Source organism: Dermochelys coriacea, chromosome 2 (genome assembly GCF_009764565.3).
Source record: "Dermochelys coriacea isolate rDerCor1 chromosome 2, rDerCor1.pri.v4, whole genome shotgun sequence".
In the NCBI taxonomy this organism is placed as follows: domain Eukaryota; kingdom Metazoa; phylum Chordata; order Testudines; family Dermochelyidae; genus Dermochelys; species Dermochelys coriacea.
In genome coordinates this window covers 10,551,666-10,664,635 of record NC_050069.1, presented here as the reverse complement: position 1 = coordinate 10,664,635, position 112,970 = coordinate 10,551,666, and the positions used below count along the sequence as shown (strand labels likewise).

The window sequence follows — 112,970 nt, the reverse complement described above, 5'->3', positions numbered from 1 at the left end:
TCATATTTTGTCAAGATTTACAGCATTTTGCGCTTGTTACAAGTCTGATGGAGGTGAAAAACACTATGCTAAGTCTTTAGTATTAGTTTATATATACACAGTAAGAAACCAAAACAGAAAATAACGGTTAGTTTTTCTTGAGTTTATTGCAAAATTAGTGCAAACTATTTTACCTAGCAAGCTACAAACAAACTTGAGAAAGGACCCACCTAAGCTTAAAACATGACAATAAATGCTCAATTTCACAGCGTTAGAAGCTTCCTTCAACAGTTTCTTTTCTCAACCAAGATAATTCCCATATGTGCACGTTTTATATTTTAATTTACTTGGAAAAAGAACTAGAAAAAACTCATTAATCTGAATAATCATACTCAGCCTACAAATTCAAGTCAGGATACATTTTGCTTTGAGTCACATGGGTGCAATTCCCTCTGAGATTTGCATTTGTTTGACAGAGTACAATTTGGCCCAGCCTTATTAATTAGGTAATACTGCTTATTAATTGGCCTGTATTTAAAGACCAAAAGGGCAGGGTTTTTCCCTGACTTAACAAGCTACCCATCTTCTCATTCATGTTTGAGAAAAGAGTCAAGAAAGCAACACTAGCAAAAAAAAACCAAAAAATAAAAACATTAAAAAAAGGATTAAGAACATATATTGTCTGTTTTAGAAACGTAGTATCTTTCCCCCGAAATCTACTATGTAAAGCCTACTTCCCCACACCCTCTATTGTTGAATGCAGGGAAAACCTTACATCAACTACTGCATTAGAAACAAGAAAGGATACTATATCCTACAAAATGAATACAGACCAACTTTCTAAACTCTATTGGGGTCCCAAAAAGCAAAACAGGTAGCTAGTAATAATATACAAAACAAATAATAAAAAGCAAACAATACACTACATGAAAAAAGTTAAAGGAACAAAATGCAGCATATTCAGGCTTTTTTTTTTTTCCTTGAGGTACCTATATAAATCTTACCTTCTGCCCAAAGTACTACTATCTTGTTAAAAAACTGAAGTCTTTATCATGAGCTAATTGCAGGGCATACATTATTACTGAGAAAGTGCAACAATGCTGATAATTTATATGCAGCATATTAAAGGATGATTACGCTTTATAAAATATAGCTTAAAGTGTAGACCTGACGGAGCAATTTTATAAAAAACATTTAATAGAGGCATTTTCCCATTGTTTGAGTCTCTCTGCAGCAAAAAGCCTTAGGAAACAGTTATGAAGTCCTGCCACTAAGGAATGTTGGTACTCTTACAACTTCCACATAGAACTTTTTTTTTTCATTATTAAAACTAAATACAATTTACAGTAAAGATTCCCATTCTGTATTGGTTACTGGTATTAAAGTTTAATTCTTCAAATTTCAAAAATGATAGTATCACAACTTAAAATTTCTCCAAAAAGGATTTTTCTTAAGTAAAAAAGGTTTACGTAGTAGAAAAAACGTGTACATAATTGTAAACTGTTAAGATACAAAACTGTGCGGAAAACTCACTTTGACATTTTATTCCCTTACCTATCATACACACACACACACACCCTTTCATTTTCTATATATATACTCACACACAGAAATACACACACAGAATCTTGTGCACAGTATGTACATACATATATAGATGGAGATGGATGCATAGAGGAGTTTGGGATGTATATATTTTGAAAAAACATCAAGTTATTGGATTTTTATTTCTGTTCACATTACAAGAATTCTGCTGTGACACTGTACATTTTATGATTTGATACACTGAAAAATATATTTTCACTTTTTAAAAACGTTTCCACTTTTTTTTTAAATTTGCTGTTAAAATTATTTAATTTGCTATTTTTAGTTAGGAGCCTGATGTTTGATTGTTATGCAATGGGACTCAACACAAAAAGGCACAAAGAATAAAATTCAAATATTTGTTGTTTCTAAACAATAAAGCACAAAGATTTGGTTTGCAGAGTACTGCCTCTTAAGAGGTTTGTCATCACTTAATGTTTGGTCACTTTTTACCCAATCTCATCTACAATTTGAGTAAATAGCACCCAACTGTTTAAATGAGGTAGATCCAAATTGTAAAGAAAGCTGGGCCCCCAACACTTTTTTTGCCTCTAATTAAAAATGTTGTAAGGATTAAATGTCAGTCATAAGAAGTGAAAAATGCTGGCATGCTCTGAAGAAAGCACAGAACTTGAGAGCAGGTTTATAAACATAAATTTAAATATTGAATAATAATCCCCTTTCCAACATAAATACATTTCAAATTGGGAAAAAAGATTATGGTCATACAAATCTTAGAAACAAAAAACCCAAGATTTTAGGATATTCGCTTTCTGTATACTGCCATAGAAATGCACAATAACCCAGTTTCTGTAGAGCAACAGTGACAGCCAGTGCCTTGAAAGGTCAGTCACGGTATATATCAATCACTACAAGATTCCCTTTATTTCTTAGGTGAGAAACCTTTTTTTCTTCTTTACCATCTCAACTTTACAGAACAACCTATCCTGTTAAATTAATGTTTTTGCATACTCTGACAATCAACAAATTTAACAACTTGTTAAGGCTTAAAGTGGCATCACCACATAGCATCATGCAAGCATTTAATTAAGTATTCAAGATACATACAATGTATTTAAACTAAACAATATCTACATGGAAGCCTCAATTTATATATGAATGTGTAGAATGAAGTTTACATCAGTGTAGTAAATGGAAATTATACAATGCATCTAATGTGTATAAATACGTTTTTACAAGAAGTGCCAATTTTAACAAAACAGCACCAGATGGTTTATATATATTGCAAGCACAAGACTTCTTCACACAGATGCAATACACAGGTATAAACTGGTTAATATACATTTAGTACCGCTTGAAACGAGGCCCTTAACTGCTCAACTTCTTAAAAAAATAGTAAACTTTAAATGGTCATAAAAACATTTTGATTCAAAATGTCATTTTTTTTATAATCAAGAAATAAAAAGGGAGCATGTACAATCAAACTTTTGAGTACTTTTTGGTTCTTTTTCAGTTATTTTACAAAAATAAGAAAAAAACTGTTTAAAATTAAGGGTTAAAACCCTCAGTAGGTGTCAGTTAAATCTGAAGTGTACCAAAGGTAGGAAATATCTGGATTTAAACAATACATTCTCTTTTCCATCCCACCTCCCCCATGATCAGTTAACCACTTTGTTGCACAGAAATTTGCAACTGGTCTCAGTTTGTGAACTTGACTTACTGTAAATTCTAAAGGCCAAATATTCTGCTGGGGTCAACTGATGAAACTCCACTGAAGTCAATAGAGCTGCGTCTATTTGCCCCAGCAGAAAATTTGTCCCTAAATCTTTTATATGGAAGCAGCCTCTTCTTTTAACCAAAAACAAACAAACAAGCCAAAACCCCAAACAAAAAAAAGTATTTTTGCATCAGAATAAGATAGCTATTTGTCCAATATAAATGGTAACATTTTTCAGAACAGAACACAGGAGAAAGTTGCCAGCTACAGTGCTCCATTATAACTAGTTTACATTTTAACAATAAAGGCCCTGATTTAGTAAAGGAAAAATATTTATTACAGATCCTTTTTAAAATGAGTTAAATATTTTCCTGCCTATATAAGTGTACACTATCTTCCCTACAACAACTAGTTTAACACATGGAATCAGTATCTAAAAAAGCAAAAATCAAACATACATAAATTATTTGAAGTTGCCCAAGTTCTATCACACAAAAAGAAATGCAGAAGTTGGGCTAATTTAATTGAATCTGATTTTAATAGAGGCATTCCTGAGGTTAAACATTCCTGACAAGATAATATATGTTAGTTGGATCTATCAAAAGACTTAAGTTCATCAAGTGGTTAGTGACATGTTATTTTACTTTATTGCAAAAATAAAATAAAAACAAAATAATAAAATATACCAGAAGGGGGGAAAAAAAAAAAGCCCAATCTTTCAATGTACATGAGTAGTCCTAAATAGTTTAATGATTGCTTGAATGTAAATATGGGGTCACAAAAATATGGCCAATGTTTGCATAAAAAAACCAAAAACAAAGTATTAAGGACTTGACCCTGTGACAACTGAAGTAAATGTGAATATTGTCATCAACTTCAATGGGAGCTGGACACAATTTTTAAAATTATCTTTATTGCATGGTATGTTCTCGCACTAGGAGCTTCATCCTGCCATTTTTGCACACCCCAAAACTCCCACTAAGTAAATGGGCATTTTGGGTACACAAGAAGTGTAGGAACAGGCCCTCTGTAGTTAGACCTACTCACAAGTTATTAAACCACTATAAGCCAGAATGAATGGAGGAGAAGACATGGCAGCCTTAAAAAAATAATAAAATAAATAAAAAAAGTCCCAAACCAATGATATTCAGACATGACAAGCATTAACGTGCAATTTTACAAACAGCTGCAAGATTTAGGGGCAGCGTGGGTGCCAGGCCAAAGTACTATATAATATTTCAACTTTTAACTTTGATTTTCTTCAATTTTAGGAGTTTGGGAGAGGAAAAGTTGGTAGGCACAGAATGAACCAAGTCCAAGTAAACATTACTTTCTGAGTGGCAGCATAGCCTAATGGAACAGATATGGGCCTGGGAACCAGGATCTCCTAAGTTCCTAATCTTGTTCTGTGCCTCAAATCCTTCCTCTGTGTACCGAGCTGGGCTTTTGGGATGTTTAAGTAGTTAAAGCTTCAAAGCTCTCAGAAAACATAAAATGTGAGGTAAGTATATATTTAAAAAGCAAACAAATGTAATGTCCTGATCGTCATGTTGATCATGTGTGCAACTTACACTGATGACTTGGCCCCAAGTGCTTCAGCAGGGTTTAAGAAAAAGAAACAAGTTGGAGTCTAGTACAACATAGAGTGCATGCAAAGAATGGGGAAAACTGTGGTAAGGAAAATCAAATGTTTTAAACAAACAGACTTTCTTTTAAAACATAAGTGTACAAAGAATGCCACTTTGTTTTAATATGTCTAATTTAATTAGGCAAAACAAAAATTTAATTTTTTTTTTTAAAATAAAATATAGCCATTCACTTTAAGGTCCATCTATAAATACAATAAGCGGTCCAATTAAAGAGTAATCCCTCCTTTGAAGATATTAAGATGTATCCTGGGAACAGATATTAACAAAAGTCTGCATCTTGTGTTATGGATCCATTTTGGGTGGGGTGGGGTAGTAGGATTCTTGTATCCTTACAAATCTTCAAGTCCAGTTCTCCCCAAATCCCTATACTTAAGCCAGTGCCCATGCCAATGACCTTGCAATAGCAGCCATCCCAAGCCAATCAGAATTAGTCTTTGGCAGTCTGGGAGGAAGCCAGATGGATAAAATTCTGACGTTCTTGTAAAAAGAAAAGGAGGACTTGTGGCACCTTAGAGACTAACAAATTTATTTGAGCATAAGCTTTCGTGAGCTACAGCTCACTTCATCGGATGCATTCAGTGGAAAATACAGTGGGGAGATTTATATACACACACAGAGAACATGAAACAATGGGTATTACCATACACACTGTAAGTGATCACTTTCCTTACTGTGTATATGGTAATACCCATTGTTTCATGTTCTCTGTGTGTGTATATAAATCTCCCCACTGTATTTTCCACTGAATGCATCCGATGAAGTGAGCTGTAGCTCACGAAAGCTTATGCTCAAATAAATTTGTTAGTCTCTAAGGTGCCACAAGTACTCCTTTTCTTTTTGCGAATACAGACTAACACGGCTGCTACTTTGAAACCTGACATTCTTGTGGAGTTGCCTGCCAAGCCTCCCCTTCTTGTGAAATTCATAGGGTCGATAACTCAGCAATCTGTGCCAGCAGGAGCAGTTTGAATGTTTGAGTTTTGCTTCCAGACTGATTTATTGCCCACCTACCCCAAGAGCTGTGTTGCTTTTGGGTTGGCACCTTGTAGCTGGTCAATAGAAGCTACAAAGAGAACATAAAGGGAGCAACATTAATTCTCATTTGAATAAATGCAGGATAAGCAGTGCTCTGGAGAACACAGTCTCCACAGCCAGTCCCCATACCTATCGTCCTTGGAGAATGGGGCAGATAATGCAGTAGAGCTTGCATACTCTCTCTCATACAGATCTGTCTATAAAAGGCTCCCTCTTTCCACAGATTCCCAGGAGGATCTGGGCCTGGGTTTGGGAATGACAGCCAATTATCCAAAAGGAAACAAATAATGCTATTGTTGTGTTATGAAGATGGGCTCATGGTGTGTTATGCTTAATAAATCTACACAGTGGAACACTCAGTTGCACTTCTTCTAGAACCAGTATGACATAAAGATGGCACAAGAATCCATAACACCAGATGTCGTGAACTGTCTTCTGAAAAGTAGCTATTGTACATGGGGCCAAATCCTGTGCGCCACACTCTGGGCATTTTGCCTGAGTAAGGGCAGAGTAAAATCTGAGCAGTCTCAAGGATTCTGCCCATGAATAGCTGCTACTTGGTAAGCCTTCTTTTTGGGATGTGAATCTATGAGCAGTCAGTCAATATACTAGACTGTTTTTAATTTGTAGACAAATAGTAGTCTAGCTCTCCCTTTCATACACACAATTTACACTAGTGTCCAGGGGTGCCATGCCCAAGCATTTCAGTGAGGAAAAACAACAAAAAATATGATTACTTCTCACTCGCCAACTTCTGTGGCTTAAAGAACCAAATGATTTTTAAACATTAAATTTAGAAAATTCCTATAATACCAAGCTAATGTACTGTGCATAAGTTGATAAAATTTCTGACAACAAAGTGGTTAAATACAAAATAAGGAAGCTTGTCTGGATTCTTTGTAAACAAAATATGATGTATTAACAGAGTTTTCTACAGTTCAGTTTCAGATCATTCAAAGCACCGTTTGTGTATGTGCACTTATTTTAAGATCTGAGGTGTGGCCAAGGCCTTGCACGTTATTGAGAGAACATTTTCACAATACAAACATATTCAAGACATTTTCTGTGTTTAAAATTTATATCCTTATCACTTGGAATATAGTATCTTCAAGGTTACAATCTCAAAATTACCTAAAAGGTATTTTAAAAAAATATTCTAATACATAATTTTTGCCTCAGCTTCAAAATATGTTTCAAGCACCTTCAATGTCACCTTCAATTAAAACATGATATATTTTTCAGCAAATCATAGAGCTAACACATGAAAACAATTTTTGCTTGGAAACAGCAGCGTGAAAACACAACTACTACAAGAGCAGACTATTTTAAGGTGGTATCCCTATTAACAAAAGTAAACATGAATGAAAATGAACATGCCAGACTTGTGAAATCAGTTGCCTCACTATTTCCAAAATTTTGACAGACAGCATTCTATTAACACCATCCCTATATAAAACCAACCTGCCCTACATAAAAATAATAAGTGGCAAGCAGATATCAAGAATCACAGTATGGCACATAAGTTCTCAAGCCAGAAGCAAACAATTCAGCTCATTTGGGAATATTTTGGCTGTTTACAACAAACGATAGTTGCATTTCAAAAGCAAATATTAATCTGTGGAAGAGTATAGGAGGTAGCTTTTAACTGCACCTGGTTGCAAACCAAAGAACAATAGGAAATCACCTTCTGTAGTGATCTGGCCAAGCCATTACATTTACTTTAACACTTCAAACAAAGAAACAGGGGGGGAAAACAGCTGAAGAACTTTAAATGTTATATCATGGATTACACTTTACACCATTAAACACAAACTTTTGGATTAAAAATGACTCACTGAGACTTTCCAAGGTGCTATACACTACAGCCATTAAGCCTTAGAGCTGAGAGGAGAGATTTACCAACGTACTGTGTATAAAACAGTAGCAGTGCTGTAGTTTTGGTCTCCCCAGCCTCTAAGAATTAAAGAAGCAAAAAATCAGTTAATGCAAATCACTAGACTGGTGGCTTTCTAATGTGGGTGACCAAGAAGGCAACTTGGTAGCCCTGTTTCCTAAGACACAGCTCTAAAAAATACTATAGGGAACAATTCTGCATAAGCAGAGGAATAGCCTAGATGCTACATTAGGCTTTTCCATCTCTAACTTCTATGATTCTATTAACACTGCCTCACAGACTAGTCCTTTAGAATCTGATGCCAGAATCAAGTGCTGGAAGGAGCTAGGAAAAAAAATGCATTACAGAGCTATGGTTATTAGCACAGATATTAGCGCTATTAATTATCTACCAGTGATATTAAAGAGAGACATTTAAATGCTTTACAATCTGAATTTTGGTAACTTCACAATGTTTTTATATTTTGTGCAATGTGGTGTGGAAAACATGGGTAGAAGGGAGACGGTTAGGGAAGAATTGTTATGTAAATAAAGACAAAAAAACCTGACTCCATATTACAGAAAGCAAATGAGAAACTGTACCCTTTATGGATGTATCTACCACATGCAAAATGAGAAAGTGTAATAAAATTAAAAAAAAACATATACAGCTCATATCTTAATACTGTAAAGTGGGCAGTATCTCTAAAAATGCAAGTACAACAATGAATGGTATTCAGAACATTTCAATGTTTTGCTATTCATACTACTATTTACAGTATTTTCAACCAGCTACAGCAGATGCAAAAAGGTCTGTTACAGTAAAAGGGAAGTTTTCAAAAAATCAGTGCAATTATTTTCTGTTTAAATTGAAATTTTCCTTAGAAAAGATTGTAGGTATGCATTTAGAAGCAAGTTACTAAATAGAATATAAAAATCAAAAATATACTGTCCTGTGTTAAAAACTGAGAAAGTCACACCGGGTCTAACAACCACAGTGACGATTAAACCAAAAGGAGATGTTACTTTTGGAGAAATTTTCAAAATAGAAAAAACAATTAAGAAAGCTATTTATAATCTGATTACAACTGGCATTGAGTGTAAAAACCTGGAGAGAGAACTTATTTACATTCCTTTTCTCATGTGTAAGAAATCTCTTACATTATAAAAAATCTTATGGCTTATCTATGCCACCAGAAGTGTTCTCTGGACTACATCAAATGAACCAACCTTTCCATCTATATCCCCCAGTAAAGGTCCCAATTCTGCATTTATAATTTGTGCACAACTGATGGACTTTAGTGTGAGCTTTGCATGAGAAAAGACTAGAATAGGCCAGTCCTGCATCTTAAAATGTCAGCCTTCTTAGTCAGAAAGAAGGTAATCCATTAAACACGCACTGTAACCTACAGCATCTAACTGAAATTTTCAAGACAAAAAGGCAGATTTTAATGAAGGGCCTTTTCCTGCTCTCACTCTCATTGTAGTCAGTGAGATGTTTGCTAATGACTTACTGTGAGAAGAATCGGGTCTCCAATAATGTGTGGTACACATTTAACTCGAGGAATTTACTGCTGCAATCCATAAGCGCAAAAGAAAATCTGAGTTATCCAGCAAAGTGCAATGCACTTGTGATTACAATTTGATCCTGAGTGCACATACAAACCAGACAAAATTTGGATAAAATTTTCAAAAAAGCCAGAATGATGTCAGAGCTTAAATTACATTTTCAAAAATGATGTAGGCACTTTGGAACCTAACTGACTAGAGCCCTGATGTTTAAAAAATTATTTAGATGTTGCTGTGCTCAGCATCACAATGCCTAAATACCTTTAAAAACATGGGTTTCAGTGCCATTTTCAAAAGTGATTTAAACCTTTTTGAAAATTTCACCCTTAATCTTAATAAAAAAAAAGTGATTTACTAATAAATATATCACTTTTTATCAAGCCTTGTTTGGATCGGACTACTCATTTAAATCTACATAAAGGCCACAACATTTACTGAAATAAGTTAATCAAATGTAAAAACTAAACATATGTTAGACAAATTTTGGGTTAAATAATTGTGAAAGATGTGTTTGAGAGTACAAGAAAGAGGGGAATGGGGTCAATAACACCCCCCCACACACATTTACACAATGGAAATTTCTTTCAGCATAATTACCTGTAAAATTTGCAAGTAGACTCTAGCAGATTATCACACAACACCTCCTTGTGACTTGGGCAATTGACAAAAGCCACCTGAAGGTTTTTCTCAAGACAGTTCTAGAAATATGCAAGTCAATATGAAAAGATTTTGGAACATAGATTACCAACTATTCCAATGATCTATGCCATAGTCAAGAAAATATTTAATTACTGGCGTGAAAGTATTTTAGTCTGGATCAAGTCAAACTATGTATAGTAATGCAAACTGACAAATATGCACCTACACGTGGGCTAGGGCAAAGCAGGAGGGGAAGGGAAAGTGCAAGGACTACCTCAAACAGTTAACCCAAAGAGGGCAGAGGGGAGAACACAGAAGCATAACTCCATCCCTCACCAACAACTGCTAGCAGAGCACAACCTCTTAAAGGGTGATTCAACAGTTTTCCCAGGTGCTCCAGAAGGCTTTGTGACTCTGAGCAATCCCACTAAGTCAGTGTAACCCTCCATCAGCCCAAACACCAGAAGTACCTAAAAAGGCATAACAGAGCCCAATAGTAGTTTTGTATCTAGCTTTTTTAAAAAATGGATTCCATTGAATATTTTATTATCTTTGCTGGTTTTGTTTTGCACCTTTGAATAGCAGCATTTTTATTAGCCTCTGTAGTCTCTCTGTGTTTCAGTAGTGTTAATATTTAGTACAAATAAGGCAAGAAATTCAAAGTTATAGCTGACACTGAACTCATAATTGTTTATCCCTTCATCTTCCAACACACACACACCCACTCCCCACAATGTAAAGCCTCATATACCTATTTCTAACATGTCCATCACTTATCAGCCTTTTTCATAAGAATCATTTTTATATAAATATAATGCTAATAAAGGATCTGAGATTGACAGCTATAGAGCTTGGATCCCGTTTTTCCACAAAACGGTACATTGTGAATGCACAATTGTTCCACATTGTTCAATCCTGACCTGGTTTTGCTAACAAGAAGGCCAATTTGCACCAATCATGAGATTGAGATACAAAATACTATTGCTGCAATTGGTGCAAATGTAGCTCAGAGCAGAACCACTGTAACAGAAGAGGGTCTGCTTCATGGTTCTCTAGCAACTGGAGTTAGATATCTTTTTGCACAGGCCAATGAATTGCAGATAGTAAGTACTTTTGGTTACTGCTAACCTGAGTTGAATTTGAATCAATGACTTGATGGTTAAAACTATCAGCCTTACGTATGAATTCAATAGCATTTGTGGGCATGCGTCACAATCCTAAACTTCGTATACGCAATATTTTGTAACCACTTTTCCTTAGTTCTTAGAGAGAATATTTTGTGGGTAAATTTATACACGTTTACCCGAGATATTGCTGTCCTTGCAGGCTGGAGTAAACTGAAAAGGATAAAGGTGTATTGTTTATTTGATTGGAGCTATTTTGGTCTATGCATGTTGTTTATATTAATCTTTATAAAAAGCAGTTATGCACACAGAGTGCCTACTTTTCAAAGTGCATTGCCCATTAAAAAACTTTTCCTAAAAATATTTAAATCAATTAAATTATACGATGGACTAATTCACTGTATATTTCATTAGGAAAAAATCAAAGCCATTTTAAAAATTAGAGTACTCTAGCTAACATATATATCTACAAACTGTAAACTCCCCACTCCCACCATACTGACAATCATTTCTCAGGGGTTTGCATCCTTCATTACATTTGAGGGAACGGAACACAATTCCATTCGTGCTAATAGGACATAGGGGCAACAGACACTTTGGTGGAGTGTCTACAGAGCCCCCACAGCAATCCTCTGCACCTATGCCTTTTGGGTATCTTGGCTGCATGTTAGGGGTCTTTGCACAGAGCCAGTAGACCGGAACTCTCACACTGGAGAAGCACCTGGTATTCTAGCCCATAGGCTAGAACAAAAGCCACAGGAGGAGGCACCATAGCCCTTTGATCTACCTTGAATTCAGGATGTGGGATTGAGGTGGATTCTTGCTGTATCTGGTTGCCCATATAAAGTAATTTACTCCAGGTCTGTGCAGCAGAGAAAGAGGAGAAGAAAATGAATTTCATCCTGAGCACCTAACCATAACAAATAGCAAGAACCACCAATGGAATTTTTAAAATGGCTGACTAATTATTTTAACTTCTTAAAGAATAACTCATACAATTGTCAGATAATGTGCCAAAATTACAGCCAGCAATGAATTTCTACACTGCTCAAAATACTGTAGAGAAAAGTGCAACACACTCATCATAGAAAAGCTACTGCAAATCAGCTAAATTTGTTTTATAGTGGTGGCTTTTATAACCGGCTTAGTATGTACAAAGGGCTGAATTCTATTTTCAGTTACCAGTGTAATCAGGAGTAACTGTATTTACACAACTATAACTGACAACAGATTCTGGCCCACGGATTTCAACAGCAAGACAGGAATAATAAACTAGCATGATGTACATATGACTGACTCATCCATTAACAGAATTTACTTTGTTGCTTCAGCCAAACAACATGAGCAACAGCATGCTGTGCTACAAGGTGCAGATCTGAACTTGTACACAAAATTATGCACCTAAACCTTTTAGGCAGCAAAGATGGGCATTTTCTGGCTTACTCAACAGCAAACAGTTCTAGTCTATGGCACTGACACCAATTCTGGATGAGGCTGTTTGCCCACCTTGATGGCTAGAGGTAAATATGCTTGTTAGGGGAAGGGAAAAAGAGAGAGAGAGAGAGAGAGCGCTGAATGAAACAAAGGAAGAGAATGCAACTTTAAAAAAAATCTACATGCTTAATATGTACTTGATTTAGCATACGAGAACATTAAACAAAATCAAGTCAGCATAAACAACTTTTGTTTCCTCCCCATCCTCTTCTAAAATTGTTTATGATGTCACAATTAGTGCAATGGTTTATACATGTATTATGATGTATATGAACCCAGTGTGCAAACTAACAGAAGCATATATGTCTAATAATTATCAGTTTCAATTAATGCTTCTCCTAAGAGAATGGCAAAAATCTCACTCATACTATTGACCTTATGTATAACAAAGAGTTTCACTTTCTTCCACAAGTAAACTTCAACAGTTTCCTAAGTGTTATTTTTACTGCATAGATTCTATTAAATTTTGCTAGCTAAACTATAAAGAGTGAACCATTCTCCTCAATTTGAACTGCTGCTTCAACAATAATCAACAAATAAATAAAGTAAAATTGTTTTGTGCTTGAATGGATGGAGAATGTTGGTCTCACGGTGTGTCTCTCTGAATGCACAGGTGAAACCTGCCATTTTGTATGCATGTTGAAAAAGTCTTTCCAGAAATTACAAGCTATACAATACACACTGTATGTATCTCTGACCTCTGTCATATCCAACTCAATTGCATATTCCTGCATTTGAATAATAATGTCTCCATGATAAGGTTTTAATGTCTAAAATCCAAAGCTTTCTTGATATGTTAACAGAAATATGATGAGCACTCCTTAGTAAATAAAATAAATAATAGCATCTAGTCTATCACATTAATACTGTGAAACATATAAAATTTACAAAAATTCAAACATAACAGTGAAGGATTGTACTGTATTTATCACCACAGACCCGTATTCTTTTAGAAACTTTGGAAAGTAAGTGTCAGAGTCCTATAGGACAAATTTTATGATTAGCTGTCAGTATGATTTTTAAAAAAAGTTTAAAAAAATTTAAATGGCACATTTTCTTTTTGCCAATCTCGCTGGACTTATTAAAGGTTCAGATACAAGTTAATTTTTTTCTGAAATTATTTCATAAGTCTATGAAAAAATCTTTAAATGCAGCACAATAAAAGACATTCAAGAACAAATTTCAGAAAATACATTTGCTCTTAGACATACAGAATGATCCTGTAAGACAGTGGAGGACCAGAATTACTATCTTTTTGCACTTTGAAAATAAAACTTTTGTAAATGCATCCAGAATGATCAAGGCTTCATAAATACCGAAGTAGTGCTTTTCCTTTTCTTTCTTTGTTTTAAAAGCAAGCTCACAGCATCTGAGCCCATCAAATTTGATGTGAATAAGGTATTTCCAAATTATTAACACACAAATAAATTGAATAGCAAACTACATGAAAAAGTTTTGTTTTGTTTTTAGCCCTGAGATCACAGCTTTTGATTTAACTACAAAATATGGGTTTGTTTTCTGACAAGCAGCTTAGAGATTTTGGCAAACCACATTTCCAACAACTTTTTGTACGGGTCTGCAGTTCATAATCAAGTCTGAAATTCCGGACGGAAGGCTTTCTTGCAAATGGAAAAAACTAATAAAATAAAGATGCATCACTCATTGCTGGCTGTCACTGTAGCTTGGGCAACTGTTGGTCTAAGTGCAGCTGGTCTCACGTGAATCCAACTCTACTAAATCGCTAAACATTAAAACATGTCAAGCAAAGTACATGGTACGTAACGTGTCCTGATGAACTTGAACTGCTTTAGCAAGTGCTTGATGATCTCTGCCATTACTTTGACCAGAAGTGTGGCTTCCTTCAGCACTAAGACAGGGAAAAGAAAAGAGAAGTCCTATTTAATCTCTCTCTCCTAAAATTCATTATTTTATTTTCAAATAAAGCAACTCTTTTGAACATCGCCTCATCCTCTAAGCACCATAAATGGATCATTCAAGGAGCAAAATTGACTGGGATCTTGAAAAGGGGAATACAGTTTTGCTTTCCCTGATGGAGGTAAGGTGCTGCTGTTCAGAGCCACTGAATAAGAGGACCAATGTAAGGACCACTTTTGCAACATTCCGGAGTTTAGGGTCAAAGAGAATCCACCACCAAAGGTGTACAAGATTCCTTCATTCCAGAAGTTAAAAACTCTTAAAAAATATTTTAATTTTTGAAAATACATATAGGTATACTATAAAAAAGAAAAAAAAAAAAGAAAAAAAAAAGAAGCATCTTCCTTCTATCTCACAAAGTTATATTATAAACATTCTTCTTCTTCTTCTTCAGATGCTATTATTCAGTGGAAACCAAATTTACCCATGAACTGCTTAGAGAGAATGCCACAGAACCCGGATTTAAAAAGCCGCATACCTCCTTCCTGTTAAATTTTGTAGCACCTCGTAACACTGTAACTCACCTATCATGTTCTTTATCCACCAGATGATACCTGGCTCTGAAGGCAACCAGGTGTGCATAGTATGCTGGTGCGGGGATTGAGACGGAACGAGTACAGCGTACATATGTATGACACAGCTGGTAGGTAAGAATTTGCAGTTCATCTGACGAGAAACGATTGTCATCCCAGAGGACATGGTAATGAGAAGGTCTGCTTGTTCCCTAAAGGAAGATCACAGAAGTCATTAAAAAGGCTTTTCAGAAGTTCTCAGTTTCCACATCTAGTAGAAAAAGAAAATGAAAAACACTATATTTTAAGTATGTTACCTCTACTAAACCACATGCTATCAATCAAACTTGATTCTCTTACCCAACATCCTCCTGATGGACGGACAGAGGACTATGCCCCACAGTCCACGTTCTGGGGGGGCAGGTTCAAAATATAAATTAAGGACACTTAGGAGACTAAGCTATCCCTCCTGACATGTTTCATTTAGGTGTTATTCCCTTTAATGGAACATAAATCTGATGTATTTGAGTATGCATGCCCACCTGATAATGATAATGGTAATATGAAGTGCGAACTCTGTTCTGTCACACACCAAACACATGCATTTTTTGACAGGTATAGAGAATGTGTGAAAGGTTGGCATGTGGCTGTTTGCGTCTCTAACATTCACTGTGTGTTGCCACTCTACCCTTAAACAAAGGTTCTGGAGCACAGTAGTATCTGTTTAATATCTTGCATTGGAAGAATCGCAAGGATAAAGAATTTGAAGGATCTTTCACATTAAGCCAGATATCCTTCCAGGTTTCTCTTGTGATAGGAAGGCTACATTCTTTTTCCCATTTTCTTTGAGACTGACATTGAGAGGGTAATGCAAAGCATTAAGTCACCTATAAATAATTCCTACCAAGTGACTTTTGTTTCCATATTTCTTAATACGTTGTTCTAGAGGTGAGAGTTGAAAAAGACCAATTGTCGCCTATCCTGCATGAAACCTTGAGCATAGCTGCTGAAAGAAAGAACTGTGAGACAGTGGTAGCTGATATTTGTTACATACGGAATTAAAGGAAGCCAGTCTATTATTCTGTATTATATCATTAATTTTTGTTAATCCTTTTTCTATCCAAATTGTCTTAAGCATGGAGTTAACCTGTGCCTCAGGATTAAGGCCATCTCACTGTAGCATGAGAAGACAATTAGTAAAATTGGATGCTGTAATCATCTTAATGTGTTGGAGGATGCCCCATGCAGATGCAAAGACTGAATTTTTCTTAAGTATGTGGGTAGCCTCTTAAGGTATAGAAAAGAAAAGAGGGAACCAAATGGCATAGCGAAGCTTTTTTCAATTTCAAACCAGGCCAGTGTATATACAGAACTACTGGACGGGAACCATCTTACAATAGGACGCATTTGGAATGCTAGATAATATAGATACAAATCTGGCAACCCCCTACCTCACGCTGCCCATGATTTTTAAAGTATCTTGTGTGACAAGCAAGGCTGTTTTTATCCCACATAAATTGCATGATAAGTCTATTTATTCAAGCAAGGAGCAAAGGAGAGACCTTGAAAGGCAACAGGCTAATGATACAAGTCATTCTTCAGCAGATATTCATTTTGGCTATGTCAGTCACCCACTACCTTGACTTAACCCCACCTCTGTGAGAGCTGTTGTACCCGGGCAACAGGGTTCCAGATGTCAGTGCCCCACAATACCTCACACAGTGAAGTCAGTGGAAGTGCTCCTGGTGAGGATGTGCACTACCGACAGAGTATAGTGTGGACATGAAACACCACTTTAATTACTGTGATGGCTGGACGTCGACTTAAGTAAACTTAATTTTGTAATGTAGACATCCACTAGTTGTGTGTGTGCGTGTGTGTGTATAAGTAAGAGGATCTACAAAATTGTGGCTCTGATAAAAAAAATAAAAATCACTCTGTCTGCTACATCTTGCAAGTGAATGCAAGAAAAATTTTTTCCCTTAAAAAGTTTATTTGTACAGGTGTAAAAGTGAGATGCTTTTCAGACAAATAAGAGAACAAGGTACCTGCCCCCCAAAATTAACAATCTGAACAGATAACAAAACATATGAAGCACAATAAGTGCATGACCTTTGAAATATAATATATGCCTTATTGGCCCCATTGAATTTAGGGGTGGACGTGGTTTGTTTTTGGGGTTTTTTGGAACTAATTTATTAACATTCTTCAGAGGAATGGAAAGGCATAATAGATAGCACAGACAAGACTGAGAGGACATGATTAACACAATAAAAGCATACCTGAATACCAGCATGACTACAAAGGTAAAAGTCAAACTCTGATGGATGGGTGATTTTTGTGTCCACTGTAGTACCTGCTGGAATGTTTCCACTTTTTCCAACCTATGTAAACAAAATAAATCATAAAAACGTTACGACAGTTTACTTAATTTTTTTCCTTCCATTGGACAATAAAAAGTATATTCAAGGAAACAAACACCAAAACTATAATATAAACAAGAATCCCAAAATATAAGTCTTTTTTTAAAAAACAAAAAAGCCCCACAAACACCAGGGACAAGAAAAAGTGACAATTTATTCAACCAGGAATCCTGAAGTGGGGCTGCCACAATTTAGATACACCAGTAAAAAACATGAGTTACTCATTCCTTTCTTCGATCAGTCAAACTTCAATACTAATTGGTAAAATTTAGAGAAAATTTTCTGCCATTGGCTGATCACCTCCCATTCTCATTTTAATATTCCAAGAGGGATTATTCCACTGTTGCCTCTCTTGATGGCGCCTGAAGGAGAGAGAAAAGGAGTACTTGTGGCACCTTAGAGACTAACAAATTTATCTGAACACAAACTTTCATGAGCGAAGTGAGCTGTAGCTCACAAAAGCTTATGCTCAAATAAATTTGTTAGTCTCTAAGGTGCCACAAGTACTCCTTTTCTTTTTGCGGATACAGACTAACATGGCTGCTACTCTGAAACTTGAAGGAGAGAGGAAGACTGGAGGCAGGCCCCTTCCCTAAACTCAAGGTGTAATATTCAGATTCGTATGCAAATAACCCTTAATTTTTTGTCAGTTCCCTAACTGGGATTGTGTCATCTATAAAAAAATACACATATATATTAGTTCTGGGAGTCATTAATCTGAACCCACTACAGACTTCAAAGCAATGTAGTTCCAATAATGAATAAAAAGAGGCTGATATTAAGCCATAGAGAGGACTGATTCAGAGGCCCGAGTATGGGTTTAGGAGCTAGGAAGTCCTAATTTCTAATACTGACTCCCTCTGTGATCTTGGGGAAATTTTGTTCTAATTTCTTCACTCTAAAAAGGACAACACAAGTTCTTACACAGAAATGAACTTCTATACGTATCTAATAGGGGTTTAGACAGGGTTAGTTAAGATTTATAAAATATTTTGAAGATAAGAGATATTATTAACATGAAAGCTGTGACGCTTTGAGTACATGTAAATGAAATTCCATGTCTGTCATGTATAGACTTAAAAGAGGTGTCATTTCTCTGATGACAGTGGACTATGAAAGGAAATTTAGCTTCTTTATTACATGCAGACAACTACTTTGCTCTAGAAGCTCTATTTTGGCCTCCAAGCCATTTAAAAAAAAAAACACTAAGAAGTGATGAAAATAGCCATATTTAGGTTTTAAGCTAACACAAAGCTTGAAGGTAAGCTGCAAAGGTATTTTGAGCATAGGGACTTTGGCTATGCCTATACTACCACTTATGTCGGTATAACTTACGTCACTCATGGGTGTGAAAACACCTCCCCCAGCTACATAAATTACACAGACATAAGCACCAGTGTGGACAGCACTATGTTGGTAGCAAAGATTCTCCCGTTGACGTAGCTACTGATGCTCGTTGGAAGTGGATTAATTATGTCGATAGGAGAGGTATTTCCTGTTGGCACTGAGGGGCTACACTAGATATTTTACAATGGCGCAGCTGCATGGGTACAGCTGCACTGCTTTAAGCTCTCTAGTATAGACATAACCTTTACAAAGATGTGTAGACACATGGTTAATGGACACTTAACGCTGCATTTTAAATTTTTTTTCAAAAGCTTCACACTTTTTTTTTTTTTAAAATAAAAACAGAAATGAAGGTTTCCTTCTGAAGAAAAAGCCTGAGTGAGAGCCACTACCATCTCTCTGTGCCAAAACATGCACATGAACAACAACGAGCTCAGGAGAGGAAAAAGAACCATAGCCAATGCCAGCACAACTAGAAACTAGGGCTGTCGATTAATTGCAGTTAACTCAAAAAAATTAACTGCAATTAAAAAAATGAATTGTGATTAATCACACTGTTAAACAACGGAATACCAACTGAAATTTATTAACTATTTTTGGATATTTTCCTACATTTTCAAATATATTGATTTCTATTACAACACAGAATACAAAGTGTACAGTGCTTACTTTATATTATTTTTGATTACAAATATTTGCACTGTAAAAATGATAAACAAAAGAAATAGTATTTTTCAATTCACTTCATACAAGTACTGTGGTGCAATCTTTTTATTGTCAAAGTGTAACTTACAAATGTAGATTTTTTTTGTTATATAACTGCACTTAAAAACTAAACAATGTAAAACTTTAGCACCTACAAGTCCATTCAGTCCTACTTCTTGTTCCGCCAATTGCTAAGACAAACAAGTTTGCTTACATTTATGGGAGATACTGCTGAATGCTTCTTATTTACAGTGTCACCTGAAAGTGAGAACAGGTGTTCGCATGGCACTTTTGTAGCCGGTGTTGCATGGTATTTACGTGCCAGCTATGCAAAACATTCGTATGCCCCTTCATGCTTCGGCCACCATTCCAGAGGACATGCTTCCATGCTGATGATGCTTGTTAAAAAAAAATGTGTTAATTAAATTTGTGACTGAACCCCTTGGGGAGAATTGTATGGCTCCTGTACTGTTTTACCCACATTCAACCATGTATTTCATGTTCTAGCAGTCTCGGATGACGACCCAGCACATGTTCATTTTAAAAACACTTTCACAGCAGATTTGACAAAACTCAAAGAAGGTACCAATGTGAGATTTCTAAGGATAGATACAGCACTCGATCCAAGGTTTAAGAATCTGAAGTGCCTTCCAAAATCTGAGTCGGACAAGGTGTGGAGAATGCTTTCAGATGTCTTAAAGGAGCAACATTCTGATGCAGAAACTACAGAACCTGAACCACCAAAAAAGAAAATCAGCCTTCTGCTGGTGGGATCTGACTCAGATGATGAAAATGAACATGCATTGGTCCATTCTGCTTTTGATCATTATTGAGCAGAACCCGTCATCAGCATGGACATGTCTTCCAGAATGGTGTTGAAACATGAAGAGAGACATGAATCTGACATGTGCATCTGGCACATAAATATCTTGAGATGCTGGCTACAACAGTGCCATGCAAATGCCTGTTCTCACTTTCAGGTGAGAGTGTAAACAAGAAGCGGGCAGAATTAGCTCCTGCAAATTGTAACCAAACTTGTTTGTCTGAGCAATTGGCTGAAGTAGGACTGAGTGGACTTGTAGGTTCTAAAGTTTTACATTGTTTTATTTTTGAATGCAATTATTTTTTGGTACATATTCTACATTTGTAAGTTCAACTTTTATGATAAAGAGATTGCATTACAGCACTTGTATTAGGTTGTAATAAAAAATATAAAATGAGCACTCTTTGTATTCTGTGTTTTAATTGAAATCAATATATTTGAAAATGTAGAAAACATCCCAAAATATTCAAATAAATGGTATTCTATTATTTTTTAAATGTGCAATTAATTGCTTGACAGCCCTACTAGAAACAGATAGTAAAAGACCAACACAAGCAAAGAAACAAAATATACAACTCAGTACGTTCCTAGCAACTGCAGTGAGATGGACGGGGCACGAATTGTAACGTGGGAAACCTGGGTTCTATTCCCTGATCTGCCACTGACGTGCTGTGAGATTGTGGACAACTTACTTCTCTTGTAACTGCTTCTCCTCCCATCCTTTATCTGTCTTCACTATTTCGACTGTAAGGTTTATGGGGAGGGACTGTCTCTTTCTAGGTTTTTATACTGTAACTTGTACAACAGGGCATCAATCTTGTTGGAGCCTCTAGGTACTACTGTAATATAGGCATTTTTCTTTAGAATCTGCCCGGTTCAACAACTTATAAAATTTTCAATGGGATGCATATCTATCCTGGTGCTGAATTTGTTGATTTAGGGAGAAATGGTATATTCTATTGAGATGTTATGTGGGCCAATCCTGGGGTGACTGGATATTGGCGCTCCACAGCACTTGTTATTACATGAGCCCCACAGGCTTCTGACAATCTGAGGGAAGCTCAACCATGTCGATAGCGGAAAGTGGTAAGGCAAGAGCTGGGAATGACAGTGATTGGGTTAGTTCCATGCTAAGATTTTGTTTACCTGAGCACAACCTCAACATGTCTCTCATCTCCTCTCTTCACAGAATAAATGACGAGACTCACCAAGCTGCTGAGGATAAAACCACTGCTTTTTCCTCTGGCACAACAGAGGTTCAGATTCGCAGCTTTAGGGTATTGGAAGAGGGTGTCTCTATACCCTTTTCCTGAGAGCCCAACAGAGGAGGTTGTGATCAAAAGGTGGCTCTAGCTGGAATGGTTTTCTACTTTTCTACCTTCTTTTATCCTCCAGTACCACTCCAGGAGGCAGGGAAGGAAGTTAAGGAAACTGCACTGGACAGCAGAAGCTCAGATTGCAGTTTAGGTAGGTGTATATATTACATTACTTTACCTTGCAAATGAAGGCTCCCAAGGAACTGAGAGTAAAAGGCATGTCAGCAGTGTAAGTTTCAAGGGCAGTCAAACAATTTTAAAAAAAATATCAGGAGGACAACAACATAGATGTTGCATTTGAAGGCTGTAATGAGAACTGTTTTTCTTTAAGCGACAAAGCCAAATAAAGAAAACACTGACCTCAGTCCAATACAAGGGACAGATAAAACTTTAGCACAACAGCCTACAGACGGATACAGAAAGCTTTTCCCACCTTTACATATTTTTATGCAATTAATTGCTTGACAGCCCTATTAGAAACAGATAGTAAAAGACCAACACAAACAAAGAAACAAAATACACAACTCAGTACGTTCCCAGCAACTGCAGTGTGATGGATAGGGCACGGAATTGGAACGTGGGAAACCTGTGTTCTATTCCCTGATCTGCCATAGGGCCATTACCAATAGTGCTGTGCTACTGCCAAGTCCAGAAACAACAGCTTGGAGCACAAAGTAGCTATTTCGTCTTCCCTCCATGCTGGTAAAACAGCCTCAAGAAAGAGTTGAAAAAGAAAAATTTTACTAAGGGGACTGGCCTTTTCACTGTTAAAAATTCACATTTGAAGAATAAAACCACCATCAGATCCCAATGGAGGAAAATGGAATAAGTAATGAGAAGTTCTTAAACACTAAAACCTATGTTTTAACACTTAAAACCTGTGTTCCATGTTGGTGGTTCAGAACAGATTGTCTTTAAAAGGCTGCTGTTAGTACTTAAGAGCCTTTTCAGTGCTCCTTATGCAGAAACAATTCCCACCAATATCAAATGGGAGTTTTGTCTCAGAAAGGAGGGCTGAATTGAGCCCAGAATAGTAAATTAGGACCAGATCTTGAAACCCTTTCTGATATGAACAATTCTGATTAATACTGGTTCTCTCACTGAAATGAATTAGGACTATTTGTGTAATGGTTGCTCACTTGGGTAGGATTATGACCTTAATGCAGACCTCCCCCGTTACAATGATCCCAAGTTTTACAAGAGGTAAGGTACATGTATAGTCTAGGAATTTTGAGGAGCTGCACAACTAGGAATAGTGAAATTAAAGAAAAAAAAAACTGAGTTGAGTATTAGGGAACCTTGACAATGATCTACTGGGCTGTAGAACAGTCTCCTAAGGAAAGATCTATTGAGTGGGATATTAGAAACTGAGCTGGAGAAAGCACCAGAAAAAAAGCACCAAAGGGAACAATTCTGCACTGATAGGAAAAGGAACTGACAATTAACATACCTCTCTTCCATCTCTAATTGTATAATATTGAAATGTATTTATATATATAGTTGCAATAATGATTTTTCAGTATGCCACAGAAAATGTCTTTGAAATGTATTTGACAGTCCTTTCGACTGTGTTCCAATCTAAGAAAAAACACCTTGCATTCTAAATTTATTTGTGTCAGGAATACATTGAGATGGGAATATCCATTAAAGTTGGGCAAAAATGAGTTTGCTGCTCTCCTCACCCCTAATATGTATCCCAAAGCAGACCAATTGTTAGACAAATGCAAATTTCTTCAAACACAAATATAATTTACTCATTAATCCATAGATATTTTCAAAATTACCAATACTCAAATAGAAGGCAGTTTTAATACAGTTGTGTGGGGTATTCAGGTAATATGCCAACTCGAATGACAAATATTTAGAACATACCCGTTCATTTTTGTCTGTACAGAAGAGTCTGGTGTGATGCCTTTTCTGCACAACAATAAATGTAATTCCAGGCTGGTAGTCCTTTTCTAGTTTAATGCATGCTTCTCTGATAGCCAGCAATTCATGGTGGAGAACCTAAGTCAGAAAAAAACACAACCGACAGAAAAATGTGATAAATAGGGTGCATACAAAGTTAATAACATCCAGCAGATTATATAAATAATTATACTGCTACTTATTAGCTATTTAGGGCTTGTGGAGAAAGACATGGAAGTTCATACAAAGTTGAGTATTAGAAAGAGGATTTGGCATATCCACAGACTGGGGAAAGAATGGGGTAAAGTCTAAGAACGGATTCAAATGAAAACAACAAGCATGGAGCTTACCAAATTTTATGAACTTTTTAATGTAATAAAGTGTGAAATTATTTTAAATATATTCAGTAAATATTTTTTAAAAATTAAAGCAGAAAAACTATGTATATATCTGAAAGAATATACTAAAATACTTCATTAAAACATGAGGCTTCTGAGAAAGAAAAATAAATACAAAAAGATGTTTGCCAATTTTGTGTGGGGCAAGTGGAAAGAGGTAATGTATCAAGGTAGGATTTAGAAAAATGGGAGCAAATCAGAAATCTTACTTACTTTTATTTTTTATTTTTAAAAAATCATTGTTATTAGACTATGCACTCAAATTTCAATGTTAAACCCTTGATTTGGTCCCAGTCATCAAATACACACCCAATTTTCAAAACTGAATGACATTAACACATTTTCTTTTGTTGTGAAATAATGTGAAATCCTTTTGTAAAAGGAGAAGTAGTAAGATCCTGAAAGCTGTGATGTGACTTTCCCTACATTGCTTGGCCACTGCCTGAGACCTTTACAGAGGGGAAACCAGGTTTACTTCTTTTCATAATTCCAGTTTTGCATACTGTATAATCAAAAGTCATGCAACAACTCATAAGTGTGAAGAATCTAACCTGTTGAAATTGCCCCTCAGAAACACCATCTCTGTAGAAAATAATGCGAGTTGGTTTAAATCTGGTTGATTTGTAGAACTGAATAAGCAGCTCCCTGACCATGGCAGCCAAGTCTTGGATGATTTCTTGACGATGCTGCTGGACACGCACAGTGGCGCAGTATCGATTAGGGTGAGCATCCATGCTACCTACAACCTGTTAAAAACAAACAAACATATGACCCATGCTTAATACCAAGCCAATACAAAGGATCTTCTTTAAGGTTATTTTTTAAAAGAACACATTTAAAAACAAAGACTAATGATTCATTACCTCACTAAAATGCTATAATCTATACAGTTCATAAAGAAAAGAGAAAATGCAGTCAAAATTATTGTGTGTATGGGAAAAGTTTTCAGTATTGAGCTTTGGGCTACCTGTGACTATATATAATGCTAAAACTGAACAATTAATATTTTATTTGTGAAACAAATCTATAAACTTGTGTTCTGAAAAACTGAAGGAATTTTTAAAGCACAATCTTAACGTAGACTTTAACTAGAAAAATATGTTTTCACAACTAGTTCAAAACATAGGGGTGCCCTGGATCCCCAACTGATCCTAGAGTCCATGGTGGTCTTTGTGGCAAGGAATGCTGCCACCCCACCCCATCTGCACTTAGCTGGCCAATAACAATCATTCCTCTTGGATACAGACTTCACCGTTATCCATGTCTTTGCATTTATAAACTGGATTAATCCAGTATATTAACTATCCTTAAAACCACTTGCAAGGTTCAGATAGCACTTAATGCAGCAGTTTGTCTGAATGCATTAGAATGATCATCGAGAGCTCACTACACCAACATTCTATAGACTTTATTCAGCATGGGACTACCAGTGCATTTCTGGGGGATTACTGCATAGTTTGTGTTCATTATAACACAATTCACCACAGCCTCCTAATGAACCACAAAAAGTACAACAATGTCTCCAAAATACACTGTGTAGAGTGTCTTAGTACTATTATAATATACATATTTAGAATACATGTATTATATTATGTAGATATGGGGGGTTGCTACCCATGTTTTATGACATTACAGTCAAAGCTCCATTTTTGTGCAATGTTTGAGTTATTGTATAAATTAGCTTTACCTCACAAATATCTGAGTAATTATTACCACAATAAACTCTCCAAAAGAAGTTCCATCAGACTATGTAGTAAAATACTATTTAATACCATAGTGTAGGATAACAGTATCCTTCACAACCTCTGTAAAAACAAACAAACTCAACTAAATTTAAACAGCAAAAGAAACCCCCTCTGAACAATTACCACTGTTTACTCACTGCAGCAATGGAAGGCTTTTTTCCATCGCCAGCTGGTGGATGAGTTACATCTGCACCCAGGAATATGACAGGCTGCTGAAATACCGGAGGCCTAATGAAAAGAAAGTGAAAGTGATAGCTAGCATTTATAAAAAGAAAAGGAGTACTTGTGGCACCTTAGAGACTAACAAATTTATTTGAGCATAAGCTTTCGTGAGCTACAGCTCACTTCATCGGATGCCTGAAAGCTGAAAGTCTGAAAGCTGACATTCTAAGAAGCAACAGAGGAAGTACACTGAAACACCTGGCTAGATGTTGTAAATTTCAACTCCCTCTCTCCCAACAAGACACTTTATTTTTAAGGGAGTTTTTGTTTTTGTTTTTTATCAGAAGGGAGGTGGGGGGAGCAGAGGAGAGTCACTGTGTAAACTCGGCAGCTAATTTTCAAAATTAAGTTTCTCAGTATTTCAAAGGCGAAGAGCACTTCGTGTCCATCTTTCAAAAGAAATGCTTGGACAATGTCATTTTAAAACTAATAATTCAGAATAATTTTTTCTTTTCCTGGCTGAAACAACAGTAAATGACAATCGATTAAAACAATTCTATGACCAACAACAAAAAATCCACTTGTTTAGAATGTCAATATCCAACACCAGACATGTTTTGGTGTGAATGGTTTTTTGTTTGTCTACTTAGTTCTACTTTCATGAGAGAACAGTTTATGGAATGAAAAGTAGGAACCGTATCTCTCTGAATGTCAGTGTTTCAAGTTGGTGGGTTTGGATGCGAGGAAAGAGCATGTCACTTAATGAAGTTAAAATGTTAGCAGTGCTAAAGCCCAACTTTTGAGGAGAAAACGGTTACTAATCCACTGTTGTACTTTGCACATGTCCATTGCACTTCAGGTGTGCGTGCGCCCACTACACTAGTGTCAGAGATTTTTCCGTCAGCTGTACCCATTGGGATGGCATGCACATGTACTCTCTGCCACATGTGCTGCTGCATGGTGGCATAAAAGAGTGTAACCGCCCTAGTCCCCTGCAGTTCCTTCTGATCAGAGAGACTTTGATATAGAGGGGAAGGAGGGTGGGTTGTGGACTGGATATGTGCCACACATCTCAAAGAACTACCATTACAGAATGGGTTAACAACTGTTTCTCCTTTGAATGAGTGCAAATGTCCCTTCCACTTTGGGCGATTCAGAGACAGTTCAATCCAGGGGTGGGACTCGAGGCAGGTAAATAATGGTTCAAGGACCACATGTCCAAATCTGGCATCATCTCTAGACTTCAGGAGATGGCACAGTGAAAAGCAAAAGTATGTACTCAAGACCAGCTGCAGCTCTACAAATGTTCAGTATAGGCACCCAAGCCAGAAAGGCTGCATGTGATCTTGTTAAATGTGCTGATCGGTGGAGTTTACAGGAGGAAATCCATAACAAGATTCCTTTCATCTTGTCTGCAACTGCCACGAACAGTTGGAAGGATGACCTAAATGGTTTAGTCCCATCCATTCTAGTGTCCAATGTGTGAAACCTCTCCTCATCTTTACGAGTATGAGGCTTAGGGCAGGTCTACACTACAGCTGGGAATAATTCTCTGAGATCGATCCACCGGCAGTCGATTCAGCTTGTCTAGTGAAGACAGCAAACCTCTCTCCAGTCGACCGCTGTACTCTACCCCAATGAGAAGAGCAAGGTCAGTCAATGGGAGAGTTTATCCTGTTGACCACCTGTGGCATACACCCCGCGGTAACTCAACGTAAGGTACATTGACTTCAGCTACGTTATTCAGAACTGGACATAATACTCCAGTTGAGGCCTAATCAGCTTGGAGTAAAGTGGAAGAATTACTTCACATGTCTTGCTAGCAACACTCCTGCTAATACAGCTCAGAATGTTTGCTTTTTTTTGTGACAGTGTTACACTGTTGACACATATTTAGCTTGTGATCCACTATGACCACCAGATCCCTTTCTCCAATACTCCTTCCTAGACTGTCATTTCCCATTTGTATGTGTGCAACCAATTGTTCCTTCCTAAGTGGAGCAGATTGCATTAGTCCTTATTAAATTTCATCCTATTTTCTTCAGACCATTTTTCCAGTTTGTCCAGATCATTTTGAATTTTAATCCTATCCTCCAAAGCACTTGAAACCCTCCCAGCTTGGTATTGTCTGCACACTTTATAAATGTACTCTCTATGCCATTATCTAAATCACTGATGAAGATACTGAACAGAACCAGACCTGATTCCCGCGGGACCCCACACAACATGCCCTTCCAGCTTGATTGTGAACCACTGAGAACTACTCTCTGGGAACAGTTTTCCAACCAGTTATGCACCCACCTTATGGTAGCTCTATCTAGCCTTACTAAAGTTAAGATATACCACTTCCCCTCATCCACAAGGCTTGTTACCCTGTCAAACAAAGCTATGAGGTTGGTTTGCCATGATTTGTTCTAAACAAATCCATGCTGACTGTTGCTTACCACCTTATTATCTTCTAAGTGTTTGCAAATTGACTGCTTAATTATTTGTGTCATTATCTTTTTGGGTACTGAAGTTAAGCTAGCTGGTCTGTAGGATGTATTTCATCAGGCCCTGGTCACTTGAAGGCATTTAACTTGTCTAAGTAATTTTTAACTTGTTCTTTTCCTATTTTTGTCTCAGATCCTACCCCATTTTCACTGGCATTCACTTGTTAGATGTCCAATCGCTACTACCTTTTTTGATGAAAACTGAAACAAAAAAGTCATTTAGCACTACTGCCATTTCCACATTTTCTGCATACCCCGATGTAGGAGGTGGATTGAGATGACAGCCCATTCCCAACTCCGGGGCTGGAGTAGCAGCCAAGAAGAAACTGCAATGTGAATTCCTCTCCCACAAATACCCCACCTGTCATCGAGTAAAGGGTGTACTCTGTTCTTCTCTTCCCTTCCCTTCTAGATTGGTCCTGGTGTCAAGTCATAAAAAGAATGTTAACAGTGGTACTGCAGTGGACAGAACTGCTTTGTCTTTGGGAGAGGAGAGTAAACATCCAACGACTAGAGTCTTCAGGCTATGACACCTGTCATTGGTCTGCTGTGAAAAAATATGTCGGTCTCTCAAAAGGAAGATCTTATATGGTGTGCTGGACCTCGAGGACGCCCTGATGACTGGAACCATGAACATCTATGTATTGCAATGGATAATGCTGCAGCTCTGGCAGCGTCCAGTGCAGCCTGAACCAAGGCCCTGGCTACCAACCTTCCCTTATCCAATTCTGTGAGAAACTCTTGTCTCACCTCCTTTGGCAACTTGTCTGTAAATTGTAAAACACTGTCCCAGAGGGAGAAAAGAATGATTGTTAACTTTCCATAACTGTTGTTCTTCAAGATGTGTTGCACATGACAGCACAGGTGTGTCTGTGCCCCAAGCCCAGTCGCCGGGAATTTTTTCCTTAGTGGTACCTGTCGGGGTGGCTCAAATGCTCATAATGCTGGTATAAAGCATCCAGCTGATCCCATGCCCCCTCAGTTCCTTCTTTTTGGCCAGCTCCAACACAGAGAGGTAGGAGAAACAACAAGTACCACCAGCGGCACCTTAGAGACTAACAAATTTATCCGGACACAAGCTTTTGTGGACTAAAACCTACTTCATCAGATGTATGGAATGGAAAATACAGTAGGAAGAGATGTATATCCTCTCTTCCTACTGTATTTTAGCAGTGGCATTCTCTCTCGAGTGTCCATTCTATGACCCGCTCTCTCTCACACACACACACACACACACACACACACACACGAGAGAGAGAGAGAGAGAGCGCGCGCGCGCAAGTGTGGGTCATGGAATGGACACGTGCAACACATCTCAAAGAACAACAGTTAAGGAAGGTCAGTAACCGTTTTCCCTTTGAGTGATTGCACATGTGCATTCCACTGTAGGTGAATCCCAAGCAGTTGCATAGGTGGTGGGACTGGAGATCATGGACACACTGACTGCAAAACAGCTTGACCAAATTTGGCATCATCCCTGGTCTGTTGCATTATGGCGTAATGGGAAGCAAACATAAACCGATGACCAAGTTGCTGCTCTGAAAATGTCCTGAATAGGGATCTGCACTAGGAATGCCACTACTAAAGGTTGTGACTTTGTGGAACGTGCAGTCAGGTTAGCTCATGGCGGAACACCCACCTGACCATAATACATGAATACATGATGTGATCCAGGACAAAATTCTCTGAGTAGAGATGGGGAGATCCTTCTATGATGTTATCTGATTAAAATATGACCATGTAGATCATTGTTGCTACCATTGTTATGTAATTGCAACGAATCTTGTACAAAGAATGTCAAGTAAGGTGTCTATAGAAAGGTTATGATTTGCTGAATCTGATTATGCTATTTGTATGCACTTATTTTTATATCTGAAGTTATGAATATTAACTATGTATCTGTATTTCAAAAGTTTGCTCCTGTGGCACTTAGCCAGCACACTGTGAAGGAACTATTCAAGTTAAATGGCCCATCAAAGAACACTTAACTCAAAATGGAAAACTCCTATCTACACTTAATGGACTTCCCTGTGAACCTTCTAACTGGAGTATGGGTAATGGATTCTGCTATGACTAAGCGAAATCATGCATGTAATCACATGTAGAGTCAGTGGGGGAGCAGGAAATAGAGTCCAGATCCCTTGCTTCCCAAGCCTATGCCCTGAAAGAGATATTCTAGTTCAAACAGGAATTAATTCAGGGAAGCTGTAGCTTATTTTATACAGGTCAGACTAGAGATAATTACAATGGATACTTCTGGCTTTATAATCATGGTTGTTTACTTCATAGATTACAATCAGTCTGTCAATAAGGGAATATTAATTTTCAAGATGACTTCTATTTGTCATTAAATACGTAAGTAAACAGATCTGTTAAGGTTTATTTCATGTGAAAACTCTGAAATAGTATTGCAAGCTCAAATTTTTAAATAAAGCATCAAAAATTTTTCTTTATAAACTGACAGATTCCAATGGAAATGATTTTTTAAAAAAATAAGTATTTCTTTGCAGTATCCAAATATTGCAGCAGATGCTATTACATTAAAATCTAAAAGTGAAATTGACTAGAAACTGATTATAAAACCAGAGTGAAGCATTATAATTAACAAAAAGTAAATTCATTTTTAATAGTTTTAAGGTGATATTAGTAACAGGTTAAAAAAAGTCTAAACTATTTTAACCTGATTCATGTCTCCCTTAGCATATGGAAATAAAACAAACAAAAAAAAACTTCAAAATCAACGTACCTTCCTTGTGGCAGTAAAATGTTATTTACTCCTCCTAATTTGACATTGATCTTTAAACAAAGATTGGACAGAGTTTGTGGTGTTGTTCTTTGCACATTTTTCATCTGAACACACTGCGTAGCCATCCCCAGCACAGTGTCACCAACACGCTTTACTTCCGCTGCCAAGACACAAGGAAAAATAAAAACTATTCAGATATTCTTAAATAAGAAATAAGAAAAATGGCATTCATTTAGTTATGATCACTTTCTCCCAGAATGTTATTGGTTCATTTGTTTAAACTTTTATTTTCCCCTCACTGCTACTGAGTTTATACTACCATCCTTCTACTGAAAAGATACAAGTTTTATTGGCGTCTAAATGTACAATGATAATTGCAGATTTATCATTTCGATTGCTGCTTCTCCTCCCCCCCCTTTTTTTTAAAAATACTGTTACATACATTTTAAAACAGTTTACGGAGGCACTGGTTGCAACTCCCTGGTTAAGGCTGTGTTTTGAAGTGGGCTTAAGATTATAAATTTCTATTTTGTTCCACGTGTAGGTAACTCAATTTTCCAGTGAAATTTCAGAACATTCATTTATTAGACTTTTCAATTTTTTATGCAGCCTTTTTGTTTCATTCTGTCTAATAATTTACTATGAAGTGTTTGAAATTAAGCTCTGGCTGAAATCTTTCAGAGTTTTTAATATTTTATTATCAACATACCTTTAAAACAATGTTGTACATCTACACAGAAACTAGTACAGGTGAATCTTGAGCAAATAAAGTACAAAAGATCGTTTAAGAGAAATTTTTAGGATCATTTTTAGGTTTTTTCCAGAAGGTGGTGGCTGGAGTAGATGGAGTTTTTTGGGGGAGCTGCATGCAATTTTTGAGTTGACTTTTGTCAGTTTTCTTTGTTACTTGTGACTTTCCGCTGATTGCAGGTGGACCCAGAGATTACGATGGTTGTATCTTTAATTAAATTTAAAAAGTAGAGAAAACTTGGCCTTCAGAGGTGGCCATGAGCTCAAGTTTCTAGCTTATATTATGTGCCTCACTGGTAGCCCAGGAGGAGAAGAGGGAATTAAAAATAAATAAAAAGAGCTGGTTGAAAATTAAGAAGTGTTGAAGGGGTCAGTTTCAAAGGCCTGGAGCACCTTTGAAGGAAGGAAAGAAAATGTAAGGCCCCTACTATTTTCTTTGTGGAATTTTATCTAATTGCTTTGAAATACGTTTTTGGTGATGTAATTCTTCATACAACATACATACAGGTGACTCAAACAACCTCCATCTCCCATATATGTAATCAATATGCACTGACCATAAACTGGAGTCTTCCCTGGCAGAATGACTACCACAAGCTGTAGCCCAGCATAGGTGTTCTTTAGATGTCTGAACATAGGTTCCACACTATCTGCACCCTGGGCATATTTACAGAAACATGGCTGCCCCTGGATTGGCATTCCTGCATCTCTTGATATCTTCCTCAGTTGTTCTGTGAAGGACCTAAAGAATGCAGATACATTAGATTACTATGAAGAGAGAATGAAACATTCTGTTCTCAGTCATACTGGTACAACGCTGTTGACTTTAACGAGGTTGCACTGGCATAAGAACAGAATCTGACCCAGTATGTGTACATTTTTTCAAATGAACCAAATATCTTTTAGCTTTTAATGGAGGGACAAAGTGGAGAAGGAACAGGGAGAGAAACTCTGTCAATACTCCCTAATGTTGGAAGCTTCAATATGCACCAGCACTCTCATTTACTACAACAATACACTGGGTATCAGGGTACATGTATATAAATCACACTATAATGGCAGAAAGTATTTCTTTTTAATTTCTTTGTGACAACAGTGTCTGGACAGCATTTCCTATTGGACTGAGCTTAATTAAATTAATTCTACACAGGTAAACAAAGTCTATTTCAGTGTTGGTTTACTTACAGAACCCCTATTTTTAATCTTCTGACCTAAACCCAAAAGTCCTGGTGCAGTGTTCTAAGCACAGGTCTGAAAGCCTGGTTCTAATCCTAGTTCTGAAACTGACTCCCCACTTTTGGCTTCTGCCAAGTTACAACCGCTCTACTTCAATTTCCCCATCTGTAAAGTGGAAATAAGATACCCTTTGACTCCACAGTGGTTTTATGTGGACGTCAGTTATTATATGTAGTAGAATAGATAAATGCCAACTTATTTTTATCAATGCTATCATCCTCCAAAAAGCAAGTCTCCAGGACTAATGCTAAATTCCTAGCATCAAAGAGTTTCCCTTATTTTAAAGGAAAACTCTTCAATCAGATTTAGTTGAAATTAGTCAAGTTCAAGATCTTGAAGACTCCAGCCTAATGCTTGTTACACCCAAAAACTAGCTACACTTCTACCAGCCAGCCTCCCTCCTCAACAGAAACAGTAGCACTGAGGGAACCATCCCTTCTCCCTGCACTCCCAACATCTGAATTCCAGAGAAAACCAACAGAGGATATCTGGGAGTGAAGAACCCCTTCCTTCTGCCCCTCAGCCCTGTGCAGGGGGTTGGAGAGTCTTAAAAAAAATCATCCCTGACAACAGCTGCTCGCTAGCTCAGAACAGGGCCCCAAACAAAAGGAGATGTCTTCCTGACTCAAAAGTCAAAAACAGCAGCAGCTCTGCAGCTGCACTGCTGGCAACTACCTTCTTACAGGATCTGCCAAAGAGCATTCCAGCAAGCTCCTCCAGCAGAGCAGCACCTGAAAGGGCTACACCTGCCCACCAGCTAAGGAAGATGTATAGTCAGTTTCAGAGTTCTGTCAAAAGTACAAAGTAAGCAAAACTAAAGAGAATTTATTTTTAAAATAATTTTTCTGGGCTAGTAATCTTAGGTAACAATTTTTCTTCCTAGTTGCTGTGCAAGACACATGTATACATAAAAGGAAACTGACTATATACAAAGCATTCAAATGCACAAACTAACTAATGTTTTTCATCTGGTAACTTAAAATAGTAACATTAAAAGTCGATGTTCAAGTTTGTCATCTACTGTATAGATTCCAGTGACGCAGAACAAATCAAGGCTGATCTCACAGAGAAGGATCTTAAGGAGGCTGCAGTTCACTGTATATTCCATTGTTTGGATGACTTCTTCACATTCAGATATGGGTTGTCCTTCATTTTCCAAGTGTGTAGGAGATAACTGCAACACCCATATGAGCTTCTGGTACAATTCACTGTGATCCATCTTACGTGAGATACTGAAATCAGGTGGTTGGTCTGTAGGATCCATGTTCAGGTTTTGATTCATAACCCTTATGTTTACTCACAGCCTTCGCCACTTGTCTTTTGATGACAGTTCCGAGGTTTTGAGAGCTTTGTCAGCTAACCAGAAGGGGTTCCTGGACTTAAGGCAGCATCTTGGGGTGCACTGGAGATCTTTGTAGATGGGCAAGTCTGGATTCGTTATTGTGCAGTCATATTCACGTATTATTGCAGCTTCTCTTTGTGGGGATAGTGGTAAAATATGCATGAGGGCAGAGAGCCAGACAGTTGCTCTTGACTTCAGCACTCCTGTGACAATTCTCACAGTGTTCAACTGCACACTGACAAGTTTCATATGTACACTACCATACAGACAGGCAATATTCAGCTGCTGAGAAGACAAGCAAAAGAGTGGCTGTCTACAAGGTGCGAGCATTTGTGGATTATATTGTTCCTAGTCTTTATTTGGCAGCATTCTCCGTCAGGTGTAGAAGCCTCACATACCACTGATCCAGAACCACTCAGAGATCTTTTGGGAAATCCTCGTGCCTATGTTTGTTTTGCAGGAGGTGACATTCAAGCTCTTCTTTGCAGTAAACTTTTCAGTAAACTAACTGAAAAAATATTTCTCTTAACATTTCAACTACAGTAATTTTGGGTATTGTAACAATAGCGGGTAGAAAGCTTTATGAATAAATTTGATTTGTAAGCTGACAATGTCCATTTAAATAGGTCCAATGCAGACATAGATTTTTTCAGATTAAAACAGTTTATAGCAACATAATATAGAGACACATGTACATTTGACATTTCAGTGATGAAAAGTGTTCAGTAGTAGACATTTTTCTTTGCTTCGATTGCCTTCTTTCTTCCCTGCTCATCTCCATTTCTTGGAAACTCCTATCGATGGCAGGCACCTTGCCTTATCCAGTGCTGTGCACATTGCTTTTGATATTGAGGATTTTATGATACTAGCACACAGAAAAAACTAACGAGAGACATACTCGCTTGTACACCATTCAAAACACAGAATTCTATGTTTGTGACAGGGAAAATACAATCAATAGTTTACAGTTTCTAAAGCAGAGATATAATAAAGGGAAAAGATTATTTTTTTTAAATACAGCACTTAGAATATTACTGGAAAAAAAGCACAAGGTACAGTAGTGCCACACAATCCACTTCTTTCAAATCCAGTAAGGAACCAAAAATCTTTCTAGGAAAAAAGAAAAAACATACTTACTTAAGATGAACTTCAGTGCACTGTCGCTGGGGAGCAAAGCAGGCAATTGCCCAGACCTTAATTTCAATTCCAGTGTGAAACTGTTTATTCCTCATATCCCAAACCCCTTGAACTGGTGTAGCAATTGCTTTATTCTAGAAAGAGAAGGAAATAGTAAATGGGTAATACTTCCAAAAAAAATCCCCAAGCCCCTGCTTCACTATAAGCACTGGTCTATTCTATAGTCTCAAGTCTGTGTCTAAATATTAATCCAGTTATGACACAAATCACTATCCTTCCTATCATTACAGCAACATATGTTCAAGTACGTGAATCTGATAATTTGTGAAATTTAGGAAGAGATAATACAGATTATTCAATTTTTGAATGCTTTTTTTAAAAAAATACAAATCCCTATATTTGTTACAATAAAAATCAGCAGAATATATATGGGTAGTAAATGGGAAGAGTCATGAATGGCTGATAATTAATACATACATACAAGCTTGCAGTTCTATAGCTACTTTCCAGGAGTTCAATACAATTTGCAGGAATTAATTTAGCCTCACAACAGTCCAGTAAGATAGGTAAGCATCATTACCCATATTTTATAGATCAGTAAACTAAAGCACATAAAGGTCCACAGATTCACACATGGTCACAGAGAAAAGATATGTGGAAGATCCGAGAACAGGATCCTGGTTTCTGAACTCACAGTCATATAGAAAAAAGTCTTTCCCCTATCTAGTAGACACTACTGTGAGGAATTTGCTACAAGATCACAAGTTATATAGGCAACAGAAGATGAAGACTGAACTCAATCTCAGGATGGGAATTATCTTAATTGGTATGGATATCTAAAAGTGTGCAGCCTTCCCTCATACTTTGACTGAAAATGCATTCTTCATGATGTTTTGTTTTAATTTTAAATTGTACTGCAAGATTTCATGAAAATCCAGGATAAATTGGAAGATCAAGATATGTCCTTAAATTATGACCCTCACTGAAATTGTAGGACAAACACTTCAATAACAAGGGTAGACACAGAGGCAGTAGCAGGAATAGTGTGAGCAAAGGAGCAACCTATACATCCACTCCAGACCCCCTCAAAGTCCCAAACTCTAGCTTTTACTCTGTTTTATTTAGGTTTTTATACTGCACCCACCAGCATGGTATTTGAGTATCTTCATTACCTTTTGTGACATTAGAGACTACCCTCTATAGTAGTCTTTCCCAAATTGTGGGTCCTGCCCACCAGTGGGTCGAAGGAAGGATCTAGCTTCATCACCTGTCACTGCCCCCCCATATCACCCCTTGCCTTATACATACCCTCAAAGAATTCCACCATCAGGGTTGTCCGGCATTTAGGGGATAAGGGAAGAGTTAGGCATAAGGAGAAGTTTGCCCCAGATGCCCAAACCAAGTGATGTTGCAACATGGTACATAGAGTTGCAATGCCACTCACTCAAATTTTGTTGTGATGGAGGGATTGCTGGACCAAATCCAAGTGGTGCTGCAATCCAGTGTGCCAGGTTGCAATGCCTGAAATCGGGGGACAGGAGCTGCTGGATGAGTGTGGGGTGGGTTCGCTCTCCAACCCCTTTCTCCCCGCCCTGGGCCCCTCCAGCTAGCTGGGGCTGAAGTAGTAGGGGGCAGGGCTGGAAGAACAAGATCAAGGGCCACAGATTACTGATTGGTGCCTTTTTGGTGCCACTACAATATAATAAATTTCAGAGCTGTTGCACATTCACAACTCCAGATAGAGTTTTCCTCAAGTCAAATAGAGCTTTGGGTGTTTAGCACATGTGAAAATGAGACCTTAGGTGTCCTAAGTTAGGTACCCAAGAACAGAGGAACCAAAAATTAGAGGCCACTTCTAAAAAAGTTGGGCCTTAACTTTCCTGCCTCAGTTTCCACATCGGTACCATGGAGATAATATTTCCACATCTACCTCACAGGAGCGTTATAAAGGATTAAATTAGTTCATGTATGTAAAGTGACTTGACAATGATAAAAGTTATGTAAGTGCTAAGTATTATGGGGGTTCCCAATGGAGTTACACCCAGGACTGAATTGAAGCAATCATATTAAAGAAGTTGTCAACTACTACAAAGCAATCATCCCAGGTACCGCAGCATCTCTGTTTACATACTCTGCCTCCATAAAGGATTGAGGGAGGTTGTAGGACTCTCCCAGTCACATCAGTCATTTCATCTTTGACCATTATTCCAAATTCACGAACATAAGGATCAGTATTAAAACTTGCACTTCGCATCTAAAAAGAAAAAACAAATTAATATTTTTAGTGGCAAAACAAAGTCTTTTTTGCATAAGTGACCCAAATTTTCAAAAGTATTTTCTAATTTTAGTGCCCACCTTGGTCACCTGGGACCTGAATTTTGGTGATGCCAAGAATTCACAGCTCCCATTATGAGTCCACTTGTAGGTATGGTGCTCAGTACTACTTAAAATTTGGTCCTGGGTGTCTGAAACAGGGCACCTAAAATTAGATGACTCTTGAAAATTGAGGATGTTATAAATATTTGTAAGCGTCTCATTAACTGACGACATGAGAAAGTGTTTTACAGTTTATTACAAACTGTGTTTATTACCTGTAATAAGCACTAGATAGTAGTTCAGCAACTTCAAGAGAAAAGCTTTGTTCCATACTGTACCTCTGTTCCCTCCACAGACAAACACAGCACTCACCAATTTGCTAATCTCTTCTTGACGGTCAGGCGCTGATCTGGCAGTTGCCCGTATCATAGTGGAAGTTTGATTGTCAGTCAGCTTCTTTATACACCTCTGTCCTGCCACTATGTTGCACACCTGAAATAACCCATACAAATTGAGTTAAAAATTCAGAAAATATCTGTTATACTTTTCTATATTTATTCATGCAACGAATCCCTAAGCAGTAAGATAGCTGTAAGAGAAAACCTAAACATTTTTAGCTTGTGCTTTTTTTTTTCCCTTTCTTCTTTTCAAGAATACAGTATTTTGATGAGTTTACTTGCCTCAAGAGGAAGGTATGTATGTTTCTGCTCCTGTCCAACTTGTAAACATGGAAGGTGAGGATAACGTAGAACCAACTTGTGTCTGTCCTTAAAATATTGAGCTACAGTGCATTCAACTGTTTGTCCACTCTCCTGCTGAAGTGGGAATCTATAGGAAACCAAATGTGAAAACCAACCATTTTACCAACAATACTTTCCAAACTTTCTCAATGTATTTTAGCACAATGAAAGACCCCATGAAAGAGAGAGAGAGAGAGAGAGAGAGAGAGTGTGTGTGTGTGTGTACACGAGTGAAATACATTATTCTCTGTAATGGTATGGAGCAAGCCTTCCTACATTTTCATTTTTCAGGAGAAAGAAGTCTACAGAGGGTTAAACACCTATCACAGGGTTCTCAAACTTCATTGCACTGGGACCCTCTTCTGACAATAAAAATTACTACAAGACCCCAGGAGGGGGACTGAAGCCTGAGCCCGCCCGAGTCCCACTGCCCCGGGTGGGGAAGGGGTCGAAGCCAAAGCCCAAGCCCAGGGGGCCTGTAACCTGAACCGCGCTGCCCAGGGCTGAATCCCTCCGGCTTTGATCCCAGGTGGTAGGGCTCGGGCTTCGGCCCTGAGCTCCAGCAAGTCTAAGCCAACTCCGGCAACCCCATTAAGTTGGGGTTGTGACACACTTCGGGATCCCAACCCACAGTTTGAGAACCACTGACCTATAATAAAAAACAGTGCATCTTAGGGAATGGTCTACATCTACAATCTTCATCCCCCTTTTCTTGGAACCAAAACAGAGTGTACTTCTTTTGCTGCCTGAATCCCTTAAGATCTAGAGCAAATATCCAGAAAATGGGCATCCAAACGGCCTGACTGACAATCACTGTAATGGTATATCTCTCCATTCCCATGCCATGGGAAATAACAGATCTGCTATAAGATGAAGTACTGGAGGAGTTAACGGCAAGTCAGTCAGAATAAACAGCTCTTCATAAACCTATATACTGTTAAACAAAATGGTGGTATAAGTCTCTGTTAAACGTTTCACATGTAACCTGCCCAACGCCAAGAGACTGAACTACATCTCCTAAAAACAGTTTAAGTGAGGGTCTGTCAGAAGTAAAATATTATAGGCATTTTAGTGTTGAGATATAAATGTACCAAATGCAACTTAATTCTACTTCACTAATTTAAGGTATTAATATAAATTAGTGGAATCCTGACAAAGCTTTAAGGCCATGTTGCTTTAAAATGAAAAAAGAAAGAAAAAAGTGTGTTTGTGTGTGTGTGTGTGTGTGTGTGTGTGTGTGTGTGTGTGTGTGTGTATATATATTATCACGTTTTATTACCACTGAAAAAATACGAAGAAGCCCAAAAACAGAACAGTTAACTACCAGTAGCTGCGGATATTGTTCAGGTGTCTTATAGTAAAAAAAATATGCTGATTGCAGCCTCATTCTTTGCATTTCTTTTAACACCACTCAGGGGCAATATATACGCATATTTTGAAGTTACTCAAAAGACTTTTAAATAAAGAATTCCAAAAATAAAAGAGGAGAAAATTGATAAACATTAGTGCCATGAGAAGCACCGAAGTTTAGGAGAACAGCTGGCAAAATTTTTGGCTGTTAGAGACAATGGAGTGTAATACTCATTTATACGTATGTAAATCAGCTGTAATTATACCAGTGTAAATGAAAAGAGAATTGGGCCCATATGTTGCAGAGGTAACGTTCAGCCAACCTAAAAGAGTATCACTTTCTTACTAACCAATTATTAAAAAGGCCAATGTCATCAATGGGCTTTCTATTCCTGCAGAAAGTGGGGAAATCCAAAGGGGGGAAAGAAAATTCAGGTGTGAACAGCTGGTGGGGCCAGACTGAAGAGGGTAACTGAGCTGTCACAAAAGTCCATCTTTTGTAAAAATATAATTAAAACACAGAAAAGGGAGAGATTAGTTTGATGTCTATTTTTAGTATAGTTTATTTTTAAGTGCTTGAGACGCGACAACTGAAAGTATCATTAGACTGTGACAGCTTCTATGCTGGTAATGTCAGTAAGGCAGGTTGATAGCTTTCCATGACAAGAACTGGACCGGATATCCACAAATTTGAAGACATTCACTGTACTACCATTTTAAAATACTATAGGAGCAAAAGGAAAAAAAACAAAACCAAACCCATATTTTACGTTTGGTGACTTGCTGGTCGTCTGGTGACATTGCACACTCGGTATTTTCTCTTCATTTGCCCACAGTGTGTTATCTCCACCTTTAGACCTAACAATATGAAAACATGTATCACTACTTCATTTCTTCAAAACCATTTTCAATCATTTAAATCTTTGGTTATTTTTGTTCTCCTGTTACAATCTTGTTATAATTTATAAGTAATTAGGAATTCTTTATTTGTTGGACTATTCAAGTACTGTACTATGCATGCTCAATAAACACAAAAGTTAAAATCCTTCTGAAAGCTTAAATAAAAAAAAAAAAAGGTGGGTAATTCAGCAAGTTGTCCTTTTAACTTTCCTTTCTTCTTTTTAAAGGTTTCCCCACTTACGGATACGCGCAGTTGCTAGTAGAGATGGGGGGGGGGAGGAAGGAGGGCGGTGTCTTGGTTACAAAATGTACAAAACCAGTTGATATAAATGGCTTGACTGTTGCACTGCAATTCTAGAATTAGCATCCATTCAGTTTCTCTAATTTCTCACACACGGAAATAAAATTACTATAAAGGAGCAAAATATATTTTCAGTTCAACTGTTAATGAAACACTGTGAAGACCAGATTCGCTAAGGAAAGGAGCTGTAAAAGGTCAGCTACCTCAAGGATTTTAATGTCTTGTCAGTGTTCATGGAGATGTTGGAAAAGTGTTAGTTCTCATAGAAAAATTATTTAATATGTGCCACATGTCCGGTCTTGCATACAATTTCACTCAAGTAATCAACATTTTTCCACATATAAATCAGTGTGTTAGCCCACTCAACCAGTTACTAAACAGGATCATTCAAACTTGCAGCAATAAAAAACTTACTAACTACTAAACAACAAAAACAACAAGTAGTCCTTGTGGCACCTTGGAGACTAACAAATTTATTTGGGCATAAGAACCCACAAAAGCTTATGCCCAAATAAATTTGTTAGTCTCTAAGGTGCCACAAGGACTCCTTGTTATTTTTGCTGATACAGATTGACACAGCTACCACTCTAAAACCTGTTACTAAACAACACTGGTTAAAGATTCATAAAAGTTTTGCTTGGTAAGAATCCTGAAGGATATCCCAAACCAAAAAAACAGAACAAACCTTTGTTTGTCTAGAGTTAAAGAACAAGCATTACAAATCCAGGAAATTCAGAGGTAAGAAACTTAAAAGTCCAAACACTTGAATGTATGAAAATGCACAGTTAAGGCACTCAAACAACTGTAACTCTACCACTGTGCAAGTGTCTAGGACACAGATGGAAGGCGGCTGAGGCAGACAACCTCATCATTCATAAAAGTTTTATGTCAACAATCACTACAAGTACAAACATATGCTTTACAGGAGGTCAAATTAGATGATCACAATGGTCCCTTCTAGCCTTAGAATCTACAAATATACCCTTAATCAGAGAATGGCTGTGCGAACTCCAGCCTTTATACAGCCATACCCTGTGCACAGAAAGGAACACACTCATTTTTTTATTTCAAATTATTTTTTAAAAATAATCTATCCCAGACTCTAGCATCCTTGGATACAAGGCAATTGGATTGTGTTTTTAATCAAGACAAAAATATCATGAAAAAAAATAAATTCAAATAAAACCACATGGAAGAAGCCAGCTAATTAACCTGAACTTTCCCCATTTCACTACAAACTTGGGTCGATGGAAGCTGCCTTACATCGACCTAATAATGTATGCATCTACACTACTAGCTCCCTTCCACCAACCTAACTCACCTGTGATGTCAACTTAATTATTCCACCTCTGTGAGAGATACAGTGCTTAATTTAATGCTGATGGATCGACAGAGAGGTAGTATAGACACACTGTTTTGTAAGTCAACTGAATTGCCTCCCAGGAAATTCCCATTTTCTGTTTGACCAGTGTGGAGAGCTCACCAGCTCAGCTGATAATGGTGACTCAATATCCCAAACACGCTCCAGCCTGGAGTACACAGGAGCTGGTGGATCTCATTGGTCGGTGGGGAGAAGAATTTGTGCAGGCACAGCTCTGATCCAGCCAAAGAAACAGACATCTACAAAAAGATTGCATGGGGCACGGGGCAGAAGAGCTACACCAGGGACATGAAGCAGTGCCACGTGAAAATCAAACAACGTCAGCAGGCATACCAGAAGAGGCCCTGTTTACACACAAACTTGCATTGCATTAAACTGGTTTAGTCCAATTAGTTTAGTTGAACTGGTGTAAACCCCTGTGTTGATTCTCATTTCAATGTAGCTTTAATCTGTTCCCAATTAACTTTTGCTAAACCAAATAAGCCTGGTTTAAACCAAAAGAAGAGTGCCCATAAAGCCTTTTGCACTGGTTTAAGTAAATCAGTTTAAAATGACACATTTTAGTTAAAAACTCATGCAATGCTGTCTGTAGACAAGTTCTCATTGACTTCACTAAAATTATATTAAGGATAAATCTAGGCACACACTCCTACAGCAGGAGGAAAAACAGGATGGTTGAGGACTGAAGTATAGACCTGACTGCTGCAATTCGTAAAGTCTTGTTAAATATTTTAGGTTATGGCTACACTATAACTTAAGTCAACATAAGTTATGTCACTCAGGAGTGTGAATTAGCCACACACCCGAGTGACATAACTTATGCTGATTTAAGCGTTGGTGTGGACAGCACTGTCGGCTTCTTCTGCCGACATAGCTACCGCCGCTCGTAGGGGCTGGAGTAATTAAGCCGATGGGAGAACTCTCTCCTGTTGGTTTGGAACGGCTACAGTAGAGAGCTTGAAGTGGTGGAGCTACATTGGTGCAGCTGCACTGCTATAAATTCTCTAGCGTAGCCATAGCTTTAGGCCTTATCTACACTACAGAGTTTTATCGATGCAAGTTATGCATATAGTCACTGCTGTAATTAAACCACTGTTGCATGTCCACACTATGCTCGTGTCGGTGGAGCGCATCCACAATAACAGTTCTTGCATTGACACAGACAGCAGAGCACTGTGGGTAGCTAGCCCACTGTGCAACTGGCCACAGAGTGCTTTGGGGAGGTTGCAATGGCTCACGGGGGCAGGTACAGCATCACAAAACGTAGGTTTCTCAATCCCATTGTTCCATGGGCATCCTACTAGATTGCCAGATGCTTTTCAACTGCCCTGGTAACCTGCCACTCAACCATCACTGTCAGCATGGATCCTGCACTACTGTTCAGTATTATGCTGTGCATTATGAACAGAAGGCTATAGAAGAGGAGCCCAAAGGGGGAAGGAGGGGGAGGGGACTATTCAGCTGGGGGATGCTTGAAGGAACATATTAACACTGAACCACAGTACCGTGTGTTGCTGTAGTGTGCTGAGCTGGCATTGTTTGTTTGCACCGTGCTATGAACCTTGTAATGACTGCTATATGTGCCCGAAAAGTAACACATTTTAAATCAGCTCTCAGTAATATGACAAAACTGACACTGCTGAACACTAACACAAGAAACCCACAGAAGTATGTGGTGGGGCGGGGGGAAAGAGAGAGAGAGAGTGTGTGAGTGTGTGTGAGACACACACACACACACACAGAGTGTTGGGGGAGAGTGAGTGTGTCAGCATGCTGTGTCTCTTCTCTACATTAAGACAGCAGCCAGAAGCAACCAATCCTGACGCAGACAGCTGGTGTCCCCTGGCCAGCCCCCTTGTCCACAGCTCGGCAGAGATTTGTACACCAGCAAGAGAAGGAGACACTTGAACATCAGCCTCCGCCTCCCTCCCTGGCTCTGCACAGCATGAGTCTCTTTCCCCCCCACCCTCCCGCTCCCAGCAGCGTCCCACCTTGCCTGCCTGCCGCAATGTGCCTAGTGCCGAGAAGAGCAGGATTCCACGTTAACGTTTTGATTCCATGATTCTCTCCAAGTTCTCCCACAGCCTCCTTTCCCCACAGACCAAAGAGATCTACCCCCTCCCCTGTAGTCCAGGCAGGAGTGCTTTTGTTGCTAGGAGCCAGCATGCTCAGCTGGGCAGTAGCTCTCCCCATTAAGGAATTTCAAAAACTTTCTGGGGCTTTGAAAGGGGTGGGGTGAATGCCCGTGTAGCTGGATGCAAGGCAGCGGAGTTCAAAACAGAGAGCAGAGCAGTTACAGTGGGCACCGTGGGATACCTTCTGGAGGCCAGTTACGGCAATGTAACAAACACAGTGTCTACACTGACATTTTGTCGATCTAACTTTGTCACAAAAAGCTCTATGCCTCCCGTTGAGGTGGTTTTATTTTGTCAGCAAAGCAGGAGAATTTAGTCAGCGGGAGGAGCATTGTAGTGTGTACACCTCCACTGTTTTGTTGATAAAAGCTGCCTTTTGCCGACAAAACTGTGTAGTATAGGCAAGGCCTGAGTTATAAGATGCTTCTGCTTAGAATAAGACACTTTTGTTATCCAATGTCTGTTCAAAAGCATACATATAGGATTCTATGTCTGTCAATTTCTATCCAAAATAAATCTCCCCCTGGCATCCAAACTTACCTTGGCACTTGGAAGTTCACATCACAAAGAATTAAGAAATTTTGCTCCAATTATGTAATTCATACCTTTTATTTCTTTGGTAAACTTTACCCTTTGGGAATCTGTGAGAGGTTTCTGTTGCTCTTCAATACTCTTGAAATCCAAAACTTCACATACAAACTCAATTACTGGCTGTGCCTTATAAAATGCTGTTGCAGACACTGCAGACAAAGAGAAACACACCTGTGCAATTAATTACATTATTGGAGACTTTACAGCTCTGAAGAAGTTCTTGAGAAGTCCAAAAAGGGGATTAACTTGAATCATTTCAAGTGAACAGGATGGAACACAAATGGAGAAGCAACACAGTACATACCATCAATATTAAGCATCATTTTCCAGAGTGAAGGTCTGACTGATTGATGGAACCCAAACCAAACTTCTCTGCCACCACCCAGAGGGTTTGAGCACCCTTCAGATGCAGTAAAAAAAGACCGGCCAACAGGAGTATACCTGCAATCAAGAAAATAAACCCATTAACTACTGAATCAGATCTTATAATTAAAATAAAAATAGCAAAAAAACCCTATATTAATAAAGCTGCAACAAATACAAAAATCATTTACATTCCTTTCAATGCTTCAAGGTGTGTGTGTGTATGTGTGTACACAAAATAAAAACCCTAAACACACATATACACACTATCTATAATGTCAGGACTAAGTCTATGTATCTTAACTTTTAATGAATCATTTTAAGAGATTTGCTATTCTTCATGTTTTATATGTTATACTGATAACTGTTGACCTTACAGAAAATACAAGCCAAAGAACTTTAACATAGTTCAGTATGCCAGTGCAGCCACAATTCAGTAAGGGAAAAAACCTAAACAATTTTTATTTAAATCTTGCAGTATAACAATTGACCCCACTTAATGTTTTCTACATAATCATTATTTTTCATAGTATAAACACATGACCGCCATAAAAGAGAAACGATGGATTTATTGCTTTGTTTCCTTTCTAAAATATGTATTTTTAATTTAAAGCCACAATTTTCAAACAAACTGAAAAGTATACTTGTTACTATTAATCTATTTCAAACTTACTTATGTTATTATTTTCAGTATCTGTATATGAAAAACAAGAATATCAGCAGCCTATGTAGTAATGGGTCAAATCTTGAAGTCCTTGCTCAAGAAAACTTCCAGTGAAACCAATAGAAGCTTTGTCTGAGTGAGGTCCAGCTGAGATATTTTTAAGGTGTCTATCAGCTTGATATCTAAGCGCAATACGAAATCAGAGTCTAACAAAAATCAGGTTAGTCTTCTCCATTATCCCATGAAAAGAGGTATGAATGTAATTATGCAAGGGAGGGAATTTTGTGTGTTGTGACAAACTAACGAAAGTGAGTTTTTTTCCTTAATGTCAGGATTTGGCAATGATACTTGCACTTTTAACATATAAAGCGACCTGGTACATTTTGGCGATCACACAGACCAGTAAGCGATTCTATCACTGCTTGCCTTGAATGGTGGAATGTCTTCCTGCTGTGCTACTATGGCTGAGATCCTTGACACCAGTATCAAACCCACAAGCATAATGTCTCACCCTGCTTCTCACCAGCCTAGTCACTCCTTGCAGGGTGACACCAACATCCCTTCCAGTCTTAAGTCTCCCCAAATCCATCCTCCCCAAGTTCTTAAGTACCAGACACTTGGATTGTTCCCCTCTGATTCATCACCTCTTCAGGAGCGAAACCTGCTCCCACCCAGTTATCAGTTCACTTTGGCGCGCACACACACACACTCCCCAAAGTTTGCACAACAGACACCTGCTTCATGTGAAAATAATTGAAACATTTATTTAACAGAAAAAACACAGACACAAAGATGAAATAAGAAAAGGAGTACTTGTGGCACCTTAGACACTAACAAATTTATTTGAGCATAAGCTTTCGTGAGCTGTAGCTCACGAAAGCTTATGCTCAAATAAATTTGTTAGTGTCTAAGGTGCCACAAGTACTCCTTTTCTTTTTGCAAATACAGACTAACACGGCTGCTACTCAAACTTTTCTAATACAAGTTACCCATTGCCTTTGAACAGTTTTCCTGCCTATCCCCAACTACAGCGGGGATTCCCCATTTCCTTGGCAGGTTTCTGCCCAGAGGCTGTTGCTTGGTTTCTGTATGCCTTTCACTTGAAAACCCTTCCACTTCAAAGGATTTGCAGTTTTTTTTCCTTCAAATCACCATAGATATTTAAAGTGAGACAACTGGGGATTTCCCCAAATGTGCTTCCATTAACTTTAACAGCCCATCTTTGTCTTTTCTTGAGTTGTACAATGGATTGTTACCTAAGTCTGGTTTTGTGTAAACACCTGTCTTGGGTGGTGTCTCTCCCTGTCTGATTGTTCATTGTGCTGCCCTAAGGTGGAGCTGAAGTTTATGAGCACAGTTCTCTATACACACAAACTACATAATCTCATAATCATAGCTTGTATAGAAATCACATAATTCAGTTTAGAACATTCAAGCTTTCATAAAAGATCTTACTCAACATATTTTGATAGCACAATAACACTGTATACAATCAGTTGATTCAACTGCTTATTCTTTGGGGTTCAAACCCCCGTCCTCCCTTTGGGGTGTCTGGACCCTGATTATCACATGATTTACAGAGATTTAATTAATTCTCAACTTCTCAGAGATATTATTTCCATATTTACTGTTGGGGCAATTGAGGCAGAGAGATTAAATGACTTGCCCAAAGTCATAAAGATAGTCCGGGCTAGAACGTAGGTTATATCTTGGGAATTCCTGATTCCAAATCCTATTTTGAAAAAATACATGCCAGGTAAAATAACATTGTCTTAATTACTGTACACCTTTGCCCTGCTAATACTTAACTGTACACTATAGCATCCACAATTACATCCATCTTCCACTTCTTTGACGAGGCAGAGGGAGAGAAAAAAGAGTTCTTAGCATTAGGAGATGGACAGTGTCAAATTCCTGTCTGTCTATGTTCATGTTATATTCTAATAATCAAAATAGGATCTTCAGGAGGTTTTTAAATCTACATCTGATTGACTGACAGGAGCCATTAGGGGGATGATGGCTGCATAGCTTTACAGCTCCTTTCCCTCCCTCCTAAAATCCCAACCATCAGCAAATTAAACATTTCCCCCCAAATTTAATTTTTATCAGGTATTATTTTACAACTCTTGTCTTTCAATTTAATACCCTTGTGGATGCTGCTTCATCTCCAGACTCTCCACAAAATCCCAAAAAGTAGAAGTTGTCCGACAACCCTCTTTCAGCCTGACCAGGGACAGACTGCCCCTCTGAGACTAGATGAAATTATGGACTGGTTAACACACATCTCAAGTGAATAGACATTCTTGAGAAAAATATCTGAAGATAACTGAGATCAAAAATATTATTAATATATTTCAAACTATTTACAAGATTTGGCATCTAAACTAGAGGAAGCTGAGAACAGAATCGCCTCACTAGAAGACACAGTGATTACTATGAATATAACTGCAGACCAACAGGAAAGAACTATTAAAGCACTTCAGGTTTCAGAGTAGCAGCCGTGTTAGTCTGTATCCGTAAAAAGAAAAGGAGTACTTGTGGCACATTAGAGACTAACAAATTTATCAGAGCATAAGCTTTCGTGAGCTACAGCTCACTTCATCAGATGCATATGCACTGAAAGCAGTTATCTTCTCACAGTGAACCCACCTTAATGGCTTGGATGCAGAGAAATTTAGGAGGGACTGGGTAGGGGAGGGATGTTTAACAATTTCTCTGCAGCCCAAGGTGCAGCAATGTTGTCTCACAAAAAACTCAATTTACAAATTCTAGAAGTAAGTAAATATAAGGAAGGTAGATTTTTGCTGGTGAAGGCTAAGATTTCTAACTCTCTATATATCCTAATTAATATATATGGACCTAATAAAGATGATCCAAGGTTTTTGATTTTTTTTTTCAAAAATTAATAAAAACATAAGGAAGGCCGTACTGGGTCAGACCAAAAGGTCCATCTAGCCCAGTGTCCTGTCTTCAACAGTGGCCAATTCCAGGTGCCCCAAAGGGAATGAACAGAACAAGTAATCATCAAATGATCCATCCCCTGTTGCCCATTCCCAGCTTCTGGAAAACATCCGTGCCCATCCTGGCTAATAGCCATTGATGGACCTATCCTCCATGAACTTATCTAGTTCTTTTTTTTAACTGTTACAGTGTTGGCCTTCACAAAATCCTCTGGCAAAGAGTTCCACAGACTGACTGTGCGCTGTGTGAAAAAATATTTCCTTTTGTTTGTTTTAAACCTGTTGCCTATTAATTTCATTTGGTGACTCCTAGTTCTGAGTTATGAGTAGGAGTAAATGTTATGAGTAGGAGTAAATAACACTAGTTATTTAACTAGTTATCATAACTAATGTTACGTGAAGGGATAAATAACACTTCCTTATTTACTTTCTCCACACCAGTCAAGATTTTATACATGTCAATCATATCCCCACTTAGTTGTTTCTTTTCCAAATTGAAAAGTCCCAGTCTTATTAATCTCTCCTCATATGGAAGCTGTTCCATACCCCTCGTCATTTTTGTTGCCCTTTTCTGAAGCTTTTCCAATTCCAATATACATTTTTTTTATCCCAAAAGAATCAATCATCATTGCAGGATATTTTAATGAGGCACTGGACCCTCTTTTAGATAAGTCAGGCTGGCCCAAGCATACACAATTACATGCTAGAATCATTATAAAAGACTTTGTGAAAGAACTGGAATTAAAAGATGTACGGCACTTGCACAGCTCTACAGTGAAGAATTTTACTTTTTTCTCCTCCCCAAGTATTCATGCATAGATTTCTTTCCAATTTCTACCAATCTGGTGGAATCAGTACTTAATAATGAAATCGAGTCTATCATGATCTTTGATCAAGGACCAGTGATACGACAATTTTTTCCTCCCGAGACAATCTGGACTTTCAAAAGAGAGTCTCCATCTTTTATAAGATACAATTTTTCAGAACCATGTCAAAAAAGAAATTTGATTTTTCTTCTATACGAATGAGACCAGAGACACCCCCATTCCACCCTATGGGATACACTAAAAGCTATTATTAGGGGCATGATCATTTCCTACCCATCAGGTAGAAAGAGGTAGCCAGGCTGAACTGAAATTAACTGAATTTAAAGCTATGGATTTAGAACGCACAAATTAGCCCTCCTAAGAAAATCTTAAAAAATTAATCCATTTTTGGTCTGAAGTAACTAGACTAACTTTAGCAAAAAACTGAATTTTCTCTTTTTAGACTCAAACTTACATACAGGGAGTCAGGGGAGAGAGCAAGGAAAATTATTGCATATAGATTAAAAGTGAGAGGTCCTGAATAGTATCACTCAAATCAGAACAAGGCAGGTTACAACTGATCAGAGATCAGTGATCATTTTTTGAAATGTTACCAGGTTCTTTAAAATAATGATTCACCACGTGACCCAGAAGAACTGAATAATTTCATTAGAACTCTTAACCTCTCACAAATCTCAGCAGAGCAACAGGCCAGAGTAGCCTCTCCCTTGTAATCAGAGGAAATAATCAAGGCCATGGAGGAAAGGAGTCCAGGAAAGACCCCCAGCCCCGATGGCCTACCAACAGAATTCTATCAAAGTTTCAAAGAAATTATGTCCCCTAAGCTATCATGCATTTACAAAGAATTATGTCTTGAAGAAAGATAGCTTACCTCCTACTATGAGGGAAGCCCTAATTACTGTACTACTTAAACTGGTAAGGATGTGCAAAAATCTAACAGCTATAGACCCATCTCTTTAATAAATACTGATATAAAAATATTTTCAAAAATATTGGCTATAAGGCTTGAAAAAGTAATGAATGATATGGTTCATCCTAATCAGGTGGGATTTTTTAAAAAAGGCACGGTTCAGAAAACACATCACTTGATTAATGTTATGGCATTCCATCAACATTCTAGAAATTCCCATGGAATCATTTCACTCAATGCAGAGAAAGTCAAAACAGAGTGAACTAGCAATATTTGTTTGGTACCCTGGATAAATTTGCGTGGAGAAATCCTTTATTTCATGAATAAAGCTGTTATATTCCAATCCTAACTCTCATATCCTAACTAACAGCACAATATCCCCCTCCTGTGATCTGTTTCGAGGATTTAGACAGGGATGCCCCTCCTCCCCCTCCTGTTCAAGCTAGCATTAGAACAACTTGCAGTACTAATCAGGGAACACCAGGGTATTCAAGAGATTGAGTCAGGGACTCGGGAGACAAAAATTCTTGTATACACAGACGTCATCCTCCTATTTATTAAAAATCTGGATCAATCTATTCCAAATATCCTACAAACAATACATAACTTTGGTAAATCCTCTGGCTACAAAATAATTTGGGATAAATCGAAAGCAATAAAAATCTCATGGGATTTAGTAAGAACTGGCTCTCCTATAGGGACATTTAGATGGCAACAGAATAACTTCCAATATCTTGGCATCCTGTTCCTGAAGGAAATTAAAAACAGTCAAGGTTAACTCAAAGCCATTAATCATGCTGTTAGCAAATGATTTTAATGGCAAGCATTACCTCTCTTCCTCTGGGGAAAAATAAACAATTAAAATGAATGTCCTTCCCAGAATCTTTTTTATTCTGAATTTCCTCCCTGTCCATATCCACTTTTATTTTACTGAAACTGCCAACATGTTCAGGTCCTTCTTCTGGCGTTCTGGTAAAAAACCCAGAATCTCCTTACAAAGATCACAACTCCCTATCGAAACAAGTAGTTTTAGATCTCCCAACTTTAAACTTTATCAGCCAATAATTCTTAGCCAAGCAGCACTGTGGCTCATTCCCTCGTGCTTTAGAGCCCCAGATGGGCTCCAACTGGACTCAGAATTGGTTGCCCCTTTATTAAAGCCCTGAAAATCTGCAGATATCCACTTCATATCTGCGGATCATGTTTGCAGATCACATATGGATGCAGATACAAATTTTAGATTTAGAGCCCCACAAATGTGTGGATGAGGATATCCGTGGACTGTGTTCGCAGATCTTGGATTGGATTTTGTAGCCACGCAGGGCTCTGCCCTTTACCCCTTTCCAATGCACTGCACTCGGATTACTACCAATTCCCTCCAGAACAATTACCAACTATTGTGGCAGCCAAAAGTACTTGGCACAGTAGGTCTACTAAACTTAAAAAACACCCCTTTCTGCATACCAAGGCCTCTATCTGGGGTAACTCAAAACTCTGTATAGCAGGCAACTCCATCATTTAGCCAGACTGGATTAGGAAAAGGATTTTGACCATCAGTCAATTTACTGAAAATGATACTTTCCTTCCTTTTACAAAATTAAAAGAAAGTTTCAATCTAGAGATTAAGAAGCAGTGGCGATATATCCAACTTAAACATGCCATCTCCCATCTGTTTGGCCACAATTCCTTTGCTTCTCCTGACCCACCTGAACTACTTGCATTTCTCCAAATAATACCCAGATTACCAAGACCTATGGCAACACTATATTCATACTTGACCAGCAAATCTGAACTAAACACAGATTCCCTAAAAAAAAAATATGAAGAACAACTAGGCCAATTATTTTCTGCTAGCCGATGGAAACAAATTTTAGCCAGTGCTCTCAACTGCTCCTTGGACCTCAATTTAAAATTAATCCAGCAGAAAATCATATGGAGGATGCAGTGGACCTCTCTCCAACTATTCAAAACAGATGCCACTAAGTCAGTCAAACGCTGGCACTGTGATTCAGCAGGTACTAACTTAACCCATATGCTGTGGAAAGGCTCCTATACTCGTAGGTTTTGGACAGAACTGAATTGCAGTTAATTTTTTCTTATCAAATAAAATTGTGTTACAAGCTAAATATGTAATTTAAAACCTAATGGATGTTAATGGGAAGCTCAATAAATCTGAAAAACTTTGGCTAAGCAGAGCACTATTTGGAAATCCAAAAAGCGACCAACAATTGAAGACCAGAGCATAGATATCGTAAACTTGGCCACCATGGAAAGAATTGTATTCTATAACAGAAATACTCTTGAAAAATTCTCAGTGATATCGGATGCTTTTCTGGAAGTATCTGAAGGATCCTATTAAACACACTCCCCACTACCTTCTGCTCCTCTCAACTCACTTCCTTCCCCTTCTGTCTCTATCCCCCTCCTCAGGATTTTGCTTCTATTCCCTTATTTTAATAATTTTTCCTTAACTAGCTGGATTTTTATATGCAAAATGTGTTTGTAAATTGTTTAATATAAGTAATTGATTTATATTGTAACCACTCATATTATATATAATTAAATGTTTCAACCATAGCTAAGATTTGGCAGCAAGTGGTTAATACATTATGAGAAGATTATGTTTATGTATATTTTGTTATTCTTTATATATATATATATATATGACTGAACTTTTCAGTTTTAAAAGAGCTAAGTAATCAAAATGTAGATTTTTTTCTACATTTGATTATTTAGGATTTTAAAACTGTAAAGTTCAGCCATTGTAATAAATGTTATTCTCTGCTTCCTAATCAGTTTTGGTTTCTATTCTAGTTTTGAGTAGCAGCCATAAAATATTCCCACATATCAGTGTCCCAATTAGCATCTGTATTTTCGACTCTGATATTTTTACTAAATCAAGTAAATGTCATTACTAAGAAAAATTAGTCTTTGGCATTTTAAAAAAAAGTCACAGAATTTGGGTACAAGATTCCAATTTCCATATTTTCACTGACAGGATTATTTAGATCCTTCCAGTTCTCTCCTGCAAGCCTATACTGAAGGGTTCAGGTCAGGAAAAACTGCTATTCTGCTGCTTTTGTAATTTAAGTATCTGTTTATTTGAGCACCTAAAGAATTCCTTCTGTCACATAAATTAAAGATAGTAGCTCATTCCTGATCTCTGTTTGCAATTTCCTTTTTGAAAATCAAATAGCTTAGTCTGAATTTACACCAGTGTAACTGAGATCAGAATCTGGCCTTAGAAATGCCAGATTTTTTATTCATTTTTTATTCATTAGCAAATGTCAACACAAAGAAATATGTTATTTAAATAAATCCTAGGTGATAAAAACATTTAAGTAAATTAGATTAATTAAAATTTGAAAAAGGCCCACTGAAGATGACAAAAATAAACTGTCTGCTGATAGTCATCCTCTCTGATTTAGTCTCTTAACTCTCTTTCTCTCTTCACACTATCCCACACACATCCTCAGTGACTTCATTTTCCAGGCTGATGACCCATCCAACCCCTTAGCTCTAGTTTCCTTGCCTTCACCTCTTCTTCAATTCTCCACTCACCGAAAGAGCCGTTCATTTCACTTGTCATGCTGTCTGAAGTGGCTCATGAACAGGGCAGACTGTTACAAATGACACCACAAACCCCAAACTGATGGTGAAATCTAAGTGTAGAATTCACAAATAAAGTATCAAGTGTGAACTCCTAAAGCACTTTAACTATCTTAACATGGAGTCATGGACAGTCCCCTGGGTCCTCTGATCTATCTTGCCACCCAAGCAAACTTGCCTTTGTGACAATTGGTCCCTTAGACCAAAAAAAAAAATCACAACAATATTCAGGTTATCCCAAAGGACCAGTCATTTACTCCAGGTCAATTGTATCTGAGATCTCTCACCAAAAACAACGCTTGAAGCCAATCCTATAATAAATGATCTAAAGATTTATTGACTAAGAAAAGAAATGAGGAGTTATTTACAAGGTTAAAGCAGGTAAACATACAAAGAAATGAGTTATCTTAGGTTTCAAAAAGTAATAGCTGTTGTAATGTGCAACTTCCACAGGTCCTTTAGAGCTAAGCCAAGCTACACAGCTGGGGATCCCACACTTATGCTTAGAAGTCTTGCCTCCTCCTTGAAGTCCACACGACACAGGGGTAACAATTTCTTCTTGATGGGGATTTTTATTCCCTTCCGCCAGAGCTCAAGCTGATGGGACAAATCTTTCTGCATATCTCCTCTACTTGGGTATGGAGGGAGCAATCAACAAATTGTCTGTCCACTGATATTTCTTAATGGCTTGTCTGGTGTCTATCAGCCTTTTATTGGAAAGGAGACAACACCTCTTGGGGTAAACTAGTATTTCACACTTGGCAATGCTTCACTCCGGACTGGGGGAGGGTCTACATTTTAAAGCAAACATTTTTATGTGGTTAAAGAACAAACAGCACCAAGGCTTAATGATTACAAGAAGTGTGAACAGATGACCATGGTGTCACTCTACAGACATCTGCAAACGGCATATCCTTAAGTAAAGCTATAGAAGTATATAGTGCTTGTGTGGAATGTGCGATCTCTCAAAGCGGGTTGAACATCAGATCTTAATACAACTGGAGATCAAATTTCAAATTTACTGAATCCTTCTTTCTGTCTGCAAGAGATACCAATGGTCTGGGAGATTTTCTAAATGGTTTGGTTCTATCTAGGTAAAAGGCTAATACCCTCCTGACATCTATGGAATATGGCTTCTTGACTAGCCCATTGTGGTTCTCAGGGAAAAAACCAAGAGATTAATGGTTTGATTAATATGAAATTCTGAGAGCATTTTAGATAATTTTGGACAAGCCTAGAGCAACACTTTCTCTCTGGTGAATACTGTAAAAGTGGGGGGTTTGCCATTAAAGCCCCCAATTCTCCAATCCTTTGAAACATCCTTCTGAGCCTCTAGCTAAGTGTTCTTTATTGGATTTATAAATGAAGACAGCCTTTCTGGTAGCCATAACTTCTGCCCAAAGGGTTGGAGAATTGGGGGCTTTAATGGCAAACCCCCACTTTTACAGCATTCACCAGAAAGTGTTGCTATATGCTCGTCCAAAATTTTTATGATACCTAAATTCTTATGGTATCAAAGATGAGAGCAAGTGAGAACCTGTGGAGGCTTTGGTCCCAATGCAGTTAGTACCAAACGCTTGGCATGAAAGTAAGTCGGCTCAGATTTCATCAGTACTGTAGGTAGCTGAGCAGTTTTGGTACTGTTGACCTGCTGGTATCAAGCCTTTGTGGTACCAGCATCACTTTAGAGCCCATATGGAACTCCCCTTAGAACCCGAGATCTCTATATCCTTCTCATGCATTGGTGACCGAGATTTGAAGGTGTACTCCTTATCTCCTTCTGCTTAGCAGATGTCAACGAGGACTTTGGTACCATAGATGTACTCAGTGCCGCAGTACCATCTACATTTTTAGTGGTTTCTGGTGACAGAGATCTTGATTTTGATAGGGCACTAGTGGTACTGGGAGGTCTATATACAGGCAGTGTCGAAAGCTGGTCATAATCATTAGGAGTTTAAACTTGTTATCCCTATTTCCCACCCCGAGAGCTACCCTTGAAGAAAGTACAGACCTTGCACTTACAGGGGATACGAGTAACACCCAAACAGTGGATGCACTGGGATTGTCTATCACTGATCAGAATAGTCTCATGGTAGGAGAGGCACCTCTTGAATCCCGGGGAGCCTGGCATTACCAAGTAACTCCTAAAAGTTACTTGGTAATGGTATGTACATGATCCTGGAGGGGGGACCTGGTAAGAGTTTTTTCTGCATGAAATGCCGTCTGATAGAGCTGATGGAGGAAAAGATCCGAGGTTTGGAGATGCAGGTGGAAAGTCTCGTTGAGTTTAGGAAGGGGTTTGAGCAGATGATGGAGCAAAGATATGAGGTATCTGAAGGGAAAAGCTCAGACTCACAGATGGAAGCAGGGCTGGGGAATTTTGAGGGGAGACTGGGTGAGGAAAGTGGTCAATGGAAGCATGTGACTAAAAGGACCAGGCAGAGGAAAAGAAGGGCTAGTGAAGGAGAAATAGAGCTTAGGAACAGGTTTGCAGAGTTGGAAAATGAAGAAGGGGCTCAGCAGGTACTTGTTGAAGGTGGAAGGGTAAGGAAGAAGAGAAGAGAGGCTAGTCCTATAGGAAAAGTGGAAGAGTCAAGGGAGACTACACCAAATATGAGCCCCAGGAGGATACAGGATGGGTTGAAGAGGATTATAAGGGAAAATAGGAATGGAAAGAACTTGCAGCCAGAGGGAACAGGGGAGAGACTGGAGAATAGCACTGTCACCAGGAAAAGGCAGGTCTATGTGATCGGGGACTCTTTATTGAGAAGAATAGACAGGCCTGTAACTAGAGCTGATCCAGAGAATAGAAGGGTGTGCTGTCTTCCGGGTGCTAAGATACGGGATGTAGATCAGAGGTTGAAAAGGATCCTAAAGGGAGCGGGAAAGAATCCCCTAATTATCCTTCATGTGGGAACAAATGATACAGCTAGATTCTCGCTGGAAAGTATTAAGGGAGACTATGCTAGGCTGGGGAAGACACTTAAGGAAATCGAGGCTCAGGTGATCTTTAGTGGGATCCTTCCTGTTCCTAGAGAAGGGCAACAAAGGTGTGACAAGATTATGACTGTCAACAGATGGCTTAGGCAGTGGTGCTATAAGGAGGGCTTTGGGATGTATGGCCACTGGGAGACGTTCCCAGACAGAGGACAGTTCTCTCGGGATCGACTTCATCTGAATAGGGAAGGAAAGGCTTCTAGGATCAAGGCTGGCACAACTGATAAAGAGAGCTTTAAACTAGAAATTAGGGGGAGATGGTTGGGAGATGTCCAGGTAATCTCCACACCAGATTTTAGCATTGAGAGGGAAGAAGACGAAGTAAGAAAGGATACAGCCGTGGGTAGGAGAATGTATATAAGGAGCGAGGGCGGTGTGGATACTAGTCTAATAGGTTATACTGGCTGTAGAATGACTGTGCCTAATAGGGTACAAAATGTGAGCGAGGTCAAACAGCAAAAAGTAAGATGTTTGTACACCAATGCGAGGAGCCTAGGTAAAGGTGGTGGAGTAGCATTGTACATCAATGATGAGGTAGAATGTAAAGAAATAAGAAGCGATGCAATGGATAAGACAGAGTCCGTTTGGGCAAAAATTACATTGGGGAAGATAACTAGTAAAGCCTCTCCTACGATAGTGCTTGGGGTGTGCTATAGACCTCCGGGATCTAATTTGGATACGGATAGAGCCCTTTTTAATGTTTTTAATCAAGTAAATACTAATGGAAACTGCGTGATCATGGGAGACTTTAACTTCCCAGATATATACTGGAGGACCAGTGCTAGTAATAATAATAGGGCTCAGATTTTCCTAGATGCGATAGCTGATGGATTCCTTCATCAAGTAGTTGCTGAACCGACTAGAGGGGATGCCATTTTAGATTTAATTTTGGTAAGTAGCGAGGACCTCATAGAAGAAATGGTTGTAGGGGACAATCTTGGCTCAAGTGATCATGAGCTAATTCAGTTCAAACTAAATGGAAGGATAAACAACAATTAATCTGCAACTAGAGTTTTTGATTTCAAAAGGGCTTAATTCAAAAATTAAGGAAATTAGTTAGGGAAGTGGATTGAACTGAAGAACTTATGGATCTAAAGGTAGAGGAGGCCTGGGATTACTTTAAATCAAAGCTGCAGAAGCTATCGGAAGCCTGTATCCCAAGAAAGGGGAAAAAATTCATAGGCAGGAGTTGTAGACCAAGCTGGATGAGCAAGCATCTTAGAGAGGTGATTAAGAAGAAGCAGAAAGCATACAGGGAGTGGAAGATGGGAGGGATCAGCAAGGAAAGCTACCTAATTGAGGTCAGAACATGTAGGGATAAAGTGAGACAGGCTAAAAGTCGAGTAGAGTTGGACCTTGTAAAGGGAATTAAAACCAATAGTAAAAGGTTCTATAGCTATATAAATAAGAAGAAAACTAAGAAAAAAAAGTGGGGCCGCTAAACACTGAGGATGGAGTGGAGGTTAAAGATAATCTAGGCATGGCCCAATATCTAAACAAATACTTTGCCTCAGTCTTTAATAAGGCTAAAGAGGATCTTAGGGATAATGGTAGCATGACAAATGGGAATGAGGATATGGAGGTAGATATTACCATATCTGATGTAGAAGCGAAACTCAAACAGCTTAATGGGACTAAATCGGGGGCCCAGATAATCTTCATCCAAGAATACTACAGGAATTGGCACCTGAAATTGCAAGCCCATTAGCAAGAATTTTTAATGAATCCGTAAACTCAGAAGTAGTACCGAATGATTGGAGAATTGCTAATATAGTTCCTATTTTTAAGAAAGGAAAAAAAAGTGATCCGGGTAACTACAGGACAGTTAGTTTGACATCTGTAGTATGCAAGGTCCTGGAAAAAATTTTGAAGGAGAAATTAGTTAAGGACATTTAGGTCAATGGTAAATGGGACAAAATACAACATGGTTTTACAAAAGGTAGATCGTGCAAAACCAATCTAATCTCCTTTTTTGAAAAAGTAACAGATTTTTTAGGTAAAGGAAATGCAGTGGATCTAATTTACCTAGATTTCAGTAAGGCATTTGATACCGTGCCACATGGGGAATTATTAGTTAAATTGGAGAAGATGGGGATCAATATGAACATCAAAAGGTGGATAAGGAATTGGTTAAAGGGGAGACTGCAACGGGTCCTACTGAAAGGAGAACTGTCAGGTTGGAGGGAGGTTACCAGTGGAGTTCCTCAGGGATCGGTTTTGGGACCAATCTTATTTAATCTTTTTATTACTGACCTTGGCACAAAAAGTGGGAGTGTGCTAATAAAGTTTGCAGATGATACAAAGCTGGGAGGTATTGCCAATTCTGAGGAGGATCGGGATATTATACAGGAGAATCTGGATGACATTGTAAACTAGAGTAATAGTAATAGGATGAAATTTAATAGTGAGAAGTGTAAGGTTATGCATTTAGGGATTAATAACAAGAATTTTAGTTATAAGCTGGGGACGCATCAATTAGAAGTAACGGAAGAGGAGAAGGACCTTGGAGTATTGGTTGATCATAGGATGACTATGAGCTGCCAATGTGATATGGCTGTGAAAAAAGCTAATGAGGTTTTGGGATGCATCAGGAGAGGCATTTCCAGTAGGGATAAGGAGATTTTAGTACCATTATACAAGGCACTGGTGAGACCTCACCTAGAATACTGTGTGCAGTTCTGGTCTCCCATGTTTAAAAAGGATGAATTCAAACTGGAGCAGGTTCAGAGAAGGGCTACTAGGATGATCTGAGGAATGGAAAACTTGTCTTATGAAAAGAAAAGGAGTACTTGTGGCACCTTAGAGACTAACAAATTTATTAGAGCATAAGCTTTCGTGAGCTACAGCTCACTTCATCGGATGCATTTGGTGGAAAAAACAGAGGAGAGATTTATATACACACACACAGAGAACATGAAACAATGGGTTTATCATACACACTGTAAGGAGAGTGATCACTTAAGATAAGCCATCACCAACAGCAAGGGGGGGGAAGGAGGAAAACCTTTCATGGTGACAAGCAGGTAGGCTAATTCCAGCAGTTAACAAGAATATCAGAGGAACAGTGGGGGGTGGGGTGGGAGGGAGAAATACCATGGGGAAATAGTTTTACTTTGTGTAATGACTCATCCATTCCCAGTCTCTATTCAAGCCTAAGTTAATTGTATCCAGTTTGCAAATTAATTCCAATTCAGCAGTCTCTCGTTGGAGTCTGTTTTTGAAGCTTTTTTGTTGAAGTATAGCCACTCTTAGGTCTGTGATCGAGTGACCAGAGAGATTGAAGTGTTCTCCAACTGGTTTTTGAATGTTATAATTCTTGACGTCTGATTTGTGTCCATTCATTCTTTTACGTAGAGTACCCAGAAGTCACCTACTACAGGACAGGCCCAACAAAGAAAACAACAGAACGCCACTAGCCATCACCTTCAGCCCCCAACTAAAACCTCTCCAACGCATCATCAAGGATCTACAACCTATCCTGAAGGACGAGCCATCGCTCTCTCAGATCTTGGGAGACAGACCAGTCCTTGCTTACAGACAGCCCCCCAATCTGAAGCAAATACTCACCAGCAACCACACACCACACAACAGAACCACTAACCCAGGAACCTATCCTTGCAACAAAGCCCGTTGCCAACTCTGTCCACATATCTATTCAGGGGATACCATCACAGGGCCTAATCACATCAGCCACACTATCAGAGGCTCGTTCACCTGCGCATCTACCAATGTGATATATGCCATCATGTGCCAGCAATGCCCCTCTGCCATGTACATTGGCCAAACTGGACAGTCTCTACGTAAAAGAATGAATGGACACAAATCAGACGTCAAGAATTATAACATTCAAAAACCAGTTGGAGAACATTTCAATCTCTCTGGTCACTCGATCACAGACCTAAGAGTGGCTATACTTCAACAACAGACTCCAACGAGAGACTGCTGAATTGGAATTAATTTGCAAACTGGATACAATTAACTTAGGCTTGAATAGAGACTGGGAATGGATGAGTCATTACACAAAGTAAAACTATTTCCCCATGGTATTTCTCCCTCCCACCCCACCCCCCACTGTTCCTCTGATATTCTTGTTAACTGCTGGAATTAGCCTACCTGCTTGTCACCATGAAAGGTTTTCCTCCTTCCCCCCCCCTGCTGTTGGTGATGGCTTATCTTAAGTGATCACTCTCCTTACAGTGTGTATGATAAACCCATTGTTTCATGTTCTCTGTGTGTGTGTATATAAATCTCTCCTCTGTTTTTTCCACCAAATGCATCCGATGAAGTGAGCTGTAGCTCACGAAAGCTTATGCTCTAATAAATTTGTTAGTCTCTAAGGTGCCACAAGTACTCCTTTTCTTTTTGTGAATACAGACTAACACGGCTGCTACTCTGAAACTTGTCTTATGAAAGGAGACTTAAGGAGCTTGTCTTGTTTAGCCTAACTAAAAGAAGGTTGAGGGGAGATATGATTGCTCTCTATAAATATATCAGAGGGATAAATACAGGAGAGGGAGAGGAATTATTTCAGCTCAGCACCAATGTGGACACAAGAACAAATGGGTATAAACTGGCCACCAAGAAATTTAGACTTGAAATTAGACGAAGGTTTCTAACCATCAGAGGAGTGAAGTTTTGGAATAGCCTTCCAAGGGAAGCAGTGGGGGCAAAAGATCTATCTGGCTTTAAGATTCTACTCGCTAAGTTTATGGAGGAGATGGTATAATGGGATAATGGGATTTTGGTAAGTAATTGATCTTTAAATATTCAGGGTAAATAGGACTAATCCCCTGAGATGGGATATTAGATGGATGGGATCCGAGTTACCCAGGAAAGAATTTTCTGTAGTATCTGGCTGGTGAATCTTACCCATATGCTCAGGGTTTAGCTGATCGCCATATTTGGGGTCGGGAAGGAATTTTCCTCCAGAGCAGATTGGAGAGGCCCTGGAGGTTTTTCGCCTTCCTCTGTAGCATGGGGCATGGGCGACTTGAGGGAGGCTTCTCTGCTCCTTGAAGTCTTTAAACCATGATTTGAGGACTTCAATAGCTCAGACATAGGTGAGGTTTTTTGTAGGAGTGGATGGGTGAGATTCTGTGGCCTGCGGTGTGCAGGAGGTCGGACTAGATGATCAGAATGGTCCCTTCTGACCTTAGTATCTATGAATCTAAAAGGGGAAACTATTAACTAACTAGATATATGAATAAAAAATTTTATTTTATGATTTTTTTAAAAGAAAAAAAACACAAGGGAACAACCATTTCAACAACAATAAATGCTATAAGGTAACTAAGGGTGGTTCACCCATGCAGCCCCGTATAGCCTTGGCACGGGGCATGAGGATGTGCGAGGTAGGTGCGCAAGCTGAATAGGCACCGCTATCAAAAATCTCCAATCAAAGGCACAGACTTACCTCAAGTGCAAGGCCCACAGGGACACTATTTGAAGAAGAAAAAAGAAGTTTCTCATCTGCTCTCATCCTCTAACCTATCCACTTGCCCCAGTGGCTCCACCCCATCCCTGCCAGCTTTCACCCCACACTTGTTATATTTTCAAACAAGCACCTTTGTGCTTCCTTTCATACTGCTCTTCAAGCTGGGGTGGAGCACCTCATAAATATCCACAAAGCTACCTCATTATCCTCCTTAAAACTCTCCTTTGCCATGATACTCATAAAAAAAAAATACTTGACAACAGTTGGGCTGCTGGTGCACTGATACCACTGCCTATCACGCTGATCCATATCATTTCACCGTACTCCCTCAGTCTGCATCCATTATCTCATCGGATACTTAGCTGTAAGCTCTTTAGGGAAGGGACCGTCTTTTTGTTCTCTGTTTGTATAGCACCTAGCAGAATGGGACCCTGGTCCATGACTAGGGCTGCTAGGTGTTATGGTAATACAAAATAAATAAATAACAAAAACCCCCTAGCAACATACACATATAGGGAGACTGCCAAAAAAAAGAGCAGTGCCATTGTGCGGGCAGACCTGGATCTCTCCTCATTCCACAATCCCTTTCTTGCCTTCTCCAGGTCAAGGACCTGCGATAGGGCAAGAACATTCAGACAGTGGTGTGCTAAAAGGCTTTATAGCACTGCTATGACTGCAAATGCTATGGGTTCAAAGCTTGCTGGGAGGGGAAGTTTTAAATTTTGCACAAGCCAAAGCACCATGTAAAAATGCAAGGGGGGAATGGGGGGACAGAGTCTGTACAGAATATGGGGAAGCAGGCTTGTAGTCTTAGGTACTGGGGACTAGAAGTTGACCAGGCCAGTCCAAAGGCAGCGGTACTGCTACTTTCACGGTTAGCTCCCTGTACATGAAGAGACCTGCTGCAATAGAAACAGAGTTGCTGCTGTCATGAAAGTACACATTAAATTAGAATGACCATTTAAACAATTCAAATAATAAGATAATTTTATAAAGACCCTCAAGGTGTTTCCCTCACCTCATGGAAGGCAAATGCCTCATCACTACATCCAGAGCCTGGATAGTTTCAAAAGGAACACTTGGCAGCCGACCAGAAAGAGCATCATGTAAAGCCTGCAGACTCACACAGGACATCCATTTTATAGCCACCTTAAATATTCTGTCTTTCCCTTCTCCTGGAAGCGTGACCTCCAACTCCACCTGCAACAATTGGAAAACAAAACAAGATGATTCTTTCCATTAAAGACACAAAAAAGCAGGGGAGATGAAAGGGGCATAGAGTTGCTTTGTGTAGCAATCTAACACTTTGAAGAGAGCACAAAAAGAAAAAGATGCAAGGAAGAAGTGTGGAGAAACACCATCTATTAGTTTACATTTTCTTACTACAATTATTATTTCCATGAATGTGCTTTCCACCTCCCAACCCTTATAGTAGGCAATACTATAGGTTGGCAGTGCTCTTATATCAAGTGGACAGTCCCACTGGGAATATGATGGTCTGATTGCAGATATAAAGACACATATTGATGTAATACTTGTAGGAGTCAACTATTGTATAAGCAGAATTGAGCCTGGTCTGTTGTCATCATCTGCTTAGGATTCATGAATTTCCCTTCCTACGTACTGCTTATATTGTTACTGCTAATCCATTGTAAATTATGTGAAAAAGAATTCAGAAACAGTCTTTCAAAACGTTATTCTTAATAAGATTTGTAAATTAGTAAAGGATAAAGCCAACTTGAGTGCTAGGGAAATTAATATGTACAAAGAGGGGGAAAGGATATTTCTTTCACATATTACGATTAACTTTGGACTTCTTGTTTAGAGACTGCCACTCTCAGGTCAAATTTAAAAAAGAAATGTGAGCATGTTTTGTCACACACACACACACACACACACACTTTTTTCCTAACTAAATTTAAGAGTCAGGATAGTTCTTTATTTTTCTTTACTTTATTATACATTGCAAAGACATCTGATGAGAGAGAGGTTCTTAACCTTTATAATTAGGGCTTCTTGAAAATATGCTTTTGTTTCCATTTTAGTAGCTCCCAGAAGTCCCAATCAAGTTCAGAGCTCCCACTGTGGTGGATGCTAAACAAAAAACATTAGAAAATGGACCCTGCCTTAAGGAGCTTACAACTTCAACATAAACAAAAGGCATCAAGTAGATGTAACAGGCAAATGGAAGGAATGGCAAAGAGAAGATAAAATTAACAAAAAGAAAAGGAGTACTTGTGGCACCTTAGAGACTAAAATTATTTGAGTATAAGCTTTCTGTTAGTCTCTAAGGTGCCACAAGTACTCCTTTTCTTTTTGCGAATACAGACTAACAGGGCTGCTACTCTGAAACCTGTCATAAAGTTAACAGTGATAGAACCAGATGGTTGCATAAATAAATTTGTTAGTCTCTAAGGTGCCACAAGCACTCCTTTTCTTTTTATATTAGCTGTGCCGATTAGCTTGTTTCAGTTAAAAAACTGTAAGTAAAAATAAAGCAGAAATGTCAGTAATTCTTACTGGACAGCTCCCTAGCCATTATCAGTTGGGAATGTATAATAGGCAATTTTAAACTATACTATCTACTGCCTCTGCACTTCTCCCAGAATAGCATTATACATTAGATAATTTGGCTTGTGGAGCGAATTGTATTACTCAGAAGAGGACAATAGGAAATGGAGCCTTTCATCTCTAGGTCACCAGTTTGAAGCAAACCCAGACTGGGAATTCTCTACTGATAAAATATGCACATAAAAATGTAGGTTTCCAACAGCCATAGGCTGAGAGTTTTTTTTATGAGTTTTTTTTCCCTTTTAAATTTCCATGAAAATGTCTCCTTCTTACATGCAAAGTACAAACTCTTGAAGGGGAAGAGAGTTAGAGTATGTCTACACTGCAAATTAAACACCTGCAGCTGGCCCACACCAGCTGACTGGAACTCACAGGACTCAGGTACAGGGTTGTTTAATTGCAGTGTAGATATTTGGACTTGGGCTAGACCCCAGGCTTTTGGAGCCCACAAGTGGTAAGGATCCCAGAACATGGGCTCCAGTCCAAGCCCGAACATCTACACCACACTTAAACAGCCCCATAACCTGAGTCCCACAAGCTCAAGTCAGCTGACACTGGGCAGCTATGGGTGCCCAGTTTAATTTGCAGTGTAGCATACCCCTAGTGTTGTGTAGCTGACCCTAACTGTACATGTCCATACTTTTTTCACCCTTTTATTGTAACCTTGACTTAACGGATACCAGAAACAATGAAAATTATAAACATAACTTATCTGACCACGGATTATTTTTATACTATTCTTTCAATAGAAGACTTGTTATGTCCATTTCTTTTTATCAGGTTTCAATTTACAAAGCCCCTCATTTGTGATTGGTTCTTTATCTTTTTACAAACTTGACTACTTGTCTGGCAGTAATTTTACATCCTTGATGGAAATAAAAAGACACGTGATTCAAGTGTTTGTATTCCAATAACCACAAAGTGAACTTTTGCTTAACCCATTCTGTGATACAGCCTAATTTAGGTAGCTACCTTACAGCCTTTATTTCTTTAGGTCACGTATTTGATTCTTTCTGTATATTATTAAAAACATGAACCCCAAAATCCTAACATGTACAGAAACAGCTATTTTAAAAGCCTACTATAAAGGTAAGCCTTGTAAGAGAGAATGTGATGGATGAATAGAAGTTAAAGGGCCAAACTCATACCTAATATAAGTAAGCACAAGTGCAATGAGTTGCTGATTTACATCAGATTTGGATCAAAGTTTTTACTACTGAATCCAGACCCATTTGAAAAAGATCAAAACACAGCCATCCCTAAAATATGTAGGGTTTTAAATCCAACATTCTCAGGTTATTTTCTTCACAGATGGTCTTGTCTGAATCAGATGTTACAAAAAGTTTTATGTTTTACAGAGTTCTTTATAAAAATGCACTTGGTCCAAAGGGTAGCCCATAATCCATGGCTGTAAGAAGCTCTTACAAACTTTTAAAGTAAGTGCTGCAAATCACAATTTAAATTTGGTAATAACCAACACGCATTATCTAAATGATAAACATTTTTAAAGATCTTATTTACACGTTTTAGTTTGACAGAATAAGCATAATATGATGAAGTAAGAGATTTCAGTGAGACTTTTTCCACGTTATACTAGCTGGAATAAGTGAAATACAGAGGGCCAAATTCATCCCTGGTATAACTCCACTGACTTCACTCGAATTGTACCAGGGATTAATTGGCCCAAAGAAAAAAGTTTAGTCTTGGCCAGTACTGTCTTTCTACTGATCCATCACCATAGTCTAAGCGCAATTACGCCCATTATACAGACAGTGAACTGATGAACACAGGAATATTACACGAGTTGCTGAAGGTTATACAGGAAGCCAATGGGAGAACTGGGAATTGAACTTTGTTCTTCTGAAACCCAGTCCAGCATATTAACCTCTATAAAGTACTCCTGGGGGGATTCTGCGTGACCTCACACACACAGAAAACGCCCCCCGCAGAATTCCTATTTCCCTGGAAAAAAAAAAACCAGCATAGAAGCAAAGGAAAGCCGTGCAGAGGGGTGGGGGAGAGGTGGGGGCAACCGTGGGTGCAGTTTTTTGGGGGGGGACTGCTCCCCTCCAAACAGAGGTGAGGCATGGGGGCACACATGGGATTACATGCCACTGCCCTCCCGCATTCTGCAAGCGCCCAGCTGAAGGAGGCTGTGTCTCTGCTCCGCTGACTATGCAGCTGAATGCCGCCTCCTGGATCCTAGTGCCAGTCTTGCTCCCCCTTTGTGTGCTAGGAGCCTTCCTGTTTTCTATTCTGTGCAACAGTGAGTGCCCGCAGTGGGGCTGGGTAAGGAGAGGGTGGAGGAAATAGGGGAAGGGGGAATGGAATGTGGGAGTGAGGGGAAGGGTTGGAGAAGAAAAGGGAATAGGGGAATCACAGGGGGAAGCAGGAGCCTGTCATGCGGCATCCACTCGGGAGCAGCTGGGGCTCCCCCTGGTAAGCTGGCCCATCCAACCGTCACCCTGACAAACCCTACCCCCCTACACCTGGACCCCTCCAATGAGCCTCCCACTTCCAGATCCCCAATCAGCTGCATCTGCACCCCCACCCCATAAAGCCCCACTTCCCCAGCCCCCCCCTCACTGAGCCCCCTTCCCCACCCAGCCCCAACCACCTTGACCTGGATCCTCTGCAGAGTCCTATTGCCCCTGCACCTGGAACCACCCAACGAGCCTCTGTGCATCCAGATCCCCCACTGAGCTGCCCACACCCAGACTGCGCCACACAGAAACCTCTCACCCCACATCAAGCCCCTCTATACTGGGATCCTGCTGGGCTGAGCCTGCCCACTCATATCTGGTGCAGAGCCCCGGGGTGTTTCTGGGGCAGGCCCAGCCTTTGCACTGTGTCTGGGAGTCAGGTGCAGCCTCACTGCTGAGTCCCTGTACAGGGGGAGGAGGGGACTTCAGGGTGATCTCCCACCTCAATGCAGTCAGTGGCCTGTACCCCCCACTGCCATGCTGGAGCCACATTTATTTATTGACAAATAAAATTTTCAGAATTTTAAAATATTGTGTGCATAATTTTTTTTTTTGCACAGAATTTTAAATTTTTTGGTGCAGAATTCCCTTTGGAGTAATAATGAAAAGCAGTATATCAAGTGTTAGAAAACGGTAGCTGGAGACAGGAACTCCTGACTTCTGATCCCAGCTCTACCAATGACTCAGTGTATGATTCCAGGGAAGTTGCTTTTTCTGTGGCTCAGTTTCTCCATTTACAAAATACATATTAAATAAGAATGGAGTAATAAGAATAATTTGATCATATATAGGTCCTTTCATTCAAGAACCTAAAATGCTTCAGGTTGGATTTTCAAACAAGCCTTAGGGAGATAGGCACTCAAAGCTCAATGGAAGTAGAGCACCTAACTCCCTTAAGTTCCTTTGAAAATCACAACAGCAGGCCATGTCAACACTATGGGGACTATAGCAACATAGCTACAGCACCATAACTGTGCTGGCATAATCCCTTAGCGTAGACACAGTCTGCAGCAACGAAAAAGCGTTTTTTCCATCACTATACAAAACACTACCTCCCTGAGCGACGGTAGCGAGGGCAACAGAAGCATTCTTCCATCTGCCTACCTATATTTACATCAGGAGCTAGGTCAGCATACCTATGGTGCTCATGGGTGTGCACTGTTCACACCCCTGAGTGCCATAGCTATGTTGACTTAAATTTTAAGAGTAGGCCAGGCCTTAGACATTAATGAAATAAGCCTCTTGGTGCCCCATTGTAGTTGGTATTGTTATTCTAATTTACAGATGAAAAAGTGAGGCAGAGAAAGGTTAAGTAACTTGACATTTGTGGCATTAACAGAAGAGAAGGTTACTAACCCTGTGCAGTAACTGAGGTTCTTCGAGATGTGTGTCCCTGTGGGTTTTCCACTGTGGGTATTGTAGTGCCCCCCATCCCTGGGATTGGAGATCTTTGGTAGCAGTGCCTACTGGACTGCACATACCCACCTCTCTGTCTTGCGCCATGAGCAGCATCTATCTATCCATCTATCTATATATCGGTGTGTGGTTCAACCAGTTCCTTCTCTACTGAAGAGAGTATCTTTCAGCTCCAAAGCAGAGAAGAGGAGGGCAGGTAGTGCACCCATAGGTACACACATCTCAAAAGAACCTCAGTTACTGCACAGGGTGAGTAAACTCTTCTTCTTCGAGTGAGGTGTCTATGGGTGCTTCACTGTAGGTGACTATAAAGCAGCGTCCCTAATTGGAGGGCTGTGGCTTAATTAATACAGATGATAGGACAGTATGTCTTAGAAGGGCATCTGATGCTATGTCATAACTAATCATGCAGAGATGGCTAAAAGTATCTGCGGATGCCCATGTGGCTGCTTTGAAAATGTTGAGAAAGGCAATCGACGTGGCAAGAGACCAAGTGGAATGTGCTTGAGTTCCAGGAGGAGGTTGTCTATTGTGTAGGTGGTGGGAGAGGTGTATACGCTGCAACATCCACTTGGAAAGACATTGTTTACAAACAGCCATGCCTTCCAATCTTTTCACCGTTGATAGGAATAAGAGTGGTGACTGTCTGAAAGGTTTAGTTCTGTCTTGATAAAATGCAATGCCACCTCCTGCTGGTTGCTGTTTGGTTTTGGAAAGAAGCAGGGAAGGTGGATTGGTTGATTTACATGGAAGGAAGATGGTATTTTGGGTGTGGACATAAGGTAACCTTATCGTTATTAAAAATCGTGTACAAGGGTTATGCCATGAGCACGCCAATTTCTCTTACCCATCGAGCAGAGGTAATAATAACAAGAAATACTGTTTTCATGGATAAATGAATACCAGAGCACATTGCCATTGGTTCAAATGGCAGTCTTGTAAGGGAGCAGAGTACCAGGCTGGAGTCCCAAGCTGGAGTGGGATCCCGTATGTGAGGGTAAAGATTTTGGAGGCCTTTCAGGAATCTTTTCTTTACAAGGGTGAAAGGCCATGATGGTGGCTAAGGGTACATGAAGGGAGAGGGTGGATAATCCCAATCCTTTAAACTGTAAAACATAACCTAGGACGGGTAAGGGGGCATTCATTGCATTGACATGGATTGGTGGAAAATGCCCCATGAGAAGCTAAAACTAGAAAATTTTAACAAACCTTTCTCTGTCATACACGTCTTGCCCTACTCCAGTAAAAGCCTCCAGTCCTTAACCTTACACACACACACACACACACACACACACTCTCTCTCTAATTATCCTGAAGCAAACACTTAATATATACACCAACAGGTTTCAACTGAACTTGGATCAAATTAACTTCATGCGATAATTTACCTCAGACTAAATCTGTTTAAGCATGATTTAAACTGGCTTATGTTTCTTTATATTAGAGGTTTCTTCCAGGGTAATTAAATCAATTTATTAACCCCCATGCATTTTTACTTTACAGACAAAATTTTACATATGTTAGGAGAAACATTAAGGAAAAAAGTCCCTAAACTCTGTCTTGTTCCTCACCTTTGTTTTTATTGGGAAGAAGAGGAAAGTTAATTTAAGGTTTTTGTCTAATTGTGAGCCAATTATATACATAAAAATTTTGCTCAGAACACACACATGCTGCATGAGATTAAAACATTCTGCCATTAGTCCTTTGTAAACTATCAGTAAGGCTACGATTTGGTCACAGAGGTCGCAGAAGGCACCGAATCCTTGACTTCCGCAGACCTCCACGACTTCAGTCCACAGTGGCTGGGAGCTTCAGGGTACCCCCATCTCCCCTTGTGGCCAGGAGCTGCGGGGTACTCCTGCCGCCAAGAGTGGCAGGGGTCCACCGGGGCTCCCCAGTCCCCATGGGTGGCAGGGGATCCCCAGCAGCTCCTCAGCGGCCGCTGCTGTCCTGTAGTATCACACCCTGCCTCTAAGAGGCGCTTACAAGAGGCGAGTGTCCCCCATTATACCAGGGTTCTACCCAACAGTTAACTTATTTAAAAGTTTTGTTAGATAACAGAGGGAGTTATTGCTGTAAATCAAACAGCTGGAGTTAGTTTAACCTCAGCAACTTATAGCTAAAGCTACGATTTTCTCATAGACGTTTTTAGTAAAAGTCATGGACAGGTCACGGGCAATGAACAAAAATTAATGGAAGTCATGACCTGTCCCTGACTTTTATTAAAAATGCCCATGACAAAACGGGGAGGGAGGAGGGTCAAGCACCCTGCCCTGCTGTGGATGGGAGCTGTGGCTCATGCCCTGTGGCTGGGAGGGACACCCGCCTGTGGCGGCTGGGGAGCTGTGGGGGATCCCCAGCAGCTCTTCAGTGTCTCTTCCCTCCAGCCAACTCACAGAGTCAAAATGAATGAACCCCTTCCGGTGCAGCCAAGAGTTCAACAAACTGTTGGTCCTCACCAGGGTCTTCAGCCCCATCTCAGGGTTCTTTAAATCCCACCCTTCACTCAGGCTTCTAAACAAGCTTTGTCCCCTTCTCAGGGCTTAGGTCACTTCCCCAGTGACTGGTGGAGGAACCCAGACCCACCCACTATTCCAGTTCCCAACCCAGGGACCCTATAAACAGCAGCCATGTACAGTACTGCTTCCTTTAATCCCATCAATTAGCTGCTGCTGCCTTCCCTGGGCCTCTTCCCATCTAGTCCCTTTAACCCTAAGGGAGATAGAAATTTCAGGTCCTCTCTTTTTTAGGTCCAGTAAAGGCAGCCAGTCAAGCTCCTGTGGCCAGAGAAGCACACCCTTCCTCACCCTTCTGGTCCCAGCCAGGAACTGATCACCTCAGGCCCTGCAGCTCCTTTTATCTCAGCGTACTAGGATCTGATTTTATGCTTCCGTGCAGCCTTTCTAGGTAGGCCTGGAGGACCCACCTTTGCTGCTCCTTCCTGGGGGGAAAGAGGAGGATATAGTAGGACTGATGAGCCTCCAACAGAGGACCACAAAGGGCCAGGTACACCCCTCACACCTGAATACTTCTTCCAAATTATAATTACAATATTCACTTTGAAGCAAAACACTGGAATTACACCCCCCATTTTCATTCTCATAGCTTTTGAGACATTTTTCATGCTTAATTTTTAACTAAAACTAAAGTTTTTGAGTGCAGGAATTTGAGGTCAGTTTTTGCAAATGTGTGCTCGGGGGAAAGGTAGAGCAAGAATTCTGAGGATCTGCCTGTTGTGTCTTCCCCTGGCAGCTGCAATTGAGGCTTTCCCCATTTTGAGAGGAATATCATCTCTACCCAGAATGCCAGGTCTGACCTCAACTCCATACAGCTGAACAGAAGGCAACCCATAGGAATGGCAAATCTAGATGAGAAATAAATATGTTTCCTGCTGAGAAATTGTTGCCATACTTAATTCCCTCCACATATCATTTAATACAGACAGACTTTTGAATTTAAAGCATCAAGAGTAGGGCTCCCTTTCACAAACATGTTTGATGACCGTCCCTGCCCTGAAGAGCTTATTCAAGATATTAAATGTAATTAGGACCATTTAAATGCTATCATTAAGCACAAGCAATTTCTCAAATAAAAAAAAACTAAACTAAACGCAACACATCTAGGTTAATTCAATACTGAGGTTACAGTAAAACAAAAAGTAAGGAACTCAGAGATTCAACACCAGCATTAGCTTATCCACCAGACATATACATGGTATTTTATATTTGTTTTTCTGGTTAAATGCATAGTTTAAAATATTTTTATTTGTCATAGAATGGACACTAAAAAATACACACGCTGGGCAATACCACTGTTGCAAATTAACTTTTGCAGTATAGGCTTCAATAGGACTTGCCAAACCCACGAAGACAGCTTTAGCAGTTAGAAGTACATTTGCTGAGAATACTTTAGATTAGAGATTCTTGCTTGAGTTAAATTCTGTAGCAACACAGAAGAAGAAATCTTCTAAGAAGTAAACAGAAAAAATTTAAGCGAAGAATTTGATAAAGAGTCTTTTGGTCGCTAAGAATCTTAAATCCTCAATTCATAGTTTTCTTAGATATTAGTTTGTGGTTAAGTAACAACTGTTCGATAAGATAGGGGCATAATCCAATCTTTTCTGTAGCACACCTATTTGATATCATAAAATAGTAGACATTTGTATAATGGTAATGACTAGAGATCTGGTTGAGCTAGGTACTGTACAAACACATGGTAAGAGACAGTTGGAGACAGTGTGGTTTAGCATATACAACACTGGACTGGTGCTTAGGAAGCCCCAAGGTCTATTCCTAACTCTGCCACTGATCTGCTGTGTGACCTTGAGCAACTCACTTCATCTCTCCAAATCTCTGTTTCCCTTCTCACCTTTTGTCTATCTTGTCTATTTCAACTGTAAGCGACCTCTTCAGGATCTCTCACTGAAAATTTGTACAGTATCTAGCACAATGAAGCCCTAATATTAGTTTGAGCCTCTGAGCACTACCATAATGCAAGCCATGAATAATAAAATTGTCCCTACCCTGAAGGGCTTGCATTCTAAATGGACAAGTATTATAATATGAACTCAGACCACAGTCACAGTGCAAGTTATTTTATCTGGAATTTGTGTCAGAATGCCCTAATAAGACTGGTCTTTGTCTAGGAATTTACTCTAAGTATAAAATCACTTGGTACCTAAAAGGCTTGAAGTCACAATGTGAGAAGCCATTATATTAAAACCTCTGGCTAGAAATTTATTTTTAAAACTTACTTTATCCCTCCCAATAGGAAGTGGCATAGCTGTATAAAGGTTTTTTCTTCCATCAAATACTGGTTTACGATCCCCAAAGATCTGTGTTTTAAAGTGCTGGACCATATGCTCAACTATTTCTCTGAAAATATAAAGAAAATTAAGTTATCACATAATTTGAACAGAATACCAAAAGAACCCCAATATGTTTATGTAATCAAGAGGAAACAAAAAAAACAATGGCTATTACATGAAGGGTTATCAACAGCTCAGCATGAAAGATCATATTCGTTTTATTCATCTGAGGAGACAATGGAAGTTGATTTTATGCAAAGAAAATTTCATAGACCAAACTGTTTGTTTCTTGGGACTACTAAATTTGATCCTGATTTCTCACTGGAAAGTTTATAGCCCCAGTGTTTTACCTACAGTTTATTCTATGAGATAGAACACGTACGTAATACAAGCTGCTCTTCTCCATGGCTCCCATCTGCAGAACACAACTGATGGGCTAGGCAGCAGGACAGCATCGGGAAAGGAAGAATTTAGGAGAGGGAATGATTTGGGGCTGTGCACAATGCATACACCAAATTCCTCTGCATCACACTCAAACAACAATCTTGACTCTGACTTCTACTCCTGGGGGAATTCTGCACCTCTGCGCATGCGGAGAATTTATGTCCCCCGTAGTTTTCTTTGCTTCCCCACAGAAAAAATAACTTTCTGATGGGAAAGCAAAGGGAAGTCACAAAAGCGGTCATGCAACCCTCCTCAGCAGTATATTTTGGGTGCCCAGGGCAGCCGGCAGAGAGGTAAATCACTGTGGGGCAGAGGGCAGGACTGGGGAAGACCCAGCTTGTGGCTCCTAGTCTGTAATGCTAGTACCAGCTGGGCTGGGGAGGACGGGACTTCCTCTTTCCCTACATGGCATCTGGGGCTGTGTTAGACCCACCCCCAGATTTCTCCCCCAGCTGTAGGAAGCTCTGCAAACTCTTTCCCCTCCTTCCCTGCACCCAATCGCTCCTCAGCTGCAGGGGGAGGGGTCACTGTACAGGGAGCTGCTCTCCCATCCGTCCAACCCCCAAGCATCCAGATTCCCCTCATACCCAGACCCTCCCCGCAACACCCAGACACCCCCCACCCTCTGCTGAGCTCCAACTATCTTCACCTGGACCCCCTTGCAGAGTCCCATTACCACTGCACCCAGAACCCCCCCCACCCCAACAAGCATCTATGCATCCAGATACCCCCCCACACCTGGATCTCTCACTGAGCCACCCACACCCAGATTGCCCCACCCATAACCTTCTCAATCTACACCTGGATCCCCCCTCCCCCACACTAAGCCTTTCCACATTTGGATCCTGCCTTGCTGAGCCTGCCTGCCCACACCTGCTGCACTTGGAACAGAAGGGCATGGCTCTGGGGCAAGCCAGACCTTGTGCAGTGTCAGGGTTGGGTGCAGCATCACCGCTGGGTCCACGTCCTAGGGGAAGCTGCACAGAGATCTCCCATCTCTATGCAGTCAGTGGCATGTGCTCCCCAATACTATGATGGAGCCTCCGCATTTATTTGACAAATAAAATTTGCAGAATTTTAAAATATTTTGCACAAAATTTTTAATTTTTTGGCACAGAATGCCCTTAGGAGTAGGTGAGCTCATACTTTTTCATGTAACAACAACAGTGTTTACCAGTACATATAACTATTAAGACTATAAATTTAAGTGTGATTGGAATTATAGGTTGTGCATTAGAGTATGATGTAGAGGAATTTGGAATGTGTACTGTAGCTGGTTATATGTTAGATATGCAAATGAGTTTGTAGTGGAATTTGTAGTCTATTGGAATTATTTTATTCCAAACATCTGGGTTTAAATCTCCTGAAGGACATTACTGAGACTGTAAGTACATTTAAGTTGAAATCCATGAGGCACTTCATCTTCAAAATCTAGTTAACATGGGAGGTACATACTAGAGTGGTATGTGCCAGTACAAAACCCTGAGACAGAAGTCTGAGTGTGTTTAAGTAGTGTGAAGAATGAATATTGCCTTAATTGGCGATTTCCTTGACATTTCATAAATTTAGATTTTTTTTTAAGGCAAGAAGGGACCATTTTTGTTATCAAGTCTGCCCTCCATAACATAGACAATAAAACCGCACTCAGTAATTTCAGCATCAAGCCTGTAACTTCTGAGTTAGCTATGACATATTGTTTTAGAAAGATAACCACTTTGATTCCTTTTATCTCCTCCAAAGAGATCCTCTTAGATTTAAATACTTCAATAGAGAATCCATTACATTACTAGGTAAATTGTTCTGATGGTTAATAACACTCACTATTACAATTTTATGCCTTATGAATTTCTCCAACTTTGTCTTCCAATCATCTTTCGCAATGGTGTTCATGGGATTTGGGGTTGAGCAATATTAACTGTAAGCAAATTAAGTTTTCTGTTTGAGTCTGAAGCAAAAAATTCAGACTTCACTAGGTTTGTAAATAAATTCTTTTTTCTTCCCACACTGCATTGGGAAAACAGATATAGCGTGGAATTATGAAAAATGCAAATAGGATCTTCATTTCCAGTAAACAGTGTCTCTTCATCCAGGTTCTTACGATGGCCTTCATCACCATATCATGACGGCTACTGACAAGTTAAGGCAGATCTGAGCAAACACTTGTATGTATTCAACGTTATATAAGCAACTACCTGTTGTGAACATGATTTGCCCTGATCTGCACTGACGTGGTCACCATTACGTCAGTTGCCAAGACTCTTCATAATTTTTAAACAACCTCCACTTAGATTTTTTTCAAGTACTCTCTTACACTGATGCAACTCCACTGAAATCAATAGAGTTGCACTGGTGGAAGAAGATAAATTGGCCCAATGGAGTTTCTACAGTGTTGATCTTAGCCCATTATGTTTGTTTTTAAGTTAAATACAATTTTTAAACTGTTTTTAAAATATTACATTTAAAAATAATCCAACAGAGCAGGAAGGTGCAGGCTGGAACAGCTATTTGTATTCCATGCATGTTAAATATTGTCTAATAAGAGTGCAGTTAGGTTAAAAAAAATTCTACATTTGTAAATTGCACTTTCATAATAAAGAGACTGCACTACAATACTTGTAACAGGTGAATTGAAAAATACTATTTATCTTGCTTCCCTGGCCAAGAGTAATTTGCAAAATTGATCCATATCTTTTTGGCCTCACTATCTGTTTTCATTTGCATATCTTCCATTAATACAGAAGATGATGAAGGAGGGTAATTTCTTACCTGTTATAATTTAGTTTCTCCAAAGTCCTCTTATACCAGCACAGACAAATGGGTTTACTTCCCCCTGTCAGTAGGTGAAGACAGGAAAACAAATTGTTGGTAATATCACCTCCCCTTTTAAGGGGCTTGCTAGCTGACTCCACTTAGTTATGAACTAAGCAGTAAACAACAATGGTCAAATTCAAAGCTTGTATAAACTGGAATAACTCCACTCAAGCTAATGGAGTTGTGCCTGCCTATGCCACCAGTAATTTTGGATCAAAAGCTGAAAACTTCACTCAAAATAAGCTACAACCACCATAAAAGTAAGGTGGGATTTCTAGGTTGGTATAGGAAGACTTGGAGAAACCAAAACTAACAGAAATAATGCTTGCTGATGGATATCATAAAGCAGGACATATTCAAATGGGAAGATACTACCATATCTGATGAACAAGGATAGCCATGTCCCCAGGTGCCCTATGTGAAAGCTTGTACAGGAACCTAGCTTCTAAAAGTTCCTCTTTTTTAAAAGTGTAAATGGAGGGAAAACATAAATAAAACTGGGGGAATGCAAAGTATAATGATATTACCGGTTAACTCTTCTAGGGCATTTCTCTGGCTTTATATCCAATTCATAATGGTAGATATCAATTTTAGGAATGTCCATTTCAAAGAAGTTGGCCTGTAGTTTGATTGTTCTTCCAGAAGTACCAAAATCTGGTCGAGGAGGAGGTTTAAAGGCATATCCCTGTATTGGTGGTGGCAATGGTGGAGGAGGTGCAAGCACTGAAAGGGGGGAGGGAGGGGAAAAAAAGCACAAATTAAAATATCATCACAAAAATTATCCACATTAGGTACATGCAGTGAGAAGAGTAACACACATGCTTCAATACCATTTTAAAAATGCATTTTTAAACCTAGTCTTCACCCCTTGCTTTTTTTAAAAATAGTGAATTAACAGATGAAAACCTGTGTCCTGGGCTGGAAGCCAGCAAACCTGGACTCACCTGTTCCCCAACTGATGTTAACTACTCTGTATACTTCACAACCCTTTTTTATTGAGCAAGGCCACAGGAGGTAGGTTAGCATTCTGTCCTTTTACAGGTGAGTTAATGGAGCACTTAAACAAGAACTTCTTTAAGGGCTGGAACTAGGACCCAGTTGTCTAATATGAAGAACCTAAAGCTCGTTACTTAGCCACAATGCTTCTCACAAAATTAGTATGCTAAATCTTTTGTGCTTGGCTTCAGTATTTGCTAAATGGAGCTACTCCCAAATACTCAAGCCAAGCACAAAGACCTATCATTCTAAACTACATTAAAAATAGTAGTTAAGGTTGCAAAGCTAAGGTTTAAAAAATGCCACAATTCAGGTTTTCTGTACAGACTTCTAATGTGACATTGGACAAGTCACTTAAACCTAAACCTTTAAAAGGAGATTAGACACCTAAATCAGGCAGAGTGCTGAGCGCAGCAATGCCTAAATACCTTTAAGGCCCTGATTTTTAAAGCAAATTTTCTGGAGGTAGCCACTGTGTGCGCCTCGTTTTCTGGGTGTCAGATTTGAGACTCAAAAGACCTAATTTTCAGAAGCAGAGAACACAACTCCTACTCCTACTGGAGTTAGTGTAAACTAAGGTTACTCAGCACCTCTGAAAAACAATTAGGCCACAGGTGTCTCTGTCACTGAGGACCCAACATTAGCAAATTTGGGCCTTAATCTGTCTCTCAGCTCCTCAGTTGTAAAAGGGGAATAACAGTACTTTCCTACTTCACAGGAGTGTTATGAAGATAAATTAATTAATGTTTGAGACACCAGATACTATGGTGATGAGCACAATACAAAAGTATAAGAGGATTTTTTTTTTAAAATGTATTCAGGTGCAGCTTTTGAGGCTACATATTCAGTGATGAGGATAAGAAGAAATATTGAATAGATGCCTGTTGCAGTGAATGAAGCAGAGGTTCCTGTGAAAAAGATATGTGGTTGTGTAATCAAAGTGTCATAATTAATATATGAGGGGGCATAATTAAGGTTACCCAGGCACAGAGAACATAATCCCTCACCCTACATTTTTATAAATTATTGTTTAATGAATTAGAAATAGTTTCCCTTTTTACTGTAGCATAAAAATGAAGACTGAAGAAAAAATAAGACAAGTCATTGCTCGAAGGAGATAAGTAATGTTTATTAAACAGCAGTTTTAGCCTGGGAAGCAGCTAACCTATATGAAAATAGATACAAATGGTTTAGCTTTACCACCAACAGATGGGAATTGACTTTTGTTTTGCGGAAAAAAGATTGAACACAGTTGATTTAAAGAAATTTTTTTAGACACTGCTTTAAATGAAGAATTTAAAACCAAGCTATCCTATGCAAAATGCACTACAATAATCCAGTCTGGAGCTGACAGGGAATCCAGCCATAAGAGAGCCCTAATTTAAGTACTAAAGTAAGCCAACTTTGATTAATAAGGTGCCAGTATACTGTCCCCAGTAAAAAGAGTTGTTTATTATGAAAAAAAAACACAGAAAACAAATTTGACCTTTCTACAATAGTTCATCTAGTCTATGGAAACCAAAAGATTCACACCTATCAACCTCTAAATGCTGTAGTTTCTGTGGAAAAGGGAAGTGACAGACACTAGAATAGTGTTAGGTACATGGCCCATTTAAAAAGTCATAGGAAACTTCAGATTACATTATTCCACAAAAAACTGCTATAATAAAATTGAACAGCACATGAACTACAATCAACATTTAGAAATTCTACTCTAACCCAAAAGACAGACTTTATGTAGATCTTTTTCCACCCCAATTAAAATGGAAATCCTGGTAAAGCCTTAACTGTGGTGGCAATACCACTCCATCAGAATATTGTTGCACAACATTAGAGCCAGGAGTAGAGTTAGTGGAACGCCCTGGACTCATTTGGCCAAGAGGTTCCCAGTATACAGTGCCCCACAACATGAGCTGCTTTTACATATTCAAAATGCTCTAAAATCCACATAAAGAAAAGGAGTACTTGTGGCACCTTAGAGACTAACAAATTTATTTGAGCATAAGCTTTCATGAAGTGAGCTGTAGCTCACGAAAGCTTATGCTCAAATAAATTGGTTAGTCTCTAAGGTGCCACAAGTACTCCTTTTCTTTTTGCGAATATAGACTAACTCGGCTGCTACTCTGAAATAAAATCCACATGTATACGGAGATTAGTACATCTTGACACAATAGCTTTCAGAGGTGTGAACTCATCCATTCATCTTATAAGGTGTTCTTCTCATTCCAAAGTCTACCTTAGTCCCTGGTGTTGAATATTCATTTTCGAGATAATCTCGTACCTTAAATTTGTGTCTTTAAACCCAGAAAGTACAGAGTTATTTCACCTTAATTCGTTATTTCCTGGTTTCCAGATGTTTAAATACTGGTGCCTTCGAGGTTTGAGGCACTGCTGGTCAAACATAACTCTGCAGTAACTGTGGTTTTTGGCAATAAATTACTCCAGTTTCTGTGTTTAGACATGATCTTAGTTCAATTAGAAAGGTTCCAAACTAGTTATGCCTAAGGGCTTGTCTACACAATGAAATTTATCTGAATAGTTATTGTGTCAGATATGGCAATTTCCTCTAACATCCTGGGCAAATCTTATTGAATTAAGTTAAGCATTATTCTATTAATTATAAGTATTTTAGTTCAATATATTAAAAATGCAAATGCGGATGTATTATGGTGGAATTATATGCAACTTCTTTAAGGGGGAGGCAGGACTAATGTAAACCCTGGCAAGTGTTATGAGTTCAGAGAACTCTCTTACAGCAAGATCAAATTTTCAGTTGAGTAAGTTTCCTAGGAAATACTTGGGAGGAAGGGAATGCAAATTACGCATCTCTGGACCCATCTTTTTGAAGCTGAAGGAAGTGCCCTGCAGAAAAACCCATTGTCTGCTAGCATCTGTTAGATGAGAAAAGATCAAAGGCCTGATCTATACTAGGAAATTAGGTCAATATAACTATGTTGGTCGGGCATTTGAAAAATCCACACCCCTGAGCGATGCAGTTAAACCAGCTAACCCCAGGTGTAGACAGTGCTAGGATGATGGGAGAATTCTCCTGTTGACCTAACTGCCACCTCTTGGGGAGGTTGAGTACCTACACTGATGGGAGAAACCCTCCTGTCAACATAGTGTCTTCACTGTAGTGATACAGCTGTGCTACCGTAGCAATTTATGTGCAGACAAGCCCCAAGATTTGAACGAGAAAAAGAAGGAAATCTCTGATTCGTGGGCATACTTGTTCTGAGCTAACAGCTATTCCAAATTTGTGACAACAGAAAAACCCCTAGGCGGGGTCGGAAAGACTTTTAACCAGCCAGAGCCCTTATTGGAGTCAGGGAGTGATATCTGGTAACCTTATTAAATGTGTGTGTAGATTCTTTTATTGTTTTTAATACGTTTTCTCTGTAATGCTTTTACCTTAAGAATATGTAATATAATTTATGGAGAAGACAGTATGATGGGATAACATGATTTTGGAAATTAATTGATCTTTAACTATTCATGATAAATAGGCTCAATGGCCTGTGATGGAATGTTAGATGGGGTGGAATCTGAGTTACTACAGAGAATTCTTTCCTGGGTATCTGGCTGATGAGTCTTGCCCACGTGCTCAGGGTTTAGCTGATCGCCATATTTGGGGTCGGGAAGGAATTTTCCTCCAGGGCAGATTGGAAGAGGCCCTGTGGTTTTTTTTTTTCCTCCTTCCTCTGCAGCATGGGGCATGGGTCACTTGCTGGAGGATTCTCTGCACCTTGAAGTCTTTAAACCATGATTTGAGGACTCCAATAGCTCAGACATAGGTGAGAGGTTTATCACAGGAGTGGGTGGGTGAGATTCTGTGGCCTGCATTGTACAGGAGGTCAGACTAGACGATCATAATGGTCCCTTCTGACCTTCATATCTATGAATCTATAAGAATGGCCATACTGGGTCAACGATCCCTCTAGCCTAGTATCTAGAGCTCCAGAGAGAATGAACATAACAGGTCAATTATCAAGTGATCCATCCCTTGTCATCCAGTCCCACCTTCTGGCAGTCAGAGGTTAAGGGACACCCAGAGCATAGGTGGCATCCCTGACCATCTTGATTGACCAGCCATTGATTGACCTATCCTCTGTGAACTTGTCTAATTAGTTTTTGAACCCACTCAAACTTGTTCCACAGTTTGACTCTCTACATTCTATTTGCTTTAAAACTGCTGCCTATTAATTTCATAGGGTGACCTCTGGTTCTTGTGTTATGTGAAGAGGCAAACAACATGTCCTTATTCAGTTTCTCCACACCATTCATGATTTTATAGACCTCTATCATATTCCCTCTTAGTCATCTCTTTTCCAAACTGAATATTCGCAGTCTTTTTAATCTCCCTTCATATGGAGGCTGTTCCACATCCCTAAACGTTTTTGTTGCCCTTTTCTGTATCTTTTCCAATATATACCTTTTTTAAATGGAATGACCAGAACTGCATACAATATTCAGGGTGTGGACATATATAGTGGTATTATATTTTCTGTCTTATTATCTAGCCCCTTCCTAATGGTTCCTAACAGTGTTAGCTTTTTTGACTGCTGCTGCACGTGGAACAGATGTTTTCAGAAAGCCATCCATGACTCTAACCCCTCTTTCTTGAGTGGTAACAGCTAATTTAGACCCCATCATTTTGTATATATAGTTGGGATTAAGTTTTCCAATGTGCATTACTTTACCTTTATCAACACTAATTTTCATGTGCCATTTTTGATGTCCAGCCGGTCAGCTTTCTAAGATTCCTTTCTAACTTCGCAGGCAGCTTTGGAGTAACTATCTTGGGTAATTTTGTATTGTCTGCAAACTCTGCCACCTCAATATTTACCCTTTTTCCAGATTATTCATGCATATGTTGAACAGCACTGGTCCCAGTACAAATCCTTGAGAGCGCCCACTATTTATCACTCTTCATTGTGACAACTGACCATTTATTCCTACTCAAATGCATCCGATGAAGTGAGCTGTAGCTCACGAAAGCTTATGCTCTAATAAATTTGTTAGTCTCTAAGGTGCCACAAGTACTCCTTTTCTTTTTGCGAATACAGACTAACACGGCTGCTACTCTGAAACCTACTCTTTTTTTCTATCTTATAAGCAATTACCGATCCATAAGAGGAACTTCCCTCTTATCCCAATTGCCTGCCTTCGATGAGGGACACTGTCAAAAGCTTTCTTGAGTCCAGTACACTATCCCCTGGATCACTCTTGTCTAAAGTTTGCTGACCTCCTTAAAGAATTCTCAGAGATTTGTAAAAGGAAAATATGCCTCAAAGCTATGTTGACTCTTCCCCAACATATCATGTTCATCTATGAAGCTGATAATTCTTTACTATAGTTTCAGCCAATTAGCCTGGTACTGAAGGTGGGCTTAGCAGCCTGTAATTTGCCAGGTTTGCCTCTGAAGCCTTTTTTAAAAATTGGCATATTAGCTATCTGACAGTCATCTGGTAAAGACACTGATTTTAAGTGATAGGTCACATACCACAGTTCTTTCAGAACTGATGGATGAATGCCATCCGGCCCTAGTGACTTATGGTTTAATTTATCAATTTATTCCAACAGCTCCTCTATTGACAACTCAATCTGGGACAGTTCCTCATATTTGTCACCTAAAAAGAACGGCTCAGGTGTGGGAATCTCCCTCACATCCATTGCAGTGAAAACGCATGCAAAGAATTAATTTAGGTTCTTCATAAAAGCCTTGTCTTCCTTGAGTATCTCAATTCACCAGTGGCCCCACTGACTGTTTGGCAGGCTTCCTGCTTCTAATGTACTTTAAAAAAAACAAAAGCAAACAAACAAAAAAAAACCCTGCTGTTAATTTAAGTCTTTTGCTAGCTGCTCTTCAAATTCTTTTGGGCCTCCTTAACTGCACTTTTACACTTGACTTGCCAGAATTTAAATTCCTTTCTATTTTCCCCACTAGGATTTAACTTCCAATTTTCAAAATGTCGTTTTGCCATTAACTGCCTTTTACTTTGTTGTTTAGCCATGACGGCATTTTTTGGTTCTCATACTGCGTTTATTTTGTTTATTGTATACATATAGCTTAAGGTTTAGAGGTATTACAGTGGTTCCCAAATTGGAGTGAACCCCTGGGAGTTCGCAAAATGTTACAGGGGGTTCTCGGGAAAAAATTCCCTAATGTCGGACAGAGCTGTCCCAACAGGCCCCGGGCAGCATGGGGCCAGCAGCCTGGAGCCCCTGGACTTCCAAGAGCTCAGCAGATCAAAGCAAGCATATCTATCACACTGCGGAGATTTAAACTTCAAGACTCCTTACAAGAAATGGAAAGGGAGGTGGATTTTTTGCTGTTTTTAAAATTAAACAGGCAGCTAGTATTGTTTTTAAAATTATTATGAAGAACAAGTTTAAGCTTTGTTGTAACGTGCATTGTTTGCCTGGACTGCTCAAGACCTGAATGCTTGTGTAGGAGGAACTCCGAGTTGGCTTCTTAAATACCTTCATGCTGTTTCATATCTGATACTCCTTGATGAAACCTAGAAGCCTTGTCTTATAACAGGCTTATTCAAAGTGATACAAGCTATGAAAGTGAGATCTTGGAAGAGTGTTGCAGTTTTCATAATGTAATAAAAATACTATAATGATAAATAGTGTGTAATAAGCCTGTCATAAAAACAAATTTTATAGTTCCAAGATCACTGCTTTTATAATTTATACTCAGGTAAAGGAGAAAATCCCTGGAAATATTCATTTTTAGGAGTGGGTTCATGAGACTTGACGTTTTAGTGAAAGGGGTTCACAGGTTGCTAAAAGTTTGGGAACCACTGCTCTATTATGATTTTAAAAAGTTTCCATGCAACTTGCAGGCAGTTCACTCTTGTAACTGTTCCTTTTCATTTCCATTTAACTAGTCTCCTGATTTTTGTGTAGCTTCCCTTTTTTAAGTTAAATGCTCCTGTGGTGGATGTCCTTGGCACTCCCCAATAAGGATGTTAAATTTAATTACATTATGGTCACTATTACCGGCTCCTCCCCAGCACTTCACCCAAGTCTGTCTAGATGTCATGAGAGGTCTGCAACCTTCACTCCCATTAGCCAATTCACCATGTGGTTCTCCCGGTCATCACAAACCCAACTATCTACATTTCTAATAATTGACTCTCACATTACTATTACTTGTTTCTTCTTAATAACAGGAGTCCCCTCCCTTGGATGGGTATCCTCAGTGTGAGAGGATACCATGACATCATCTGGAAGGAGGGTCCAACTATGGGACTGTTTCCCTCCACTGCAGCTTGGTGTTCTCTTTCCTCAAGACTTCCATCCTCCTCAATAGCACAGAGGCTGTCAGACTGAGGATAGGACAGCTCTACTATGTCCTGGAAAGTCTTGGTTATGTACCTCCCTGTCTCCCTTACTTCCTCCAATTCAGCCACTCTGGTCTCAAGAGCCCATACTTAGTCTCTAAGGGCCATGAGCTGCTTGCACCAAATGCACACATATGCCACTGGCCCACAAGGCAGGCAATGATTCATGTGCTGGCTTAGAAAGAATTGTGTCAACTTATAGCTGTGGCATTTACTCTTTTGATAGCCCTTGAAGAGAAAGCAAAGCAGCGGAGCCGGCCTGTTTAGGCAGTCTGACTTTGCTGGGGAATTCAGTGTAGACAGGGAACTGTGCAATCTGGGAATACCGGTCAGGAAGGAGAGAGGGTGCATGTCTCCATACAAGAGAGGTGATGGCTAGGGAGCCAGAAAATTAAGAGTGGGTGCCCTTGCCGCTGAGGGTGCCTTTCCCCTCAGGGGGAAAACACAGATGCAGTTGCCTTCAACTGTCACAGTTTTACCAGGATAATTATGCCGGTAAATTTCCAAGTATAGACATGCCCTAACTTGTATTTAATAGTCAGATGATGTTTTCTCAGCGTGTAAAGGAAATTTTAGAGTTTGGTTAGCAAGATCCAGGTGAGTAGGTTGGGTTACTTAGTGACCTTGATTTTAAATGTCCAAATTTTCTATCAAGGGAAGAAACAATTTTAGGAACCTTCAAAATAAACTTTCTTTATGTAGTGAAAGATCTTGATAGCTGGACTGTATCAATTCTCTGAGCCAATAGAGCAGAGACATCTCCTCTGGAGGAGCAGTGCGGATGTCTCCATACGCATGCAGCAATATCTGGGGTGTGGCAACTACTTTTAAGTGTCATTTCAACAAAGAAGTCTTTTAAGCTGCTGCAACTGCAAAATTTCTCTAGCAGTGTTCTTTTCTTATTTAATTCTGCAGTTTAATTTTTGCTTATTTCAGATCATAAAAGTGAACTAAACAAGTTGCCTGTGTTGCTATAGGAGAACTTGCAGAAACCAAGCTAAGGGCATGTGTAGTGTAGAAGAAGATGATGTAGGTAACAAAGACAGGCCCAATTTCATTCCAGTAAGTGCATCTTTATCTCTCTAACCTTTCTAGAAGGTTATTTGAAACATAGATGTTTTCTTGCTCCCAGATCAGACTCATGGTACATCCTCTCATTTGCTAATCAAGGCAGGATGACAGCCAACAAGAATCTTATTTTAACACCTTCAGCCAGTGAGGTTCTCCCTTTTCTCTCTTCACAGTCTTCCTTCCTCCTTAGCTGTCTTCCCCTGCCTAGCAAAATTCCCTGTCCACTCCACTAGCGCAATCACCTCCTTCTGGACTAAAGTGGGAGGAGAGCAAGACTTAGAGTGTAAACTGTGCAAAGCAGTCAACTGGCCCATTCCAGTCACACCCTGAGCATACTATCTGGACAGGACTGCATAAGATAAGCTTTCAGATGGTAAGTGCTTAAGGGAGTTCTGTGCAGTCTTAGGTCTATTTTGTCTGAGCAGAAGAATGGAGAGAATTGTTCTACCTCTTTTACTGTTCAGATTGATCAGTTTTCTCCCCACTCATACCCACTCTCCTTCCTAACTGCCAATGCTGTCCAAACCTTATCAATTAATTTGCTGTGTTGGGTTGGGTCACTGCTAGATGACCATTTCTGTGCAGTAGTGAGCCACACAACAAAAACAGTCCTCTTACCTATTAATTGTGCTCTGTGTTGTGATGAAACCTGGGCAGACCCCCTGGATTGGTCACCACCCGCTTGAGTGACAGATGTGGACAACATACCTATGTTCTCCAGTGGTGAGAAACCAGTGATCCCTTGAAGTAATATATGGAAAATACACTCTGATTAAAACTGAACTATTTGTCTGAAAACAGATGAGTCTAGCATAGCAGTTCTCTAGCTCTCATTCTGTGGAATGCTTCATAAGGGTCTGTGAGACTGCATGTTCATCTCTCCTCTCAGCACCTCACCCCCTCACAGACTCGTTCTCAAAAAGTTTCATTAACTACAAGGAAAGGCTCCATGATGGACCTTTTTTAAGATTCATTGGCCAACTCAGTACCACCACCAGACATCTGACAGTGATTTTTGATATCAACACCCCCAAGACCATTAAAAAAAAAGAAACAGTTGCTAAAAAGTCATCCTCCTGCTCCTTTTTCTCACTGGTTTAATCTCTCCAATGGCTTCTCATTTTCCACTCAAGTTTAAGCTTAACCTCCCCTTTAAGACTTCTTACAATTTTGATCTTCTCTAGATATCTGCTCTTGCATCTTAAATTTCACCCCTTCACTGCACCAGTGATGCAAGCTACAACCACCACTTGTTCACATCTCCCACAAGAGTCTCTATGCATTCTTCCACCTTGCCCTTCATGCATGGAACACCTTTCCCATAAAGCTACTATACCCTCCTCCTTCAAAACTTTTCTCATTTCTACATGATGCCTACAGGAAATCATACAATAGACAAGTGGGAATTACTGACATTTATACAGAGATCGTTTAAATGTTAAATGATTCAGACCATCAAGTTATGAACATAGTGATTCTTTGTAAAACAATTATTTTTAATGTAGTCTTTTTTCCTTTTATCCAGCACTTCTCTCCTATTGGTTTGTTTGCTGAATCTTGTTTCAAGCCCAATGGTAAACTCTTTTGCGAAGGGAGTGTCCCTTACTTTGTATAGTGCCTAGCCTAAAGGAGCATCAATTTTGATTGGGACCTTTGAATGCTAATACAAATACAATACAAACAAGTCTGGGTAACTCCACAATCCCACAGAACGTGCATAAGTGAACACAAGATAAAGATGTATACATTAAGACAGGTTCAAATTGATGTCTGTCTTACACAAACACTGTGAGTCTTAGTAGCTGCTGCTTAGCAGAGTTCTCCTTATCTTTAATAAAATGTTGCAGGTCTTTTTTCCTATCTTTCTCTAACAGTCCTTAACAGAAGTCCAATGCTACAAAACACCAGACTATACTTCTTACTGAACAGTTTTAAAATACCCAGGCTCATGAAGACTATTTCTAATAAAGAAAAGGGTTTTGTTAAATGCCATTTTCTTGTGAAAAATATTTGACTGACTTTTTATACAAGCAGTATTTGACTATCTAAGAAGACTTATTATATTCCTGTTTTCAAAGTAGTTAAGAGAGAGCTTTCCACTGTTTTTCGTGTGAATTTCTCTTTCTGAAGTGAACTTTTACATTTTAAATCTTATAATTTCTCCTTATGGTGCCAGAGAGATCAATCAACTCTCCAAATCTACCTATGCTTGCATCCACCCGCGGGATAGAATTGAAAGAGGAAAATAAAAAGTATCTTAATTTTTCCCATCTCCATATGATAAATTCATTAGTTCGCAGGATTCCAGTATTTCACCCATTGCAACGGCATTGTTTGGTAGTATATACCCAATTTTATAAACTAAAGTTAGATAAACTAAGCTCTCTTCTCTCACTTGGTAAAAATTTCTCTAACATTTCATTAGCACACATCCTCATTCCTACCAAAATGAAGTTTGGAGGAATGTTGAGAAGGCAGCTGTTGTTCTGACACCCGGAACATTCTGGGTAATTTTCAGTCTTCCTCTAGAGTCCAGAATGCATTGCACAAGGTAAAGAACATTCTGCTGTTTTTTAAATTTGCATCAGTTGGCCATTTTGGACCTCTCAGAAGTTTTTCATATAATAAACTGTAAATTGTTGCTTTATTAACCAATAGATTAGATTATTTTAATTTGGGAAACTGTTCCCTCCTGTAGTTCCAGTACATACAACAGAGGAGGTCTATAAAATAATGAAATATGGGGAGAAAGTTAACAAGGAAGTGATATTTACCCCTTCACATAACACAGGAACCAGAGGTCACCCAATGAAATTAATAGGCAGCAGGTTTAAAACAAACAAAGTACTTCTTCACACAATACAATCAACCTGTGGAACTTATTGCCAGGGGCTGCTGTGAAGGTCAAAAGTATAAATTGTTTCATAAAAGAATCAGATAAGTTCATGAAGGATAGTCTATTAGCCAAAATAGTCAGGGATGCAAAATAGGCTATTAGCCAAAATAGTCAGGGATGTAAACCCATGCTCTGGATGTCCCTAAGCCTCTGACTTCCAGATGTTGGGACTGGACGACAGAGGATGGCTCACTCAATTTAAAATTTTTATTAAAGCTAATGTTAAAAAGTATACAATACACAGGTTAAGAAAAGAGAGAGTGTCTGTACATCTGGGTGAAGTGCTTAGATTATCCACAATACAAAGTTTTAAAAAGTCATAAGATACATATAGTGCATAATCAGCAATAACCGAAATTCAGGTGAATAAATTTAACAATATAGTTTAGATATTAGAATCCGAATACTCGGGTCCATCACTCATGAAAAGTTATTCAGAGAGTGGGTTGTAGAAAGCAAATATAGGAAGGAGTGTAGATTGTCCCTCAGTAGACTGTCCATTCAGAAAATACAATCCATGAGAAAGGTATTTCAGTTACTTTCCCACTACCCTCTCTTCATTCCAACTGAAGCATCTGGCATTGCCTACTGTCAGAAGAGAGGATACTGGGCAAGATGGACCTTCCCCCCAAAAATTATCACAGCAGGTCTCTTAAAATAATTTCCAATCTTGATCTAAAAATTGCCAGTGTGACAAAGTTCCTCTTCTACCTTGGTGAGTCTTGCGCTTATTGGTGGATTTGCTTGCCTCAGAGATTCACAGCAGCCCTCAGTTTGGCCGTTTTCGTGAACCCACAGTCCAAGTCAACTCCTCCTGTGTCTGACCAGGAGTTGGGAGGTTTGGGGGGGAACCCAGGCCCGCCCTCTACTCGGGGCCCTGTGGAATGCAGCTGTCTAGAGTGCCTCCTGGAACAGGAACTGTCTAGAGTGCCTCCTGGTAGCTGTGCGACAGCTACAACTCCCTGGGCTACTTCCCCATGACCTCCTCCCAACACCTTCTTTATCCTCACCATAAGACCTTCCTCCTGGTGTCTGATAATGCTTGTACACCTCAGTCCTCCAACAGTCCGCGTTCTCACTCTCAGCTCCTAGTGCCTCTTGCTCCCAGCTCCTCACACGCACACCACAAACTGAAGTGAGCTCCTTTTTAAAACCCAGGTGCCCTGATTAGCCTGCCTTAATTGTTTCTAGCAGCTTCTTGATTGGCTGCAAGTGTTCTAATCAGCCTGTCTTAATTGTCTCCAGAAGGTTCCTGATTGTTCTGGAACCTTCCCTGTTGCCTTACCCAGGGAAAGGGGACCTGCTCAACCTGGGGCTAATATATCTGCCTTCTATCACTCTCCTGTAGCCATCTGGCCCAACCCTGTCACACCAGTGATGGAGAATCCATCCACTGGTAAATTGTTCCAATGGTTAATTACTTGCATGATTAAAAAAAATGCCTCATTTTGTTTGAATTTGTCTATCTTCAACTTCCAGCCATTCGACCACATTAATATCTTTCTCTGCTAGACTTAAGAGCCAATTATCAAATATTTGCTCCCCATGTAGTTAAGATCAAGTCACTCCTTAACCTTTTCTATGTTAAGCTAAATAGATTGAACGGCTTGATTCTATACTATATGGCAGGTTCTCTATCCTTTAATCATTCTTGTGGCTTTTCTCTGAACCATGTCCAATTTATTAACATCATTCTTGAATAGTGGACATCAGAACTGGACCCAGTATTCCAGCAGCAGTCACGCCAGCATGAAATATAGAGGTAAAATAACTTCTCTACTCCTACTCGAGATTCCCCTGTTTATAAAGCCCAATACTGCATTAGCCCTTTTGGCTACAGCATCAAACTGGGAGTTCATGTTCAGCTGATTATCCAGCATGACTTCTCACATCTGGAAAGCAGATTTGGAAATGAAAGGGGGAGGGAGGCTCCCTTTTATGGACACCCAGCCAGCCAGTTAGCTATAAAAGCCCTCTTAGTAGCTGTTCTCCACTTGCTTTATTTGTAAAGGGTTTAAAAAGTCCATAGGTAAAAGGAAGGGAGTCGGCACCTGACCAAAAGAGCCAATGGGAAGGCTAGAACTTTTTAAAATAGGGCGGGGGAAGGGAGGGGAAACTTTTCCTTTGTCTGTCTGCTGGGTCCCCTCTCTCCGGACAACAACCACAAAGACTCAGGGCTGGAACTATGCTATAAATGCTTCGGCCAGGTATGAAAATGATCAGATCATACCTAGAAATTACTCATTTGAAACCCCAGATATGCAAGTACATCAGGAAATGTCTAGGAAGACGCGATTAGGTTTCTCTCATTTCTTTATGGCTTATGCCCTCCTCTGTGCTAACCCCAGGTGCTCCTGTTTTGCTTATAACCTTTAACCTGGACCTCAAGAAGCTATCTTGATGCTAATTCCTTGTAATTGTTTTTTTAAAAACCTAGCAAAGAGCCTAAATTCCAGATGTATTTTCTTTCTTTTTGTTCTTAATCAAACTTACCTTTTTTTAAGAGCAGGACTGGATTTGTGCATCCCTACAAGGTTTGTGCACATGTTGTTTAATTACCTGGTGGCAACAGCTGGTTTCATTTTCTTTCTAAGCTCTTCCCCAAAGGGGACGTGAAAGGGCTTGAGGGTACCCTACAGGAAGGAATTCCCAACTGTGCCTTCCTGGGTTCCAAAAGTGGTTTTTGCACTTGGGTGGTGGCAGCATCTACCCATCCAAGGTCAGAGAAAAGCTGTAATCTTGGGAGTTTAATACCAGCCTGGAGTGGCCAGTATTAATTTTTAGAATCCTTGTGGGCCCCAACCTTCTGCAGTCAAATTGCCAGAGTGAGGAATCAGCCTTGACACCAGAATCGAGAGTCTGCCATCTTGTATGTATAGCCTACACTCTTTATTCTTAGATGAACTCATTTATATGTAGCTGTATGAAAATGCAGTTTGCTTGTGCTCAGCTTATCAAGTGATCCAGATTGCGCCATACTAGTGACCTGTTGTCTTCAAACTATGACAGTGGTAAATCATGTGTGTCATTTCTATGGTTCCCTATTTACAATAACATTTTAGACCTGTCAGTTTTTAATCCACGTAACATGTACCATTTCTATCACTCTGGTTTCTTAATCAAAGTGTCATGCAGTACTCAATCAAATGCCTTCCAGAGCTGTAAATATAGAAAATCAACACTATTACCTTTATCAACCAAAGTTGTAGTCTCACCAAAATTAGACAAAAGCTATTTTCCATAAAACCATGTTGACTGGCATTAATTACTGTCCTTTAATTCTTTATTGAATAAGTCCTGTATCAGCAGTTCCATTATTTTATTCAGGATAGATTGACTGCAGGTGGACTAGCCTATAGTTATCCAGGTCATTTACGTGCCCTTTTTAAATATTAGCTTTGCAGGCAGGGAATGGAAAGCAGGATTTGATTGGCAATAGATATCATGATGGATTGTGGCCAGGCAGCAGTGGCCGGAGGACATAAGGATGGCCAGAGCGGGGAACTGATGAGGAGGACTGGGCTAAGATCGTAGTAGGGAGCAAGGAAGTATGATAGGCTGTAAGGAGAAGAGGAGGCCAGGCAGAGAGTCAAGGAAACAGAGATCAGTGTTTCAGGAGAAAGTAGAAAACAAATTAGCAAACCTTTGCCATTCCCAGCCTACAAATCTTTTGTGGCTTGTTAGAAGGTACGTCTACACTACAAGGGCTACAGTGGAACAGCTACAGCATTGCAGCTAAGCCGTTGTGGCATAAACACTCTCTACAGTGACAGAAGGGTTTTTTCCATTGCTGTTGTAAATAAACTCCTTTGAGAGGCAGTAGCTAGGTCAAAATAAGAATTCTGACAGCCTAGCTGCACATACAATGGGGGTTAGGTTGACTTAACTACATTGCACAAAGCATGAAAATTTTCACGAGCCTGTAGCTAGATTGCCCTATGTTTTAGGTGTAGAGCAGACTTCAGAGCTACGGCAAGGGGAAAAGTAGCAAAATACTAGTGCTTCCCCATGCCCTTCCCTCCCGAAAGTTTGATCTCTTCCTCAACACCCCACATAAACACTCTACTCCCAGCACACTGATCCATTCACCCTGGGTAGGCATGTCATTTACATGCTTATTTCCCTGCCTTCCTGCCAGTGCTGCTGATGTGGGGTAGATTGGCTAAAGAACGGCACTGCAGTAAAGGAAGAGGAGGTAGGGGGAAGAACTTATTTTCCTTCTTTCAAAAGTTGGCTAAAGAAGGGGTTATTGTATTAAAATATAGAGATTAATTCAAATCATGGAAGTGAGAAATAAAAGGAATTTTAATCTTGTTTTAACTGCAATTCTCAATGCCACCTTAATTATGAAATTACTACATTGCTAGATTAAATTGAATCACTGATCGAAGTTCCAAACGTCACCAAAACAAGAGGGTGGGTGCTTATTAGATCCCCCATACACTTTTTATTCATCTGCTACTTTGTTTGAGAAAGGGAAGAAAATGTTCTTTAGCCTGTTTATCATCTCTGGCCATGATACTTTTTTCTATATCTTAAAAAAAATCCTTTTTGGGGGGTTAAGGCCCAGTTTTTTTGAAGTATAAGTGTTGTTGCACTCAATGTAGCAATGCTTAGCTGACTTTGGAGCCTAAGTCACTTCTGAAAATGAGACTTAAGCACTGCAACGCTGAGTGCAGGAGTGCCCAAACACCTGAAACTAGGCCTAAAACAAGCAGCAAATTAGCCACCCGTGACAGATTTGATTTTGTGGGAACCAATAAATTTTTTTTTAAAAAAAAAATCAAGATTAAAGTTGTATTTTCTATATCTATAAGGACCAACTGTTTCCCTCTCTGTTCAGAATCTGCTACTCCACCATTCTATAAAATGGAAGAATCAGGTATATTATGTTAGTTTTTCTAGAATAAAATCCCAATTTCTGCCTCAAGACCTTTTTCCCCATCAATGGGAGGGACAGGGTCTCTGATGGGTTTGTTTTGTTTACTGAAATGCTGGCATTATGGAGAGAAAAAGAGAAAAAATATTCCGACCAAAAAAAAATCTTCACCTCTACATTTGAGTTCTTAAAACTTCTATTCTTGGCACTGAGGATTAAATGCTCAACAACTACGGCAATAAGCACAATGTGAAAACCTAGAGAGGTTTAACTACATAGGTGTAACTTTTCTTAATCTTGTGAATCACTATTGAGAAATTCACACATGGCTGTTTACAGGATTGTTAACTTCCCCTTCAGGGCTTTTTGCTCCACTTCAGGAACATGATGAATAGCAAGGGGTCCTGGGGAGAACTATAGTCTGTGTCATCATCGCTCCTAAGGAAGCCTTGTGCAAGAGGAGGACACCCCCAATCTTGAGCTCAGTACAGAAGGGAAAGCCATTCCTGGCAATGATCTAAGGGCATGGCTACACTGGAAACTTCAAACGCGCTGTCGTGGGAGCACTCCCATGGCAGCACTTTGAAGTGCAAGTGTGGTCGAATGAGCGCGCTAGGAGAGAGCTCTCCCAGCACTCCTAGTAATCCACCTCCACGACGGGATTAGCTCCCAGTGCTCGGAACCCGTTTACACTAGTGCTTTAAAGTGCTCTGACTTGCTGCGCTCAGGGGGGTGATTTTTCAGCCCCCGAGCCAGCAAGTTAGAGCGCTATAAAATATAAGTGTAGCCAAGCCCTAAGACTCCTGAAGTTGAGCTCTGTTTTTCCTATGCCCTATGTGAAAAGGGCCACTGACAACAATGAATTTCTATTCTGAGTTTATCATTGGTTAGTACTTATATGGCCCTTGTCACTAAAGTATCTGAGCCCTTACAGTCATTAAGAGATTTTACCCTCAACACTCCTCTGAGGTAAAAGTCTATCCTCATTTTACAGGTTATGAACCGAGACAGGATAAAGCAGTAGTTCCCAACCAGGGGAACACAGAGGCCTTCCAGGGGAACATCAACTCATCTAGACATTTGCCTATTTTTACAACAGGCAACATAAAAAGTCAGTACAAACTAAATTTCATACAGATTTGTTTATACTTGTCTATATACCATACACTGAAATGTAAGTACAATATTTATATTCCAATTGATTTATTTTGTAATATGGCAAAATGAGAAAGTAAACAATTTTTCAGTAATAGCATGCTGTGACACTTGTATTTTTATGTCTGATTTTATAAGCAAGTAGTTTTTAAAGTGAGGTGTAACATAGGGGTACGCAAGACAAATCAGACTCCTGAAAGGGGTACAGTTGTCTGGAAAGGTTGAGAACCTCTGGGATAGAGTAAGTGACTTGATCAAAGTTCCACAGGAGAGTCCCTGTATAGTGCCCTGTCCACTAGGGCATCTTTCCTAACCTATAAACGCCAACAAAGATCAGAACCCTATTGTGCTAAGCACTGTACAAACACAATGATAAGGCCCCTGCCCCAAACAAAAAGTTATTGCACCTTCCTGTGGAATAAGACCAGGAGAGCAGGCTTTTCAGAGTTTTTAAGCTTAGTTTCCACTCTCTCTGTAATTGCCTTTTCTACATTATAGAAGAATAGGGTCCAAAAGAATGCTGAGTTTCTAGGTCTTCCCAGCTCACATAATGTCAAACACTTAAAATTACTTTAGGTGTTGATTAAATCCACAAAAAGATCCCTTTATAAGAGATGCATCAAAAGTAATACCTGCCTTCCTAATAGAAAAAGCCTTGTGCAAGGGCAAGGTGATTTATAGCTAAAATATACTCAGTTTTTAACTCTGAATTTCCTAATTTTAATGTTGTATTTGATCTATTTAGATAGTGAAAGCAGTTGTGAGCATGTCTTTAGTTTACAGGAAACCCACTCATGTGTAACCCTGTTTTCAAGAGATAATGTTGTGGTTTTCTACATCACTGTACAGAGGCAGTAAAAAAACCTTCTATAATAGAATATTTTCAATACAGGATAAAACTGTATTCTTTATTGTGATACTAATTCTATAATAAATTTCCCCCTTTTTTCACTACGATTTATTTTCTTGTTCTCTACCTCCTGAATTTCTCTGGGACCTAGTCAGAGTTCTAGGCACTACAATAATACTATTTGGTATCAAGTCAGCTCCAGTTCATGTATCTCCACGGATCTCAATTGTGACAATATAGCAAGGAGGACTCAAGTGGCCAAATCATTTACGGCTTTATGGGCTACCCCCTTGAAGTCCACCCTTAAACTTAATAGAAGTCAGCGCAACTCTGAGTACTGGTAGTGTGAATTCCTTACAGGACATACTACTCAGCAAGCAAGCAGCTGCATTAGTCTGATCTTCTGACTTGTCCCAGTATATAGCCCCCTCATACAACATATTACAGAAAACTAATCTCGAGATGAACACATGAAAGATTTAAATTGGCCACTCATCGAGCCAGACATAGGAGAACATGTCCAGATATGATCACAGCTGCTATCTGATCTCCTAAAAAGTAGCCACGAGTCGAGTAAAACTCCAAGGTTGTAACTCAGTCAGAAATGGTGGATGTGCTTGCTCAGCTACAGATTTAAAAAATTAAAGCTAATGTAAAAAAAATTATATAATACATAGGTTGAGAAAAGAGGTCTGTACATCTGAGTATAGTGCTTAAATTATCCACAAATATAAAGTTTGTTTTTAAAAGTCATGATACACAGAGTACATAATCAACAATAACCCAAATTAAGGTGAATAGATTTAACAAGAGTTTGGATATTAGAATCCCAATACATCACTTATGAAAAGTTGTACAATGATTTGGTTGTGGACAGCAAAGTACATCAATGAGTGGAGATTCTCAGTTACTGAGGAACAATTAGGTTGGTTGTCCATTTGGTACACTTTCAAGCTCCTGCAGTTGGTGCCCCCGACATCACTTCAGTCTTATCTGGATTTAGCCTCAGACAGCTCACCATCATCCACACTCCAATTTCATAAAACACTGGAATACTTGTTCCTCTTTACCATCCAGGTCTGTTGTAACCCAAGTGTGGAGCTGGGTTTCATCAACATATTGAATACACTGCAGCCTGGGCGTGCAAGTCACTTCTTGTATAGCCCCAGGATACAGCACTTGAAAACTTCAGTATGCAGACATTGATGAGATTCCGCTCAAGATTCCATCACCAGTTTTACTATTACATTGATATTAAAAAGAAAAAAAAAAAGTAGCAATTGAAGGCCCCAATCAGGACTGGTCCCCTTTATACTAGACAATGCACAGACTTAATAGGACAGTATTTTCTGCAATTTAATTTACAACAGGAAACAATGATGGCTAGAAGAAATAATAGGGAAAAGGGAAGGACAGGGTAGTAGCTTTGGGGACTAGTATGGGGAAGGCAACCCACATGTGAGTAGCAGCATGGATAAACCATAAATTGCTTGCAGGAGAAGCAAACAAACAAGAGACAAGTCCTGGCACCGTCAGCAGAACGAGAGGGGCAGCTGATGCAATAAGTTAAGAGAATAGATGGGCTGGGGATAGGGTGGAGAGGTTATGAATTCCCTTACCAAAACAAACAAACAAAAAAAAAACAAACAACAAAAAACACTGGACAAGGAGTTGTATTCAATGTAGTCAGTGGAGGGATTTCCAGGAGGGTGAAGAGGTCAGAGCAACAGCCTACAAGATGATTGCTGCAGCATTCTGAATGGAAACTAGGGAAGCTAAGTGGTTGTTTACACTGCTAGAGAAGAAGTTGCAGTAATCAAAAATGGGAGATCAGGGTCTGGATTACCTTTTAATTTGTTGTCCAAGATAAAAAGGTATGATCTTAGAAGTGTTATGCCAGAGGAAGTGGCAAGACTTGAATATAGCCTAGATGTGGGCGCCTAGAAAGAGGGCAGAATCAAACAGGACACCGAGGTTGTGCATATTAACACTTTAGAAGATGGGGTGCCATCAATGGTGAGGGAGAAGCTTGTGAAGGAAAAAGAAGAGCCCAGTTTTGACCATGTTAAGTTGAATGCAAACCATTTTAGCCATTCTGCCTCTCACTCAGTCACCACCCACCTGTAAACCATGGTAAACTATGAGAACAAAGCCAGCAGAGAGGCTGCTTTGAAGCCACTATAATCAGAGGAGATCAAAATAATGTTACACAATCCTCCCAAATCACTAATGGACTGTTCCAACAGCTCAACTGTCTTCCTCCGAGTTGTCTGGAATCTCATGTTTCATCAACCTCCAAGAGTTTAAACGTATACATAACAATAAGTGGTAAACATTAGCTTCTATATCCTGTGTCATGATAGAAGAACAAGGGATCATTCAACGGAACTGAAAAGCAGCAAATTCAGAATTGAGAAATGAAAATTTATTTTCACACAACACATAATGAGACTGTGGAATTCAATACCAAAGGATATCAGTGAGGCCAAAAATTTAGCAAGATTCATACAGAGACTGAGCATTTATACAGGTAACAAAAATACCCAGAGTTATAAAAGGTTTCAGAGTGGCAGCAGTGTTAGTCTGTATTCGCAAAAAGAAAAGGAGTACTTGTGGCACCTTAGAGACTAACAAATTTATTAGAGCATAAGCTTTCGTGAGCTACAGCTCACTTCATCGGATGCATTTGGTGGAAAAAACAGAGGAGAGATTTATATACACACACACAGAGAACATGAAACAATGGGTTTATCATACACACTGTAAGGAGAAAGAAAAGGAGCACTTGTGGCACCTTAGAGACTAACAAATTTATTAGAGCATAAGCTTTCGTGAGCTACAGCTCAATTCATCGGATGCATCCGATGAAGTGAGCTGTAGCTCACGAAAGCTTATGCTCTAATAAATTTGTTAGTCTCTAAGGTGCCACAAGTGCTCCTTTTCTTTTTGCGAATACAGACTAACACGGCTGCTACTCTGAAAACTGTAAGGAGAGGGATCACTTAAGATAAGCCATCACCAACAGCAGGGGGGGGAAAACCTTTCATGGTGACAAGCAGGTAGGCTAATTCCAGCAGTTAACAAGAATATCAGAGGAACAGTGGGGGGTGGGGTGGGAGGGAGAAATACCATGGGGAAATAGTTTTACTTTGTGTAATAATAATACTTTGTGTTATAATAGTAACTGCTAACACCAAAACAAGTTTTTGAAGGGATACAAGGACAAGTTATCCCACATGCACCTACAGCGCAGTTTCTTGCACCTTCCCCTGAGTCTTCTGGAGCTGGTCATTGTTTGAGAGAGAGTATTGATCCAGTATGGCAATTCCTACATTCTTAAGGCCTCTTTATCTACATGATAAAATTGCATCAGTTTAATTTAAGTTGTTTTTTTTTAAACTGATTTAGTTAAACCATGGAACCCTACGTAACCTCTTATTTCAGTTTAGCTTAATCAGATTCCTTCAAGTTTGTTTGTTTTCTATTTGAACCCATGCTTGATTGCATGGCTAGAGGCACGGGTTAAAGCTGAAGCTGTGCCTTAGCTCAGGCTGCAACCCATTGCGGTGAGGATGCAGGCAAGATCACTCAAGTGCTCATAGTATTCTAATGTCCTTTCCACAATTCCCTCTTCCTCCTCCACCACCTCCCACAAGGGGCAGACGAGCTCTCCAGAAATTGACATAACTGACTGGGGAAAAAATCCCAGAGCATCTCAACACAAAGAACCACACACACAGGCACACACTGATGAGGGTAGACACACTGAAGGCAAATAAATGGGGAAGGGCTTTGCTGCGGGAAGACTCGTACTCAGGCTGGACGAACCCAAGTGCTCAGACCTAGGTCTTAAATCACCCAGGTTAAGCGTAGACATACCCTTACTATCCTATCTGTGACATTACCAGCTATAATGGCACTTCTTGCTCTCACCTCACAACACTAAGCTCTGCATCCTTATAAGCCAGTTTATAACACATGTGGCATTCTAGTTTGTAACTCTTGCTTTAGTCTAAGTACATGGCTTAGGCCTGGTCTACACTGGGGGGACAAGATCTAAGTTACGCAACTTCAGCTACATGAATAACCGCAGTAAGTCGATGGCTGACACTCTCCCGTTGACTCCGCCTGCGCCTCTCACCCTGGTGGAGTACCGGAGTCGACAGGAGAGCACTCAGCGGTTGATTTGTCGCGTCTAGACTAGACGTGATAAATAGACTCCTGCTGAATCGATCGCTGCCCATCGAGCCAGCAGGTAATTTAGACAAGTCCTCAGAGACAAATTTAACATTCTGGCCCTGTCCACATCAGGCAGCCAAAACAGTGTTCTACACCAATATAAAACTCTAGGTGTTTACACTGGTCTCATAGCCATCTTCTCAAGTATATCACTTTTAAAAATGGCTTTACCTGGCAACAGCAGGAACTACTACCTATTTCTGTTAAAAACAATATTGGTAGATACCACGCATGTGTAGTTTCAGCTACGTGACACTGAAATTTGTAAATATAGAAGACAGGTACTTGTACTAATCCACCCCCACTGCATGGATGTACCTTTGGAATAATTTTACTTTCATTCTTCCTTCCAAACCCATCCCACCTATCACAATTTGGAGGACAGGACAAATTATCTACAAACTAAAACGTTGTTTTATTCCTTTTATAGCATATGTCCTTGTATTTGTTTTAGATGCATACTGAAAAGGCTCCTGTTAATTATTTCACCACTATGTTTGCAGAGATTACATGTCTGACATAAATTTAGTCAAAGAACTTCCTGCTGTACAAAGCAGATAAAAGTTATTGAAGCCAGAGACCAATCAAGTTTCTATTTATAATACTGTACTTCTAGCACAAAAATGCCCTTAGTTAATTACTAAATCAAAGCTCAATCAAAAGTAATAAGTATTGGTCAACATCTGGCCCCCATAGCGTTTCATGCAGCACCCAGCCATTGCAGCCATGGGCTACAGGGTCCATTCACTCTGAGCCCTGCAAGGGCAGCTCGGTGCTCGCAGAAACCTGGAGGATAGGGGCACGTGACTCCGTATTACCTTTGCTCAGAGTGTGGATTTTTCACACTCCTAAGAGAGACAGCTATGCAGATGTAACTTTTCAGTGCAGACCAGCCTATGTTTTGTTTTAAATCAAAGCTTAGACTCTGGAGCAAGGGGTGGATTCTATGGCAAATTATGTACCTTAAAAAAAAAAAAAAAAAATCACAGGGCCTTCACAACGGTCAAAGTTAGAGGATAAAAATAACAACGAAAAACTTATGTACTTATGAGAAGTACATAAATCATCATGTGTAAGAACCTGAGGAGCATATGCTTAACCGCTGTACAGAATTTGTAGGCTATTTAATAATGAGGGTCTGAACTAGGCTACACAGGTGAAAAGCTAATGTATTAAACTTACCCACAAAAGATAAGAGGGAAAGTTTAACTAAGGGCAACCAAGTTGTTACCAGTATTACTGTCAAGAAAGTTTTCAGAGTAGCAGCCGTGTTAGTCTGTATTCGCAAAAAGAAAAGGAGTACTTGTGGCACCTTAGAGACTAACAAATTTATTTGAGCATAAGCTTTCGTGAGCTACAGCAAAATGCATCCGATGAAGTGAGCTGTAGCTCACGAAAGCTTATGCTCTAATAAATTTGTTAGTCTCTAAGGTGCCACACGTACTCCTTTTCTTTTTGTCAAGAAAATGAAACACCCGAGACCTAATTATGTACTATTCTGCATTTTGTATACTCATTTCACCTGTGAGAAGTGAAGTACTCTACCATCTTTCTCATTCCCATCATCTAGGGATGGGGGCTGTTGGGCTCTTCCCCTGGAAGCTGCTAACCATAGACTTCACTAGTAGAAGTCCCATCCATTTTTCATATCTGCCTCTAGCTAGGATGAGTCATTTTAAGTATTTCAAGCCCTAGTTTAGTCAAGTCTACAAAAGACTGTAAGGAACTTCAAATATAACTGAGCAGTGCTATGACAGATTAAATGTGATGTACCCAAGTGCAAGCGAATGCACATTAGAATTCATCATTATTTGCATACTTCAGAAAAAGAAAAGGAGTACTTGTGGCACCTTAGAGACTAACAAATTTATTTGAGCATAAGCTTTCGTGAGCTACAGCTCACTTGAAGTGAACAATTGATTTAGACAGTATCAGTATAACATCAGCAGAGCTGTAGCTCACAAAAGCTTATGCTCAAATAAATTTGTTAGTCTCTAAGGTGCCACATGTACTCCTTTTCTTTTTTGCATACTTCAGGTTATTTTTTCTAAACTAATTATACTGACTCAGGAAAGAGACCTAGGCAGCACTGTGGACAGCTCAATGTAGCAGCAGTGAAAAAAGCAAAGATGTTGCACTGTATTAGGAGGACAGCACTGCTGATGTTATACTGATACTGTCTAAATCAATTGTTTACTTTCACGTTGATTACTGTGCTCAGATTTGATCACTTCATTTCAAAAGGGATACAGCAAAAAAAGAAAAGAAAAATTAGAAGCATGAAACTACTTCCCTCTGAGGAAACACTAGAAAGACTGCCCGTTAGAAAGCATGTGTTTTTCTCACTGCCAAGTATACGGGGAGAAGGGAGAGGGCTGGTACCTGGGGCTGATAGTATTTTTTGTTTTGTTTATGTTCCGATTATTCTCTTTGGGCTATGGTGAAGAAAGGTAACTGGATAGGTTTAATACGAATGTCTAGTATTTCAGTTATGTCCAAGATGACTAGTTCCTAGATAACTATTAGAAATATTGAGAGATGACAACTAAAAGACAAGATAGAGGTATATAAAATAACGAATGCTATAGAGAAGCTCAGTCTGATAATTTTAGTGATTGCACAACTATCAAAGAGGAAAAATACAACAGTTCAATTCAAATGAAAAGTGTGTTTTATACAAAGAACAACCTGTGATGCTCACTAACAAAGATGATGAGAGAAGCAGACTACTGGGTTTAAAATAACAGCCATTTATATGAACATTCAAAATTACACTAGGTAGATTAAAACCACAGGCAGTATTATCCCTCTTGCTTCAGGATATAAGCCAACCATTACATGTCCCTGGTTAGAGAAACTTATGGAAAATTTACATCTTCCTTTGAAGCACCAGTTAGTGGCCCCTACTAGAATCAGGATACCAGACTAGACTAGAGAGACCAGTACTGCAACTACAATATTCCTGTGATGAATCCAGAGTAAAAGCTGCAAAAAGGTTTCTAACTCCAACCCTTTTTGTTCCGAGGGGTTCATAACTTTCTAAAACTTTTCACTTTTCAGGCTGACATTTTCCAAGTCTGGCCTCTAGCCCGAGAAAATTAATTGGAAAATTTAAGCAGAAAATCTTCACCTATTTTTGAATGAAGAGAAGAAGAAATGCTTCCTATTACTAAAAAAGCAGTATGTGCTCACGTTCTACAGTCTACTGGATAGAAGTTGAAACTTGGAATGCAGAGAGCTTTCATTGTCAATTATCTTTGAGTGCTGTAGAATTTATTTATTTTGGACTAATCATGAACTTTTGAAAAATCATTTACTGTACATGTTCAGGTCATCTGAACAAATTTTTCACCAAGCATAAGAAATGCACAGATAAGGAGGGCTGCATGTGTGCATGACTAATTTAAATGTACTGAACACACATATGGACTCAGTCCCTGCAAAACTTGTAAGGAGCAACAGGATTAGGAAGAGCTAGTATACGCTTAAAGTGCCTGGAAGGGAGCTGTGCTCATATGCACCTGCAGAACTTGTAGAGGCAAGGGTTCCCTTCTGCAGTCCTCCTAAGTTGTGTGGGACAAAGCTGCCTGTGATGTTCAACTAAATAGTTCTCTATAATGGAATTTAGACACATTATCAATTTTTTTGCAAGCCAGCAGAGCTTCAAAATCCTGAATAGTTATGTCTCTCTTGCTTTCCTTTTTTTCTATCCTCTTGCACAAAAAGTCCTATGGACTTCCACATAAAAGCTGCTCTAAAAGAACATTAAGGTTACACAGTTAAGCATTCACAGGTCAGGAAAATTCAACCTTAACTCTTCCTTCCTTTATGTATACATTACAATAATCTCTGACTGTATATTAAGTATACTGTATGCCAGAAGCTACATGTCATTTATATGAAAAATGAAGTAGTAACATACTACCTTTGAAGTTTACAAGAATACAGTGTTTTTGCATATATAGGCCATCTTAATTTGCACTGCCATAATTACCTCATCTCTTCAGGCTGTACAGCTGGTTGATAAGCCATACTATTAGTGCTGATAATTATTAAAATATACACCTTAAAAGTTTGAGAAATCTAAATCAAAGGTGTACTAACCATGATGGCAGTGAGCTTAGAGTATAAACAATTACAATGTGCTGTGCATGCAACTAAGACTGTAGAAAGAAATTTAAGTTGGAGAAACAACAATCAGTGTATTCACACAAATGGACAGAGTAAAGTTAAAGTTTAATGCACATTTTGTCATCTGTGCACTTAACCTTGCAATACTAAAGTTCTCAACACAGGTTTGGGGTTTTTTCTTTGTATTATTTTTGTTTTGTAGAATTAAACCAAGGAAAGCTTTGCAGTTGATATTAAAGGACAAGACAGTTGAAGCCACTTAGTTTAAAGTACAATACTGATCTTCATAGCATGGTCCAGTGCCAACTCAAGTACGTGTCTCTAATGGTCTTTCAGAACAGACAACAACCAGCATCTTCCCATAGTAGATCATCAAGACAAAAAAAACCCCAAGTATAAAAAAAGTGTCACACAATGGCAAAATAGACATCCTAATAGCCTCAAATTCCAAAGACCAGGTAAAACATTTGTACATTTCTACATACAATCCCCCCCCCCCCAACCACACTTAGTTTTAGAGGCCACAGAATCCATTAGTGGCAACTCCACCAAAACAGACACGAGCTCCTGATTTTTAAGCACATGGGGGGGGGGGGGGGAAAGAGAGAGAAAGAGTCCTGTTACACTAAAACTGATTAAAAAAAAAAAAATCAATGCATGCTATTTTCACTCAATTTCTCAACAAAACTATTTCAAACCTGTCAAGATTACATTTGTCAGCTTTTAAAATAAAACCTTCTGAATTAGAGTACAAGAATAGCTTCAGACCAATGACAGGAACAGACAAGCAGTTTTAAAAGCAATGTACATAAGTAGAAACCATACAAGAAAGATCTCAAAGTTAATTTCAATGTTGACAGAGGAAACAGAAACTTAAAGTGACACAACCCTCCCAAGCATTACTATAGCTGTGTTATTTACCAAATGAAAAGCCATAACTTTGTTGATAGACTTCGAGAACCAATGACACATTAAAGAGAACTTAGAAAACTTGTTTCTCAAACTTTTAGAATGTATTTTCAAATATATCTGTTCTTTCTTATTCTAAATGTGAAACAATACTCGTGTTTATGAAATCTGCTCCAAATATCAGATTTAAGCAACAGCAAGTGTCCTTTAAAAAAAAAAAAAAAAAGAGAGAAATATATTTAAGATGTAAACTTTACAGAAATGGTTTCTGAACAGAATTTTCTTTGAAGTATTCTAGGAGGTATCAAGGCGCCCTAAATATTGTAATTTAAAAGTTGAGATTAAATTTACTACTACTTTTATTACTAGTTACTCAAAATATAAAGATTCATTAGTTTATCAAATAGTACTATATTCTTTAAATTCTGCATTCTAGAAGGCCGGGGCAAGTCAAGAGATCGTGCAATCAACCCCCCCCCCCCTTTTTTTTTTTTTTTTTTTTTTTTAAAGACAGGGTTTTCCTATGGTGTTCTAGAAACTTTCATTTTTGAATAACATTTTTGCGAGAAAACTAAGTAGTAAAGCACCAGGCTTTGTATCCTCAAATGAAGTGTCACAGTTATGAATCCAAAACAAACACTTTGGGAAAGAGGACAGAAGGAGAAGCCCCTCATCAAGACACCTTCTCTAATCCCTTTTCAAAGAACATTTAGATGAAAGCTAGGATTGGTACAAACAAATTTTCTCTCTTCCAAAATCCCTGTTAAGCACAATCCCCCTCATATAACAGCCTGTTAGAATTAAGTTGCCATATTTAGTACCAATAAAAGAACTAGGGACACAGGATTTAACTTTTTTTTTTTTTTTTTTTTTTTTTTTTTTTTTTAAGATGCTCGGTCCAGGAGGGGACTGGAGATTTAACAGCAAATGCTATGGCAAATGAATGACTGGATTGGCAAAAGGGACAAGAGACCCTAATGGCAAGATCTGAGTGGACTGTGGAGACCAGTTTGGTGATGGAATCTGAATAAAGAGGAGGCTACTTGTGTGTGTGTATATTGCAGCAGCAATCTTTGATAACTGACAGCAGTGAGGTTTAAGTGCACAGTATTTAAGTGGTGACAGACATATATACGGGCAGTTCTATGGACACCTCTCAACTCTGATCCAGCTGTATGTGTGGTGAGTACTCAAACCATATACTAACTAGCTCAAAGGGGTGAATGAAACACCAGCATTCATTCATTTAAAAAAAACAGATAGTGTAGAGAACTATGATGGAGGTGTGTCAAATAGGAAGCGGATAGAATAGTCCTGGCAGCAATGGCAGATTCTGAGCCATGACCTTTGAATGTTTATTGAGGGTGAATGAGATGAACCTGGCAGCAGTAGTGGGATGCAAGCAGAGGCCCCAGTGTAAGTGGGAGGATGAAAATAATAGCACTAGTGTCTGCAGTAGCAGGGCATGAACACAGGTGCATAGCAATAGCAGAATCTGAGTTTGATGCTGCTGCTGCACACAGCATAATCAGTTTCCTCAGTATGTCTAGCAGCAGGCCTGAGCTCCAGCGGTTAAAAGAAAGAAAAGCACAGCTCCCACTCCCTTGCTAAAAGAGAGCTTCTTTTCATCTCACCGATTGGGAAAGTGCTTCTCCCTAGATCTTCACTCTCTTCCTCTGCTACGAAATGAAATTTAGAGCTAGGTGCAATTTATTTTGCTAAACTTCCCCCCACCTCCCTACCAGCTGACTGAAACATTTAGTGAATTTATATCAATTCTGCCATACTGTTTGTCCAAAAAAGGAAAAAAGTTTCAGAAGTGTCACAACAGAACGTTTTGCTTTTTTAGACGAGATTCATAAGGGGACTTAGGAGCCAGTCACAAAACTGAAGTAAAGGTGCCCCTCTTACACTCAATAGCCTAGTGCTTCAGGCATTCATCTAGGATGGGGAAGACCAGGTTTGAATTCCCACTCTGGAACAGTTACATCAACACAGGTCTCCCGCTTACCAAGGGAGTGCCCCAACCACCAGGTTATTAGCTATTCTGAGGTGGGTCTTTTTCAATCTCTCCTGCTGAAACTATTCCATTTTGTATTAGTAACTAAATATTCAGTGGCCCCCTAGAAAGAGTGTGAGATTGACCTGATAGCCTGGTGGTTAGGGCACACATTTGGGAAGGAGAACACCTGGGCTCCAGTAGTCCCTGCTCCGATCAATATTTACTCTTCATTGTTTTTATGATCCAGGCACACAAACTCACACTTTCACTTGCTAGTGACAAGCTTGTTTGGGGACACGAACTTGTTTTGGATAAATTTCTTCTCTAGTCCCCATTCTCTTCTCCTTGATGAGTTCCAGCTCCCCAGAAAGATTATTCATCACCACATGATTTAGTATGCCAAAACCCATCAAAACTGGTGAATTCCTCCTCACTTTCCTCCTCACCACTCCAGAACAACAAACCCAACTGCCACAGCAGTGGTGGCAAGGCTTCACACTAATGTTATAAACCCAGTTGGAGCTGAAAAACCCTGAATGGCAATACCAGCACGTCTAATGGTTGTGCCCTCACTGGTGATCACAGCGTGTCTAATAGTGGCAGCGGTGCAGCCACAAGGAGTGAGTGTGTGCAAAAAGATCCTGATGGGCCCTAGGACAGCCAGGGCATGCTCCTGGGCAGTGACCCCAGCACATATAGTACTGGCCGAAGCAGCAGCAGGGTAGACCGGAACTAGCAGCGGGGTCCTGACTGGTGACACCAGTACACAGTGCGGGTAGCAACAGGCCACCCCAGTGCATGCAATGACGACCACGGTGGTTACAACGGCCCCGCTGTTGCCATGCGCTGTGCCCCCAGCGAGCCCAGTAGCCTCTCTGGCTGGCGTAAGAGGTCCTGAGCAGGGGCAGCAACGGGGCACTGGGCCAGTGCCTGCCTGCGAGGCTCTAGGGTGAAGGAGGCGAGCAGGCCCCCCGAGTTCCTGCGGCTGCTTTGCAGCCGGGCAGCCCCTCCCCGCATCCGCAGGCTTCCCGTAGGGCCTACACCCGAAGCCTTCCCTACCTCCGGGGACAGCCCCCACGGCGGCAAAGAGAGGAAGGGACCCCTGCCCCCAAAGAGGCCTCGGGATACGCGCGCTCGCCCGATCCCTCCCTGAGGAGAAGGGAACGGCGGCGGCCTGACCCCTCCTTCCCCGCCCGCTTCTACAGCCGACAGCCGGGCCGCGCGGCCATTCCGAGAGACTCCACAAGGCCCGGCCGGGGGGTGGGGAGCCGACGCGCGCTCTGAGGCTCGCGAGTGCTTCACGCGCCGCGCCCCCCCCCCCCCCAGGGCTGGGCGGTTGGCACCTCGCGCACTCTCCCCAGACAGTCCCCACACCCCCAGCCCCGTCTCGCGGGGGGACTCGCGCTGCGTCTCGCGCTGCCCGAGTGGCTCACGCACCAACGGTCCCACGCGTTCAAACCCAGCTCGAGCCGGGGAGTAGCGGGTGGCTGGGGACTCACCGGGTCCGGGGGAGGCGGCGGCGGCGGCAGCTCCCGGATACATGTCTCCGTGTGAGGCGGCGGCGGCGGCGGCGGCGCCTCTCTCCAGGGCAGGCGGTTCCTACTTCAGCGGCGGCTCTGGGGAGCTAGCCCGAGCCCCGGCTGCACTGACTCTCAAGGAAGGGAGGAGGAGGAGGAGGGCCGACTCCGAGCTAGGAAACCAGGTTACTCAGCGGCACTGGGCGAGGAGGAGCCGCATGGTCACGGGGGAGGCGGGCGCCCCTCCCGCCGGCTTCTTTCTCGTCCCTCCCTCTACTGGCGGGAAGCGGGGACAGCCACCTCAGCGCCCGCCTCTGCCGCCCCCCGAGCAGAGCGACTGAACTTCCCCGCCCCCCTGAGGCGGCGGCCCACCCCATCCTTCCCCCGGTGCGGGCGGGAGGGACAATGACACATCCCCGCTGGCCCTTGCATCCTCCTTCCCCCCGACCAGAGCTGCCCGACCCAGGGGCGCTGGAATAATTTTATAGTGGGGAAGCGGGATGCTGAGCGCCATTGAATCAAAAGTTTGTTAGTCTCTAAGGTGCCCCAAGTACTCCTTTTCTTTTTATTGAATCAAACTGTAAACCCTCTACATGACTGAAACTCCGTCAAGCTAAGGGGTGCACTAGCACCAGCTGACCAAATGACCCGCTCTTTGGGGCTTTTTTCTTATAGAGGGGCCAATTACCCCCCACCCCCTCTCCCGATTTTTCACACTTGCTATCTGGTCACCCTAAGCCCACTCCCCTAGTTCCAGCACCCAACCCCACCCCAACTGCTCCTACCCTAGGCACTGGCAATGCTGATCCTTCCAGTTCCCACCCCCCATCCTAAAATCCTGTTGCATCTGTTCTCAGCTTGCCTGCAGCTCCTGTCCCACCTTTGCCCTAGCTCATGCTCTCCTTTTCCTCCACTGGCACCAGTTCTTCCCCCGCTTCATGTCTTCTAGGGGTAGGCCATAGGGGCCTTTCCTGCCTTCCTTGCTCCTAGTTTTGTGGGTGACCAGAAGCCATCAGCCCATTTCATAGACTTTAACATCAAAGGGGCCCTATCGGATCATGTAGTCTGAGCCCAAAGATTTTCATAAGGACTGAAATACTTTCAGCTAAAGAAAATACGCCATTGTGTGCAAAAGGAAAAAGAACAGGAGAAAGGTCACAAAGGGTGGAGTATTGTCCTGCCTACTTGGCAGCTGTTCTTCAAGGGCCCCTGTCCCTACTTCTGCTAGGTCACTTTAAATTGGTTGACTGGTCCTCCAATTCTGCCCTAAAGGCAAGAGTAAGCTCCTTCCCCTGCCGCGTAGGAATTCCCTTTGCTGAGGTAAGCCCAGTTGTGGGAAACCCATGGCCAAGAGGGAGAAGGCCAGGACACAGTTCACCCCTGCCTATTCTGGGGATTCCTCAACAGAGGAAATCTCACCCCCTGGAGATTAGACTTCCTCAGACCCCACATATAAAGCAGGCAGACCCAATCCCTGCATTTGTTTACTGTGGAGAGGAGAAGACACGGGGGGGGGGGGGGAGAAAAAAAACAGAATAACAGTCTTCAAATACATAAAAAGTTATAAAAGGGGAGGGCGATACATTGTTTTTGGTAACATGAGAGAATTATAAATAGTCATATTGCAGATTATCAGTATCAATCAATCATGTCAATCTTCCTTATGGTCACTTTCTGCAGTATATTTCTTTTTATATATAAACTTATATTATACATTTAATAAAGCAACAAAATCCTAAAGTAGAACATTAAGAAGAACAGGATACAATATATACTGCATAGAAGCAATAATTAAGTTCAAGCAGTTAACTATTCTGACACGTAATTGCATGTAGTTCTTAGCTTGGTGCACGTCCTGGTTCCATTGTTCAGCATATTGGAAAAATTGGCTCCATGGAAGAATAGACTCTGCTGGAGCACCTCTTTGTGACCAGGTGAGGTGTAGCACCTCCGTCCCCAACTGGCATGCCCTGCCAACAGCACTCTGGTTACCCATCTCTTCCTGTGACTCAGGCCTCCATTCAGGCCACAATTTAAGTCCATCCCTTTTGGGTGTAACAGATTTCAATAAATAAAAGTCCAAATATCATCACAGATGGTTAACTCTGGGCTCTGTCCTTATCCCCTTATATCAGGGAGGCTTCATGCCCACTTCTCTGGGTTCCAGTCCAGGGTCTCTGTAGCTAGGAGGCAGTATCTGTCTACATCAGACCCACCCCTGCTATATCCCTGGGCTTCTACATGAGCCTGTCAGCAGGGCCTCTCCATAGCCCCTCTACTAGCCCCCTTCTTTCAGGGTCTGGACTCATAGGATTCTGCCCTAGAATCCCACAACAAAATCCCAAACCAAAAGTACCAGTTTAAGCCAACTTCTGCCCTCCCTAGGCTTGATTTTTTTTTTTAAACCCCTCTTCTGCTTCATTTTCCCTGCCTTGCTCCTTAAAAGAACACTTCCTGGAAGACCAGATCCTACTCCTTTGTCAGAGCTTCCCACCAGAGACAGCTTCACTCCAGGGGCTGTTTCATGTCTCCTCTGGCCTCTTATCATAGAATATTAGAGTTGGAAGAGACCTCAGGAGGTCATCTACTCCAATCCCCTCCTCAAAGCAGGACCAACCCCAACTAAATCATCCCAGCCAGGGCTTTGTCAAGCCAAGCCTTAAAAACCTCTAAGGATGGAGATTCCACCACCTCCCTAGGTAACGCATTCCAGTGCTTCAACACCCTCCTAGTGAAATAGCGTTTCCTAATACCCAACCTAGACCTCCCCAACTCCAACTTATAGATTCATAGATACTAAGGTCAGAAGGGACCATTCTGATCATCTAGTCCGACCTCCTGCACAGCGCAGGCCACAGAATCTCACCCACCACTCCTATGAAAAACCTCACCCACGTCTGAGCTATTGAAGTTCTTAAATCATGGTTCAAAGACTTCAAGGAGCAGAGAAGCCTCCCTCAAGTCAACCATGTCCCATGCTACAGAGGAAGGCGAAAAACCTCCAGGGCCTCTCCAATCTGCCCTGGAGGAAAATTCCTTCCCGACCCCAAATATGGCAATCAGCTAAACCCTGAGCATATGGGCAAGATTCACCAGCCAGATACCCAGGAAAGAATTTTCTATAGTAACTCAGATCCCATCCATCTAATATCCCATCTCAGGGGATTTGGCCTATTTACCCTGAATATTTAAAGATGAATTACTTACCAAAATCCCATTATCCCATCATACCATCTCCTCCATAAACTTATCGAGTAGAATCTTAAAGCCAGATAGATCTTTTGCCCCCACTGCTTCCCTTGGAAGGCTATTCCAAAACTTCACTCCTCTGATGGTTAAAAACCTTCGTCTGATTTCAAGTCT

At 39.8% G+C, this 112,970-nt stretch overlaps 1 protein-coding gene and 1 long non-coding RNA gene across 5 annotated transcripts; both read right to left on the bottom strand.

Annotated features, from left to right (window-relative positions):
* Window positions 1-958: 958 nt before the first annotated feature.
* On the bottom strand, window positions 959-109,834 carry AGO2 (argonaute RISC catalytic component 2). 4 transcript variants are annotated; one of them, XM_043507299.1, is made up of 20 exons: window positions 109,590-109,834; window positions 78,138-78,333; window positions 74,302-74,422; window positions 64,097-64,278; window positions 45,619-45,755; window positions 45,329-45,463; window positions 40,777-40,864; window positions 38,597-38,744; window positions 38,289-38,408; window positions 37,732-37,854; window positions 35,601-35,734; window positions 32,443-32,627; window positions 31,136-31,295; window positions 25,873-25,963; window positions 24,542-24,736; window positions 23,557-23,691; window positions 17,353-17,454; window positions 15,083-15,282; window positions 5,765-14,490; window positions 959-5,359 (listed from the first exon to the last, which is right to left on the bottom strand). In XM_043507299.1, exons 1-19 carry the CDS (start codon window positions 109,630-109,632, stop codon window positions 14,382-14,384), a joined length of 2,604 nt encoding a protein of 867 aa, XP_043363234.1. In that variant the 5' UTR covers window positions 109,633-109,834; the 3' UTR covers window positions 959-5,359; window positions 5,765-14,381. The 4 variants fall into 4 exon arrangements, with proteins under 4 accessions (XP_043363234.1, XP_038249097.1, XP_038249098.1 ...); XM_038393169.2 differs by having other exon boundaries at window positions 64,097-64,281; window positions 109,590-109,833; XM_038393170.2 differs by lacking the exon at window positions 109,590-109,834 and adding an exon at window positions 77,566-77,629 and having other exon boundaries at window positions 64,097-64,281; window positions 78,138-78,301.
* Window positions 97,450-102,370, bottom strand: LOC122458584. The gene is made up of 2 exons (XR_006278637.1): window positions 100,056-102,370; window positions 97,450-98,049 (listed from the first exon to the last, which is right to left on the bottom strand). It is a non-coding gene; the product is annotated as an uncharacterized LOC122458584 (long non-coding RNA).
* Window positions 109,835-112,970: the final 3,136 nt, after the last annotated feature.

Bases quoted from the DNA above. Each gene is read 5' to 3' on its own strand.
- AGO2 (XM_038393169.2), bottom strand. From the start codon at position 109,632: ATGTATCCGGGAGCTGCCGCCGCCGCCGCCTCCCCCGGACCCG. The intron at 37,855-38,288 runs GTGAGTGCTGTG...TTTTCTTTTTAG, and splicing joins AAGAAGAGATTAGCAAATTG to ATGCGAAGTGCAAGTTTTAA. The intron at 24,737-25,872 runs GTGAGTAAACAG...TGTTTTTAACAG, and splicing joins AAAAGCCTTCCATTGCTGCA to GTTGTAGGTAGCATGGATGC.